The sequence below is a fragment of the Colossoma macropomum genome, unplaced genomic scaffold (assembly GCF_904425465.1).
Source record: "Colossoma macropomum unplaced genomic scaffold, Colossoma_macropomum, whole genome shotgun sequence".
NCBI lineage: Eukaryota > Metazoa > Chordata > Actinopteri > Characiformes > Serrasalmidae > Colossoma > Colossoma macropomum.
Genome location: NW_023494807.1, coordinates 17,965,705 through 18,109,883, shown reverse-complemented (window position 1 = coordinate 18,109,883; position 144,179 = coordinate 17,965,705). Strand labels below are relative to the sequence as shown.

Below are 144,179 nucleotides of genomic sequence, written 5' to 3'. Positions count from 1 at the left end.
ACTTTTTACTGTACTGAGTATCTAATTATCTTATTTATCATTATTGGGGTATTGGGCTAAAAAATTATAACAACATGCAGCTCAGTCTTAGAATTTTATGGGCACAATCTAAAGAAAAAATGTCATTGTAATAAGCAACAAAATTTAGTCTCTATATTGAATGTGTATGATATTATTCCTATTAATAATATTGTTTTTGCAATTTATTATTGACATTCACTCACTGAGCACCTTATTAGGTACATGTCCTTGTATCCACACACACTGTCCATTTTATCAGCTCCACTTACCATATTGATGCACTTTTTAATTCTACAATTACAGACTGTAGTCCATCTGTTTCTCTGCATACTTTGTTCACCCACTTCTACACTGGTTTTCAAAGGTCAGGAGCCCCACAGGACCACCACAGTACAGGTACTATTTGGGGGGTGGATCATTCTCAGCACTGCAGTAACACTGATGGGGTGGTGATGTGTTAGTGTGTGTTGCACTGGTATGAGTGGATCAGACACAGCAGTGCAGCTGGAGTTTTTAAACACTGTGTCCACTCACTGTCCACTCTATTAGACACTCCTACCTTCTTGGTTCACCTTGTAGAGGTAAAGTCAGAGACGGTAGGTCATCTGTTGCTGCATAGTTTGTGTTGGTCATCCTCTCGTCCTTCAGCAGTGGCCACAGGATGCTGCCCAAAGGATCATTCTCAGCACAGTCTGTAATTGTAGAGAAACAGATGGACTACAGTCTGTAACTGTAAAACTATAAAGTGCACCTATATGGTAAGTGGAGCTGATAAAATGGACAAGGCTTGTAGACACAAAGTAGTACAAAGCAAAAATGTTAGACTAATCTGTTTTGGTATTATTCTAGCTTTTCCCCCATTGTACAAATGCTATCTAGTTTGCTAACCTGTATATTTCACTTCTATATTTTATATTTTAGTTTTTGTCATCAGAAGCAGGGTTAGCCAGCTAGTTAACTAACGTGGGCTTCTTTTATTGCAAAGATTATTTTTAAATGGAAGCATCACACCTTACAAACCTCCGACCCACCCACCATATAAAAATGTTAGCCTGATCTATTTGGTATATGTAAGATAGTTACTGATCAATTAACTTATTAATTTTAGTATCTTCCGAACGTTTTCCCACATTGTTAACATTTTATCTAGTTAGCCTGATCTATTTTAGTATAATCCTAACCTTTCCCCACATTTTGAAGATGTAAATTAGCTACTACTTTAGAGAACTTGCTTGAACAGCATCTTGAAAAGATACAGAAACTGGCTTCTGATTAGATTCGCTGACTGTGATGTTGCACCTATTAATAATTTCAGCGGGCAATCCAGCTAAAAATAAATTCAACATTTGGTGACGGCTGATTCATTTTTCAAATACTCATCATGAAAATATGTCACGGATGATTTCTATCTTTAGGGAAGGGCATCTTCTGCCAATTTATCTCATCATACATTCATCACGGTTGCTGATGATATTCACATCACACTGAAGAAGTTGTTAGTCTTGTGAGTTTTTTTTTCAGGTAGCAGAGTTTACTTATGCCAATAAGAAGCAGCCATAGCAACAGAGATCCATTCTCACAGCTTGATCCAATATTGGTGGATATATATACATTTTTTTTTCATATCTCCTGTCAACATCTCCAGGCAAAAGCTCTCTGCAGGAGGTACATTCCTAATACTCGCTTACTCATCGCATGTTAATTAAAAAGGCACAAAAGTTTAAAAACAGCGGCTCTAAATTGGGCATTCATTTGCTGTAGAGAGGTGACACATTTATTCTGTTTCTTAATGCTAATACATAGACTATCTGATAAATGTTTAGCAGAAAAAAGGTAAAAGGGAAGACGCTGTCATTGTAATTGCAAAACGGTGTCTTTGACTCATGTGTGCAGTCCGTAGGTCTGTAAATTGGACAGAGCCACTGTCCAATTATGTACTGCACTGCATGTGTGTAAGCACATACAAACATGCACACACCCTCACACACACACACACACACATGTATTTGTCTTATTTTTGTGTTTTGAAAGTCAATATAACATAAAATGAAGGCCAAAAATAACAGAGTTTGTGACTAGAGCACCACACACTGAGCTAAAATAATAGCTAGAGACAAGAGCCTAAGCTTAGAGTGCATGCTTTTCCTTTCCCTCATGACTACCCCGGTCAATGGTGCACTCTAGACATGAAACTACAACACACAATCAGTCCATTACCACAAATGAAGAAACTCTCAATTACAAGTTATTTTCAACTTTAATACACTGAGAACATTAAGTTAAGGCAATGTATTATTTCACACTGCATGAATGAGAAGAGAATTTAGCTGCATTAAGGTAATTATAGTCTTAAATTGAAGGAGTAAACCGAGAGCTGAAGAAACCATTTACTTTGAAACTTAATGTCCATTAAGTATAAATTATTCATTTTTCAGGAGACATTTCTGAGGAGATTAGATATAAGATAACCCAGTTTCATAAGGAAGAGGAACGTCAAAGCAAAATGAGTGAAAATACAGGAGTTTCCGAAACAGGAGTTTGAAAAATGATTAAAAGATACAGAGAAAATGAGCCCCCTAACAACCACCTGCAACACCTGACAGACCACCAGAACTGTTCCCATCAGATAAACAGTACTTAAAGCTTTCATCTTTGAGAGATAGGAGAAAATCAAGCTCCACTCTTGATTCAGATCTGAAAAAATCCACAGGTGTGGATATCCCTGCAGATTTCTTTGACAAACTGAAAGCAAGTCTACTGAACAGAATGGAAGCTGTAATAAGGCAGAGTGTACACACAAAAAATGAGATATACCTTCACAGCATTTGACAGACTCTCTTATCCAGAGAAACTTACACTTTGATCATTTTACACAGGTTAGTAAAGAAAATGTTAGGAGTCTTGCCCAAGGACTCTTATTGGCATAGAGCAGAGTGCTTGCCCATGTGGTGGATTGAACCCCAGTCTACAGTGTAGAGAGCAGAGGTGTTACCCACCACAGTACACCAACCAACATGGATGGAGTTGTTTAAGGTTCTGTGTAATTTCCTGTTGAATATGTTTTCTGCTTTTTTCCATGATGCTGAAAAGTAATACCTTTTGCACAGTAACGTACACCGATCAGGCATAACATTATGACCACCTCCTTGTTTCTATGCTCATTGTCCATTTTATCAGCTCCACTTACTTTACAGGTGTACTTTGTAGTTCTACAATTACAGACTGTAGTCCATCTGTTTATCTGCATACTTTGTTAGCCCCCTTTTACCCTGTTCTTCAGTGGTCAGGACCCCCACGGACCCTCACAGAGCAGGTACTATTTGGGTGGTGGATCATTCTCAGCACTGCAGTAACACTGATGTGGTGGTGGTGTGTTAGTGTGTGTTGCGCTGGTCTGAGTGGAACTGTCAATTTTACCTCAAACCAGCATGTCTGTGAGTGACTGCAGAAGACAGAAGCATGGTGGCATCCCATGGTGTTATCCATAGAAATGGACAAAAAACTAACCAATCAAAATTATTTATTAAATCATGGAACTGACCAATCTCATTGTGCTTCGTGAAACTCGCATGCGATGTTTTTCTTCTCCCTGACTTGTCAGGCATCTTGGTATATGATCTTGGAATACAAATATAAGTGAGTATACGTAAAAACACATCTTTTGTCAGTATACAGAAAACCTGGTTAAAAAAGGCTATATACAGCGTATATATGTGTATACTCCCAACAGCAACAACATGTCATACTCTTACACTAAACACTCTGTGCTATATTGTAAAACTATATACTATACTATATTCTTCCTCTACATATTATGAACTATATGCCTACATTCCCTGAATTGGACCACCATTAATGACGGACCTGACTCTGGATGGGGGGCCTTTCAAAAATCCCAGAAATAAACTGATTTTGGTTTCCAGTATTGAAACTCTGTTACAATAAAAAATAAACAATACACGACTGCATCTTTCATGCTAAGTTCTACTTATCTACTGTTGGTTCTTTGAAGCCACAACCCCTGACTCCCTGCCTCAAAGCAAAAGTGGTTTGATCCTCTGGCATGCACGTCTATCTTTAGTGGCTGTCTGCCAATTCTGACCTGGTTAAAATGAAACCAAACTCAGAATTTCAGAAATGGAAGGAGTGGAGCGAGAGAAAGCAATAAATGAGTAAACAACTTCTGACCCTCTTTCAGGAAACATGTGAGCCTAAAGTGCCAAACAGAAAATATGCTGCAGTAATGTAAGCTAGCTAGCTAACTTGCAATTGTTATTAGCTACATTTGCAGTCATTTGAAACAAAGACCCATGTTCATAAAGAAGCACTGGATTTGATTCAGTGCAGCTCATAAAGAAATACAATTTAATAAATACATCCATTTTTTTCCCTTTCCTTTATTTTTTGTTGTTATTACTGGGTCCCAAATTTTTGTGTTACTCCCCTGCCTATACTGCACAAGTGATGTTAGAGCATCATCTGGGTATTAACGGTACACTAAACCCTGCTGCATTTCCCAGTGTGACTTTTAGTGAATGTTACTCTAACTAAAATTAGCCAGTACACTGTGGAAGTTTTCAGTTTGAGATACTACTTCATTTTTAGGGTTCATGTGAGGAACTCTAAAGAGAATGATCATTCTCAAGCTCTCACTAAACCCTTCTAAAACTGTTCTAGACTGGACTGGATGCTATTTTGTCCTCATATTAGGGAACAGTCTGCAGGACTGTTGTTTTCTAGGCATTCAGCTGTGACACTGACAGACAGCCTACTATACTGGAAGGGTAAAAAAAGCGACTGTACAGTACAAATGACGCACACTCTGAACAGAAGTGCAGTGAAAGTGGAGATGGACATGTGCTTGTCTGTGGTTGATTCATCGCTAGTCTGAGTGGGCCAGTCACCCATTGTAAGATCAGCATGCAGCTGATCAGATGCTTGAGCCACAGCGTCACAGAACATTCTCTTCATGTCCTGCAAACCTGAAGGACAACACACTCTAATTTTACCTCCAAAATGCTTTGTGTTCATTGTATTCTTATGCACAGCTTTAGTAAAACAAGCTAACACTGAAAACACAGCTCAGCATAACTTCGTGGTGTGTTGCTTTCAGATGTTAAATTGACCAAAACATGTCCTTTAAGTCCATCATGTCGTTATGTCCCTGTGTACAGACTCCTAAGAAATGCAGTGCATATATAGTCAGCATGCTCCTTTACTGTACACACTTAAAAAAGGTGGTTCTTAAAGGGTTCTTTAGTAAAGGGAATGGTACCATTTAGAACCATGAGTTCGACACTCTTAAAAAAGATGGTTGTTCAAGGGTTCTTTAGTAAAGACAATGATTCTATATAGAACCCTGAACACTCAAAGAACCACCTGTAAGCTTAAATGGTTCTCTGCATGGTGAAATGGTTCTTCAGATTGATACAGAATGTGTTGTATGTTTTTTTCATCAATTCAAAGAACAATTTCACCACGCAAAGGGCCATTTAAACATGAAGTGGTTCTATATAAAACTCATGGTTCTAAATAGAACCATTCCCTTTACTAAAGAACCCTTAAAGAACCACCTTTTTAAGGTGCACCAGACTGAGCCAGGTACCACTCTTTCAATGTTCAGGGGTTTGCAGATAATACAGCATTAGTGGGATTGGTGTCTAATGATGGTGAAACAGCATACAAGTACATGGTCAGAGCCTTAGTGGAGTGAAGCAGGGTGAATATCTTACACCTGGATATAAAAAGACAAAGGAGTTCAGGAGACAGAAGGTGGACCTACCTTCTCTGAGCATCAGAGTAAGGAGGTGGAGAGGGTTGACTCTGAAGTTCCTGGGGACAATGACCATCAGCAAATCTCTTAAGTGGGAGATCAACACTGCTGTCTTACTCATCACAGCTCATCGCAGGCTTTTCTTTATAAGCCAACTTAAGAAATCTGGTGTGACTACAGACTATATGATACACTTTTATAGAGCTGTTGTGCTAAGTGTGTTGACCTTCTCCATATGTGTCTGGTATGGTAATACAACAGCATATGAGAGGGAGCAGTTAGAGAAAGTGGGGCATACTGCCTGCAAAATCATTGGTCACTTCCATCTGTTGCCTCTATATCTGCCAGAAGATTGGAAAAGAAAGTAATAAATCTATGTGGATAGCTCACACCTAGCACTACCTTTTAAATTCATTCAAATTAAATTCAATATTTCAATGTCTGCTACAAGCGTTTGCTGTTAATGTTTTGGCATATTTTCAATAAACAGTGGACAGTTTGAAAAAAACATAGATGTTCTCTGGCCCACAGATTTATTGAGATTTTTTAATATGGCCCTTTTAGGGGTTGAGTCTGACACCCCTATTTTAAAGTATCTCATGCTGGACATATCAGTTTAAGTGACAATATTGTATACTGTACATCAAATAGTGACTAATACGGCAATAAGGTACTGAAACTTGAGACTTGAAACTTGAGGATGCTTAAAAGTGAGGTAAACTAGGCAGCCTACCTGTGATACTGTGCGACACTGCCAGCTTATTATCTACCACAGGCTGTAGCTTTACTCTGGATTAAACAGGCTAATGCTGTCGCCTTCTTTGTTAGCAATACCTAGCTAGTTTGTTTGGTAGGTCTAGCAGATTTCTTTACTTCGCTGAGCCTAGAAAAACAACTTCTACATCTAAAAGTATCCCTTTGTTTCTGCATGACACCTGTATATGTTTACCTAAGGTTGTGAAGGATCTGCTGTATTATATGGCTTATGTGTAATATTATGTTCAGTATTATGTATTATGAATGTCATCTGTGCTGTAAGCTGTACCTAAAAGAACAATGGGAGGACCTTCTGAACAGTTATTTCTAGCTGTCTATGTATAGGTTAAGAACTGTTGCTTCTATCCCTAATTTTACAATGGTTCAGGCAACAGTGTGCCTGAGGCAGCCTATATAAACACGGCCATTTTCTACGTTGAGTGGGTCAGCACGGCGTCTGTATACCGTGCGCACAACAAAGAAATAAAGACCAATGATACAGAAGGCTGGCCTCCTGGTCCTGGTTCTGATGAAGGAAGAGGGGTCTAAAAATTCTACAGTTGCCAGGTGTCTGTTTTTCAAACGTTGAAATTAGGAGTCAGTTGTCATAGTAATAACTTTTGTTACCTCACACAGTGTAGACTGAAACATTATAAGCTAAAAACCAGAAGGTAATCTCAAAAAATGTTATTCAATATTTCACGTTTTTCCGCTGTGAGAAGACAACTCAGCACTATGAGTCTGAAAGGATGTGTAGCCTTCAAGAAGCCTTTGCTGAGAAAAGGAAATAGATTAAAAAGGAGAAAAGCTGCTGGTGTTCTCAGAACAATGGGCTGACCACCTCAGAGTCCAGACCTCAACAGCAATCAGTGTGTTTTGGATTATGTAGAAAATGCATTCAACTTCTAAGTCTCCTGAAAACAATGAAAGCTAGAGACACTAAATACTGAAACCTTTCTTTTTTCTTACACTGAAAAATGAATAACTTTTGCCTTATGGCTGTTTTGATGGGAAATTAAGTCAATTACAGGGTATTCTCTGACTTCTCTACAGTACTCCACGCTTGCTGCTATGAGTCTATTTCAAGCAACTTCCTGTCAAAAACCCTCTGATGTCATTCAGTCCATGGAAGCACTTTCTTTCCTCATGAGCACCTAGTGGGAGCTCAGCGTGTTTTTTCAGCTGTGGCGGGGGGTTTGATATGAAAAGCTTCATAATGCAAACTAGATCTATGGCTGGGTGCGAACCCACAATCATCAGAGACGAACACTTAACAATGAAACTTCTGGAGAAAAGGGAAAGTTTTGGCGTGCATCTGCAGAGCACAATTACTCTCTCTCTCTTTCTCTCTCTCTGTGTCCCGCTCATGTCTCTCGCTCTCTGGTGAACCTTCAGCTGGGAGCTAATTCTCTTTGATAGATGGTGTGTGTTAATTGGGGGTTGAAGTAACGGAGTGCTTTTGTCCTCTTGCCTCTCTCACTCTATCTCTAATTAAAGCATTTCCTGCACAGTGCTGCCACCTTCTACTGCTTATTCACAGGTGTTTGCTTCTGCATGTTACCATGACAACAAAGCTGGAATCCCGCTCCATTTCGTATATGTTCAAATGGGCTCTTAGCATCTCCAGTGTGGGAATTAATTTTAAATATATGTTGCTAAAACACACTGTCACCAAATGGTGTGCGTCAGTCAATTTGCCTTTTGTGGGGTTTCCTATCAAGGCCCATTTTTTTTAAAACAAAAGCTCCTAAAGGTTATTGGCTTGGATGTACAGTTCTAAGAAAAAACCTAAGAGGTTTTTCCCAGAACTACAAGAGAACATTGACATTACAGAGATTGAAGAAGGTTCTTCATATTGCATATCTTATTTACAAAAGACACACCTTCCACAGATTTTTCAACAATGGTTAAGATGTAAATAAAGTCATTCAGAGTGGTTTGGTGTGAAATCCTCCATTCTAAGGAAACTTATAAAGTCAGTATTGTTCACAGTGGTGTTGACAGGAACCTGACGTCTTAAGAGTTTAATGCCTCTAAAAGCGACATCACAGAAGGATCTGAAAAGGTTGCAAATATGTTGCCTGATGCCCGAGACACTGTTTTATGATTTTTGTTTTGGGAGAAGGTTTTGTCTTAAAACTGATCATTGTGAGGCAAAAAATAAAACTTTTTTTGATGCATAATTATCAACACTCCATGTTAAAAAAATAGAGGACACATGTAGGTTCACTGGTCATTTCGAGTGGTTAAGAAAACTAGAGAGGAAAATTTGTGAGCAAACTTTAAGTTGGCTTAAGAAAGCCATGCTATGAAATTCCAGGTTGTTGCTATGGCATCCCAGGAGGTTGCTAATTGCATGGCTAGGCCACTGCTGTATTATCCCAGGTGGCTGCTAAGGTGTTGCTAGGCTGTTGCTGTGTTATCCCAGGTGGTTGTTAAGATGTTGCTAGGTTGTTGCTATGGTATTCCAGGTGTTTGTTAAGATGTTACTAGGCTATTGATATGGTATCCCAGGTGGTTGCTAAGGTTTTACCAGGCCATTACAATATCCCAGGTGGTTGCTAAAGTGTTGCTAGGCTGTTGCTATGGTATGCCAGGTGGTTGCTAAGTGTGGCTAGGCCATTGCTGTGTTATCCCAGGTGTTGGCTAAAATGTTGCTAGGCTGTTGCTATGGCATCCCAGGTGGATGCTAAGTGTGTGGCTAGGCCGTTGCTGTGTTATCCAAGGTGGTTGCTAAGGTGTTGCTAGGCTACTGCTACGGCATCCCAGGTGGTTGCTAAGTGTGTGGCTAGGCTGTTGCTATGGTATCCCATGTGGTTGCTAAGGTGTTGCTATGCCATTGCTGTGTTTTTCCAAGTGGTTGCTAAGGTGTTTCTAGGTATCCCAGAGCTAATATGTGTGTATGTATGTGTGCTAGTATGCATGTGAGTCAGTATGTAATGTCTATGAGGTGCAGTGTGACAAATGTCCTGCGTGACATCACTTGTGGCAGTCAGATTTCAATTTTCTCAACATTACACCATTTATTTCCTATGTGCTTGAATGAGCACTGTGTGAAAACCAAACATGCGATTGAACAGTGATCTTTAAAAACAGTATAATATAGCATCAAAAAATAAAGTGAAGAAAAGTTAGTTTGCTCATTGACTGTTTGAAATGTGATATCCTTTTCACAGTATAATGTGGCTAGAGGGGCATGTCATTGCAATTTATAAGATCAGTTTTCAGTGGAAGAGGTAGCTCCACAGAACTCAGCTGGAGAAGTTCCGGTAAGCACAAACTTGCCTAACCTGACAGACTAACTCTGACAAGAAATCCTGCCAAAGCCTTATTAAAACCCTGAGAAAGAGACTACCCACAATTAAAACATAACTTATTACCAGCTGCAAATATTTGCACCATTTGCCAGAGAGCAGATTATTAGCTTCATGCAGAGCTGTGGTCATTAAATGACCCTGAAATTCTCTTCTAAAATTTCACTTTGAAAGGTCAAAAGAAAAAAGAAGAAGCTAAAGAGCTTAGTTTATTCCCCTATTAAAATCTCCCTTCAACTCCTGAAGTTTTTAAATGCCAAAATGAAGCATATTAATAAGAGAGTAAGACATAAATGCTCCTCAAAACATATACAGAGGTGCTCAGACAAAAGACAACTGAACAAAAACTAACAAACAAGGGAAGCATGCAGAGTATTATTACATGCACATAATGATCTGGTTAACTGCAGAAAATATGTTTTTGCCAATATTTCATCCAACACATTTACATGCACTGATAATGAGACAACTCCATATCTACACGCAGCAGTTAGTAGTCTGCTTTCTAAATACCTGCCATTTGCTCCAATAAACCCACCAAGGAAAGACAACAAATGCCAAATATGTCAAATCTAATACACAATAGAATGTTTTTGATGTGTTGGATGTGCAGGTGCAGGTGTAGTTTGTACACAGGAGTAGATGTAGAAAAATCAATGAGTTGTTGTTTATTGTTTGTTATTCACTTAAAACAAAAGTTAACCAGGCTGCCTTAAAGTGTTGGGTTCCCTTAAGTTGCTTTTTCTATTTGTTTTGGAGGAGATCCCTCTGTATTTTAGCTTTGTTTTTATATAATAATTTATAATAATTTGTTTTTTATTTATGCTTTATTTTGATTGCAAAATACTACTACTAATACTACTACTACTAATAATAATAATAATGATAACAACAATAACAACAACAACAACACCACTACTACTACTACTACTAATGCTACTACTACTACTACTAATAATAATAATGATAACAACAATAACAACAACAACACCACTACTACTACTACTACTAATGCTACTACTACTACTACTACTACTAATAATAATTATTATTATTAGACTATTATTAATAGTATTTGTTATTTTATAAGGATCATTATATAATACATTTTTGGTTGGGGCTGTTTGTTTACACTAAGTGTGTTTACATGCACTTAATAATCCAATAACTGCAAAACATCTGATTTTGTCAGTAATCCGATCAATGTGTTTACATGAACTTGAATTATCAGATAATGGGGAAACTCTGGGTCTACATGAGTCAGACAGTAATCGGCTTTCTGCTTTGAAACCGGCCAATAAACTCACAGAAGAAGACGTGACGTAAACGTAAACGTAAAACTCGAAACTTCATGCTGCGGCTTTTTTTAAAAACATTGCACCACTTTACCTGAAAATATGAACAAACATCATCTAGAAGATGAAGAATATTTAAATCTTTCATTCCGTTGCTCCAAAGGTGTTTTGCTGCCATCTCACGGCAGCGCTGCTTGCTTATTTCCAGTACAGTAGTCTGTTTTGCCCATGCGAAGACTGAGAAATCCGAAAGAAATCTGAGTAAGAGTTTATATGCACTGAGAAATCTGATTACTGAGCTAAAATCCAGCTCTCTCAACCGAATTTCTTAATTCTTTATTGAATTTCTAGACCTCTTCTAGACTCTGATTTAAGAAATGCAGAAATCTGATTATGATCGGATTACTGAGTGCATGTAAACGTACTCACTTTGTTGTCATTCTCTTGCTCTGTGTTGTTCTCACCTCTAATTCTACTGTATATTTTACACAAACAACAAATGATGGAGGAAGTAGTAACTAAAATTCATTATATGGTGAAAGTGTACTGATATCCTGAATGGTTGTGATGGTTTCTGTCCCCTTCAACACGTTCACAAAATGTTGTTGGAAAGCTGCTACAAACAGCTTGGTTATTTGCACTGCATGCTGCAGATTTGCGTCATTACGGCGCATTTCCGATATCCACAGCATGAGAAGCCAATCAGGAAGTGACAAGATTGACCTCATCTGGTTCAAAACAGTGGGATGACTTGGTCCAGTTTATATATACTGTCATTGACTCACATTCAGTTTGTGTTTCCACCCTAATAAATCTGTGTTGCCACCTACGTTTAACCCAAATTCTCATGGGGTCCCCAGCCGGTCTCACTGCAAGATCACATCTGGCTCAATGAGACTAGTTTCTCAGTTGAAGGATGCATTTTTTTTTTAATGTCAATAACATTGATGAAATATATTTTGATGGTAATGCGTATGACAATGTGTACATTGAAATACTGAATCCTTTTTTTTTTTTTAGTTTTGCTGAAATCCAATAATGGCTTTACTTCGTTACGTGATGTTGTATGGGGTTTACAAGGCCGCTTGTATAATTAGGTAACTCTGGAATTCAGAAAAGCATGGGATTATTAGTGAGTATGTGAACACACTCCTGCTGTCATCACAGTGATTTAATGCTCACCACAGTGATGTGACATTTCAAGTGAAAGTTCTCTTCATCAGATTAAAGGTCACCTTTATCTCTATGGATTATGTTCAGATGACGTCACAATCGCACTCCTACCATTTTGGTAGCAGTGCTGTGTCTCATTGTAATGAGATAACAAAGCCATAACTGATCCAGCAAAGGCAGTAAAACTTTTTTTTCGAATACTCAGTTTAAATCTTATTTTTGAAGTGTTATTTTTAGTGATTTAGTGTTATTTTTAGTGATCTTTGTTATTTTGTAAAAATTATAAAAAAAAAGCTCAGATGCAGGCAATTTTTTTCTTAATGCACTGCAGAGCTATTCAGTTGTGAAGCATATACATTGGATTGATTTGTAATAAATGTAATGTACTTGAATTGTGCACTGTGCAATAGTATTACCTAGGAAAATATAAGTATCAGATCCAGACTCGATATCGGAAGATGGTCAATATCAAATGACTCGGATCGGGATCAGGGGCAGAAAAACTTGATCGGGACATCCCTAATATACACACACACGTATATATCCCTAATATACACACACACACACACATATATATATATATATATATATATATATATATATATATATATATATATATATATATATGTATATATATATATATATGTATTGCACCCACACCCACACACACGAGTTTCCAGTTTTTGTACCCATGTTTATTACTTTTTGTAAAATCTCATACATAGGAACTTTCTGGACTTTGGAGATATGGAGGTTATACAGATCCAGTCTATGCATCTAAAGTGTGCATCTAAAGCGTCCACATATCTTTTAATCTTTTTCATGGTCATGCTGGTCTGTTTTGCTTGGTTTTCATCCACCTGAGAGGTTGTAGCTGAATCAACAGTGACAAGACGAGCTCTATCAGAGTTACAGCTGGCCAGCCAAGATGGCAAGGGGATTTTTTAAAATAAAATCATTGAGTACTATGAATATATATAACTCCCCCACCCCACCTCCCAATCCACACAAACATTCATTGTCTCAGGTCACAAAGTTAGAAAAAAAAATTATACATCTTAAAGACATGTTACACATCAACTGAATATAAAAGCAAATACACACATTCATATGAACATTCATTTATATTAATACACAAACGCCCACTGTTGCCTGCACAAGTGTAACAACAGTGAAACAAAAAAATGAACTCCAGAAATCTTATAGATGATTGTTCTTCCAAAATTACAGTCATTTTTGGAGAAGGGAATGTGACATTTTCTCATCGCTGGGGAAAATGCTGAAGTATCACTTGTGAAACACAGTGTGGCCGTTCATTATGCCTCCTGTTGATTCATGGCTCTCCAGCGGGAGAGATTATTAAAATTACAGGAATACTGACACTCTTTTTCAGGAAACATTGATATTATTGCTCTGCATTTACAGCCGGAAAGGGATTTAAGATCTCATTTTCATTACATAGCACGTCAGTTAAGACACTTTCAGAATTGGCGAAGTGATTTTGCACCCATCTGAGTTTGTATTTGTTATAATTATAGTGAAGCAGTAACCAGTTTCAATCAAAATTTCATACGCTATCAACTGCTTGTCTTACTGCTGTCTTGCAACAGTGCTATTTTTTCGTAAGAAAAAAATCCTTCCTTGTTTATCTGTGTAGTTTGTATGATGACTGAGGCCTTTCTTCTGGTACTTTATAGATTTTTACTCAGGGATGGGAGGAAAGTGTTTTAAGTTAACGTTCTTTAACCAACCTGTCAGCTACGTAACATACAGATGGATGTCCTTCTAAGGACTTTTTTTGCAATGGCTACATGCTCTTATTTCAGTCTTTATAAAGACTGCTGATCTGTGTGGTAATTCATTTTTACATGACCATTGTCCAGCTAATATTCCTTAGAACTAAACAGGCTGCTTTGTTATTGTGCTTTTAAGAGTAATATGGAAATGATCTCTATTCTGATTGGCTACCCTGTTTTGTGCCTCATTCGAAAAGCAGTCTGGGCTAAAGCTTGAATTTTTTTTTCTGTACCCAATGTACAAATGAAAAATGTTTGTAAAGTGCAATAAAAACAAAATGTGATTTGTTACCCTTATTTAACTAATATTTTATACATATGAACAATTTTTGAATGTGAGGCTTGCAACACACACACAAAAAAGGAACAGAACAAAATAAGAGGGAAAGGTTTATAGAATATTCAAGTTACACCTTTTTGAAATATTCTATAATAAGCAGGTGAATTTGTAACAGGTGAGTGTATCATGATTGAGTATAAAATGAGCATCAACCAAAAACTCTCAAAAAGTCTTTGCAAGCAAAGATGAGTCGTGGTTCACCACTTTGTGCCAAACGGTGTGAGAAAATTGTCAAGCAGTTCAAAAAGAACATTTCTCAATGTAAGATTGCAAAGGTCTTTCACCATTTACTGTAAATAAAGATTGAGGGAATCCAGAGAAATCTCAGTCTGTGCAGGGCAAGGTCGGAAACTGCCTGAATGTGCATGACTTTTGAGCCCTCAGACAGCATTGCATAAGAAACTGTCATGCTGCTGTGTTAAACATAGCCACATGGGCTTGGTAGTACTTCGGAAAACCGCTGCCACTTAGCACAGTCTGCCACTGCATCAACAAATGCTATTTGAAACTCTATTACACAAGGAGAAAGCCATACATCAATTCTATGTATGGCAGAAATGCTGCCGAGTTCTCTGGGCCCAAGTGTGGTGTGGTCAGATGAGTTGCGTTTCAGCTTGTTTTTGGGGAAAAATGGATGTTGAGTTCCCTGTGTCAAAGTCGAAAGGGACCATGCAGCTTTTTATCAGCTAAGGGTGCAAAAGCCAGCATCTGGCATGGTTTATGGTGCCTCAGTGCCCGAGCGCAGGTGACTTGCATATGTTTGAGTGGTGCAACCATCTAAGTGTTGGCCCTGTCATCAGAAGATTGTGTCTTCAATCCCCATATTCCATGTACATTTTCATGCAAAAGTTTGGTTACCCTTGTTCTCCTTTCTAACTGACAACATGTACAATTACCGTTTATTTCCTGAATTTACTGAAAAAAACATGTGGCCTGTGCAAAAGTTATGGCTCATTTTATATTCTCAGAAAAAAAAAATATGCAATAAAACTTGCAGAAAAATGCCATATTTAAATCTGTTCTCTGCAGAGGATGTGTAACTTCGTTTCATTACAAAATCAACAAAAAACGTCATTTGACCAAACTTTTGAACACCACACGGCTGCTCTGGGGTTTGGGGGGGGGTGCATTTACACACTACATCAAACTGTTTTATTTAAAAACAGTGAGAAATATTTGGTTTAAAAGTTCTTATTATTCTTATTATCACATTTGTCGCAGTTACAGATAAACAGTCCTAAAAGCACCCTCCACACCCCATTTACTGTGTCCCTGTTTTTTTACTGTTAGTGAAATTGGCTCTGTTGCAATGCGTTAATCAGTGTTCATCCCTTTTTCTTAACAACTAAGAACAGTGTAGGAGTGAGCATCAATCCTGTGGCATGTTCTCCTTCATTGGAGGCACTCAATTCATTTCTCAAGGACCTCTAGTAAGTCTTCAGCTCTGACCCCATCTCCCCACTGACCTACACTGGATAATCAGCATTCAAAAGCCCTTGATTACCACACTCAGTGCCGAAACAGAACTAAAATGCAGATGACATTCGAGGCAGAGGGTGTTTTCTCACACTCTGAATTTCGCTCTGTTAGACATGATTCCCTGACTTTGCACTCCACGAGCTGACCTCAACAACAAGCGAAGGAGTCGGCAGAACGAGACATGTTGAGGGAGATGCTCGCCAAATGTCCAGCACTGCCCTCCCACACATCAGTGTACTGTGTGTAAATCAGCTAAAATCATGAACTTGCGTGGCTCCATAAACTGAAGTGAGAGACTGACATGAAAAGGAACGTAACAGCATGGCACCTGCTTCCACACAGCGTTCCTGGGGAATTAGAGAGCCGTGCCACTGAAATATTCATGATTTCCGAAGACAATAAACTGCTCGGAACCTGGTTATGGTGCCATGATATTCAGTGGATGTCTTTTCAGAAGTTTCTTGTGAGTAATAAAAGCTCTGCCTGGATATTTCTCACTTTTTTCACAGAGAAGATCCTGTTGCTGTGCTGTGATGTCTTCAAAAGACGCCAATTTAGGGCATTTGGCACACCCAAATTGGAAATAAAACAGCCCCAACTAGTTTTGCATGTTGCTATGGCAGCAACACAAAAGCAAAAAGCATGTTTTGAGATTGCTTACTGACTGGGTGGTATGTCAAGACCAAAAAAGCGACATTTGCACCCTCATTATATTCTCTCTACACTCTCTCTCACACGCCTAAACACTGTATGTTACATAAAGCAAGAAAGTGCTTAAATCCAGTGTGGTGAAACAAGCCAGAACCTATACAGACTACAAATAAAATACAGTAGCACTGTGATACAAAACGTTGAATGAGTGAGTCAGGATGGACCTTTTGTGACCAGTCAGGGTCAGAGAGTCAGAGACAACCCTTTCATTTATTTAATTTCCAATCCGAATGGCCATCGTGCACAAGTTCATTCATTTTCAACACCAGGAACAAAGCTCGAAACATATATTTAACAGAAAATTACCCAGAAGCCTCAACAACTAAATATAATATCAGATTTGTCAGTTTTTAGTGTGTCCACACTTTACCTTTATTACAGCTTCCATTCTTTTCATGAGACTTGCTTTCAGTTTGCCAAAGAAATCTGCAGGAATATTTTTCTACACCTCCAAAGTTGAGACCTCTCAGACCAGGGGTCAGCAACGCGCAGCTCTTTTACTGCCCTGTTGCGGCTTCACAGCAGAATTAGATTTTTAGGTAAATATGAAATAATCATCCGTTGCAGTAAAATAAAGCTCTGATGATCGTTCTAACATGTTTAATTTTAGAACGATCTCCCAAGGTGGTGTGATTTTTGTTAAAAGGACAAAATGGCTCTTCTTAACATTTGGGTTGCCGACCCCTGTCTTAGACGTTCAGGGGTGCTTTGACCTGCTTGTGAGCCCTATGCGTCTAGTTACACATAGCGTTCAAAAACTCAAAACCTTTGTTTTTAATGAAGGTGCACGTGATCGCCACCAGTCTGTGACTCCAGCATGGCCATCCATTACTGCACAAGCTTAAACCCAGAACCAGATCACTAAAAGCCATGTTTGGTCTGGCAGTCAATTCCCTAACAAAGCTGAAGTTTGCTTCACCCGATTCTTTTTCAAAATTTCCGTTCCACCTTAAGTAGTACCACAATTACATTCTGACGCCTGTTACTGTATAGCATTTATGGTGGAACGGAAAATTAGAATAAAAACCTCACAAATAGGAAGCCATTTCCATCCTCACTCACATCACTCATGCCTTGTAGTTCAAAAACAGTTTGAGAATAGTTTGTTAGCTGATACAAAATGTTATACAACAGAGAAGTGTTCTTACTGTGCTGTTATTTCGCCATAACATCATGTTTTTTTCACAAACACTGTATCACTCTGCTGAGACGCCGTTGCTTAGCAACGACTTTGAGCTGTAGGAAACACTCAAGCCATTTGAACGTTTTTACTTCTTACTTTGCCACAAACAGAAAATGGATGCTTTTACGATGATATTTGAACTATTTGATTTGACCCGATTTGGTCAGACTCTGAAGATGAGAACACTAAATTCCCAAACTGTTATTACCACTGAGCAAGCTTTTCAGTCAGCAGCTGTGACAAAAGAACACCTAAACAACCTGGAATTAGCCAGAAATGAACTTAATACCACTCGCCAAACAAAATGGGCTGTAAATTGCTTGATATTGTGGCAGTTTTATGGCTCAGTCCGTACTTCAAAAGGTGAGGCTCACAGCATCAGCGGTTTTCTTGGACTTTGCACAGGGCTCAACCGGTATCTCAGCGAACCTCCACTTAGTCGGTCCTTGTGTTTAAAGAAAGATCTGGAGTTTAAGCCTGCGAACACCGTCTTCCTGGGAATTATTAAAACTCTGAGACGTGAAGGGAGAGACAAAACAAGTCATCATCCACCACTTTTACCTACAGATGAAAAAATCATCAAGCAATCTTACGCATGTAACCCCAATCATCTGAGGGGGCTTCTAAACAAAGTATGGTTTGACATCCAGCTGCATTTTGGGCGCGAGAGGTAAAGAGGGTAACAAAGCACTTAAGAAAGACTCATTTGTTATTAAAATGGACGAAAACGGTATAAAATACTGCACGCTGACATTCAATGAAGAAACAAAAAACCACAAAGGCATTATGGAGCGAAATCGAGAAAACTACCAGGGGTTCATGTTAGCCAGACCTGGAGACAGCCTGTGCCCAGTTGCAGCACTAGAAAAATATCTCAGCAAAATGCTGCACAATGCCCCAGCCTTTTATTTAACCCTGATGACACACACGGACCACCAGTTAAATGAGCAGGCCAGCTGTTTGATGACAGCACATGCACAGCAGAGCCGCCTTTTTTCTTCAACTGCACAATGAATGGAAGCGTACAGATCAACATATACAAGAAATAACTGATTATTATTGATTATTTGATTAATAAATTAATACATTTAGGATTCATTTTCTTCAACTTTTTTTGCCTTTCCATGTTGTAATTTATAAAGCACTTAGTGTTTAAACAGTGTCATCAAAGTGACATGGAGGAACTAGAGAATAGGTTCAAGATTTTTAAAATTGTAAAGGACATTTAGATAAAATGTTTGACGTTTTCATGATGCATTTTCTACTTTGTATTTTTCTTTATTTTATGAGTTTAAAATTTTTTGTCAGTAAAAAATTAGCAGCAAAAAGTGGATTTTGAGAGCACAGTAAAAGGCACTAAAGCTGGTTTTATTTGACACAAAACCAAAGTAAGACAGGAATTAGTGCAGCGAAAATATAAATCGTATAATGAACCAAGAAGTAAGGTAACTGGTCTGAGCAAGAATAGAAATAGAAGAAAACGAGAAGAATAGAATAGAAGAAAACAAGCGGGCAAGGAAAAAACAAGTTTAATGTGTGTAAGGAGCTGGAGAGCAAACTGCTGGCTGTGCAGCAAGTGAGCAGAGTTCGTTACTTTGATGTAGCAACAAGCTGCTTGTGTCACACCTCGGGTGGATTCAGACTACGTTTCCCAGAATGCCATGGGAAATCACGTGGATGAGCAACTTTTCTCTGACTCAGAGTCCAGAGCGGACTCCATTGCCCACAATCCCTCCCCAGTGACTTTGGACAATCGTTCAACGCACCTATCAGCGCTCACAGTCACCAGAATACTAACAATGAACACCTGTGTTTGTAGTCATATGACTCATGTAGAATAATATATTAGCCTGGGCTTTAGTTAGAGTCATTGCGAGGTATTGCTTCTTTCGAACATACTGAGCGGTTTTTCTGATCTGTCTGTGTTTGCCTGTTATGACCCACTTTTGTTGAACTGACCTTGATTTTTGCCTAATCCTTTTGTACCTTTGCTGATTGTGATTTGGATTTTTGTTTTGACCTGTTGCCTGCTTTTTGATGATGATTTCGGTTTACCCCCTTGGTTTTTGTCTGCCCAGTGTTATGTATCTTTTGTTGCCTTTTGGTTAAGACCCTCGCTTGTTTTTTGACCACGCCTTTGTCACATGTTAATAAAACCCTGTTGACATTTTTTTATCCGCGAGCATCTGAAATCTGTCACAACGTCACAGAATACCTCACCCCCAGTATGCAGACAGCGGACCCGGAAGCCTTCCAAAAGGCTTAAACTGAACAGGGACAACTTCTGGGATGTCACCAACAGGTCCTGTCTGGGGTAACGCAGTCACTAGACTCCATCGCACAGCAGCAGGCTGAGCAGCAGGCTCAGTTGGCCCAACTAGTGACAAGTGTACAAGGATTGACGGGCCAACTACAAAGCATGAACATGACTGAACCAGCCACAAGCCCCCGAGTCTCCACTGTGATGGCTGCACCACCCACGCCTGGTTTCCCCGTAAGCAAACCCGATAAGTTTGATGGAGAACCCGATAAATGTAGAGGGTTCCTCCTCCAGCGTTCAGTGTATTTTGATAATTCCCCTGCTAGCTCCGATCAAGCGAAAATCGCGATTAGCCAGTAAGGCTCTTGAATGGGCTACAGCTAGTTGGGCTCTGATACACCGCCTTTCATATGAACAATTTCTAACAGATTTCAAGATGGTGTTTGATCATCCCCACGAAGGGAAAGTCAGCAGGGAATTATTGGTGAACTTGCGTCAGGGGAATCGCTCGGTAGTTGATTATTCATTGGAATTTCGTACCTTAGCCGCAAGCAGTGGCTGGAACGAGGCAGCACTCTTAGTTATGTTTCGCCAGGGACTACACGCGGACATATTAAGTGAATTGGCGAGTAGGGATGATAATTTAACACTGGATCAACTTATCACGTTCGCCATCAAGCTCGATCATCTGCTCCACCATCGGAACAAGAACAAGGGTGACAGGAATCCCAGAAGAGCACCAGCTAAACTAAGGTTGGGACCAGAAAACAATGAAACTTCCGAACCCATGTAGTGTGACTCCTCCCGGTTATCATGGGAAGAACGTCAGCATCGTTTTGACAACAACCTCTGTTTGTACTGTGGAAAGGCTGGCCACCAAGTGCGGGAGTGCCAAGGCAGACCCCAAAAACGCAAGGTGTCGACCCCTGGACAGCACGTGGAGTTTACTCCATGTGCTACTGTGGTGAGTGTACCCACAAAGGGGTTGGTTTCAGAATCTTTTATGTTACCAGTCACTATATACTGTCGTCCCCAATATCTTGTCATTTCAGCCTTGATCAATTCGGGAGCCGAGGGGAATTTCACCCATGCCCGGATGGTCGAGCAGTTACAAGCTCCAGTAAAAAGTCTCAAGAACCAGCTTAAGGTGGCAGCGTTGGATGGAGGACCAGTGGGTGTTGGCACGATTTCCCAAGTCACGGATCCCTTGGAAGTGCAAACAAGTGCCCTACACCTGGAGACCTTATCCTTTTTAGTTCTGGAACATTCTGAATTTGAACTCATCCTAGGACTCCCATGGCTTGAAAAACATAACCCGATCATATCCTGCTCCGAGCACACCATAACTAGATGATCTGACTATTGCAAGTACTCCTGCCTCCACACTCCTATTTTAACTCTTGGTTCGACCTCTGTAGAAAGCCCTAACGCCGAAGCCCCTTTTGAAATCCCTCCTGAATATATTCACTTAAAAGAAGTCTTAAACAAACACAATGCCGCTAAATTGCCCCCTCATAGGCCGTATGACTGTGCAAATGACCTAGTAGAAAACGCTGTTTTCCCCAAGGCAAGAATTTATCCCCTCACTCAAGAGGAGCAGAATGCTCTTGATGTCTACATTCATGAAGCACTCAGTCAAGGCTTCATTCGTCCCTCCACATCACCCATAGCCTCAAGTTTTTTCTTTATTAAGAAAAAAGACGGGGGCCTTCGTCCTTGTATTGATTATAGGGCCCTTAATCAGATTCCCAAATCCTACCCTTACCCGCTTCCCCTAGTCCCTGTGGCCCTAGAACAACTCCAAGGAGCTAGATATTTTACCAAATTAGACTTACGAAGCGCCTATAATCTCATCAGAGTAAAAGAGTGAGATGAGTGGAAGACTGCCTTTTTGACCACCAGGGGGCACTATGAATACAGAGTGATGCCTTTTGGGCTCTCTATTGCCCCCTCGGTGTTCCAAGCTTTCATTAATGACGTGCTCAGGGACATGTTAGGACAATACGTAATCGCATACTTATACGACATACTGGTGTATTCCCCCGATTTCGAAAGCCATGTCAGACACGTTAGAGCAGTACTGCAACGACTGTTACAGAATAATCTGTATCTGAAAGGGGAAAAATGTGAGTTTCACTTACAGTCTGTGACCACCTTAGGGTATGTCATAAGTCAACAGGGGGTGGTGATGGACGACCAGAAAGTTGATGCAGTTATTCAATGGCCTGTTCCTAAGATGGTAAAAGACGTACAAAGGTTTTTGGACTTTGCTAATTTCTACCGCAGGTTTATCCATAATTTTAGCACCATTGCAGCGCCCCTTACGTCTTTGTTAAAAGGAAGCCCTAAGAGAATTAACTGGAATCCGCAGGCAGATAGGGCCTTCCAGAACCTCAAGGAGGCATTCACCTCTGCTCCCATTCTGAAGCACCCCGACCCACAAAAACCCTTTGTAGTGGAGGTGGATGCCTCGGAAACTGGAGTAGGAGCGATTCTGTCGCAAAGAACTGGATCCCCCCAAAAATTGCACCCCATAGCTTTCTATTCCCATAAGTTATCACCTGCAGAGAAGAACTACGGGATAGGAGATAGAGAGCTACTGGCAGTGAAATTAGCATTGGACGAATGGAGGCACTGGTTGGAAGTAGCGAATCACCCCTTTTCCGTAATTACAGACCACAAGAATCTTGAATACCTCCGTAATGCCAAAAGGTTAAATGCACGCCAAGCCCGATGGTCTCTGTTCTTTTCCAGATTTCGATTCAGTATCACATATAGACCTGTTCCGCCTCCATCAGGGAGAATACACCCCCGCAGAAATAGCACAACCAGAACGCATTCTACCTCCTGAAGTGAACATTTCATCAATTAGATGGGAGATCAACGAGGAAATTGAATGCGCCAATAGAGCTCTGGAGATCCCTACTCAGTGCCCCCCTGAGAAATTGTATGTTCCATTAGACTTTCGCACGCAACTTATCACGTGGGCACATTCCTCTCTAACATTGGGTCATCCGGGAGAGACACGAACGCGCAAACTCCTCGCACAAAGGTATTGGTGGGAATTGATGAGTAAAGATATACATGCATTGGTTTCTTCATGTTTAATTTGTTCCCAGTGTAAAACGCCTAAGGCGCTTCCTGCTGGTAAACTCATGCCGTTACCAGTACCACTCCGACCCTGGTCCCACATAGCCATTGATTTTATAACTGACTTGCCGGAATCCCAAGGATTCACCACCATTCTGACGGTGGTGGATCGATTTTCACAAGGTGTACGATTTGTTCCATTCTCCACACTCCCTAGTGCATTTCAAACCGCAGAGACTTTGTTCCAACAACTATTTTGTTACTTCGGTATCACTGAAGACATTGTATCTGACAGAGGACCCCAATTCACGTCGCAAGTATGGGCCGCGTTTTTTGAACATTTAGGGGTTTCTGTCAGCCTGACTTCCGGGTATCACCCACAAGCAAATGGACAATGCGAAAGAGTGAACCAAGAACTGGGTAAATTTCTGAGGGTGTTCTCTCATGACAACCCATCAGACTGGGCTAGATATTTGGTTTGGGCAGAGATAGCACAAAACTCTCTAACCAGTTCTGTTACAGGCATGACACCATTCCAGTGTTTCTTAGGATACCAGCCACCGCTAGCCCCTTGGACTGGTGTACAGATGGATATCCCCGCAGTTGATGAATGGATGACTAGGAGTGAGCAAGTATGGGAGCAGGCTCATCAGCGATTAGAAGCCATACTCCAGAAGCACAAGGAACAAGCAGACCATCATCGAGGACCAACCCCAGTGTATCAACCCAGGGACAGAGTCTGGCTGTCCACGAAGGACTTTCCGACTTCCCGAGGGAAGTTGCAAAAAATTATAGCCCAAATATATTGGGCTTTTTAAAATAGTAAAACGTATCAATGATGTTATCTACAGATTAGACTTACCCTCTCGCTTTAGAGTTTCGCGATCGTTTCATGTGTCTCTTCTAAAACTTGCCATTACAGGGCCCTTGGACGAGGTTATGCCTGATGTCACGCCACCCCCACCAGAGGTGATAGATGGGGGACCTGTCTATGCTGTCCGTAGGCTGCTGGACTCCAGGAGACGTGGGGGACAGCTGCAATACCTGATGGACTGGGAGGGGTATGGTCCGGAAGAACTATGCTGGGTGTCTGCTAAGGACGTGTTGGACCCGGCTCTAATAGCGGACTTTCACAGTCGCTACCCGCAGAAACTCGCTCCCTGGCCCAGAGGTCATCCACGGAAGCAGCTGTCCTGCTCCCTGCCCACACGTCTGGGGTCGTCTCAGCCGCAGGGTTCGTCGGTCCAGTGCCTCAGCAGTTCTGGGTCCGCCCCTGTTTGGAGATCTGGTGGGGCGCATGGTGGTCGTCCTGGCAGATCTCAGTCCGAGACCCGCCCGGACTCTTTAGGGGGAGTACTGTCACGCCTCGGGCGGATTCAGACTACGTTTCCCAGAATGCCATGGGAAATCACGTGGATGAGCAACTTTTCTCGGACTCGGAGTCCAGAGCGGACTACATTGCCCACAATCCCTCGGGAGATCACATTACTTTGGATAATTGTTCACGCACCTATCAGCGCTCACAGTCACCAGAATACTAACAATGAACACCTGTGTTTGTAGTCATATGACTCATGTAGAATAGTATATTAGCCCGGGCTTTAGTTAGAGTCATTGCGAGGTATTGCTTCTTTCAAACATACTGAGCATTTTTTCTGATCTGTCTGTGTTTGCCTGTTATGACCCACTTTTGTTGAACTGACCTTGATTTTTGCCTAATCCTTTTGTACCTTTGCTGATTGTGATTTGGATTTGTGTTTTGACCTGTTGCCTGCTTTTTGATGACGATTTCGGTTTACCCTCTTGGTTTTTGTCTGCCCAGTGTTATGATCACTTCGGTGATTCGGTGATAAAACCCTGTTGACATTTTTTATCCGCGAGCGTCTGAATTCTGTCGCATCATCACAGCTTGTTAAGGAACTATAATTTAGTGGAAGGAACTGCTAACATTAAAACATATTAAATGACACGTTCATGACTCAATTTATTTATTTCTTACTTTATTTATTTAACTGTTGTATAAAAGCAAAAGAACACTCGAGGCCGTGTGTTATCCCGTATAACGTCACGGCTATGATGATCTATGACCAAATCAGCCATGATGTTATTTTGCGATAACACACTCCCTCTCGTGTTCTACTGCTTAATTCTAAATCCACTACCTTTATCAAAATTGATGTAAAAACCAATACTGCAGTATCCTTCACTACTTCACTCACCACAAACACATTTGCCCAGATGAAATAAATAAGTTAGCTAAGTTAAAAACAGACAGCTGAGGTGTACAAATGTGGACGAAACCGTACAGTAAATTTAAAAACCTAAGCTAATCATCAAAGCCAAAAACATACTGCCATGGCAGGCATGAAAAATGTTCATGGTCCGTTCAGTGTCTCACCTTTAATGCACTGAAGTAACGTTAGATGTTTGCTTTGACATTTCCACAAGGCCTGTTCACAAAGAGTTTTTTTGATTAGTCTTGCACACCAGACTTCTGCGTATTGTCACAGAGTACACTACAAAGATTCGCCAACTTTGCTAGGAAAGGGCCGTTTAACGGAGGTGCCAAATAACAAATCACAGGCCGCAGTGTGACCACGAAGGGGCAGGCGATCTTCAAAACGAGGCTACAACCAAAACAAATGTAACAAACATGCGATAAATTGGTACATGTCGGTGAACACAGGAGGATATCTTATGTAAAAGCTACCAGATGCTTCAAAGAACACTCTTGAATAAGCTGAATAAAGATGTGATGCGACAAACTTCTCAAATCTTTTTTTTTCAGTCCTGCTACTTTATCTTGCTCCGAAAGGCTCAGGCACGGCACACAGAGTGGGCAGCTGCTTTCAGTCCCGTCGGACTGATAAACCCGCTGCTCAGAAGTGCGTGCACATGGATGTGTGGATAACCAACCAGAATGCTACTGACAATCCCAATTAACATGCAAAAGGTGTCAGAGATCAATGTCTGAGTCTGAGAGTGGAAGAGTGCAGAAACGTAGTTCCTGTCCTACACTTGAATATACTTTTTTGTATATTTTTCCAGCATCAAACACAAATTAATAAAAAGATTTAATATACACATTAATGCTTAAATAAAACATGATATGAATGATATTGTAATGCCTGTATCAGTTCTTAAATTAAAACCTTATTTAAATAGGCTAATACGGCCGATGTTAGCACCTTGTAGGTAATGGGGGTGAGAATGTGGTTAAGATGGGGGATGGTGGGTTATTCTTTAATAACTCATCATCTTAATTAAATAACTGAATAATTCATTGTCTTAAATAAAGGGGAATTACAGCATTTTTCCAAACCTTCTGTTCAAAACATAATTCAGATGTAAATAAAGATGTAAACACACTCTTTTAGAGTGGTCTGATGTGAAAAGCTCCACTCTAGATCCACTCTAGATCGATCTATCTATTAACTGGTAAAAATCTCATCTGACTTGCCTACAACAGAGCTGCTGCCTCTAAATTTCCCTCTGCAGGTTGAGGAATTGAGGGATATAAAACCGTGTTATGATGACCTTTTCACACAAAGCTGAAGTGAAGTCAGCTTCTTGTTTGAATTTTCCACCTTAAATGCTGAAGCAGTTTCATTCTGGCGCCTCGCAACGGGAAAACTCTAACAAGAATCTGGCAAACAGGAAGACAACTTCAGCCTCGTCCTTTTCACTGACAGTAACTTACTGTGAACAGCAATGCATGGCAAATACTGGCACCATACTTTCCAAATACTGAAGAGAACTCAAAAAAAAAAGAATATAAAGAGCTGTTATTAACGTTATTTCTGTTCCTCTTGCTCGTTCACACTCTCGCACTCACTACGAAGTGAGGTTGAACTAGTTAGCTTGTCAGATAGTTAGCTAGCTAGCTAATGTCAGTGTTAGCCTAACCTCGTTTCTTTACCTCACTTAAACCCAAAGCTAACTAAAGTTAGCCAGCTAGAATTAACAAGCAACCAAGTAAAAAACAGATATCCTGCTATACTGAGCATAATTTGCCCCAAATCCATCGTGTATGTGGATATATTCACACTGTTCCACTGTGTATATTATAGTGAGTATTTAGCCAAAATCTTGTCTTCACCTCAGTTACCGATGACTTTGCAGTGCACAAACAGAGACCCTCCCCGAGCTCTGATATGATTGGCTTACAACGTAGGAGGTCTGATATGATTGGCTGAACGTTACGTTAGTCAATCTCTGGTAGCCCTGCAGAGGCAGCGCTGTAGTAGAGCAGTAGCTGCGCCTCCCCCAGGTTGCAACCTGCTATTGCAGTAAATTGTGAGAATAAAGTAGATTAGATGAATAGATGATCTGGTCAAGTAATGTACATTTGTCACGCTCCGCTCCATATTTTGTTGCTGTGCCTCTGTTCTGTCTTCCTAGTTGCAGCCTCATTCCATGATCCGGTCCATACTTTCAGCTCATCACCACTCGCTCCAGTCCATACTCCAGTCCGTGCTCCAGTTAAGTTCTGGTTATGATGTCATCAGATGGGAAGAACAAAAGAGGCCTCCTCGGCTCCACCAACAGCTTTTGGTCACTTTTTTCCTGTATGATTAATCTCTGACTGCTCTTTTGACTGTTTTGTTTTGATCTCAATTTTAAATTTGCCCATTTAAACCTGTTAGCTTGTTGTATATTTTATATATAGATTACTTTTTTGTAGATTTTGTATATTAGCTTCACCAGGTGTAGGATTTGGCTGCCATTTTGTTTGGGTTTTGGGTTTTGTCTGTGTTTTATGTCAGTCAGGGAGTCTTTTTGCCTTTGCCAAATCCGAAGACAAACTGGTGATTGCACCATACGGTTGTATAATACACTTTGATTTTGCTGTTAAGAATCATTTGACTTTTTGTTTCATTATTATACTAAAGCCCCCCTAAAATTGGCCTAGCAATGGCCATAATAAAAACTCAGAAGAGACATGTAAGTTCATTGGTGGTTTAGATAGTATATAAAATGGCTATATTTGTGTTGTGGACATTGTGACCCCTGGTTCCTATCACCACGTCAGTACGTTTCTCTACAATGAACCATTCCACATCAAACCCACACGGAATGCCTTTGTTTACAGCTTGACCACTGAATTATGTAGTAATTTTGAAGAATCAGTGGAATTTGCCTTTAAAGTGTGTTCACATACCCATATTGTAAAGTGTTACTCAAAGCTGTAAACTGTTTAAAAGTCTGTAAAAAAGAGACGTGGCTGTTGAAAGTGAGGCGATTAAATGGTACTAAACAAAGATAACACTGTCCCCAAAGCTCATGTCAACTTCTTGTAACATTGGTGTAAATGTGTTGTGTTGCATTCATAACCCTGGTACAAAAATAACGCTCTCATTCACGTCACCTTGCAATCAACAAAGCTCACCGAAGCAAAGGCTTTCATCTACATTCTCAAAGCCTTCTGGGAGGTGGACACAGACCAATCAAACTGGACTTCCAAGGCGCACCAGTTACCTCTCCACGATGGGCTGAATAAAAAAACGTCCTCATCCTTTGTTCACTCCTACCGGCAGCAAATTATTACCTTCTGCGCTTTTCATTTTCAGCCTCACATGTTTGATTTAAATTTAGCAAACAAATGGCCGACGAGTTCAATGAGGCACCGGAACAGAGTGTAGGTTACTGTTTATTCAGAAGAAATTATCATTTCTCTTTTCTCGCTTGTGGGCTATGCTTCTCAAAGGCCTCCGGGTCTTTTATCGGGTAATTTATGCTGACATCAAACACTTCTTTTCCTATTCAAGGTGATAGTAGACTCATTCGCTAAAACGTGAAATATCTTCTGTCTTGTGTCAGAGATTGTTTGTTTTTTTGTCATCATAAGGCAGATTAATATTTCTTATGTGGACAATGCATTCATTGTATAAATCATGTCTTTTAAAACAAATAATGAAACAGACTGTTGCAGATCCGTGCTTTAGTCATATATATCACTGTAATGACAGAACTTTAAAGGAGAAGGGAGAAATGTCCACTGATTTGCCAAAATGCCTGTGTAATTCTGTGGTTGAGATGTAAACAAATATGTCAAATGGTTTAATGTATAGAAACTTGCCAACTTGATTTCTTGATAGGAACCAGGGGTCACAATGTTTACAACACAAATATACCTTATTAAGTATTCAAAATAACCACTGAACCTGCTGTCTTCTGAGGTGCACTTTGTAGTTCTACAATTACAGACTGTAGTCCATCTGTTTATCTGCATACATTGTTAGCCCCCTTTACCCTGTTCTTCAGTGGTCAGGACCCCCATGGACCCTCACACAGCAGGTACTATTTGGGTGGTGGATCATTCTCGGAACTGCAGTGACACTGACGTGGTGGTGGTGTGTTAGTGTGTGTTGCGCTGGTCTGAGTGGATCAGACACAGCAGTGCTGCTAGAGTTTTTAAACACCACAGTGTCACTGCTGGACTGAGAATAGTCCACCAACCAAAAATATCCAGCTAACATCCGTCCTGTGGGCAGCGTCCTGTGACCACTGATGAAGGACTAGAGGATGAACAACACAAACTGTGCAGCAGCAGATGAGCTGTCATCTATGACTTCACATCTACAAGGTGCACTGAGAAGGTAGGGGTGTCTAATAGAGTGGACAGTGCTGGACAGCACTGCTGTGTCTGATCCACTCATACCAGCACAACACACACTAACACACCACCACCATGTCAGTGTTACTGCAGTGCTGAGAATGATCCACCACCCAAATAGTACCTGCTCTGTAAGGGTCCATGGGGGTCCTGATGCTGACCATGTGCATCCCTTCACGACCAAAGTTTCTCATCTTTTAATAGCTGCTTCCAGCATGATAATGAACTATGTCACAAAGCAAAATTCATTTCAAACTGGTTTCATAAATATGACAATGAGGTCAGTGTTCTTCAGCGCTCTTCCCAGTCACTGGATCTGAATCCAGTAGAACACCTTTGGGATGTGATAGAACAGGAGATCTGCAGCATGAAAGTGCACCTGAAAAATGGAGTTTGTACCACAAGTTTGCCTGGTAAATACCTAATATGTAAGCAACTGTACAAACATTACCAAACAAGAGAGAATATGTTCTGATATGACAGCAGCAATATTCTAAACTTCTTTTAAGAGATACAGAAAGTTAGCACATAAATTTACACATGCTTTCAAAGAAACACTGACTACCAGAACTCTCAGTCTGGCACTACAGAAAGCTCATTTGTTGTCTTGGAATATGTTCAGCTAACAGGTGCAAGTAGCAAAACCACACAAACACAGACAGATTTTGAATCTGTAAAACACAGTTTCACTAATATTCTTGATAAGTAATTAGATCCTCACAAAAAAAGTCTTTTCATTAAATTTGCCACATCACGACTTTCTAATCCAAATATCATGTGTTGTGATTTCTATATGCTGATTTACAGGACTTGGACTACCAACACTGAACGAAAGCCAATAGAAAGCCAATAGAACCAATGTACATCTGATTAATTAACATGAGTTAATTATCAAGCTAACTATCAATGGTGAGCTAAAGCAGAATTGCTGACAACCAATCAGTAGCATGATATGTCAAGATTACATGATATTAAGTATTCATTATTCATTTTTTGGGAATGTACAGATGAGCGACAAAAGAAAAACCAACACGACATTTCTTAGTTCGGTCTTGGAGCATCTTAAACTGCCAAAACAGCTTCAATGGGTCTTAGTAAAGACCAATCTCTGGACCTTTACTGGAGGGACGGAACACCATTCTTCCTAAAGATATTCCCTCAAATTGTGCTTTGATGATGGTGGTGGACAGCACTGTCTAACAAAATCTCCCGTAGGTGTTAAACTGGGCTGAGATCTGGTGACTGTTAAGGCCACAGAACATTATTTCTATCCTTTTCATTCTCATCAGTGACCTCTCATGCCCTGTGGATGGGAGCACTGTTATCTTGGAAGAGACCACTCCCATCAAGAGAGAAATACTTTGGCATAGGATAAAGGTGATCAGTCAGAACAACTTTGTATCGATTTCGAGGATAAAATGCCCTCCACAGTATGACAAATCCGCCGAACCCCCTCATATGAAGGGGTCAAGCTTTCAGGCCTGTACAGTTCTCTTGATGTACACTGCACATCTCCCACTTGTGGAGAATGTGGTGAAAAATGACACATACTTTTTTCCACATGGTTTTCATATGTTTTTTTTTTTTGGTATGGATTGTTTTTGCTGACAGTGTAATCACATCATGCATTAACATTCTCAGTCACTTGAGGAACAGCTGCTCTTCTGTTTTTCTTACATATTGCACTAATGCTCAAGCATACATCTAAATGCAGATGTCGCTTTAGTCACTGTTCCTATTGCAACACCAGCCAGTTCATCAGTCTTTGTGACTGAAGCACCTGCCATCTGTACCAACCTGATCTGAAATCGAGGTCAACTGGTCCTGCTCAGCATTTGTATACACGCCACAGAGCATGGTAGGATGTTAAGGGCTTAATTGTGGCATGCAGTAAACCTGTCTGGAAGCATCTGCACTCATTATGTTTCTCCACTCATTTATTCAGGCTTTTCCTTTCATTTGTTCCCCATCTGTAGGCCTATGTTTCCATATGTTAATTTATAGGACTAGCACAGCCAACTATTAATGAAAACCAGTACAGTCACTGTTATAATCTTTGGTTAAACTGTTGCTTTATTAAATGTGGTTAACAATGTGGTTAAGATAGGATAAATTATTTTGGCATACAAATCTGCTTGAAAGTTCAAACCCCCAACCGCTTGAAGTTGAAACCTCCAAGAAGAGACAAATAGTAGACGGTAGTTATGATGGAATCATAGCCTGAAGGCAGCCAATTGGAAAGCTTCTGGGATCTTGCATCATCAATACAGATAATCTGGCAGTTCGGTAAGTCAATTCTTAGCTCTCTGTGCCGCATATAACCTGAAACAATAAGCCAACTTAACTCATATGACCTCTCATTTATCCTTTTCATCGTAAGACAATGGTTCCATAGTTGCCATAGCAACGTTTGCCATTTGGTGTAGAAGAGTCAAAGCCTCCAAGTCCAATAGTTTCAGATCCCTGAAGACTGTGTGATAGCAGAGGTAATTGCAGAAAAGAGATGACACCTACTTGAATGGTAACAAGATGCGAACCTCATAAGTAAGCAAATAAACTTGGTGCCCCCAAAATGACTTAATTTGAATAAGGAGCTGAATCCTTCAAATGCCCTACCTCTCTAACTAGAATTGTCCTATTCTTTAAGCTTATTAACATGCAACAACCTCACAACAGTTAATAGGCACAGATGATTGTTGCCTTTGGTGAACTTTTTGTATTTAACTGAGTTGATGTGGTTTTATTGCCAATTTTTATTCCCTTTTTATATCAGAATGAGAGCATGACTGTCATTGACCACAGTTAAGGAATTGAGATGAACAGTCAGTGTCAAAATGATGTCAGTTTTCTGGAGCTGAGGCATTATTAAATACCACAGTGGTACATCAGGAAGAAAAAAAATCACCAGAACTTTGAGCACAAGACTCCATAGCTATTAAATACCAGCTGTAACATATATTGAAGTGGGCTGGAAACACTTGGCAAACACAACTGGCTAGGCAGGAGGGGTTCTTCTTTTCCCTTACAAGCACAAGAATCTACAAAATATGACCCATGAGCATCTTTATATATAAAGACACCAAAGACCTATGAATATGCTTGATTATGCAAAAAGGAAACCACGGCTCCACCCCTTCTACCCACCACCTTGGGATCAGATTCTCAAAGCTTCATGGAAGTTACTAACGATGGCTGTCCTAAAGGTCTTACAACCCTCTTAATCTAGGATCGCTTTGTAACCTGCTCGCGACCTTCTCAGTGCACCAGCCCCATAAGAAGGATGGGAAATCCTGAGGTAGTCGTGGCATAACACTGGGCTGAAACATAAAGGAAAGGTGGCACATCAACTGTTTTGCTCAGTGGGTTCCAGAATCCATATAGCCAATAGGAAGTGAGTATGGAAGCCTGTTTGGTATCTTAGCCTAATGTAAACGATAACAGGAACATGGCTTTATTCTATGGTTTATTATTTTTTGTTATGTACGTGTATGTATATGGTTTTATTGTATGCAACTGTTTGAATAGCAATATATTCATGTTTTGTTGAAAAAATGTACTCATATATTGTTTATATTACATTTTATTAACTTTTTATTATTTAGTTTATTATAATATGTTCTGTAAGGGGCTTCATTACCTGTGTTTTTAAAATGTGAAATATATAATTACTGATTCCTCCTCCTTACTTGGTCAATTTGCCAAGTACCATTCTCAACAGGTTTTGATGGCTTTTCAGTTGATTTTAGTGCAAGTTATATTGATTATAAGTGTTCTATTCATGTCATTCTGTTAGGACTTCATGAATTTTTCATGGTCTCATACTGCTAGGACTGCTCTGAGGTGGTCTTAAATTTTATTACAATCACTCCCACAGATAAGAGCAATGATGTGACAGTATGGTGGCCATAATGTTCTGATTAGTGGTGAACTGTGAGCTAGGTCTTCAATGCAGGCCATACATGTCAAAACGCAGTAAGAACATGAGAAAAAAATTTCATCTCAGAGGTAATGCTAACTTCTACTAGCGTCCCTATGGGATTCTACTAGTTTTTAGCACGGAGCACTTAGCAGATGCGGCTGAGGTTAGCTTCTTATTTGAATTTTCTATTCCAGCTTAAATAGCACAGCAGTTACAATCTGGTGGCTGAATGTAACTGCTGCAGCATTTAAGGTGGAACAGAAAATTGATTGGCACGAAATTAAATCACAGACATTTAAAGCTTCTAAAAGACCCTCCACAAACCAGTACAATACTTGAAGTTACTTGAAACGCATTACCATATATTTTACCTAGTAGCAGTTTCACAGTGACTCAGTATGGAGGTGTGGTAAAGAGCTGCTGCCTCTGTTTTCCATTTCTAACAACCCAGTGTGATTAGGGTGCCATTCATATTCAGTCAGTGACATATTTAGGACTTCTAGAAGAGTGATATATTTTCTCACGAAATTGGCCCCACCCATTGGAAATGAAAATGTAATTGGTTGATTGCCTTTGTAACTTTGTGATTATGCTGATAGTTAATCTAATGCATCAGGACCTCTCTTCAGCTCTTGAAGTTGTAACCAATTGCAGAGCTTGCATAGCTCTATTAACTGAAATACAAACATGATTCTAGTATTAACAATAAATAAATAACAATAAACAATAAATTATAGACATGTACATGAATTGGTGGAGCAGCCGGTTATGACTGAGGCTACAGTGTTTTTGGACATATTTGAAGTCTTTGGTTCTTTTGGGTAGGTTTAATGACCAACCCACCCCATCCCCCTAATACCCAGTTACCACATTATTAATCTCTAAACTGCATATTTTAGCATACTGGACCATGACAGGTGCAAGCCTCAGATAAATATTAAGCTAATTATAAAATGTGCAGTCAGGTTTATTACATACTAAGGCTTATTATTCAGTAAATACAGTGACTTCAATGCAAACTGGCCGAGCTATTCTTAGGTTATACGAGTGTATAATACAACTTTGGGCCCGCCAGTGGGCCCTGACCATTTAAGGGGTTGCACATTGACAACACAGAACTTTGCAGGGCATTGAATTCACATGTTTGGGAATGGGAACTGCTGAGGTAGGAGGCTATTATTCTCCACCAAGCCACTGGCAGGCCACTGGTTTAGAAGATATATTACAGGTTTCATGGACAATAGAGAAAGTGTGGCAGCCTTTACCCTCCAGGACTCGAGTTCCTGTTGTGCAATAAAGGGAGAGAAAGACTTTCAAAGACATTAAAAAAAGACTCAATAAAGAATGACTGCAGAGACCAGACTGCAATGCAGATCTTACCAACTGGAGCCCGAAGTGGACTATAAATCTTAGCCTTTGTTACCATGGAAACCCCAGACCAAACCCCCAATCCATAATGTGGTATGCTGAAGTGTTGTAATATTAATGTTCATAAATACCTCTTCCTTATGCTGCAGTAGCAGATCCACTGACAACCAGTTACAAGCATTACAAGCATAGGATTGCATTAAAGTAAATATTGCTCAATATATATAATATATATGAATATGTGTTATGTAAGAAAGAGCACTTAAAATTGTTGTGGACTGTTTATTTTTTTTTTGAAGCAAACCTTATTGTGAGGTGGGGTTTTGTTTTACCAAGTCACAGCTGAGATCTCCCAGCAGTTTTATTATTTTTCTGGCTTAAAAGGAGTCTGTTGAATACATGTACTTATTTCACTTTCCTAAGGTTTTCCTACTTGCTGGTTGCTATTATTATTATTATTATTATTATTATTGTCAGAACAGCAACTTATGCACAAAACTACAATAACTATACCAACTAGGAACTAGCTTGCTAAACTATTTATAGCTATTTGAAGCACTAGAACATTAAAAGATAGGACACTGAGTGCATTTACATGCACTTATTACATGCAAAAAAAAATCATATTTTGTCAGTGTTTAGTTCAATACATATACATGCACTTGGATAATCAGATAATGAGAAAACTCCAGGTCTACATGAGTCAGACAATAATCAGACTTCTGTTTTGCAAACTGCCAATAAACTCACAGAAGAATAAGTGATGTAAACGTAATGTAAAACTCATCATCATGCTGTCTTTTTTTAAAATATCTTGTCACTTTTGCAGAAAATATGAATATAAGTCATCTAGACGGTAAACAATATTTAAACCCTTCATTTTGTCAAGTATGAAGTTGGTTTATAATCGCTCCAAAAGTGTTTTGTATCCATCTCACGGGTGCTGTGTTAAACGCTGCTTGCTATTTCCAGTATAGCACTCTGTTTTCGCACATACACAGACTGAGAAAAGTGAAAGAAATCAGAGTAAGCATATACACACACTGAAAAACCTGATTACTGAGCTAAAATCCATCTCTCTTTATCAGATTTCTTAATAACATTTCTTGGCCTTAATCCGATCTAAGAAATCGGAGTATGCTGTTTACATGACCACTTAATAATCAGAATAATCAGATAACTGCTGAAACCCGATAATGATCAAATTATTAGGTACATCTAAACACGCTAACTGACTTAGCTGGTATTAGGTCTGTAGTATCAACCCAGTTGTTTCCTTGCTAGCTTGGCTAGTCGCAAAGCTAGCTCAGTCAAGGTACATCTTTGCTTGTCATTTGAATGCTTAGCATGCTAGATAACTGACAGGGTAAGGAAACACAAGCTTGTCATAATATCTGGCTGCTGTTGGGGTGAATGGGACCAATTTTCAGCCTGGCCTGTTGTTACTTTAATGTGTCTTGATAGATTGTTTACGTGTGGACCTGCAATTAGCAACTAGCCTCCATCTGTCACAAGCAGTAGCTGAGGAGGCTTAACGACACTTATTTTACCAACTTTACTCACTGTAAAATTAAACTCAGAAATACTGACTGTTTTATCACTTTTATCACAGTTTAAATTGAGCTAGAAATATGTGTTGGCAGCTTTTCTTATTAGCCACTTATGGTTTTACCATCGCTATTTGGAATAAAACACCCACATAACCACTGATGTCTCACTTATGTCCAAAAACACATTGAAGTTCTGTATTTATTCCAGGGGGACCAATAGTCTTATGAGAGCTCATAGAAGTAGCTTTGGTGTTTTGATCCATGTCACAGTGATATCAGTGCTCTAGTACCAACATGTCAGCTTGTAGACTTTTGTTTCATTAGCTGTGAGCCAGCAGCTGCTGAAATGAATAGGCGCATTAATTCACAGCACTCACCATTTACATTTTAATCCCAGTGGAGTGCTGCTTGCTACTCAGCTTTAAAAGTTTCACTTAGTGGGGAAAAGTGTGGCTTGTCATCTCACAATAAGTGCGAATGTTCTCTAGTGGCCATGATTTCGCTGGTCTTACAAACTAACAGTAGCAAGCACAGACTTTCCACCAAATTTCATACTGTTTACTTATCTTAGTTTAGCCAGGTATGACTACATGAACCAAGCAGCCTGTAGATAATGGCCATAAAAAGGAACTCTAATTCATTTTTATGACGGGCATGTTAAGTGCTTATGTGCAAAGCAAACCAGGACTTCATAATAAAGCTGTGCTCACTGTAAAGGTCAAATGTAGAAAGATCTTTCTATATCTGAGAATGCAGAGGCCTCCTCAGAATATTTAGAGGGAAAAAAAACAGCAAGGAAAATCACACCATCTACACAACTTTTATTGAACTAGGCACCAAAAATAGACGAGTCAATACCATGTTTCACTTTGGGTTTGGAGGATCAATATAAAATTGGGAGCAAAAAGGAGGGGGCAAAAAGCTTCAAAGAATGAAGTCACTGCTGGAATCTTTGCAGGGTGAAATAAACAATAAAAGGCCACAATGACGAACGCAACCAGTCAAAACCAGTAATATCTACCTTCAATGTCAGGAAAATATAGAAACACCCACACAGTAGAACTCACAGGAACAATCTTACCAAACATCTATTTCCACTAGAGTGAAGGTATCATGGATAATGCGTACGGACACATGCAATAGGGAGGAGAAGGGTCGCACACGTAGGCCTACCTCGTGACGGACGAAAGGACAGGCATCAAGTTCAATGGATAGGCACTTCATATTTCATTAATTCCGAACACAAGTGCAAGACGCTTTAATCTCTTCTACGGAAACATGGATATTGAAATGAATATCAATCTAACGCCCCCGCTTTGAGTTCTTTCACTTTCCGTGTATGCAGGCCCTTCTTTCAGCCTTTTAATTTGAGGGATTTCTGCCAATCACAAGTCATAAAAAGTAATTTCCCCTTCTGTGTAATTGCACTTTCCCTGTTCGTAGGAGAATGGGAGTTTCTGCTCTTTTAACAGAGCTAATAAGAAATCTAATACCTGCAATTTGAATGCTTTGAATGAGTGCTCAAAATAGAGCTAGAAATACATAACTCAGCCCATCTATGTACTAAGAATTGTTTCTGGCAGAGAGTGCTGGAAATGGATTTTAAATGGTCTGGACCCTGCAGGTCCTGACTTGAGTAACAAGGAGGGTGACTCAGTCACTCTCGTTTGAAATGCTGTTTTTGTTATTTGACAAGCGTACCTCGTACACTCTTAAATATAATAGATCCTCAAAGGTTACTAGTTGGATTTAAGGTTCTAGGAAAACCCATTAATTGGTGTAAGGCCTTTACGTTAAGCTTTAAAAAGGTTCTTCACACTAGAACAACTCTGACAAAAATGGTTCTTTAAAGAATTATCAATTGAAACTTCTACTCGGAATCAAAAGTGGTTCTTCTTTTATGGTACCACTCCAGAGAACCCTTTTTGGCACCAAGAGTGCAATGCATTTACATTTATACATTTGGCAAATGTGCTTTCCCAGAATGACTTATAATTTACCTCATGTTACAGAGGTAAGTGAATGTAGTGCTAGGAGTCTTGCACAAGGACTCTTGTTACTATACCATGGTGTGCTTGTCCTGAATTGAGCCCTGGTTGAAGGGCAGCAGTGTTATCGATCATGCTAAACCAAAAGTAACAGTTTTTAGCATATGGATCCAGCACTTTACAAAGTCATTTTACAAAGTGAGCAGCCTGCTTAGTATCTCTTACCAATCCTGCTTAATAGTTCCCTCTCTTGTAAACTACAACAAGCCAAAATCAGGCTATGGTCCAGGAATCCCATCCTGATATACCTCCTACAAGTTATCAAGCATTAACCAAAGCAAACAAAGAGCAGCACTGACATGCCATTAACTACTGATAGACCATGGATTAAGCCAATAGCGGCTTTAGCTTTCCTCAATGTCCCACTGTAGAGACACTCGAGCGCTAATTTGATTAAAGAGCTCTCAAGGCTCTCACTGAAGATGTTTCCGAATCAATGAGAAATAAGAGGCTCTACAAGGAGTCCTAGCCATTGTTGGCCCATTATACCAGTGCTGTTATGACATATGATGTTAAAACCTGCTATATTGAAATCTTTTGTTATGGACAAAGAAATGCAATTGCATAAAACAGTAATATAGATGTGTGCTCTAATGTATACAGTTTTAACCAATAACTGTTCACTTACTGCTAATATGATCAACATCTGGTAAGAAAAAAGGAACGAAAGAAAAAAATATAGTATGCAATTATCCGTGCAGATATGCCTACATACAAATTCCAACAAACATGCCAAAACATTGTACAAATACTCAAGTATAGGTCCACCGAAGTTCCAACATACAAATGTACACCATAACCAGCTCAGTATTTACAGCAATAGCTTACAAGTCCTGATGTTAATAGATGTCCATACTGTATAGTCATCAGTCAATATGTGCAGTTTGTCATTCATAAGGCTGGAGGGTGATTTCGTTCCGTAAAAATACTCGGCTGAAGTAGTCGGAATTAGCACGATCAACAAAGAACCCGAATCCTAAAAGCAGGAACAATTCAATACCATGATCACTCGCATGCTCTAGTGATAAGGTCCAAGAAAAGACTAACAGGGAACATCTGGCAGTACAGTGATACCAAAAATGCAGTCTTTGTCTCTCTTACAAGTTTAGTATTTCAACCCAAGGATAAAGCATGCATTTGGATCTGTTGTTACGGCACTTCAAAGCCTTTTTGTACATGTGCAGGGTACAGAGCGTCTGTATCAGCTGTACAGACTTGTCGACAGATGTGAGTATCCATAGTGATCCAGAGGAGCTCCTTAAACACAGAAACCCGAGACGAGAAACAGAGGAAACTCACATACACACACGCTTATGAAAGCACACTTATGGTTGCAAGTCCTATTTACAAAGGCGTTCAAACATTGACACACACCCTGCACAGTTGCGCGCGCGCACACACACACACACACACACACACACACACTAAATTCTTCCTGTCAGCGCGCTCTGTCCTCAAACTGGATAGGTGACCTCTTGCAGCAGGAAGGAAAAAAAAAAACACTAAACAATTTGCGTACCCAGGATCCCACTCCAAGCCTACTGTACTACAACTTTCTACAAAGTTCCACTCCTTCAATATGCAGTTATCTGTATAATTCTGATTTACACTAAAAGGCTGGATGCCCCACTTGACGATCTGAAAGACAGGACTGACAGATATTTTAGAATTTACTTTTGGGAAGGATTTGGGTAGATGGGGCATATTCCATCTCTAGCTTCTGATTTGTTATAGGAATCAGAAAGTCGAGATGGAATATCCTGGAATAGCTTCCAGGTCATTAGGTTGGACTACTACACTCATTGGCCATGTTCTTAGAAACACCTATATAGATGCACTTTGTAGGTACACAATTACAGACTGTAGCCCATCTGTTGCTGCTCAATTTATCAGTCATCCTACACATCCATCAAGGGTGTTTCTATGGGGCGTCTTGAGGGCCCTCAACTGGAAGCAAGGATGATCCCCAAGATGCCAAAGTCTTGCATCTCACAATAAAACGGCAACATATAAACACAGCATTGACCTGCTTGGCCTTCTTTGCAGATTGTAGGAACTTAGCTGTGCTGTGCTCGTTCCTGGTGTAGGCTACTACTGATTTAAATAGCTGTGAAAACTGTAAAAGAAAATCACAATCTTCAACAATTCACCCTAGACACCTACGCATAGTGCTGTAAAAGGTATGCTCCTGGTTACTTAGTCAGTACTCGCTGTCAGTTGTTATAGTAACTGTAAATGTGAAATTAGTCAATCGTGTTGCGTGTAAAATTTTATTTTTTCATTCTTTAATAGGGGTACTTTTCTAATGACTTAGCTACAGTGAAGTAGGCTTGAGATGTCAACCTCATTTTAGCAATGTCTCTGCAATGGCTCTGGGACCATTGGTGCCAACCCACAACATGTGACCAGGACCTTGCTAAAATATAATTCTGGCTACTCCACTTCCATCCACTATTATGCCACCATGTTGGTACCATGTCGGTGTGCTGAGATTGGTTCACCACACAAGTAATATCTGGTCGACATGGTCCAATGGGGATCCCTTTCCATTTCCACAGGGTAGAGTGTAACTGATTAATTGTGCAGCCACAGAGGGGCTACAGTCAGTAACTATGTACCTATAAAGTGCATCGATACAGTAGGGGTATCTCATAACATGGCCAGTGACTCTAGATACAAGCTTAGGTGTACCTAATTAACTGAAAAGTCTGTGCATGTAGGAAGTTAGATAAAAAGGAGGAGGAGTTTCAGGCATAGTCTTCCCCCAACTTCTGTTATTTCATAACTCCATTTGTGCTTGGAAAGGCTGGTTCATACTAGAATCCTGTGAGCAGCTCCTTCAGGGGAACCTCTCTCTCGCCAAGCAGGGTGTCCCTTTTCAGGCTGGTGCCTTTGTTTACCACTTTCATCTTGATGGCCAGGTCCTTCACCTGAGAGGCAGGCAAAGAGTCAAAGAAGAAGTCCTCGTTGAAGACAGGGTTGCGGCTGTTCTTGATGATGTTGCTACGCTGTTTCTGAAGCTTGCCAGGGTTCAGGTAAAGTGCCACGCAGCAGTTGATGCTCTTGACATCCACCTGCTTATCGTAGAGGTCTTCAGCGGCCAGCACACGTACCCTCAGTCGTGCTGCTTCTGTGTCGTAGTCCGTGCAGAGGCGCAGCGTACCACCCTTGTGCAGGACCACCGTGTGCTGGGTGAGGCGCTCCACATTGCTCCCACCTGCCCTGCGGCCACCTGCAGCTGGTGAAGGAGGGCAGCGAAAGCGGCGCTGGATGTTGGGGCTGGTCTCCACTGAGCTGCACTCATCTGTAGACAGTGATGAGTGGCGAGCGAATGTCCGCTTCGCCCGGGACACTTTGGCCTGTGTCTCGTGGGTAAACATCTTGAGCAAGGAGGCTGAGCGGGACAGCAAGGGTGAGTTGAAAGGTGAAGATTCGGCTGATGAACAGGTGTCGCTCTCGCCACCACTGAAGTAGCGGTATGGATTGGGGTGCGAGGCGCTGCAGTCTCCTGGGTCAAGGCGGTTGCCTGATTGTGTCTTGCGCTGAGAGTTAGGTGAGGTTAAGGGGCTGGTGGGGTCACTGTGGAAGAGGGATTCCTTGCGACGAGTGTGGGGGCTTTCCATGAGTGTAGCAAACCCATATGAGGTTTGTGCTTTGGGTACATAGGGCAGGGACATGGCCGTCTGGGACTGTGGGTCAGCGTTGGTAGTCAAGTCGCCCACTTCTCCTACAGCCAAGTCATCGGCGCTCTCAATCTGGATGATGTGGCGGTTGGCAGCCTTAAGCAGGTTCTTAGTGTCCCCAGCCAGCTTGCAGATGAGCCGGGGGCTGCGTGAGCCACTCTGGGGCGTCTTGCGGCAGATGGTCTGCTCGGAGGTGGACGAGTGGAGCCCATTCTTGGGCTTCATCTCGGGCGTGTCAGCCTCCGGGGGGCAGCACACCAGCTTGGGCGGGATGAAAAAGTCAGGGATCTTGTCAGGCGTGAGCACATTGCTGTGGGTGGGTGCCTTGGCTTGCTTGTCCGCAGCCTCACCCCCTCGGAGTACGTTACCCTCCACTGAGCCGCGGATCTTCTCCAGAAGCCACATTCCTCTCAATTGTGAGGAGCCAAAACCTGTGCATGAAACAAGACTGAAGTTTAATTACAGAACTTCATACCTACTATGGTGACTTTAAAATCTCGATCCTGGAGTGCCCATGCTGTGAATATTTGGACGCTTTTGTTGCTCAAACACTAACAAGCCGATTACTTATTATTTAGTAACTTCTATAAATTTATTCTGCCCTGTCTTTTAGTGTGGATTTGTGTCAATTTGTATTTTTTTTCTCTTAGTAGTTACTGAATTTTCTTTGTAATTCCTCTGTTTTTGTCACAGATTTGTAATAGGTCAATATTCATATTTTTTTTAAAGCAACATACAGGTCATATACAAGCCAGGGGCTCTCCAGTACCAGGCTTGGAAACACTGCATCAGATCATTATGCCCTTTCATTGCCAACACTGACACATTATCCATCTATTCACCTTCTATACTACTTAGAATGCAGAGTCCAGAAGAGCAGCCTCTATATAGACGTGCATAGAATAACTAATACAATATAGCAAGTGACTGCAATTCCAAATAGCACAACAGCAGAGTCAGTTGTTATACACTAAAACAAGCTATCTCCCAAACACCTACAACCCTGTGTTATGCTGTCAAGTCTGGCATCTTGTGAAAATTAGATGAATTCAAATGTGAATTTTGAAAACTCCTCTGATGCAATTCTCAGAAATATCAAAGGCACTTGTTGCAATGCATCTGTGTTTCAACTTTTTTAACAATAGTGACGGTATGTGAGGTATAACATTATCTGCCAGGCTACAAAATGAAGGCTGATGTCTTTACTCATTCTCACCTACCAGGACGAATGGGGTACGCATGTTTATTTATCAGTATCTAATATAATACAATATTATATAATGAAGAAGGCAGGTTTCTCAGCACAATAGCAGCAATTTAAAGCATTCTGATCTTTCTATACAGACATTGAAATGTCTCCACTGACATCCTCCTCCACAGTCTGGACTTTCAGAACCTGCCTAGATCTGCTGAAATTAACTTTTTTTCTCTACTCAAATACTTTCTACACATTACTCAAACATTAATTCAGCCCACAGAAGAAACTTGCACTTCCTTTCTTTTTTATTCAACATCATTGTGGTGTTTATGTTCAATGTCCAGATGCCAAATGTTACTCTGCTACGGATGCTAGGAGAAGCGATGTAGTGATCACCACAACTACTCACTTAAAAAAGGTGGTTCCTCTAGGGCTCTTTAGTAAAGGAAATGGTTCTATATAGAACTTTTTTCATGCTTAAAGGGTTGTTTGCATGGTGAAATGGTTCTTCAGATTGGTGGAGAATGTGTTGTGTATGGTTCTATACAGAAACTTATGGAAAATGGCTCTATATAGAACCAAACAGGGTTCTGCTATTGTCACAATGTCAAGCTTATAACAATAGCAGAACCCTTTTTGATGCCATCTAGAACCATATACAACAAATTTTCTATCAACCTGAAGAAGCATTTCATCATGCATGAAACGGTTCTATATAGAACCTTTACTAAAGAACCCTTGAAGAACCATATTTTTTAAGTACTTATCCATTCACTCAGCAAACAGCTTATTCCAAACCACATCCTATCTGAATCTATATAAAGATAAGTATATACACACACACACAACATATATTTATATATACACAATATACAAAAATTGATAGATATGTAAATATGTCTGATGTTTCCTGGACACTCACACATCAACATTGGCTGTTTCCCAAATGGCAAACAGAGAGAGAGAGAGAGAAGTCAGGCGTGTACTGCTACCATATAAACGCGGTTACTCACGGCAAACCCAAAACAAACAAACAAATAAACAAATAAATAAACAAAGAAGTAAATAATATAGCGCTTAGAACCAAAACAAGAGTTAAAAACATTTTTGATGTTTTGCTACCATATGAAAACGGTTACTTCTGGCACAGCCAAAACAAACAAACAAGCAAACAAATGATATACGACGTATATAAAATACGACGCTGTTGGGAAGAAAAACATACAAACAAAAAGCGATACGACCGTAAATCCCTTTTAATCGTCCCAGTAATTATTCTTTCTGCTTCTTCTAAAAGTTTTGGCTCAGCAGTGCTGTAAGTTCACCTCACTGTGAGTTTATTGTTATTCTATAAGACGCTATAATAACCCGTTCAAACTGCTGAAAGCGGCGCTGCGCTCGAGCACCTGTTGAGCAGTTCCGGAACTTACTGTGCGGTGTAGCCGAGTCCAGGCGCTGCAGAGCGGGCAGATCACAGCTCTCCACTCGCCCTTCTGTCCATGCGATGCAAATGTGGAGCTTTTAGCCGACTTTAAAGAGACTGCTGCTCCTCCGGACCAAGGCAGATACTAAATGCCGTGGAAGGGCGCCTGTTCCCGGCTTTTTATCTCAGCCGCCCCCACCCCCCAGACACAACCGTGTTTACTTAATTCAGCCAATGGAAGGGCGCGCTGGCTCCGCGCGCGCGTCTCCAGAATCGCGAGGCATCCCCAGTCTGGATTACAGCTCTGCTTGTGCGTTTACAGCCGGGTTTCTTTGTGTCCAGCAGTAGCGCGTTAAGGTGACTGGACTTGGACTGGACTCATCAGTTAAAAACTTCATCAGCTCAAATGAGTCTGGTTGATTTAATAACCTGGATGACAGAAAAGCGTTAGAACAGTTTTATTTTTGTGTTATTTTTCTTGGTTTGTTTGTGTCTTTGTTGTTGGTTCCTCAGCAGAAACCTCCTGCGCTGCTGGATGTCAGAGGACAGGCGCGAGGAGGCTTCTACTCCCTGCTAATTAGCATAATCATATGCTTTAATTGGCATTGCTAAGCAACGCGGCGCGTCTGCTCCCAATTGGTCAGCCACGCAAGGGCCCACATCCTGCATTTATCCCCCCATTAGGTCCACTTTGACGTTTATGAGGAATTGTGCGCCAAAAACAGCAACAAGTAATTTTACAGTCTCTGTTTGTGTTTTCACTCTAGAGCTGTTTCCAGACCCAGGACCGCTTAGTCTGTAAGTCTGGTACTTTGGTCAGGTGTGAAAGCTGTTGGTCCTCCGGAAATCGGTGGGTCCGCTCTGGTGTGGTCCGCTGCACATGTGGAAGCTATTCACAGAGAACTTGTAGAGAGGAGAAATATCACTCTGTAACGTCTTCCGGGTTTCTCAAACGCTAGAGGGCGCTCCAGAGCAAGTATGTTCATGACGTCAGTGAGAGCAAACAGCCAATGAGCTGCTCCGCTCAACAACCAATCAGCACTCAGTAGCAGTAATGCTAGCATCCTGCTGCCCAAAACCTGTTTGCTGTAGAAAAAAAGGAAATATATTTTTTTTGGTGAAATACATGCTTCTGCTTTCTAAAATTAAAAGAAAGTTCTGGGCAAATGATTAGAAACTATTTTAACTTTTTATTTTAGCCATTTAGTCTCATTTATCCCCATTCACTGAGGACTCACTGGCACCCTCTGGCATTTTGCAGGCCTGTTTTTGATATAATGGAGGAAATAGGAAGAGGCCAGTCTCCTCATAAACCAGCTCAGCTATCTGCCGTTCTGCTTTGACTTTATGTGATAGATACTTCTCTTTTCAAGTTTTGTGGGCGTGGGGAAAGTTGTGGACAAAAAGTGCCGTTTTTTGTCGCTTGAGTGTTTCTATCCAAGGAAAAGAAATAAAAAGCAGTGAAGAGATGAAGCTAGCATCTACCATTTTGCAGCAGAAAACTGACATATGGAATTTTGCAATCAACCTATGGTTCGGATGGAATTCTTGTGTGTGAAAGCAAAGCAGCGATAATGAGCCCCTCCCCCCCAAATGAGAATTGGTCCTGGTTGCGGACTTAGTATTTTGGAACAGGTGTGAAAACGCCCTCCATCGATACATTTGGAATTAGGTTGTTTTTGTTACTGTGCCTTTAAGATAGGCATATGTAAATGGACGGTGTTCTTATTCGCTGCCTTGTATTGAGCAAGTTCAGGCTGAAACAGTCCTTATTAATTCAATATGAATGGGCGGAGCAAGGCTGTTGTGGGCTGAATAGGTGGATATATTTAACTGCGTTTGTTGTGGCATAAAAACAACGGGCTACTTTTGATGCTTAGTATACAGACCAGGAAGTGAATAGTGAGTTCTGAAACTTTACTTATTCCTACGTGTATCTCTCCACCATTGATAGATTTCAACAGTGTTAAGATTATATATCAAATTCTTATTTTGAACAAAATAGATAATTCAGTTTTCTATGATATGGGCCCTTTAAAATAACAGAAAGATAAATAAATAAATGAGTTAATTAATAAAAAACAAAAGTGCTGAGCTGTGGAATTGATTTGCTGCTCTGTTTCCATGGAAACTTGGCAAGAGTTACTGAAAAATTCAATTACCATTGTCCTAGCCTATTAGCATTAGCTCTGAGTGTTTCATATGTAGCACCATTTAGCCTAAAAACAATGAACGATTCAATGGCTGTGGAAAATGAGGCAGCTCAAAATGATGCTTTTCAGGAATCAAAGTGAAGTAAAGAGGAATTAAAACACAAGAGGGCTGTAGTGTCCCAGTGTTGTGCTTATATTTAATATTTGTACAGTATAAATGGAAGCCTATAGAGAAATGTGTGTGTGTGTGGGGGATATTTTTACCTGAATGAGTTAACTTTAGTCTTCAGTGAACAGAAAGAGCTAACTAGCATTAAAGGGGAATTCCACTGATGTTTTCAAAATGTATGTGTAGTTAAATCGTTGAGATGTAAACAAAGTCATTCAGGGTGGTTTGATGGGTTCATTCTAGAGAAACCTACATATTTCTTTACAGTGGTGCTGATAGAAACCAGAGGTTGTAATATCTACAACACAAATATAGACATTTTATTTACTTAACAAAACAAACAGTGGACCTACATGTGTCTCGGGAGTGTTTATATGTAATGTTGATAATGCTAAAACAGTGGAAAATCTAGAAACAATAAGTTTTATTGGGGACTACTTCAACTTATAACACCCACACATATCCCTCCACGATTAATGTATTTAAAAAGTACATAGAAGCCCCAAAATATATCTCAAAACTATAACAGAACAATATCTTGAGCATCCTGCATTGAATACATAACCATTTCAGGTGATACCTTTCTGAGGGAGTTTAGAGGCGTTAAACTTTTCAGACGTCTGGTTCCTATCATCACCACTGTGAACAATTCTGACTCTGTAAGTTTCTCTAGAGTTGAGCATTTTACACCAAAACCACTCTGAATGACTTTGTTTCCATCTTAACCATTTGCTTATAGAGAAATTTAGAAGAATGGAGGAATTCTCCTTTAAGAGATTCTTCTGCTGGAGAATAGCAGAGAAACAGAGGTTGTTGTTTTGTGCTGATGAGTTTCTAGCATGAAAATCTTGAAACAGTTTATGGCGGAGGAGCAGAAAAAAAAACACAGACGGAGAAACAAACGCTGAGCTATGGAGTTGATTCTCTGTTCCGTTTCCCTGGAAACTTGGCCCGAGCGATGCTAACACACTTATTACACTTTTAGCAGCGACGAATGACTGTAAGTGTAACCTAAGTGGAGGAGAAAAAGGCGTTCAAACTAATAGAAGGACGGTCAGGTGCTCTTTGGCGAGGCAGGAAAAAGCAGGTGGAGCGGGAATCAAACACCAGATGAAGGATAGAGAGCAGAGAGCTTTGGGGGAAGGAAGAAAAGGCAAAAGAAGACCACAAATCGCCCACATATACTTGATCAGGGCAATAAAAGAAGAGAAAAAAGGCAGAGGCTGAATGCGAGAGTGAAAATAAAGCAGCTTATTTTTCTGGCCCACACATACAGACATACGATCCAGCGCTCTGTCTCTAGTACAACACAAGACACGAGATTTTATTAGACAATTAGTCTATGTTTATTACAGCTTCCTCAGTTACCTGGTTGTATTATTATTCTCTCTCTCTCTCTCTCTCTCTCTCTCTCTCTCTCTCTCTCTCTCTGATCACATTAACCCAGCAGAAAAGAGAGTGCTCTCATCTGTTGCTATGGGCTTAACATTAAAACACAATTAACTAATTGCCTGGAGAGGAGTGTGGCATTACTGCAGTGGAGGTGCTGTGATGAGCACATCTATTCTAATTTCCCCCGACTACCTCTACCTCTCTCAGCCTGGCAAACCAAATCTGAGCACTTCTGCCACACACACTACAAGTCCAGAAGTGTGTAGGCCCCAAAATTTCTTCTGAAATCAAAGGTATCAAGAGAGAGTTTGTGCAGAAACAGCAGTTACTCTTCTGGACTGGCTTTACACTAGATGTTGGAACATTGCTGTGAGGGTTTGATTGCATTAGGACAGGTACTGATGATGGATGGTGTGTATCACAAACGCGTCTCCAGTTCATCCCAAAGGTATTGGATGGAGCTCCATCACTCCAGAATGCAGTTCCACTAATCCAAATATACCCCTCTGGCTGACACCTGGCATTGGGCATGGTGTTATTAGGCTCATGTGTGGCTGCTCCAGAGCATCCCATTCTATTGGCAGTGCTTTTCTATGGAGATTATACATGCTACGTGTGTGCAATTAAAATGACTGTGTCAGCAATGGGTGCACTTTAAAGTAAACTGACTAATCAGAAGGGGTGTCTGGATACTTTTGGACATGTAGAGTTGTTGCTCTGTCATAGTCACTCTATAAAGAAATAAGGTGCAAACCCAGAGGCGCACAGGTATTATTGCAATCAGTCTGGCTGCTGACTAATTAAAAGGGGTGTCTGGATACTTTTGGATAAGTAGAGTTGTTGCTCTGTCATAGTCACTCTGTAAAGAAATGGTGCAAACCCAGAAGTGCACAGGTATTATTACAATCAGTCTGGCTCCTGGTTTAATCTATTTCTGCAGTATTTTTAGAACTTTGATTATAGACATGTTGGGGAGCAGTTTTTGCAAAGCTGCTTTGTGAATTTTGATGGTTATCATAAGCAGAGTTGGGCAGAATACTTTTAGTATTATAGCTTGAGTAAGTAGGGATGGCCAAATACTGAATACACTGTCCTAAATGTATTCAGTAACGTATTGCATTACGATACATAAAAAGTAATGTATTCAGAATACATCTAGAATGAATTTACAATAAATCTTTTTTTTTATTCACACTGCTCCTTGCTGTTACTGGTTGTCAGTTTTCTTCATGTAATTATTCTGTTTCTTGAAATACGTTTCATGAAAAATTTACTTATCGTTTCAATGAATTTCTGAATTTTTGAATCATCTGAACTCTCTCTCTCATCGCCTGCTTCAGTCCACTCCTGCTCCCATAATCCCCAAAGCAGGCGTCTAGTACAACACAGATGCTAAATGTATTACTTGAAAACATGTCCACTAATGAGGAGATTGTTAGTTTGATCATCCCTCAAAAGAGCTCAGTAAATGCTGAAATTAATAACTGATCATCACATTGGTTTATCAGTCAACTCAGGCTTTAGGTATTTGTGAAGAAGCTGTTAATTGTGCTCCTCTTTAGAATTCGTTTAATGAGGATGTTTTAATATAGTGGGTATGTGTTCTAAAAGTATTCTCATAAAAATGAAAAAATAACTATATTCTGAATACTGCCATTACTAAATGTAACTTGGACTGAATATTTAATTTTCTGTATTCTGAATACCTATTTCCAATACTTGTATTCTGTTACATGACCATAACGTATCATATCATATAGTGATTCCAGAAAATGACTATAGCAGTTATGTCCTCTTTCCATTTCCATTTATATGACCAACCTGTAATAAAAGGCTGGTAAATAACGAAAATCTAACTTCTCAGATATACACTAAGTTGCCAGTTTATTAGAAACACCTACGCTGTACCTGCCCTCATTGCTTTGTTTGTTAGCAATAGCTGGCTGGCTTGTTTGGTAGGTTGGGCAGTTTTATTTATTCCATTAAACCTGAAAAAAGCTTCTGCGTGTAAACGTGTACTTCTGTGTCTGTGTGACACCATGAGCAGTGCAGCCCAATCTCACATGCCCATCCAGATTCCACTTCCCCAGGACCCTCGGGAAGAGTTAGCAAATTAGCATGTTTTCATTATCATGCGAGCCATTACAGTTAATGGTAAAAACCTGTCATTAGTCACCGGCTCTACCTAATAGGCAACATAAGCAGCTGTTTAGGGACCCGCAGCCACCAGGGGACCTCCAAACAACTTTTGGGTTATTTCTGTACTATTATGTTGTGACCATTAAGATGCTTGAGTGAGGGGAAAAAGAGCCACTGTTTAAACATGCCTTAAAAAAGAATGTACACATCTGGAGATGAAAAATTCAAGAGAAAAAAGAAGATAAGCAGAGGAAGCTGATCAGCGTAAAGTTTGCTGAGTAGGCAAGAAATACTGCATCGTAACACAGACCCCTGGGGTAAAAATGCTTATCTGTAATTTTATTTTTAACTTATTACAACCCTAAACGAACATCCAGTCAACAGCAATACAGAAATTAGCCAGTTATACTTTTTATTATTTAGACAGCTTGTGGTCGTCTAAATTAGCACAGAATTAATAATCAGGTATCACATAATTTTACATCAGCTAGCAAGATGGGGCCCCCAAAATGCTAGGGCCGGCCCTACATATGTCTAAATAGGGTTATCAGCAGTCAAGTTTGACTCTGTGACCTGGTGCCTGATTGCATCTGCCGAACAGACGTTGAAGTGTCTGGTTAAGTCTCACTTTGAAGGCATTCGATTTGTTGAAGTAAGTCTTGAAGTAAGTCTTGAGTCTCACTCTAAAGGTATTCGATTTATCAAAGTAAGTGAAGTGCCGATGTAGCCCTGTCATTGCGCGTCTATATCTCAGCTCTCTGTCTGACGGCTACACTAATCTGTGTTAAAGTCCGAGATCTGTATGTGTAAATGGTAATGAAGAAAAGAAGCAGATATTAGGCCTTTTATGAGCTTCAGAGGCAAAGTATGAGTGTAATGAGTCAGATGGTATGAGCAGTCCATCCCCCCAAAGTTGAAACGTAATCTACACCACTACTTCCATGTTCTTAAAAACAGCCCAGTGTGCTGATATGAGTGTATCACAGTAGTGTAGCTGGGTTTTTTTACACCTTGTTCCTTTAGTCAGAAATTGACCACTGATGACTGTGCACCAACAAGATAGGTGGATGTTTCTAATGAAGTGGACATTAAACAAAGAGGAACCCTCAGGGCCTTCTAGGCCTTCAGAGAAGGCCAACTGATTTCTGGAAACAAAAATATACATATCTTTAATTTTCAGTTGACTTAGTTTCAATAGAATCATGCCGGCATTTAAACTATACAGGTATTACGGTATGGAAGGTCAGATCTGCCAAAATGAAAAATAAATTGTACAGTACTACTCTTGTATCATTGTTAAGTTTTGGATGGAAACAAAAGGGTTAAATTCTTGAAACGGCCAGTGGAAAATCGGCCAGTCAGGAATTGTTTTTCTCTGAAATCTAGGTAAATATAGCTAAGATCAACATATCCAAGGCTTAGATCAACCATCACTATAATTAGTAATAAGCAACAGAGGATTCAATCAATGCTGTTCTAATTTTCAGTAGGCAGGACCAATTTTATGAGAAAAAATGTCACTCTAAGCCTTCTGGAAGTCATAGGTACGTCACTGAGAATGAATATGAGCGGCACCCTAATAAGTGGGTTGTTAAAAATGGAAACAGGGCTCTCTTCTGAAGACTCACTGCTATGAGGTAAAATATATGCTAATATTTCTGTCATAAGCTTTAACTAATATAGTATGTCTTTTAGAAGCTCAAAATATCTGTGTTTAATCCATAATGGCAAAGAAATGTTCTTGTGAATTGCCGTTAGTGCTAACCAACTACTTTCCCAAAGGGATGCTAGCAGAAATCAGCATTATCATAGAGGTGTTTTTTCCCTCATGCTTTTCTGAATTTTGACTTTTTTGCCCAAAATGAAGGCCTAGCTCTAAAGGTCACAGTTTGCCTCTGCTATGAAGTGTGTACAGTGTTTAAAAACCCCAGCAACACCACTCTGGCAGATATGCTCGTACCAGCACAACATACACCATGCTACCACGTCAGTGTTACAGATGTGCTGTGAATGTGCTGAGAATGATCCACCACCCAAAACTTGGTCAGTGCTCCTACGGTGGCATCTTTCCCATGGAAGGATGGGGTAGGGGTGCTGATAAAGTGTGTCGCAACAGATGGGCTACAGTCTGTAATTTTAATCCTACAAAGTGCACTTATTTGGTAGGTGTTTCTGATAAAATGGCCAATAGGTGCAGCATTGAGGTAGATGTTTTTAATAAATTGGCAACTCATTGTATGGAGCAGCACAGACACTGTTTTGCTGTATTGTCTTGTTAAAACAAAGACCTATTTTTCCCTTTGCTGTTTCTGAGCCAAAGTAGCGCGGAACTAGGCTGGAGGTTTCAGTTTGACAGATGAAGTTAGGACTGTCCTCAGAAGATTGATTTTGTGGCCAATCAGTTGAGTCACACTTTGTCAAAGCTTTGCACTTGAGAATGTTATATAGTACTGTAACTATTAAAAACAGCAGTGTCCATTAGGGTTGTGGCATGCACCCGCCCCATTAGGGTTCAGGCAGAGCCCGAACACTGAGCGATGACGAACCCCAGCGAGGACGGTGGGGAGAGAGCCGCAAGCGGGTGGGGGACGGAGCACAAAGCACGAGCTCCACCAAGGGATGAGAGTGACGCGAATGACGGCGGGAGGAGGGCGACGACAACGGTGCCGGCCACAAGAAGCACGAGGACAAGGAGCGAGTCCCGAGCTGCGCCGCCCCTGGTTCTGCAGCGAGGCTGCTCCACTCCACCTCAAGTTCAATCCAGGCGGACGAGCTGCGAGCGGGGAGCGGTGACGAGGAGGCGGAGCAACAAGCTCTCGTTCCCTCTCTGCCCGGGTGCTCAAACATTACTCACCGCTGCCCTCTAATGGTGTTACAGCACCAAGTCAAAAGTTACAACTTTTGTTGTTTACATAAGGTCCATAACTTTATGTGCTTTCAAATATTTACATGTGTTTGCCTCAACCCAACTGATGAAAGCATACCCGATTCAAGCTTAAATATTTCTGATCAGGCGTTTATGCAATAATAAAATGACAGACTTAGCTGTGGGTTTGGCAAGTGTGTGGCAAAAAGTATGTTTCTACATAAATTCTCATTGAAAGTTACATTCTTTTCCTGATGATTTTTTTTCCAAACAACGTTTCAGTCATTATTTGCTTTATTATACTATTTCCTTTGTCCACTGAATGTTTGTTTTAGAGGTAAAACATACAAAAACAGTTTATTCATCCTGGCTTTTTGGCTTTTACAGTCTTGCGCATGCACGAGCGCAGAGCATAGTTCTCATGCCCAAGCCTGGCTGTTGTCATGACCACCGAGGTGATGCTACTATTAGCCAGTGAGCAGTGTTAGCATTTTGTCTGCATTTCTAGAGTGGTCAGTCATATGAGTCATATGACATTTGTGAGATGTCCTTTGTTCAAATCTTGGAGACTGAAAAAAGTCTCCATGAAGCAAATATAGACTTCCTGTCCTTCCAATTAGGCATGGATGGTATGGAAAAAAGTATTACATTGCAATAAAAAAGACATTTTCACAATGCCCAAAATACATCATGAATTTTGTTTTTCTGTGGTTTGAAATTTTTAAAAACAGAAAAAATTAACCAGTAGTGCCACATTAAAAAAAGAATATGAATATGATTATTTTTCTTCAACATTTAATATCCTGCACTGAACTAAATCCAAATAAACAGGACTAATTATTCTCTCTTTAAGTACCGGTATGCTTTTTAGAAAAGCATATTGTGGCATAATTTATCATAGCACATTTGAAATATTGTCATATTGCACCTGCTTCTAATAAAAAACAAGTATTCTCACCTTAGATATTTACAAGGATAATGTTATGATGATGATGATGTTATGATATTTATGTTATTAAACCAAATGCATTATTTGGGACAGTGATGAGCCAAATATATACAAAATTATGATTTATAGAGTACCTTACGTTACCTTAACACATAAATTTCTACTTTTCAAATTTCATTTTTTAAATGTAATGCACTGTTTAAAATCTTTTTGATTTCTTTAAAAGTTGAAAGACTTATTTTTATCATGAATTTAATTTTTAAACAAAAACCTTATTAAAAAAAAATTTGTCCCATGTATTTATGTCACTACTGACTATAGAGTTTTAGTCAATGGGCAGAGCCTTATTTTAGCCACACCCCTGCATTTTAGAGCAGGAAGTGAGACTGCATCCCTGTCCCCCATGGCCACATGGTGAGCAGTTAAATCTCTTTTTTTTAAAGTAAATGTATCCCAAAGTCTGAAAATCAATGTGTAACATTAAGAACTGATGCTAACGAAACATGTATTTCCTGCAATTTCTGTTGTAATAAAAATATGATTTTATGTGTGTACAGCTGTTCAAAACTGTTTGCTACTCATGTACTGGCTAGCGTTTTTGATTTATGCTTAAAATTAGCTATACTGACACTACCAAAACAGTCACTATCAAAACATCTGGTATGGAATTTTGAAATTTGAAGTGGAATGTTCGGTCATTTGTTTTAATAAAATGAACATAATTAAGGTTTAGGGTCTAAAGTCTAGTCTAATGTCAAAGTCAGTTACAAGTCTGAAATGTGTTTTGAACTCTAACTTTGAACCAATTCAGTAGAATGATCCATAAAAGATTTAGAAATTTTCCATTATTGCTGGATTGCACTGTAATTTGTGAGTGCGTGAGCTCATTCAGAGCACAGTTTAGATTGGTACAAGCTTATCATTGCTTGCTTATCACACTAACGATAAAATACTAGTGTGATTTATATTCCTATTCATGTGTTTGCTTGTTCAAAAAGGTGGTTTGTGAGACCAAATAAAAATCTACAAATAAAAATCTACAATTTTTCAGCTTTCTTTACATATCAAATAGACGCAAAAGCAACATTAAGAAATTACATTAATTAGCGATTTTGTATGCTTGTTATGTAGAAAACGACCATAATACATTGAAATGACATCAAACTAAGATAATGATTGCACACAATGATTTCAATGTGTTTTCCTGCCAACATTGGCACTTGGTGTTCACTCAGGCTCACCTAACTACATTTGAACTAATACAGTAATGAAACGGCACTTAAGATGGTGTCAGGGAGACAACGTTTGAAAGGGCATGCAAGAGCACCACGGAGCAAATCCCATTGAAATGAATAAGCACTAATGCAAATCACTCTCTCTCGGTCCTACACTACTTCCATGGTCTGTGCAAGGGCCTAAATTAAGAGTACTCACATGCATTATTTTAATATTAAGCAACAGTTAGTCCCGATGACACAACGTGATTGGTTAAGAAGTTGCCTACCTGTGCTATTTGTGACACAGAGAAGAATTTTGTGGTGAAGAGAATAAACACTAAGTAATGTGTAGAGTGTGCACCTGAGAGAGTCCAGAATGAATGGGTTCCTGTGGAGTTTTTGTACAAAATTGTAGAACAATGCATTTGTTTTCACAGCACAGAATAGCGTAAAATATTTAAACAGTGCTGGTATCTTTTTCAGTGCTTTTGAACTCAAATTATAGAATTTTCTAATCGTGTCATGTGCATTCATGACATCAATGAGTGTGAACTTCATTATTCGGCCAACGAGCTGCTCAGCATGCCAACCAATCAGCACTCAGTAGCAGTAGCTGGTGTCTGGTGTCCTACTGTCCTAGTACTTGTAGAAATTACTGTATAAAAATACTAGTAAGTTTTTAATGGAATGCATCATTCTACTTTTTTAAACTAAGAGATATTCTTGGATAGATGGCTATTTAATTTTTTAGTTTTTAGCCATTTCCATTCATCCTCATTAATTGAGGACTCACTTGTGGGTGCCTTCTAGTATTTTGCAGCCAGTTTTTGATATAATGGGAGAAGTAGAAAGTGCCCAGGCTTCCCATTAAACTGGCTCTGATAATGGCACAATAAATGTATCGTTCCATTTACAAATGGATGCTAGATAACGACTCGGTTTATGCTGCAGCTAATCGTTACTAGGTTTCTACATCTATAACATAATATTTGACAGATTTTACAGAAGAGTATGACAGCAGACTGACATCAAATTCTGTACCTGTTATTGTCTCCTAAGCAAACTTTTCAGTCAGCAGCTGTGATGGTGGATCAACTAAACTGGAATTTGCTGAACTGGAATTTGAACAAAATTCCATTCAATTCTGTTCAGCAAACGACACAGACTGTGTAATGCTTTATAGACTCAAACAAAACGATGTTCAGGTTCATCTGACAAATATTGAAAAAGCTGAGCTGAACCTGATATTGTGCTGTATCTGTAATGCAAAAGGCTACTACTTTTTCATCACTCCAGAGAACATGTTAACACTGCTCCGCTGAGTCCAACGGTGGTGTGCTTTACACCATTACAGCTGACGGTTGGCATTGCACATAGTGATCTTAGGCTTGTGTGCAGCTGCTCAGCCATGGAAACCCAGTTTGTGAAGCACCCGATGCACACTTCTTGTGTTGATATTGCTTTTAGGGCCACTTTGGAACTGCAGTGAATGATGCAACAGAGGATAAGCAATTTTTATGGACTACGAGCTTCAGCACTCGGCAGCCCCATTCTATGAGTTTGCGTGATCTACTGCTTCTTGGCTGATCTGTTGCTTCTAGATGCTTCCACTTCACAATAACAGCACTTACAGTTGACTACTGCTAGTGTTTGTCTGTGGTGATTGCATGGCTATATTTTTGATTTTATACACGTGTCCACAATGGGTGTGACTGAAACATCTGAATTCAGTAATTAGGAGAGGTGCCCAAATACTTTTGGCCATACAGTGCAAAATCACACAAATGCTATAAGAGGACCTTATGGGCTCTTTAATGCATATTAAAGTTAAGACTGTGTCCTTCTCCTCTGAAGTTCCTATTTTGGAGATACAAGGTTTTGAAATGGGAAAATACTGTCATAACAGCACTCTTGAATTCTGGTTATGATACTATGTGGTACATCTTTAAACAACAGAACTCTAGACATGAGGCCATACGCCCATGCAGAGGTAATCAGGACTTGATTAGAACACAGTGCAGTAATGTAATGACTGGTGTAAATGGTTGTTTAATAGTCTCTAGTGGCTTCTTCCCACATTTAGCACTCAAGCAAGCCATTTGAGCTAAGAGTTCACGAATGAAAGAAAGTAAGCACTCAGTTATAGAAATCTAGCCCTGGACAAAACCAGCCCATCAAACACAATAGCTCGAAATGATTGCTGCCTGGTGTTCCTTTAGTAGCCTACATTTATTCCCCCATTCATACTTGCGTCATGATCCATACAATGCAGTTCTCAAGCTACTACAGTCAGCCACTGTTACATGAGCACCTCTTAGCTATTTTTGTTCAAAGGAAAAAACAGGTGGTTTAGATCTGCAAAGACACGGTGCTTATTTTTCTGAAGGAAAGGCTGGGGGACATGTTGCTGTTCTGAAATTCATACAACCCAAGATGAAAAATTCAATTGCATTAGCATTTTTATAACAGCTGAATGTTTAATTTCTACTTAAATCATTTAATAATAATTCATTATTCCAATTAGGTGGAGTAGTTTCTTGCATGAAATCTTACACTTAAAGGCACACCAGGGATTGATTTTGATTAAAACATGAGGAAAACATAAGACTAATAAGTTTGTACTAGACAGCTTACATGGTAACAAGAGATGGAAGCTTGGTGTGAAGTGAAAGTAGCTAAGTGTCTAAGTCTGTGCTCCTGTGGTACGGTCAACACAAGAGCTGTCCAGTTCCAGTGGTGTGGCTAGCCAAATGACTAGCAGAAATCCTGTAATATGTGACTCACTTAGCTTGTTTTAGTCTAAATTACAAAGAACATGAAAATGTTACATAAAAATGGTTCAGTGTAGTATTTAATTTACACAATTTCCCCATTATGTCAAATGTAGTTGTTCAGCCAAGACATGTTTGGTGTCTGAAGTCTGGTCTTTTGGTTTTGTACTGGAGCTACGAGGCTAATGCAGCTAACAAGCAATGGAAGCTTACCCTCCAATTAGCATCATGCAAACTGCTTCTGTAAAAATGACAAAAGGACAGCTAAGAACAATCCTGGCCACCTTGAAACCTTGATTTAGTCTGTTCTTTTATCCATTTTTATAGACAACAGTATGACATACAGTGTCAGAAACCACATAAGAACATAAATATAAAGATTACTTACCAACTTGACTCAGTTTTAGGCAAGTGTGTGATGAAGAATGCACTTTGCACGATGCTAACTAGCGTACATAAGCTTCCATTACTTACTAGATATGTTAGCCCCGTAGCTCCAGTGCGAAACTAAAGGAAAGTGTACTCATATTCTCAGGTCCCTATGTTTCTAGGGTTCTAAGTTCCCAGGGTCCTATGTTCAGCTTTTTTTATACATCTCACCTTAACATGATACTTTAAGAGGAGCAGATTTTTCAAGAGGAACACACTTTAGCTAGGCTAGCCTCAGGCTCTTCCTAGACGGTTCCCGCAGTATTGAAGTTAGTACATTTTCCTGACATTTGGCAACAGGTCCTTATTGCTGTGTCCAACTCTTTCCTCCTCCTTGTCTTCCTTTTCTCCTTTACATTGGGGGTCCAGGCAAGTGATGGAAAGAACCAGAGATGCCCTGTTGTCTGTAATATCCCCCCAAACCAGCCTGTCACACACACCCACGCTTAACATTAACCTGAGACACCTTGGGCCGGGAGAAAGCCGCTTCGGGTATTGAGGCGCTGGACCCAAGACAGGAGAAAGGCTGGGAGGTCAGAGAGAGCATTAGCTCGTGCAGATGAGTAATCTACACCTAACAAAAAACTTATTACTCCAGGGACAAGTGCTTCAACTCCATTCTAGGACTCAACACGATTTCCTCTCATGTTCTTCATTGACTCTGTCAAGACAATCCAAAGCAGTCCTTGAGACTCGCCACAAGTTGTCAAATAAATTCCTTCACACAGCACCTTTAGGCACATCTGTAGACCTGTATTTGAAAAAGTCCAGACAACAGTATTAAATATCAGTGCACTGGCATGAGGGAATGTTTGGGAACAAAAAATATAAAAATACATCTAAGGTGTGACACTTTCTCTGACACTTCCGAAAACACCATGAACATGAATGTTTTTTGGGGAAACAGCAAAACAAAAAGGATCAATACTGTAACAGTGTATTGTATCGTATTGTAGCCTGTAGCTAGAGTGTTAGTTTGGAACACTATATAGCACAGTTTTGTTTCAAATATTGTACTTCAATAATGTTCAATGTTCATGTAAAACACATTTTTAGTCATTCCTTATTTTTGCTGTATCATAAAATTGATGAAATTGAGACATCACTGTATTGTATTGCATTAATGAATGAATTCGGAGAATCATTACACCCTTACACTCTAAAAAATGAACCAAAGAAGGTTGTTTGGCTTACAAACTGAAAACATGTTGACATTAATAAACAAATTGTTTATGTGTACAAGCAACACATTTTAGTGTTTAGTATCTGGATTATCAACATTTGTCATTTTAAATAAATGGACACTTTGCAGGTTTGGACCATGTCTTCATAATTTGGTTGTGGTAGGAGGGGAACTTGGGCTGAAGTTCTGGCCCTGCTCCTGTTTAAGCGTGAAGCCAGGACCCTCCCTTGATGAGCACTGGCAGGGATTAAGAACAGGAAGGAGATGAGGAGTTGATGAAGTGCAAAAACACAGGAAATGTATCTGTAATCAAATGAGCCTCTTTTTAAAATAGAATATTTTTCTAAAGAATGTACTTCTTTTGCTTTGATTCTCTATCATGACTGTGGTGTTCTAGTGTGGTGGTTGCGCTCTTCATGGACATCATGGCTCTTGGAGAGTGATTGTTCCTTGAGAAATTTACTGTTTCACAAGACAAGGACTCAGTTAAGGCCATCTCAGATCTATCCTACCAGACATAGTGGCAGCCTATGGAGCAGCTGGAACTCTGTATTTCCATCATTGTACAACAGGGTGAAAGGTGACCATTTGGGGACCTTCAAGGCCTTGGGCCTGATTGAGAACGACTCTTGCTGAGGTCGCATGTTGACTGAATCTTACCAATAACACTGTGTTCGGTTTTGTTTCTGAGCCCATACAAATCTGCATTATAGTAGTTTTGATTTGTAATGATGAATAAGCAATTGTATATGTAGACTGTCTAATTTACATATAATTTGAATAAAGATATTACTGCTTTGGCTAAGTCTGTGTTAGATGGGGAAGATACCTGCAGGTGTTCTCACCCCCCACCCCTCTCTCTCTCTCTCTATTGACTCTCAATATTTTATACTGCTGATTTTCCTTTTGCCTTAGTTAAGCCTTTGCGTGTGAGGTTATGTGCATTTGTGTGAACATGTTGACCTATTGTGATTAAATTGCTACATTTTATTCATTCTTTTAATTATGTTTACTTTTTATATTCATGTAACCCTGTGAAAAGTGAAAAAAAACACTTTTCCTATCAAATTTTATAATCTATTCTTCTTTTGCAATTCAATTTACTTTCAGTTTTCTTTTAGTTTTTGGGGTATGTTGCATCACAGCAATTTTGAATGGGGGTTTTCATACATTTCTCATTTTTGAATCTTAGTTGTGCTGTGGTAAATTAGCCAAATAAAGTTAGAAAGGAAGTAGGAAACCTGCAGGTGGGGACATCCCCAAACGTAAATTATTCCAAAGCTCCATTTAATGATCTTTATTAGAAATTGATGAGGCTCCATTACTGAACCATAAACAGTTTACTGCATAATTATTAGTACCTTTCGTAAATACTGGTAAAAAAAAAAGGTCAAGAAAAAATTTCTTTGTTATTAATTACTTAACTAATGTTTTCCCTCCCACCCACTGATACTCAGGTTTCCAGTCACATCTCTGCTTGTCTGACTGACATCTCTTAATGGATGGCAGCTCACCACCTGAAACTCAATCCTAGCAAGACTGAGATGCTATTCATCCCTGGAACGAATGGTCCTCACCATAATCTTGCCATCTCATTCGAGAACTACTTGGTCGCTCTGTCTGAAGATGCAAGAAGCTTTGGTGTGATTCTGGATGGCCAGTTATCGTTCTCAGCTCATATTGTGAACCTGATGCACAGCATCCAGAGAATTCGACCCTTTCTCTATCTGGAGACCAACAAGTTGTTTGTTCAATCTCGTTATCACAAGGTTGTCTACTGCAACTCGCTCTCGGCTGGTCTTCCTATGTGGGACATTAGGCCCTTGCAACTCATCCAGAATACAGCAGCACAGCCTGTCTTCAATCTTCTGAAGTTCACTCATGTCACTTAACTGTTGCACTCCCTTCACTGGCTTCCTGTAGCGCCTGAATCAGATTTAAAACCCTGACACTTGCCTACAAAGCCAAAAATGACCAGCCCCTCCCCAATTTAAAGGGTGAAAACTTAGGCTGCTCCACAAGCCCTTCGAGCTTCAAGTGCAGCTTGGCTTTAACCGCCATCCTGCACGATATATGGAAGACAATCATCAAGACTCTTTTCTGACCCAAGTGGTGGAATGAAAGTGGTGGAATGAACTTCCACTGGCCGTCCAAACAGCAAAGCCCCTCATAGATGCAACTGAAGACACCTCTCTTTGTGAAGCACTTAAGTGAGCGCTAATCTAAGTACTCATTGAAATGCATTGTATTGCATTATGCTATGTTTAATTCTGTATTTGTTTTTCTGACATTTGATTGAAATCTAACCTTGTGGAACCTAACAATGTAATAATTTTCCAATAATGTGATAAACTCAATGCAATTAAAATGTTGCACATAACTTGGTCAAAAATGTTTTGAACAAGTGCAAACTTTTATTACCTAATATATATATGTATTAGGTATAAAATATATAAAATATGTTAAAGATGCAAGTAAATTTGCAGACAGTCTGGCCCTCAAATAAGCCACTGTAGCAAATGATATAATCTATCTAGCTAAACGCTTAGCAGATACAATGAAGCATGAACATCTACTCTCATAAATACTTCCAGGATGACAGATATTAAAGAATGAATCTGAGTCTGACCTTTTCCAAATTGTCATATACTTACAATTAACTCAATAAAAAAGATTCAGTGCCTTTGTTTGAGGCTGCCGATTTCCAAATGAGGTGCACTTTAAGTGTTTACTAACAGATTTAGCTTGATCTATGAGGCATGGTCCCACAATGCGGTTGTGTATTTGCCTGCTGTGGAGCTATTAAAAAACACATAAATCTCTGTTTGTTGTGCTGCATCTAAAATTGCACACTTCTGTTTTAAACAGCATGACTGAATATTACTTCAAAAACTACTGTGTTAGTCAAATAGTACACAAAAATTAACCAGGTTCTGTACTTCATCTGGTCAAAAGACGATGGTGGAACTCCTTAAGCTGTAAGACACATACAGCACTGCGCAAATTAAAGACCCTTTTATTTATTTAATTTCAAGTCAAAGCAGCCATTAAGTATGTTTTTCATTTTTCAGCATCAGGAAAAAAGTAGTGAACATGTATTTAATAGAAAATTACACAGAAGCCTCAACAAATAAGTATCAAAATTTTCAGTATATATAATGTGTTTATACTTTGCCTTTATTACAGCTTCTTTTCTTTTTCAGAGGACTTGCTTTCAGTCCCCTGAAAAAGCTACACATCCTTTCAGACTCATAGTGTTGAGTTGTCTTCTCACAGTGGAAGGATGGACAGATCTAAAACAAGAGTGGAGCTTGATTTTCTCCTCTCTCTCAAAGATGAAAGCTTTAAGCACTGTTTATCTGATGGGGACAGTTTTGGTGGTCTACCAGCTCTTCTATCGTTGTTCCTAGCCCAATTTATCTGTAGCTTTTTTCTTTCTATTTTTCCCCTTTTTTATGCAAGTGAATTATGTTAGATATCTAATCTCCTCAGAAATATGTTCATCTGCCATTTTAGATAAACATGAGAAAGAAATCTGAAGGCAGCTAAGGTGTGTTTGGGTAGTTGCTTGTGCGAATGTTAGTGTCTCTTTGAAGGGAACATATTGTCAAAGTCTTTTGTTTTTGTTAGGAGGACATGGCTGTAACTTACTGATTTTAAGACTGGAATAATGGAAGAGCTAAAGCGGCTTTAGTGTGCACAAAAGTAAAGAGTGGGCAAATTAAATACTGGCAAATTGATATTAAATGTTAGTGTTTGATGCCTTTGTGTGATTTTGTTAAATATATTTTTCCTGATTTTTCCTGTCTCTGTAAAATGACTAACTTGTACTTATTAGCTGTTTTGATTAGAAATTGAATGACGAGGTGGTCTCTGACTTTTACACAGTACAGTACATAAAATACAAGGTGCTCACATCAAAATTTCAAAGACTGGATGTATGTTATATTGAATACTAAGTCAGCAGTACGTGAATAATTGATTCAAATGCAGGGTTTGAATCCTCGCCTCATTTTTCAACTGCAACATATGCAGCTGTGATTCGCTGTAACCTACATCCCTCTGGAAGTAGTGGCGATTCCACAATGGTGTGTCTGTGGATCCTGGCAATACCGTATCAATGCTAGTGCTAAAACTAGTAAAGCTCTACTGTCCTCAACTGGTGGAATGCAAACATTACAAAATAAAGACAAAAGGCATGGAAGAGTACAAATACAAATTTATTAACAAATCGTTTACTACAAAATGTTACTCTGGTGGCCGTAGGTCAACTCAGACGTTAATAACTTATCTAAATAATGAGGACATTGCTGCTGCAGCTAGTATAGGCAGTATTATTAAGCAATGCTATTTAATAATCAACAAGTGCTAACCTATACATGTTTGCCTTGGTCGTTACATAGTCTGGATAAGTTGTAAATTAAGATAAAATATTATTCTTGTGTGGATCCTACTATGAAATGAATGCATTCATCTTACTAATGAATGCCTAATTGTGTGGTTACTATAATCAGTCGGCATATCTCACCGGGCCGGTAGAATTAATTTGCTAATTCAACTGAAACTAAATTACTCTCATTTCGCACTGTGGTCCTAATGGCTTTGTGCCTTCGGAGGATTGTTAGGCTAAAACTATTTTAATGTAATAAGACATACTTCATTAACAGTCCACAAAAAAGGCTGTGCAATGCCCTTTTTGCTGCTTTTGTGATAACTGACAACAACAATACACTGAAGGCCACATTAAGAGAGGCCAAAGACTTAATACTCACTGAAACACATACGCAGTGACACAACATGCTGTATTTAGGTTTAAGGCACAAGCTTGCACTGCCCCCTGTTGGTCGTTCTGTAATGGTGTTCTTTCCCAAACAAAGTGCTACGGACTTGGATGAACTCTTGGATGAGACAATCAATAAATAGCCACATTCAGCTCGTGGAGGTAACACTAAAACAAATCTACAAATTTAGCGCAATCGATAATCTATCTAGTCTATAAAGGAATACTGCTTAGTTTTCAATACTGCTTGATATTAACGTCAATGCCCCTGAACGCTAACACGTCTACACGCACACTGTAAAAGCCAAATGAACTTTTACAACACTTGTAAATACTTTGTGTTAAGGCACTTTTCTAATAAGGCACATTCAAAGTACAACACTAACTACTCTACATACTAGCATATTCATCTGTTACAGTACCACATTTTTAAAGACAATTAAGTGATTAGTAATAATTCAAAATATTTTGGATATACCTGTCCTAAATCCTACATTAGTGGCAATGTTTAGAATAGCCTATGGGAGTTGAATGGCACATTGTGTAAACTTGTACAATGGCAGCTGAATGAAAGCTTTTCAATCATGCAAACATCTTGACATCTGACAAAACTATATTACATATCATACATGTGCGTTACACGCAAAAGGCCATGGACATGTCCAAGCTCAACACACACCAACAGATACCAAAACTTGGAGGCAGGTTCTAAGACGCTAAAACAAGAGCGATTATTATATTAATATAAGTGTGGCAAATGTAGAGAGTGCACAAAAAGTGAAATAATGCACAAAAGGTGATTGAGCATTGGACTCCTAGCAGGAAATGTCATCAATCCATCATCTACTTCTGACAGAGCACTGAACAATACTTACATATTATCAAATGGCAAGTTAATTAACATTGCTGGAAATAGGAAATATCTTTGTTTTCCAATCTAATCTCTATCTGCCACATCTACTGCATATAGTTGCTATTGAAGAGTCACAGGGCTAGATGTGATCTGGGGAGAAATTTTGGGCTAAATATGGGTGGGAACCTAGATTTATGCAGCCTTCAAGTCGTGTGGGAAATATGGTATAATATGGTATGGTAGTAATCTAAATTTAAGCCATAACTTTCCGAGTTTAATTTAAAAAGCTATGGCGGCCACTGATACTTGTGTTATAACACATGAGCACTGCAGGCTAAAATCTTTTTAGTTAACGTGCTCTCATCTATTCTTGTAAAAAGGGATATTAGCATTAGTGATGTGATGATTCTAACTGGACAAAACACTCATGTAACACAAATCCTCTGTTCTTTGTTTCGTTGCAGTAGCGCAAAAATAAACACACTCTTTGATGACATAAAAATAAAGGTTTAAGAGCCATTATTCACAGCACATCCGTCTTGTTTCTGACCAAAACCACTTGAACACATATCAAATCATACTCAAGACCCCCTGAAGATGTAAGTAAGAATTTCAAAGGAGAACTTGAAGCCAGTATTAGGGTGGGAACAATCTGAAGGAGAAGTTACTAAACCAATCCAACGCCTCTTAAAGGCAGAACTCAACGTAAGGGGCGAAGATGTGCTCGTCAACATTGTCTAATGAATCCTGTTGTTAGCCCATGGATGTAATGTGAATTAGCTTGGCTGAGTTCCCCAAAAAACTCCAATCAAGCATGTTGATTGCTGCGAGCTAGTGATAGCATTTCTCTAGCTAGTTTGTCTTGCTTGTGTTAGTGACTGTACTCCAGACGTTAAAAGAGCACAGACTAGAGGGGTTTGGGGGCAGGTTTTAGAGGAGGTGTACCCTTGGTTGCAGCATATGTTGCTGGAATCCAGCACAAAAGGTTTAACAAGTTGCTCCGAGACATGTCTGGCCCTGTGAGACTACTAGTTGATTACCACAGATAAATATCTCATATAGTTGTGCTTTGATTTATACTAAAATGCAGGCAGATAGTGATATAGGTTGAAAAATGCTGGATTTTTCTTTTAATCAAGTGGCTCTAACATTGAATCTTACAGTGATATTTAAAATCTACTTGGCCTCTTACATTTGACAAATTAGGCATGATGCTTACATTCTATAAGAGTGGATACTGTAGCTGAGTTGAGGTAAATGAGTACCTGTTCAAAATACTGTGGCTATAGCCAGTCTAAACAGACAAAAAACTGCATTAATATATGGCACATTACTTTTCATTTACCAAATAAAAAAACGTGCCATCTTGGGCAGGTCCTCGTTTTAAGGAACAGAGCTGAAACTAGACCAGGACTTTTGATCAGAGATAGTCAATACTTGACCAGCAGGGGTGTCAAAATCAGGTCCTGGAGAGCCACAACTGTAGAATTTAATGTTTATTACTAACACTCAATGGAATTCATGAATAGTTTGGAAACTAGCAATAGAATCAGGCATATTAAATCAAGGTCCATGCTAAATTCTGCAGTACTGTGGCCCTTTTATTCAAGGACATCGCAGCTCGGGGAATAGTGAAAGCAGAGACATTGGATTGCTTGAAATGAAGTGTGCCACACCTTGGTGGTCAGTGAGAGTAGCCAGTTGTAGTTGGGTCGAGAAGAGAGCAATTAAAATGCTAGAGAACACTCCCAAGCAAGTCCAAAATGAATGGGCTCCTATGGAGCTTTGTTTGAATTTTCTGAAAACTGAACAGCCCATAATATTTCAACACTGCTGTTATTTTTTTGAGTGCTTTTGTATGTTCATGACATCAGCGAGTGCAAACTGCCAATGAGCTGATCGGCTCTCCAGCCAATGAGCATTCTACTAACAAAAACCTGTTTGCTGTAGAAAAACAGAAAGATACAGCTAAGTTGTCTTTGATTTTGTAATGGAATGTATCCTTCTACTTAATAACATGAAAAGAAGGAAATGGTGAGAAACAAGTTTGACTTTCGTTTCTAGCTATTCCTACTCACCCTCATTCACTGAGACTCGCTCGTGGACACTGTCTACTGGTTTTTAGTCATCTTTTTGATATAACTGGAGAAACAGACGGTGGCCAGGCTCCCCCTAAACTGGCACTGGTTTAACTGGCAGCACCCCACAAAAGGTAGCAGCTCTTGTTGCGCTCAGATATAAGATAAAACATATCCTTGAAGAATTTAAAATTGAATTTCACATATAAAATTAATAACCACAAGCACTACACATTTTAACAGGCTATGTGCTGTGTTCACCACCGTTTGTATCTGCATGGTTATGGGCGAAGCATCTAGACAATGGGGACTAGGCTCTGAAAACTGCAGCTGCTTCACTCCCGTGAGATTATTATGACAAATATCGTTAGGACACGCCAGTGGCGGCGATGCAAATTGGACAAAAAATAACTCATGCAAAAACTACCGAGCCAGGCAACGATTGATCTGCATTACGTTAAGTCAAACAAACCTAATCTCAGAGGAAGAAACAGCTCACTAGTTGAAATATAAATAGGATATCTTATAAAACATGGCAACGTATTAAGTCCCACCCTTCAATAAAGGAGCCAATACTTATAAGGCATTAGTGGGAAAAGCCCCTTTGTTTTGGAGATATGTGCATGTGTAGTAGCCAGAACACTGGGCCTCGTTCACCAATATCTAGTTTTTTCTTAAATTTGTTCTTGAGAAGAGTCCTAAGAAAAAATCTACGTCAGATTCCTGACGTGTTCTTAAACCGCACAATTGTTGGCACCTTTGTGCTCTTGAGTCGTGCGTAGATTCTGTTCTTACCTAAGAACAAATCCCAAATAAGAAAACACTGGTGAGTTTCAGAATCTTTGTGAAAACAGCATGAGCGGGTTTTAAGAAGAAATTTCTTCTTTAGAAAGCTTTAAAGTATGTTTTTGAAACATTGGCTTTGCTATAAGATTCAGGTTTATAGGTCTTTCAGCATTTAACCAGATAGCAGCCATCTGTTAGCTGATGTAACAGAACTGGCAGTTAGCGTTCTCCTCCAAGCCTGTTCGATCACACTATGTTAGCGGCTGTTTGAAGAACCGAGTGAACTTTGAACAGGAGAATAAATGCTAGCATTCACCCTCCCAGCTTGGTAGCATTGTGTGAAAGGGGGGGGGCTTATTGGCTGGTAGAACTGGCCGCAACTAAATTAGGCAGGGAAAAAAAAACACACTTGTGTGACATAATTCCAAATGTAGCAAAAACGTGCATTCATTCATTAAGACTGCAAGTGTGCAGATATATATTGTATTTTTGTGGGACATCTACTTACGGATGTCCCACAGAGGATTGGCAAAGGGTGCATTTAGTGTGCCTTTAGTGAGTGTTTAGTGTTTTTTTTGCATATTTGAGAAATGGGCCACACTTGAATACTCACTGGACATGAACATGCAGACAAATAACTACAAGCATGGAGGATTTAGCTATAAGGACTTTTGTGGAACTTACTACTCAGGACCCCTAGATGGAGGCAGCCCTCAAGAGGCCTGATGAAAAAATTAGCTTTGGTATAGAAATTTTATATTTGTAAGTAATTAGTGTCATAACTAAAAAAAATATTGGCAAAATAATTGGCATCCCAAAAAAATTGGAAGCAATCTCTGTTCAGTCCCCCCCTTCTTGTGATAAAAACCTTGTTGCCTGTACCTTCACTAGCTTTGAACGTAGAGGGTATAATTTGGCCATACTCTATACTCTCAAAATATATTTGAACGTTTTGAACGAGCGATTGGAAATGGGACCCACAGACTGCATTTGGGCCCCAAAATTTGTTTAATACCTCTGCTTCAGCACCTGGAGTTTGACACCCCTGCTTTAGAACTCATGCTTCTATTCCTCTGAGCTGTCTTACAGAGTTAGCCAGCTAACTCTGTTCCACTGTTCTGCACTGAACAAAGGAAATACTGTTTCATCTGCTTCATTTGTCATGTACTTCAGTTCTTTAAACTATACTGAATGTAGTACTACTGTACTTGTGTGCTCCAACTAATCTCTTCACTTTTTTGATTTTTGTACGTTAACGCTGAAGTCGGGTTAATGTCATGTTATATTTTATGAGGGTTATGAAGCTGACTCAAACATCTGGCAATGACAAAGCGGTAATAGGTCCCACATCTCTAACAGCACCGTCTAGATGATGCAGGTGGCGGGCGTGTGATCTTGAATGACTCGTTGCTGTCCACTTCTGCGTTCTCCAATGGAGGGATCTGCCGACCTGTAGAACAAAGATTGGCTTTAAAGGGGAATTCCACCGATATTTCAAAATTTTTACATAATTCTGTCATTGCTATGTAAATGAAGTCATTCAGGGTGGTTTGATGTAAAATAATTAATTGTAGAGAAAGTTACAAACTCAGATTTCCTTACAGTGGTGGTGATATGAACAGGTATATGATGTCGATATCACAAATATAGCCATTTTATTTATTATCCAAAACCACCTGTGAACCTGAACACATCTTTAGAGTTTTTATAGGTAATGTTGATAGTGGAAATAGTGGAACATCTGAAAAAATAAGTTTTCTTTGGGGACTATTTTGCCTTATAACACCCTGCATATACCCCTCCACCATGAAAGGATTAAAATAAACGGATGAACAAAACGTTTTAGGATGTCTAGTTTCTATCATCACCACCGTGAACACTTCTGACCCGATAAGTTTCTCTTTATTAGAGGATTTCACACCGAACCACTCTAAATAACTTTGTTTACAATTTTGTCCATTTAATTATGTAGAAACTGTGAAAATTAAACTAAAATGGGTGGAGTTCCCCTTTCATACAAATGCACATTACACTCTGACATCTATCAGCAGACAAATGCCAATAATTAAGGTTTGCAATAAGCTATCGTACATCAGTACCCTAACAAGAGTTCAGGACATCTCCTATGAGATTTGAGTAATACTTACTGATTTTTTGAAAGAGTTCCTCAACGTTGACGGCATTTCTAGCACTGGTTTCGATGAATATCGCTGCAATTGACTCAGCAAACTCCTTTGCCTCTTTTGTGGGGACTTCCCTGTAAATACATAATCCAGAACAAAATCAGAAGACACACGTACAACTCAGAAATCACAGAAATCCCACTGGACTAAGGACTGACCTACCAATACAATTGACAATCCCTCAGCCCTTCTAGAATAGCTTTTAACATGATAAATTCCCTTTGTAAATCAGTCTAACTTATACTTATAAAAGTACTAATTCAGAGTCAGTCACAAGACTTCCTTTATTAGTGGATGTGCTGTGATGAGTAAGCAATGATAGTGATAATACATGACTGATGTGTGACTTATATTCCTATCCATGTGTTTATTTGTTCCAAAAAGTAGTTTGTGAGATAAACTAAATTAAATCTATAGATTTTTGGCTTTGTTAAAATCACGTTCTTTAAATATCAAGTAAAAGCAAAAACAGCTGAGAAATCACTTGATTAACAGAGAACACATTCAATGGCAAAACATGTTTTCATGTCTGCCTTAATGCGTTAACCAAAGGGTTATATTTTTCAGTATCTGAATTTGGTGAAAAGTTATTGTTGTCTTGTTTTGCAGAAAGAAAAAATCAGCCTTCACATTTTTTGCAATGTTTTTGACATTGAAACAAATGGAAAAAAAAGTCAGAAGTGCAAACTTGAACCTGCTGATACACACTGCATATCAATCAAATCAAAAAGCAATTCATTACTAACTATGAAACAGTATAGCTTACAATGTCCTTATTATTTTACTATTTACATTCAATAGTATAGCAAAACAACAATAACTCTAGATTCCTAACTGTCCTCAGGCAGGTACAGACAAGAGAGGCTAACCGTATATCACCGAGGTCATTCTTATTTCCTGCTATTGCCACCACGATATCCTCTGGACCATGCTCCTTCAGCTCCTTCACCCACTTTTTCAGGGTCTGGAAAGAGTCCTGCAGGTAGAAGGGGCAGACGACACAATCACAGGATGATGAAGTCCATCTACAAAAGAGCTCTTCATTTCCTTTCGCGTTGTTGCTTTTTGTATTGTATGGTGGTGTTATAGCACTCAAGTAAGATCTCAAGACTGTAAATATAATATTTAATAAATAATACATAGCCGCAGAATATGAATGATATATTTTACAAAATATATTTTAACATATTATTTATTAATATACATTACATGTAAGGAATTATACTGTATGTACAATGAACTACAGATGACTTTCAGGTTTTTTCCCTTCCTCTTTTTATTTTTTATTTTTGCAAACATCCTGCCAATCAACAGACATCAACTTAGATACCTGAAGAAACTTTCGTCCTTGAACTTGAGCTCATGCATACACTTTTTTCAAATAAATAAATATTATTATAATAACTACATTTCATAGGTCAGACCACCTGACATGGTAAAACACTGTAGCCTTGACTCAAAAAATAAATTTTTCACAAAATTTGTGAAAGGGCTACTGTCCCTTGGCATTGCACCATGAAGGTCACTTGGGGTCGTCTTTATGATGCAATACCCTGGTCCCTCTTTCGTAAAGGCAATTCAAAATATTAGTTATTGGTTTTGCTGCCTGACATTCGAGGAAGTAAGAACTTATGGACAAACGTTTTTCAGTGAGTGCTGTACTTTTACAGTTGCCTTATTTTGTAACAAGGTTTTTACTTTAAAGTTTTCAAACATAACATTTTTACACTTAAAAGCTTACAAGAAGTGGTGTGGCAAGTACGTCTAATAGCCCACCTTTTCTCAGTTACTCAAATAAAAATATAATTAAAAAATGGCTGGAAACTGGCTGTAATGTTCTTCAGTTTTAAGTGTGTCTCCATGCACGATACTGTATGATTACAACGATAAAAAAAGACACAGTCACCTTGTGAAGTCATTTATTTTGTCAAGGATCAATTTTGTCTCGCTTATGCTAACCATACACTAGAAGACTTTGAAAAGACTTTTGAAAGACCAAAGTCTGACACCCTCTCACATCTACAGACAGTGTCGCCTTTTTCAGTCACAGACTATGATTTTGCAAAGAATAGTAATCTTGCAGTGTCACTATTTACAAGACTGCAACTAGATTTTTGAGATTATTCACCATCATGCACCTGGTGGAAATTCAGAAGCAGATAAACACTTTTCCTTCCACTCTATAGTGGCACAGATGGGAAGATATGTTGGCTGGGTGTGTAAAGATCTGGTGCTCAGATTAGTTCACTATAGAACTGTACACTCTGGCAGATCATTACCCAGAATTTTAATTAACCTGTACAATGTGCAGATACTTTTTTTATTTGATATAAAGATTTACACATCAACACAACATGCAGCGATTCAGCATTGTTGATTGGGTGTCATGAACTAAACCATAAGAAACAAACAAAATAAGAAACAACTGAAACAGAAAAAAACATTGATGATTCTTCAATAATGCCTGCATTTTCTCTCTCTCTCTCTCTCAAACACTCACACACGCCCCTGGCACGATACTATTTGCATGAGCCAACACGGTTGATTTTGTCACAGCGTCAGGACGAGAAAAAGACTGACTTAAGACGACCATCTTGACCACCTTACACCAAACGATCGAGATGACGCAAGCGCGACGCAACTCTAACAAGACTCTCATGATTTTATCCCAACATGGATATTTGTCTGCGACAGTGAAATCGCTTGAAAAGTCGTTTGGTGTAAGGCCGGCATTATGGGGGATACCTTTACTCTTATAGGACACCTGGGACCCCTCCGCCCCTCTTCAATTCAAACCCGGCCTAGCATATCCATCAAGAAAAGAAAACACACACAAATGATCTAAGCTGCTTATCCTTGTGGGGGGAGCTGGAGCCCATCCCAGCAGTTATTGGGAGGAAGGCAGGAAACACCCTGGGCAGGTCGCCAGTCCATCACAGGGCAAAAAGAAAACATCAATAACAAATATATGTGCAATGCTATTGTATCAAATACATGGCAAGGACCTCTGCTGTACAAGTTACTCTAACAGCTTATCTACTACAAACTGATAATGTCTACTGCCCATAGATGGCAAGTAATCACTGCTAATAAAACAATAGCCATTTTGTTCAGAGCTGTAGTCTTCTAGTCTCTATGCGCAATGTATTGCAGAGAAACTTACCAGTTTGGTTATATCATAAACAATGACAGCGGCAGCAGATCCTCTGTAGTACATGGGGGCCAATGAGTGAAACTGGAGGGAAGGAACAATACATTATTTAATAATATAGTACATGATCCACAGAGTAAGCTAATCTATACTGTTGTATAAAGCCTGTACATTTGGATAAATATACTGGATAATGTAGATTTGTAATACCCTTTGTGACTCTGTCTTTGTATTTATTGTAGAGCTTTTTTAAGTTCATTGCGATTAATCACATTATAATCTGATTCTATAAAGTTTGACCCAAAATATTTTTTTCTATTTAAACGCAGTGCATTTTGTTATAGATACAGTGATATGCAAAAGTTTGGGCACCCCTGGTAAAATTGCATGATCTGTTTTTTTTTTGTTTTTTTTTGTGAAAATTAGTGAAAATAAGTTGACAAATCTTGTAAAGAGAACAATGTTTGATGTTGTTGCTGAATTTAACACACTGGGGAAAAAAAAACAAATTGTTGACAAAAGGTATGGCACATTCTATATTTTATGTGTTTTTCAAAACATTACTAAAATTTATAGAAAAATTACATATTTAAGTTTGTTTAGTGAAGAGGATGTGTTAATGTGTTTTCATCAACGAACGTTTGCATATGACTGTATATGAGGGGAAAAATAAGCATGTATTTATTCCTATGAACCTCAAAATGAAAATCATGTGATTTCAATAGAGTCAATGAGTGTGTTTACATGCACTCAATAATCCGCTAACTGCAGAAAATCAGATTTTGTCAGTAATCCAATCAACATGTTTACATGCACTTGAGTAATCAGATAACGGGAAACTCCGGGTCTACACGAGTCAGGCAATAATCGGATTTCTGCTTTGCAACCAGCCAATAGACTCGCAGAAGAAGACGTGACGTAAACGTAATGTGAAACTTGAGCTTCATGCCGCAGCTTTTTTTAAACATCTTACATTTTACACATTACCTTAAAATATGAACTTACATCATCTAGAAGATGAAGAATATTTAAATCCTTTATTTCACAACCACCGTCTGTTCTTACGCAGACTGAGAAATCCGATAGAAATCGGAGTATGAGTTTACATGCACTGAGAAATCTGATTACTGAGCTAAAATCCAGCTCTTTTTATTGGATTTCTTAATCGGACTTCTAGATCCGAGTATGGTGTTTACATGGCCATTTGAATAATCGGATTCCTGCAGAAATCTGATTATGATCGGATTATTGAGTGCATGTATATGCACTCAATGCAGTTTTTAATTCTCATCATCAATGTCCAGTGAGAGCAACAGTGGCTGCATGTTTCAAACAATAAATGTATATATCATATCACACATAACGAAAGTGACTACAGCCTTTCGCTCTCGTTCATACTCATGGATTATTGTTACAGTGGAGGCTCTCGAAGGGAACTGGAGCTTTCCACATTGCTGTTGCTTCTGTTACTTCGCTGCTTGTTGATTTATCCATAGGTCTCTGCAAGAACTGACCAGTGTAGTTTGCCGAAGGTATTAAGGGGGTCACTTTAAAAGCTGTATTTGAATAAGGAAGGGCTACAACCTCAGATTCCATCATAGCAACATACAGCGTGTGAGCAGCTGGGCTTCAACCTGGACTACTACAAGGGATAAAGGGTCAAGCGAGGAAAATGCGATAACTGATTAAAAAAATAGTGGTGTTAATAACTTACTGTGTTCATGCTTTACATAATAACCGAGCCCTTAATTTATTGCATTATTTTGTAGTATTTATTACACATTTGTATTCTGAATTGTTCATCCGTGTATGTATCAACACACTAATATAATAGTATCAGTTCCTTATAAAAGAGATAACATTCTATATAAATATATTGGGTGACAAAAATGGTAACCCTGAAAAACCAAACCAAAGTCCTGCATGTTTCACCTCTCACTCAGTCATTCAGTTCATGTGTTGTCAAAACAGGAAATACATCACAAAGGGGAAGATAGCCGCACTGCCCAAATTTATTACAGTGAGCAACGTTTTTCCAGTGGGGACAGGACACAATCACGACATTAACACTTACAACATCAGGGCAGACAACACGCCGGCTCAGCATTTTCCTTTCACACACACACATACACACACACATACTTCCACACAAGCCTGTGAATCAGCCAGACACTGCCTTAGTGTGTTTAAGTGGTCTCTCTGTATATGGGTATAGTGATGATACACCAGTTCTGTTAAGATATGGTGCAATTTATGAAGACACACTAACACAAGGATGACACCGGCACATAACTTTGACACAGCCTTCAATCGAGTATGATTGTGTAGTGGCTGACATTTAGCAACAATCTCACAGATTAAGCCTGTTCCTAGACTTCACCAGCTTTCCAATGCAATTGTAAGTGGAATTCAACGCTACACTATGGAAATTCTGGGGTTTAGAGACCTCTTTGATGGAAATGTGTAATTGCACACAATGTGCAGAAGAACATTTTCTAACGTCAGTTGTGCTTCGGAAGTGAATGATCTACTACAGTCATCATATCTTCATCAGTACAATATTACTTTTGCATTAAAGACCCAACCATCGAGCTGGACCTTCTTCTCTGTGGTCCAAAAAGTTCTACAAAATCCAACCCGATATCCGATCCTGACTTGCAGCAGTGCACAGACATCAAATATTCTAAATATTTTCTAAATATTCAATTTATATCGTAATGTTGACGGAACGCAAGAGGCGGAACTTGGAAGTGCGGAAGTGCAGAGCCCGGACAGTCTGTGGCGGCACATAACAAAAACACAACTGGATGAGCGAGAAATCCGACCGGCTCCCTCTGCATTAAAGCCAGGTTAGATCAGGAGTCACAGCACAAATGATAAGAAGAGACATTTTGTCCTTTCAACAAAAATCAAACCACCTTGGGAGCCACAACATTTAATGTCCAGTATGTCTCAGTATGTGTTAATGTCCTAGTATAGACTAAACAATATAAACGTAAACGCAGATCTACTTTGCTGTGCTTTAAACTTCGCCTATAGCTGCTTTCCTCCCATCTCCGCCAGAAAACATTTCCTCAGAAGTAGATCAGTTAAATGTCTCTCAACATTCAACTGTTTTCCGAGGCTGAAGTCGCTTCTTATTCTCCAGCTTCTTGTTCGAATTTACCCGTTCCACCTTAAATTCTAACTGAGGCGCCGAATGTAAATGCGGCACCATTTAAGGTGGAACGGGAGAATTCGAAAGAGAAGCGACTTCAGCTTCGCCACTTTTTAGAGAGAGACAGTCTCTCGTTGCAGGTTTAACGTACCAGGAAACCAACTGTGCTGCTTATGAATGCGAATAACGCATCGCTGCTATGTGACCTGCAGTCTGCACGCCGGTTCTCAGTCGTTGCGAAACAGGGCTTTCGCGCTATGTTGTACACGACCCGTCTCAAAGATACCTTACTGACACAGCGATTCCCCAACTCTCTACAACGAGACCAAAACCGAAGTTATAAAATCACTAAAGAAAACAGTTTGAATAGCTGTAACGCGCTGCGTGGAGATCCACTGACACTGGATCTAATTTCACCGTAACTGCGTATTTTGTGGCAGCAGCTTCTCATGCTCCAAACAAGAGCACTGAATGAGAGCCATCTAGTTTACTTGCCACATCACTTCCATTTGTTTTATTAAAAAAGATATTGGAAGTAAATTCATTATGGATCATTACAAATACTTTGCTTTAAAAGTTCCAAGTCACTTTAAATAACAATAACACAGAGTTACTTTAAAATGTATATTGTCTCTATATTCTGTGTATATTTTGTGTATATTTAATATATTTCAGTTGTCTTTTCTTTTATTTTTATTTTTACTTATTTACTTTCTGTAGAGTGATTAGCTGAGCCTCACCACAAGCATTTCAATGCATAAATGTCCTTGTTGTGCAAATGACAAAACTTGAAACTTGAAGTCGAAACTTGAGCTCACAGAAATAGAAATAGAAATGCTATATAGAAAAAAAAAGATGCATCGAGATAATCATTTTATAATCACATCACAACCCTTTGAATCGTAATCGAATCGAATTGTGAGGTACCTAGAGATTCCCACCCCTAGTCGAAAGGGTGGATTCTAAATTTTCTAATGATTTCACTTTTGTTTTTGTAAGCAAAATAGGAAATATTTTACGATGATTTGTCTTGTTCTGTAGCAAAAAGGCCATTCCCTTCATATCACTTAACATTGCATTAATGTTGCATTGCAACAACTGTTTGACCAAAAACATTAATTTATTTTATGTCGGATAAACAACAATTCCTTTTTGAATAGGCAAGGTTATCAGTGATTTGTGAAATTATCAATTAATGTTTTACAATTCATCAATCAATTAATGCACTGTGCCATGTGCCTGTCCTCCTGGCAGTGAGTGATAAATATAACTTTAGACTACAGCCCATCATTATATATTCCAGTCATTTTGTCATCTTTTTAGTTTTAGTCATATAATCATGTACATATTATAGTTCCTCAAACATGATGCATGATATATCCTTGGTTCAAACAAAACCAGGTGATAATGTAGGGCATGTTTAATATGTTTTCAGACTCTTTACTTCATAAACATGTTTCTGCCTGGCCCCAACTGTCAGTACTACATTCCACAGTCAATACAAGGAACACTTATAATATCTCAGTGCATTAATACAGTTCAGTTGGTGTGTGTGCTCATAAGTGTGCATCTATCAAGTATTTTACTGTTTCGAATGTGACTCAAACAGGTTTCAGGACTGGAACTATCAGTTTTATAACTGATATTCTGATGGGTCCCATTCTTGATTTTAGGTTTGCTGGTTAACTATTATCAGCTACTAATGATGGTCAGCTTTTGATCGAAACTTCCACATTTGCCAAAATGTTCACCTCTATTCTGAAGACTTGAAGATTCAGAATGTAAACCAAATGTCAGCATTTAAAAACTATTATAACTAACTGAGTATTTTGTCAATGGTAAGATGGGGCAATAGCTACCACGTGTTATAACTACTCTTACTGGGCCATTAGCTAAGGGATTCAAACCTCATGTTCATTTTACAATGAACGCCACAGATTTATATATTAAAAAAGCTCTGGCTGAGCCGCTGTATTCAAACCTAGAAGAGCATATTTGCATACTTTTATTGTTAGAGATGTGCTTTAGAGACCCTCACTGTCTGTAGGGAGATAAATACATGGCTGTTTCCAATCACTACAGTGACCAACCCAGAATAAATCTTGGCCTCAGCGGTTACTGATGTAATTCCCATCTATTTAGATCAATGTTTACCAACTGCAGTCCGGTGGGCCCGCCTACACTGCACAATTTTGTGTTTTCTTGCTCAAACACACAAGAACATCATTAACTAATGATGTGACTTGGGGGTAGAGAAAACATGAAACTGTGCAGGGCAGGTGAAAACACTCACTTTAGACATCTATCTTAGCTGCAAGCCTGATGCTTTCCATGTTTATATACTAGAACATGTATAAAAGTAGGATATTCTCTAGTATGTTGTGTGTTGTTTGCATTTAATAACACAACACGCTAAGAACTGTGTAATATTTAGCTGGAGAGTGGACTAATTCAACTTTTATTCATAGATTTTTCGTATATAGTACCAGGCAGGAGCCAGAGACCATTTAGCACCCTTCCCGATGATTTAATTTGTTTAATTTCTAGTCAAAATAGCCATTAAGTACAAGTTATTTATTTTTTAGCATGGGAAAAAATAAAATTGAAAAAAAAAAAACAAAAAAAAAAACTTCATTACACAAATTACACAAAAGCTTTAACAATTAAATATAATATTACATCTTTGAATATTTAGTGTGTCCACCTTTGACTTTATTATAGCTAGTGATGGGGGATATTGCAAAAATATGACAATATTTAAAGAAATTTTCACTGTACATGATATGTCACAATATTTATTAATCTGTAAAAAAGAACCAGTGGCACCACATTTAAAAGTGACTAGCAAAATGATGATTTTTACTCAGCATTTCTCAAACTGCAGGCAACAAAACCCAGTTAAACAGGCCTAAATATGCTCTTTTTGTAGTGTAACATACATACTGTTCTATAAGTACTAATGATATTCACAATATACTCAGAAAAGCATACTGTGACATAATTTTCACAATATTAATAAATATTGTCATATCGTCCAGCCCTAATTACAGCTTTCATTCTTTTCAGGAGATGTGCTTTCAGTTTTACAAAAAAACTGCAGGGATATTTTTCCACACTTCCAAAATTCAGTCTTAGACGTTAGTTGCATTTTCTGCGTCTCACGATCCAAGTAATCTCAAACACATTCAGCGATGTTGAGGTCTGGACTCTGGAGTGGTCAGTCCATTGTTCTGAGAACACCAGCAGCTTCTCGGTTTGATCTGCATTTTTTGCTGCACATCCTTTCAGACTCATAGTGTTGAGTTGTCTTCTCATAGTGGGAGGATGGACAGAAACACCTGTGGATTTTTTCAGATCTGAAGCAAGAGTGGAGCTTGACTTTCTCCTCTCTCTCAAAGACGAAAGTTTTAAGTGCTGTTTATCTGATGGTGACAGTTTTGGTGGTCTACCAGCTCATGCACGATTGTTAGTCCCATTTTCTCTGTATCTGTGAATCATTTTTTATGAAAACCCCTGTTTATTTACTCATTTTCTTCCCTTCGTTATGCTAGTAGATTATCTTATTATATCTAATCTCCTCAGAGACTTTTACTGAAAAATGAATAACTTGTACTTATTGGTCATTTTGACTGGAAATTAAATAAATAGAGAGGTACTGTACATCATGTTATCACAGTATGAGTTTTAATTTAGCATTAATTAAGTTAATAAACCCATGTTTTGTGAGTGCTGCTACTCTAAACTAGAAGAATGTCTTACAAACCTGACATGGGTTGCTCAGAGTGGACGGTTTTGTTTTGTAAATTACATACACTGTAGTTAACTGTCAGGTCATGGATATCATGAGTGGACAGCAAAAAATAGAATTTTTAAAAGCCAAAACAAGACTGCTTGGCAACAGGGATGGTACTACTTAATGGAATAGACTGTTATAATAATTATAATGCTTGTTCAGTATCAACAGTGCTACTGCTAAAATCAATACTGTTGCATGCCACTAATTACAGTATGCTAGTATAGACAATTCATCGTCCAGCACTACAAACCACAGCCACGCATTCACCTCTCCACACACAGGGACATGGTCTCTAATCATATATATAAATAAGAAAGTGAAGTCTTTTTTAGGTTCAGTAACTTCTGTTGGGTAAATCCCCACAGCTCTACGAAATTTAAATGAAGCTGAGCTGTGGGAATATACCCAACAGCTTTTGATGCTTACACCTGGTTTAAAAAGAAAATTAGAAAGTGAAATTAACTTGACTGTGCCAAGTATGTTTGCCCATATTGCAGATTAGTCTGAATGATTGCTATGATTTCATATTAATGATGTGTTGTCTTGTCACTTCATTTTATGAGAGACAGAGAACAGTAATGTTTTCCACCACGGTTTGAACAGCAGAATGTCATCAGAATTATATCAGGCCAAGACATGTTTGAATACAGTAGCTCCGACACTGCTTCTAAATAGAACAGCTCAGGCTGTGACAGACAGTTGTTACAACATGCACATACTTAACATTCACATCTGTACTCGGGGGGAAAAAGTAATATAATCAACAAAACGTCAACTGCTAGGTGTGTGGAGTGAATAAAAATGAGATACCTACCCGCTCCTGCCCCGCCGTGTCCCAGATCAGGAACTTGTGAAGCTCATTGCCGCAGGGGACAGTCTTGGTTAAAAACGATGCACTGAAAAATAAGCAAAAATAAACAGAAATAAAAACAGGTAAGAACACAGTGTGACACAAAGGCTTTAGTTGAGGTGACAGCGGGCGGATCTCTGACATGGTGCCTCCTTAAACACTATAAAATTGTTCTCTATTCTATTAACTGAAGTGAGAAATACACAAATGATGATGTTGTTGATGATGGACAAGTAACCCAATGGAAATGTGTAAAAGGCGATAATCGCCTTTTTAGTAGAAGAACTGAGAAAGAATTAGACTGGACTGATTTACCATTAAACAGCTTAAAAAATACGTTGGGAAACATGGGGTTCATGTTTAAGAAGAGTTCGGGCTCGCACACCAGTAGTCAGTTTGAGAGAGAGAGAGAAAGAGAGAGGTTTGTTAAGAAACTGCCTGTGTTATTTCTCTCTGCTACGCACTGTTACACTGTTAATGCTAGCTTTACTGCACAGATTCCCCTTAATTTACTTTACATGAATGGAATACATGCTTACAAATATGTTGCTTTTTGAATTCTTAAGATACTTCAATCAGAGACCAAGTTAAGACATTTTAAAGTCCACCATGAATGGACTTCATGCAATTTGAGATTTCATGGTGCACTGAATCACTTCGTAAAGAACTGTAATCAAATCAAACAGTTGTGGTGTCAGAGATTATTTTCACCGTGTTATTCCAATGTGAAAAAAATGTTTTCATACATCGCTCTGAAATCTGCACCTCAGATTGAGTTGCTTTTGGAAATGCACAACACACATAACGAAACAGAAGACAAACTTGTGCTTTTGAGGTTTGTTACAAGCTGTAGAGACGCAACCATTCAGGAATCATGATTGTTGCGATGCTAATCACAGAGACAACAGAGATTAGTGGAGTGAGTTCATGTCAGCTGTGAAATTTGTGAAAATTAACAGAGGATGAGTCAAATTATGCCACATTTTTTAGTAAGACAAAATTGTGTTTTGTGTGTATGAGTGGTTTTAATGTAATCCTGCTGGTAATCACCCTGTTTTTATAATGCATCTGTAATCTGATCAACAGAATGCTGTTATCTTTTTGTTTGTATCCAGATTACGTAACACTGTTACATGTATTCCATTACTACCCAAGTCTGCCTTTTAGTATTCCCCTTTATTTGCAACAAAGTGGGCAGTTCCACACAGATCTATCACAGTCCTCTGCATGCAGTAATCAAATTATACATGCATTGTTGGTGCACTAAATATCTCACACATACAAGATAAATAAATGCATTATTCTGAAACCGAGTCTCGTGCATTTTTGGCTAATCCTGTGACTGATGCTTTTGATTCTGAGCATGTAACTGGAACCACCTCTGATGTATCTTAAATAAGATCACTCCCAACAAGGCTCCTATAAAGGCCTTCTTGTTGAACTGTACTAATAAGCACTGCAAGATATGTACAAAAGAGCAGATTGCGATTATACTGCTACACAATGCTGTTGTGATGTCTTGCAATATTTTAACACATTATGAAACCCTTTATGTTATATAAGCAAACATTCTTTGATGATATCCATATTGCAAGGTGAAATATTGCAATACCAATTAACAAACGATATATTGTGTAGATCTAGTCCTAATGGTTACATTCAGGTCAGATACGTTTTTGTTATTTCATAAACGTCCAGTGCATATACCCACTTCACACATAATGACTTCTGTCTTTGTACTTTAAATAAATATGAACGAAAAAGTACATATTTATAAGCATAAAGATTGCAAAGCTCTCAGATGGACTTGCAATTGCAAAATCCTCCATCCTCTTGTTGAAAAGTCATCTTCTCTCCTTTTTTGGCTGAGGAGATCAAATTCTCTTGTAATACGTACTGGTACATCATTTCATTCATGTTTCTCTTGATGGTCTAATGCTGTTTGCAGAGGAGCCCATCCCTATCAAGATACTACCACCTCCATGCTTCACTGTGGGTATAGTGTTCTTGGGATCATCTGCGCAACCCTTCTTTCTCCAAACAAACTTGCCAAAGTGTTCTATTTTCATTTTATCTGACCAGCGTACATTGTTCCAAAAGAGTTCTGATTTGTCTAAATGTTTGTGTGTTAAGCATCTCTGAGCTTCTTTTTTAGCAGAAGAGTTTTGAACGCGGTGCAGTTCAGTGCTTGTTGTTCCCTGTGTAGCTGTTGTTCCTGCTGCTTTCTGGTCACCCTGCAACTCTTTTCAAATGACCGCTGGCTTCTCTCTCAGCTTTCTTATCATTAGTCTGAGGGAAATCCTACACAGTGCACCTGTCCAGGAATGATTAGTTATGGTTCCATGAACTTTCCACTTAAGTATTATTGAACCAATCATACAGAGATGTTTAAGGTATTTGCTATGACTCTGTAGCTTTTTCCATTCGACTGTTGTTTAATAATGTCACTGAGAACTTTAGGAAGCTCCTTCACCTTCTCCATGATTGCTACTTGCAAAATCTTCCCAACCTCTTTTATAATGATACCAAAGCAATCTGCATGAGAATATTTGTAGTTTTATATTCGCAGAATTAATACATAGAACTTGATTTTTATTTTTAACCTTTACATATACGTATATTTTAATACAGTGTCTGAATGTTTTTTTTTAAATATCATTTTCAAATGTTAAACATAACTTTGCTTATGATAATGAATACATATTTTTCTGTTACTATTTATAAGTGCAAAGTTAAAAGATATTAAGTGTGTAAATCTGAAGTGGATATGTGTGCTGGAAGTTTATTAAATGGTCTGAATACTCGTTTCCCCTCACTGTAATTTAGCACTAACTCTGTAAACCGAGTCTCTCAATACAGTCCCCCTGCTTTTCCTATTCTAACACATTTGACTCAGGGTGCTTTCACACCTACCTTGTTTGGCGTGGACTAATTAAATTAGTTCCGTTAGTTTTGACAGGTGTGAACACTGTGAACAGGATTTCCAATTCATAACTCTAATTCATAAATGGCTTAGTAATTAGCTGATGAATTAGCTAGATTAGCTGTATGCTAAAGGTGAGAAACCATAAGAATCCACAGTTGGGGTCTCCTGGTCCAGGACTGGAAACCACAGTTATACGCTTTCTTTAATACTAGTACAAGTGATTTTGATCTTATTTTGAGCATATGCTTATATAAAATTGGCACTTTCCACTTTTATTTCAGCATATCCAAGGAACAAATGTGGCAGTCATTACAGACATCGCTACAGTGCACCTTCCACATGACTAAAGTAACAATATTAAACCACACACTACATACCGCTGGTTACTCATTCAGTTGGTATGAAACCAGAGACAGAGAGAGAGAGACCGAGTGTGGCTACTCCATGTAGATCAATTCTCAAAAATGCAAAAGCTGTACTGCATCACCGGTGATGCATAGGTTTCACTATTATGGTGAGAAAAACATGCAAGCTTTCACTTTGTTTCGATTCAGACTGGAATAATAATTGGTGTTTTCCACTCATGATGACAACTAAATGCTTTAACAAGACTTTAAACACTTAACAATGGCTGAAGATGTTGAGACTAACATTAATATTCAAATTGTTCATTACAGTGACAATGCCACACTTAAACTCTGGTGGAATCAAGGTGAAAGCTGGCAAGATACATGTTTGTACCAAACTACTGTACATAGACGTAAGCAATATGACGATATTTACCATTAATTGAGATAAATTATCGTAATATGCTTTTATTTTACTTTCCTCTTCCTTATATAAGTGAGTTATCTTAAATCTAATCTCCTCAGAAATATCTCCTGAAAAATGAATAACTTCTACTTGATGGTCGTCAATAAATGAAGGGTGGTCTCAGACTTTTGCACAGTATTGTATTTTTGCCACCTTGCCCCCACCCCTAACTGTACACTGAAAATAGTAATACTTAATTCAAAAGTGTTTATGAATAAATCATTGTCAACATAGTCAGAGCCAAAAGTCAGCAAAACGAAAGCTAAAACATTTGAATGAATTAAATTTCATTCTTTTTCAGTGTAGGACTCTACAGCCTTGCTGTGGAGCTCACTGACAGTGCCCTGCTGCTGAGGGACTACACAAAAGAATGGCTGCATCTTGCAAAACTCATATTTGCTTATTTTAGTGGCTTGTTTGGGAGCAGCTGTGAATTTAAAAAAGTGCTTATCTAAACAAGTCTGAGAAGAAACAACAGAAATGTGCCTTACTCAGCTGCAGCGGGTTGACTCATGAACACAACTGAGGCCATGCATTCCAGCACCAGTGAAGACAGGATGAGGTCAGTTCTCCCAGTCCTAAATCAAACTTATCTGACTCCAGGTTCGGGTAATTCCGGAGTTCAAAAGCCCTTCTAGACCCTAACGGCACACATGCGTGTACTGAAAATTTTACAAAACCTGCCCTTACCCGATGGTCGGACTTATGTTGTGGTCAAAGTGGTCCTGGACGAATCTACAGACAATACTGGACTTCCCAACTCCTGTGTCCTATAGTTACAAGGAAAAACAGGTCAAGAAAATATACTGAAATTATTATTGTTTATGGTTCATTTAGAAGAAGCTCTAACATTTAGGCCCATCTTTTATAGCATTCTCACAGAAAAGAAGCACCTTGACTAGTCTTGACTTGTTGAAATAATGTATACAAAACTACATTTAAGGTTATCTACATTATAAAAATAAATTAGAGACATAAGCAGTCGACAGTAATAAGCAAACAAAACATTTAAGAAATACTAACAACACATTTCGATCTTCTAAACTCACAATTTTCAAATATGGAACAGCAGAAATGGCCTTTGGCCACTGGATTATCATTATTAGCACAGTATTATGATCCATTTCTATGCACGTTTTTTGCCATTACTTAATTAGTACCATATGTTTACGTAGCTATATGTTTTCCACTAACTTCTTTTCTTCAGTTGTCTTGCATATGAGCACAGGACTCTTTGTACATTATCCGCACACCAGCATTTTTGGACGAGACATTTGGGTACATTGTATAACTTGAGTATATTTGTATACTTGTACAGCCTTAATATCCTCATATCTGGTATATCTGAACTAGAGGTGGGCGATATGGCAAAATGTAATATTGTAATACTGCAAGTTTTTTATGATACATTATGTGTCAAATCTATCATCTGATAAGTTAGAACAGACAAAGTAGTGCGATATTTTAAATCTACTATTAAAAACTATGAATATAAGTACTTGCATTCTACATTTCACTGCACTAAATCCCATTAAACAGTACGAATTGTGCTGTATTTGTAATCAAACATGCAGTTGGGAGGTGATTTTAAGTACTCAGTAAAGCATTTTGTGACATGTTGTGATGTATTTTATCACAGTAACAATAAGTAATGTCATATTGCCCAGCCCTAATTTGTGTATGTACATGTATATACATATATATAGTTTATAGTACATAGTACATAGTTACCTTTACTGTCGAGACTAAGCAAAAAAACTGAGAAAACCCATAACACAAGGTTTAAATTTACTATATTTTTCTTTGTGTAAAAGATAATTCGGTAGCATTTGTTGTCTAGTTCAAGCCGGACGATGACGTCATAGCTGGTACACTTTATATTTAGCTGTGGACTTTCCCGAAATGTGTTTTTTTGGTTCACAATTTGTGCTGAAGTATCAGTTTTCCTCGCAAAGTTCAGCTTCTACCAGCATTACAGCCATGAAACTGCAACAGGAGTGAAAAACGAATCCCTAAAAATAGGCTCCCACAGTCAGGACCCAGTCATTTGTGTAGCACATTAACAGTAACAACCCCTCGCATCACTGGAAGGGAACTTTTTTCTGCTGCTAGGCCACTTTTAGCATCTCTACACTTTCCAGGCTGCCATTGTCGAACAACTCGAGCAGATACGATAAACAAACCCCGCGACGCTCGTCCAGGTTTCTCTCGCCGGATTTCTGAGCGTCCTGACCGCAGACAGACAGACGGAGGAATGCTGAGGATTCTGAGGAGGGAACTTTATTTTTTCCACTTACCCCCAGAAGACACACTTTCAGCTCCCTAATGGCCATTTCACACCGCCTACGACCGACAAAGCATTATTCCCAGCCGTATGATCTGTATTACTCTCTCTCTGCCACCATTCTTACAGCGGCCTTTTCCTCAATAAAACCCAAACCCTTCCCCGGGGCTCCGCTGACCATCTCCTGCTCACAGCTAATGGAAACCGAGCCGGAGCAACAGGACACCACAGCGCTGTCACTCAGGTCACGTGACGCTTGAGTCGCTCTTTACGTAAATCCAAAAGAATTAGAGAAAAGATTCATCGTAGCGAACCGATTCGGTCGAACGGTACGTTCCGACGAATCGAATGTCAGATTCAGTAGTATTCATTTTCGTTTATAATATTTATAGATTTTATATGTTTTATTTTTTTATTATACAACACTGTTTAAAATAGTCATTGTCACAAATGTAAAGCAGAAATTTACAGAACCGGTGTCCAGACCGCTAATAAGCAAACCAAGGACAACAGTGACAGGAAAAAAAACTCCAAAACTCCAGGCTTATTATTCCTATTCTTACTCATATTAAAAGTATTACTCGAATTTTATTATAAGTCGTTAGTCTATAACATGACATATACAGTGCAAGTTCGATTTAGCTCTGAATCGGTTCGAAAGATTCATTGAAAATGGTCGGTTTAAAAGAACCGATTCGTTTATGAGCTGAAAATCGCTAAAAAGAGGAAGAGGAGGCAAGCAGTAGGCCTGAGTGGTAGCACTTCATGGATAAAGAACTGTAACCTGTATTAACTTTCAGAACATTAAATAAAAGCAGTATACTAGTGTTATAATAGGGTATTACATTTTTAAAGCTGTTAATAACTGTAGGCCTATGACTGTATATATTGAATGAATATATTTATCTTTAATCTCAATGTACCTGAATAATGATGGTGACTCACATTGCAAACCCATACAGAAGTCTGATATATGGGCATATATGGACAAATATCATAAAGGGTCAGGCATATTTCAAAATATATGTGCATGTTTGTTGTGTACAAATAAGTATCAAATATTGAACATACACTGTATGGACAAACGTTTTGGGACACCTACACATTAGACCTACAGGAGCTTTTTGACATCCAGTTCTAAATCCATAGGGATTAATATGGAGTTTGTCCCCCTTTTGCAGCTATAGCAGCTTCCACTCTTCTGAGAAGCTTTCTACCAGATTTTGGAGTGTCTGTGGGAATTTTAGCTCATTCATCCAGAAGAGCATTTGTGAGGTCAGACACTGATGTTGGACAAGAGGGCCTGGCTCACAATCTCCATTCTAATTCATGCCAAAGATTTCTGAAGGGGTTGAGGTCAGTGCTCTGTGCAGGCCAGTCAAGTTCTTCCACACTAAACACACCCAGCCATGCCTTTATGGACCTTGCTTTGTGCACTGGGGCTCAGTCATGCTGGAACAGAAAGGGCCTTCCCCAAACTGTTCCCACAAAGTTGGTAGCGTGAAATTGTCCAAAATGTCTTGGTCTGCTGAAGTGTTAAGATTTCCCTTCACCGAAATAAAGGGTCCTAGGCCAACCCCTGAAAAACAACCCCATAGCAACCTCCACCAAACTTTACAGTTGGCACAATGCAGTCAGGCAGGTAACTTTCTCCTGGAATTTGCCAAACCCAGACTCGTCCATCAGACTGCCAGATAGAGGAGTATGATTTATCACTTCACAAAATACGTTTCCACTGCTCAAGTGGCGGCGTGCTTTACACCACTCGATCCGACGTTTGGCATTGTGCATTTTGATCTTAGGTTTGTGTGTAGTTGCTCAGCCATGGAAACCCATTTCGTGAAGCTCCTAATACTTTTGTCCATATAGTGTAAATGCATAATACATGGACCACAGATATATGTTTGATACATGGTTGAATACATAAAAGTACAGTTATAATTGTTACTATGTTATATATTTGCTGTTAAATATTTTTTAAATGTGTCAGGGAACAATATTTTCATTAATTTCATGTTTTAATGCATTTACTGCATAGATTATAATGTGTATGTATTTAGAGTTTATTTATGTAGCTAGTATATAAATGTTCACTTCATTAGGACGTGTGGAAGAAACAGAAGATGCGTAAAAACCCTATAATATGTAGCTAGTATATATAATATATGCCCTCCATATATGAATGTTTTCTATCATATATTTTTAGTTGTGTTTATATGTTTATATATGTTGATATATGGCTGAAATATATGCTCTATATTTGAAAATGGCCTGTTGTTGGCATATATGTCACATATATGTCCATATGTGACAAAAATAAGTTAGGTAAAGGAAATCCATATGTACTTAAATATGTCATATATTTGAACCCAAATACTGCCATATATCAGATTTCTGTATGGAAACTGTGGCACTGTTTGATGCATTTTTCTTAGCCTTCACAAATCATGCAATCAGCATCCATAACAGCAGTATACATTAAGTAAAATATAATAAATGTGGGAAATGGATGTCATATCCAAATTACTACACTACATCTGATACCAGTACCCACTGTATTTATTACAGTATTCAATACATTCTGTATTCATTACACTGTATTCAATACAATATTCACTGTATTCATACTAAAGTTCATTTTCAGACACTTTATCACTTTGTACAGCAACATTCTGCTAGCAATGACAAAGAGCTACAAAAAGCCATATGAACAGCATGAAAATAATTGTAAAATGAGTAGATTTGTCTTTGCAATAAGTCGTATTAGAAAAGATCTTTTAAAAAGAACTTTCCTACACAATGGAGTTGACAGTCAGCAGTATTCATGAGTGGATTTATACAGTATCTCGACTGACAGCCTCAGAACAATAAAGGGGGGGGGTGCTCACAAAGATAAAAGGAAAAAACATGACATACAGGGCTAAGCAGAAGTGACATTTGGAGAGAAAGACAATATTCTCAGTGTTCCAGTAGAAGATGTTTTTGGGTGATTTTTCTTCCAAAGCAATCTATAATAAAGCAATACAATAAGTAATATTTATTTAAGGAAAAAAAAACTTCATAATTAAACAATTAATATGACATAACAGGGCTGTAGTCATCCTGCATATTAATTAGATAATGTCATGTGGTACATGTAGTATTGGTAACAATTTGGAGTTGTATACTCATTTTAAAAACAAAAAACATTACTATGCATTTCGTAAGACTTTATAAACACACAGTGGCACAACTTCACACCATTTTTCACCATTTAGCAACATAAAGCTTTCCATCATCCATCAAAAATACTCCGTTTGTGCTTCAAAATATAGCTAGTGTAGTTGTTATAGCTGAAATACTAAACTTAAACAAAGCTACATATGAAAACCCTCCAAAAAAAGTGTTACCAGTTCTAGAACATGATGTCAACTGTTTATTAACTGAACATGAACAACATTATATGCTTCTGCATTTGGGAGACTTGCAAAATTTCCATTTCTCAGTAAGGGCTTCTTGACAGCTACACATCCTTTCAGATTCATAGTGCTGAGTTGTCTTTGCACAGTGGATTTTTTTCAGATCTGAAGCAAGAGTGGAGCTTGATTTTCTCCTCTCTCTCCAAGATGAAAGCTTTAAGTGCTGTTTATCTGATGGTGACGGTTTTGGTGGTCTACCAGCTCTTGCATGGTTGGCGGTTTAATCTTTTGATCAATTTATGACTTCCTCTTTTTTCACTTCAACTTTCTCTTTCCTTTTGCAAGTAGATTATCTTATAGCTAATCTTTTCAGAAGTATCTCTTGAAAAATGAAGCACCTGTACTTAATGGCCATTTTGACTGGAAATTAAATAAATGACGGTGGTTTCTGACTTTTACACAGTCCTGTATATGACCAAATAAATGGCATACTTAATACAAACAATCCTCTGTAATTTATTTCAGTAAATATATAATATAGGTGCATCTTAACTTCTTTGTCTTAACAGTTTCTTCATTGAAAAACTTATGCTTATGGTTACACTCACATATGGCACAATGTTTCATCTCACACACACACACACACACACACACACACACACACACACCCCTTCAGTTCACTAGAAAGAGCTAGGATGACATTTTGGATCCCAAGAGAAAAAAAAACAAATTAATAGACCAATATATTTCTCATCCCATTCAAACAATATCTTTTTTCTTAAAAATAACCTGCTATTTTAAATTAATTCAAAATTATTTGAAGACAGGTGGAAATGATTTCCCTGGTTGTCTTGAGACACGAAACTAAGGGAGAGTTTTAGGGCAAGGGTGAAATCTGTTGGTAAAGCAACTTTCTTTTTGGCTAAACTTCTTATATTGGATTAAATTAAAAATATAGAATGAATAAAATTATTCAGGGCATGATGACCCCAGTCCCAAAAACAAAAACAAAAAAAAGGCACCCCTACTCACCAGCTGCTGATTGACCCCTCACTTAATTACTTTGCCTTCTTAAATTTATCTTTAAGCCAACTCCCCAATCTTACCCACCTAACTGTGGTCCCAGTGTGGAAACAACATTCAGTTCACCTTCAGCGAACCTTATCTGAGGCCTGTGAGTGATGCTAGGGGCTGAACGTCACCCCTAATGTCACACCAGTGTGTAAAACCACTGGGGCGTTTGATCTAGAGTGGTGGATTTTGACTGACCGCGTATGTTTTGCTAGGTGAAGGTTTTAAATTGTCCTTTCCAGGCTTTCCATTGGCTGGCGCTGCAGAAGCAGCAACTGTGGCATCTCCTGGCACTGCTATGGCCACAGAAGCGTTGCGTTTGATTGGCTCATCAACCCTGGATCGCTCCTCTGGGCTGGGCTGCATGGGCAGGGCCTGTTCTGCTGTGGGAGGGGCTGTGAGCTCCTGCTGCAGCTTTTGGCTCTGAAGTAGGCGGAGCTGAACGCGGAGTTCCAGGATGGCTTCCTGCTCCTCGTGGATGGCCTGGTTCAGGTGGGTGTTCTTGTTCTGCAAAGAGAAATGACAAACACAAGTGCTTCAGTAGTAGTAGTAGTGGTAGTAGCAGTGGTAGTTAATTCCTCTAAAAGCTACATCACAGCAAGTTATTACATGAAACGGTAATGAACATGATGCCTGAGACATTGTTTAACAAAAGTTTTGTAATAAGATTTTGGCCTAGAATGTATTTTTAAATCCATTCATGGTGTGGAGGTACATGGCAGGTGCTGCAAGAAAAAAATGGTCCCCAAATCGCCCCCCAGATTTACTACTATTTTACCATTAGCAACATTTCATATAAAAACTCAGAAGACAGGTGTGGTGTTTGATTAGTAAGTAAAAAAATCTATATTCATGTAGGCAATGTAAAGAAATCGAAAGAAGAGTCGGTAAGTTTACATCTCATCCATTGAATTATGTAGAAATTTTGAATACTTTGTGGTATAACCTTGAATTGAATTAGGGTGCAAGGATACCATTAACTGTAAAGTGATAGTCCATGAAAAAAATTACATTTATAAACATTTTCAACCTACTATGTACACCAAATGTAATTATCTGAGAAATGTTTAGTGTCTTAAGTTTGCCTCTTGTTCAACAGTAGTGGCCTGCATTTTGCTTTAGTCTTTAGATTTTAGATGACAGTATGTTATACAGTGACAGAAATCACACAAGTAATCTCAAACAGACTCGCTTAACAACTCAACACTGAGGCAAGTGTGGGGATTTTACCACTGCTAATTGGTGGGATATAAGTTTGTGTTGACTGATAGAAACATTAGTCTTAAATATGTCTTGGCTCATCCACCACATTCGTGGTAAGGAGCATAGAGTAAAATGTTTTTTTATGGTCAAATTATCACTATTGTTTGATGTTGCAGTGTCTAACAACACGCCACCTGAGACCTGGGGCCTGTCTTACGAAGCAGGACTTTATGCTGAGCCAGCTAAACTTTAAGCTTAATTCAATGTAACCCTGGATTTTTTATCTCACAGTAGCTCCAGGGCATCTTAAGTTTGGGAGTTAGCCTTAAACAACGAGCTTCTGAACAATCAGGGAGAGCCTTCTGATCGAGGTGAACCCCTCCTAGTTTTTTTTTAATGTGGCATCAATCATGTGGAAAAAATGTTTTCCAGTATAGGAAACAAATAACGCTACATGGATATAAAGAATATGTTATTTTTCCAACATGTTAGCAGTAGTGATGGGGTTGTAGTATGATTTCTTCATTCTTATTTGAAAAATAAGCCACTGGACTCTAAGTCATGTTTTATGCGACTGGCGGTTCGTCATAAACAACATAGCTTGAGTATGTAAACCTGAATTAACAGAGAAAGCTGTTAACTGGCATCATAAAATAACCGCAGCAAAATTTGGTAGGTTTTGTGAAGGTGAAACTGTCCGAGTTGAACATGCTTTGTAAGACAGGCCCCAGTTCATTAACAATGAATGACCTAAAACTAGAAAAACAAACAAATAAAAGCTTCTTCCACGTTCCATCCATCCTCATGCTCACATCATTGTGGCCCTAAACCAGAAGTCAGCAACCCAAATGTTTAAAAGAGGGATTTTGTCCTTTCAACAAAAACCAAACCAACTTGGCAGCCACAACATTTTATATCCATTTTACCATCTTGGCTGTAAATATGTTTCAGTATGTGCAAACTTGGCTCTGTTTTAAGTTTTAGCTCAGCTGTAGCCGCTTTTCTCAAATCTCCAGCTGGAAACTTTTCCGCAAAAGTAGAATTGTTTCTTGTAAAATGTCTCTCATTCAACTTTTTACGAGGCTAAAGTCAGCTTTTTGTTCACCAGCTTTGAATTTTCCCGTTTCACCTTAAATGGTGCCCGTAGTGCCAGGATGTAACTGCCGCACCATTTAAGGTGGAACAGGATAATGCTAACAAGAAGCTGGCGAATAAGAAGGTGACCTAAGCGTCGCATCTTTTTAGTGTTTGACAGTTTCTCGTTGCAGATTAAATGTATCAGAAAACCAGAGTGCTTATAAACATGAATAAGTCTATTTGTCTCCAAATTAATGATGTTCATCTTAACTCTCTCTCTTTGCCATTTCGTTAGCCACTAGCTAGGAGAGACTGTTGTCTGCATTGCTATGTGACAAGCAGTCTGCGCGCCAACCTTCAGGGTGAAAGGCTGGTGATAGCAGATAAACATTAAGTCCAGCATTTAAAACCATTTATGGTTAAAACTGTGTTAGAATGATCAGCGGAGCTTTATTGTACTGCAAAGGAGGATTCTTTTATTTTTATCTAAAAATCTAATTCTGCTTTAGGGCTGCAACAGGGCAGTAAAAGAGCCGCATGTTGCCGAGCTCTGACCTAAACCCACCTCTCTCATTCCTTCCCCCCCCCTTGTACACCCTTATTTTCCGTCTCTGACTCCCCCCCCCCTCACCTCCAGCTCTTCGTTCTGTTTCTGTAAATCCTCCAGGATCATCTGCAGCTCCTCCTCATCTTCACTCTCGCTCTCACTGTCGGACGAGTACTCCTCCGTCTCACTCCGGCCCTGCTGCCGGCTGTGTACATATGAAAGAAATATTGGTTAGACGTGCGGCATAATTGTTTTGCTGCTGTTATCAGTTTTCCAGAGGAAATACCACAGTCAGTGGCATGCTTTTTACAACAAGATTTGGCTGAATGGTAACACCTGTTGCTCATTTTCCCACCACACAAATCAAACACTATAATGTGATTGTGATGCTTTCAAAAGTGAAAAGCGTCACAATCAAGGCTGTATTTACGAGTGTCAGGGGCCCTGGTTTACTTAATCCTGGGGCTCCTACCATACCACTATGAATACATTTAACAACATCATGTATCAGAATAACAGTACACAATAGGGACATACTGACAAATTATTCATAACTGACCAACGCTACATGAATTTAATTTTAATTAATTTCCAATAAACAACAGCTTCTACTTGAATAATCATTCAAGTTGAATGTTTTTGAATTGTATGCTTGTATATATACACACACATCATGAACAAATTATAGTTGTCAGTGTCTCAGTCAAACAAACCGGGTTCTCACGTAGGGCTTGTTTAATAAGGTTTTGGGCTGTTAACTTCATGTTCCTGCTGATGTCTGGCCCCAACTATCAGTACTACATTCCACAGTCCGTACAACGAACACTTCTGATATCTCATTGCTTTAGTATCAAGTATTGTACAACGGCTTAGAACAACAAAGCAGATTTCAGGTGGAAGGTGTGGAGGAAGAGGTTTAAATATCTGTGGTGTTGTCCCTGCTTAAAGGTGTTTTCTGAACTCTTACCTCTGTATGTCAGCAATCTCAGCACGCAGCCGTTCAATCTCTTCCTTCTCTGTGGCAATTTGCCTGCGCAAGACCTGCTCAAGGGAGATCAGCTCCTCTTGCTCTGTCAATATCTCGTTTTCCTGTAGGGGGTGTCAAAAACACTTTAAACAGTTCAGTTTGTATTACAGTTTAGTTTGTATTACAGTTTAGCCTAAAAAATTTAACCAAATCTGAACCTCATTTCTTTTTTTTCTCTCTTTTTTTTTTTTTACTATTTATGCATTCTAAATTCCTCCTTGTACAACTTGGGAACAGTGATGTCAGCGATGTGTTGTCAGGAGAGTATGGTGTAATGAGGCTTCACTGTTTTACGGAAACCTTGTTCTGACATATTGTGTTGCCTTGTTAAATTGTCCTACCTCAGTGCATGTTTATAGGTAGCTCCTCACATAAAACCATAGACATTTTGATGGCCTAAATCACACATAGCTTAAGTCAGCTTCCTATTATAATGCCTTAGGCGCCAGAATGTAACTACTGCACCATTTAAGGTGGAACGGAAAAATTTGAACAAGAAGCTGGCGAATAAGAAGCTGACTTCAGCCTCGACTAAATCTCCTTATCAGAAAATGTTACTAGCATTAAAAGAATAAGTAGGATGTTCTGCCTAAATCTCCTTATAAAAGGGTAAGTAGTAATATTAAGCTGGACAATACAAAAGACTATACGACAGATTTGAAGTCAGGCTGACTTTGTTAGAACACCAGTCTAAATCTTTTGGATTCAGCCATCGGTGGCAGCATTACTAGTCAGCTGGGTTTGCTAATGCTAATTTTAGCGGGAGCCCTTACACTACTTGTTTACGTTGGAGTGGAAGAGTCTAATGGCTGAAGATAGATTATACCACTGCCATCTAGCACAATGAACCACTGTCTGTCACAAATCTTTGTGTGTAAACTATCAATTAAAAATCAATACAGTGTTTTTGAGAATTAATACAGTATCACCAAACACGACAACCATGAGAGGCATGAAGGCAGGTCATGAGTCCCGAGCTCTGCCGCTGGCAGCTAGACTACACCTTATGTTCAACCCAGGCGGACAAAATGCAGAACAGGGGTGGTGACGGCGAGGCGGAGCAACAAGCTCTCTTTTCCTCTCAGTTCAGGTGCTCATGCTGCCCTTAATGAGAGCCAGCTGATGCTGATTTAGTGTGAGCGCCTTTTAAAAAGAGCAGAAAGGGAACAGAGAGACAGAGAGATATGAGCAGCAGCAGCAGCAGAACACACTGAAGAGCTAAAAAGCTTAGTTTGCAGAAAAGGACTGAAAAGTCTAGTTCTGAAGCCACTGATAACTGGCCAGCATAGGTTTTGGTTTTGTTTGCTTTGTTTGTGTTTGGTGTGAAAATTAAAGAATAATAGCTGCTGCAACGATCAACCCTGCCTCCAGTGTCCTTCCTGAGCCCAGAGTAGTACAGAGTGTGCTACAAACACATTATCTACAGAGAACTCACTTAAATATGGCACTGTTCTAGTAATTTCAGTGCAAGAGCTTTAGGGTTTTAATTTTAGGGCATTTACATTACTGCAGGACGAGCAAGTTTCTAGTGGGATGAATTTTCTTCAAATCCAGATGTTTGCACCACATACGGTCTCATAGTTGTCAGCGTTGTCATAATTTCTAGAAAGCTAAAAGTTGATGTTGTGCATATGTGAGCATGAAGTATTGCTTTATACCTGCAGCTGCCATTATAATTATCATTTATTCAGCTTGTGGGAGCTTTTCTGACATACTTTATATTCTTTCTCCTGCTGCTACTGCTCTCCAAATGTAGAGGATGGAGACGAAGTTCTACCATCCAGACCATGTAAATAGTTAAGAGAATCTTCCAAAGAATCCATCGTTTTGTGTTTCGGAAAGTGTTAAAAATGGATTTGGATGCTAGGAGGCCAAGTACAGCTAAATATGAATAGCTGCGGTCATAACTCGTTTATATGATCTGCCTGAAAAATCACAGAGATGAGGCTAAAATTATCAAACCACTGCTGCGTTTGGTGAAGAACTGTAGGTAATTCGGTCTGCAATTTTCAGGAAAGCAGAGAGAAAAACACGGACATGGCCAGATGAAAGTAAAATGCCTGAGTAGCCCGCGAGAAAGAGGAAATTACCCCAAGACCGAATCAGGCTTAAATGACTAACCAAACCCAACTGCTAAACTGTGTCCTCTCAAACAGGAAATGAAACCTTTGTCAATAAATGCAGCACATCACTTCAGTCTCACCTGAGCCAGGAGGATGTTAAGCACCTCTTCTTCATTCTCAGACATCTCCTCTTTGGACACATCCTCTTTAGACAGGCTGGCGATCTCTTGTGCTATCTTACTCTCACACTCCTGCAGGTCAAATCATGAGGAGATATTCACATCCTAGGACTGGCCCAAATAGCATTTTATAGGCTTCGAATACTCAGTGTTTCTGAACAAGTACTCAAACATTTATACTCAAAAAGTATGTTTATAATTAACTGTAGTTTTATGCATGCTTGTTACTGCAGTGCAAAATATATCCAGTAGATAGCAACAGTGTATTAATAGTCAGGCTGAAGCCCAGCTGCTTGCATGCTGTGTGTTCCCATGATCCGTTTGATGCCCTTTCATTGACGTGTGAAGTCGTGCGTCATCCTGTCCTCAACGTATTGCCTGTATTAGGACTTCCCGGTCTTAGCAGATTTCTCTATGACCAAAATAAATGTAATTGTTGAAAAACTGCTGCTGTCGTGCTTTGTGGTAAATGAAAAGGATCCAAACATTTTGTCCTACGTTCTACATTTTTCCACTGAAAGGCACTGGATCCTCTGAATTGAGAGGGAGCTCATTACAGATATGAACAAAACACAAACATCCATGCTAACAGTACTCCAGCACTCCTGTGCACTGAAAAATCACTTTTCCACTGCGTGTGGTACCAGTTTCGACTCCGCTCTACTTGACTCTACTCGCTTTCGGTACCTGCTATTTCGTTTTTTACTGCAGATATAGTACTCCCTCAATGTAGCTGGCATGACACATGAAACTGCCGTGATGAGAAGGAGGCAAATTTTGTTCAGAAGAAGCTAATGGCAGCAAGACAAAAGACTTTGGAAAATGCTACTCAGAGTTCAGATGACGTAATGACTCTACTAAACAGTACTAGGTACCAGGCTTTTCTAATGGCAAACCAAAAAAAGCAAGTAGTTAGGTTGAGCCGGTACCATGCAAAAGGCTACTATTACTACTATTTAACAACTTTCAACAACATCTACTTCTGTACTTTCATCACTGCCAAAGCCACTTAAATACCACACTTGCTGGTTTCTTTGGGGTATTTTGGTGTGGTTGCCAGTCTGTCAGTGCCAGTTGCCAGTGCTCAGCAGTGTTAGCTTTTATATAGCAAAATTCATACATTGTCTCCTTCATCACCTACTAACTAAGAGAATCCAGTGACATTCAGAAGAAAAATGTACATAGGACCAAACGTATTAGGTTTGGATCATTTTTGTTTACCACAGATTGCGAAAGTGTTGGTTGCTTTCATTTTTCTTTTTTTATGAAGTTATTTTAGTTGGCTAGCTTGTCTTTTTTTAGTCATAGAAAGCAGCACTGAAAGTAACACACAGGCCAAATCGGGTTCAGTTGTAGGCGCTTAGACTTTAGCTTACATGGCCAGTGGAAAGCGTGAAAAACGATAAATCTTCCAAATACTAAATTAAGAACCAAATACCGAAGTAACAAACAAATACTCGAGTATTCAAACACTCAAAAAACACACACAATAGAGACTTTGCATAGACTTCTACATGGGTGCAGTTGGCTTGTCTGATTAGTCACTGTCACTAATAGAAATGTTCGACAGTTTAATTAGACCAGTTTTATCATCACGCCACCATCTACCTGTCTCGTTTATAATCGACTATAAATATTACTACTAATTTTCAAATCGCTTAATGGTTTAGAACCTTCATACATTCGAGTGCCTGATAGAATATGTTCCATATCGAGCTTTAGGATCATCTGGTGCGAGCCTTCTCCGTATTCCATGTGTGAAACTTAAAAAGAGTGAAGAGGCAGTGTTTTGATTTTATGCACCTAAGATCTGGAACACATTACCAATAAACATCCATCAGGCTCCTTCTGTCAATGGTTTTTAAAAACAGTAAAAAACGTATTTCTTTATTTTAGTGTTTAAAAGTTTTTTCTTGTTTCTTTTGTTTTTACTGGAATATTAGTATTACTTTTACTTTCTTGTTAGTTGCATTTTTATTTATACTTTTATTTTGTGCTTTTTATTGTAATTATTATTAATATATCCCCTTTGCTGTTTATTATTTGTTATTTTAATTCGGATTGTTTTTTTCTCTTCTTCCTCTGTTGTTTTTACTTTGTATCATGAAGCACTTTAAGCAGCATTTGTAATGTATATAAGGTACAATATAAATAAACATTATTAATATTATTAGGCAGCAGTGCTGTGAAGTGGAGGAAGTGTGTGAATAATCTTGCCTGTCTCTTGGCCTCACGGAGTTTGCGTTTGAGAGCGGTGAGGATACGCTGCACCTCCCACAACCGTTCCTCTTTAGACAGGTCCTTTATACCGGCCTGCAAGTCTCTGTGGAGGCAGTTCAGCAGGAATTCCTGCAGAAGCAGACAAACATACACATGTACACGTGCACTGACATACACTGCTTCAGTACAGCAGCAACTAGACCAGCATCCTTCACTATGAATAAAAGACTGAATGTGAAGCAGGGTGCATTATCTTACATCTAATCTTCTAGGAACTCTCATTTAGTCATTTTAAAGAAAGAAACCCAAGGGCAGCTAAGGTGTGTTTGGGTAGTACATTGAGTGAATGCTAGTGTGTTTGAATGGTAACATAATGTCAGTGACTCCTTTGGGAGCAGCTTTTGTATGGCTGTAACTGGCTGGTTTTCAGATGGATGGAAGAATGGAAGAGTTAAAGTGTCAGCAGCGTGCATAAAGGTAAAGAGCGGTCAAACTGAATACTGATAGATTTGATATAATTAGTGTTGGAGGTTTTTGTGTAATGTTCTGCTAAATATGGTTACTTATGGTTAATAATGGCTGTTTTGACTAGGAATTAAATAAAAGAAAGGGTGGTCTCTGACTTTGCACAGTATCACTCTTCAAATTTTCCAACACTGCCTCTGTTGTGGGGCAATGGGGGTTATGGGCATTGATCAGTTCAGTAGACACTTCAGCAGGTTTATGCTCCTGTCCTACAGTTGCCACACACTTTTTTGCATAATACATTGAACAACGAATCAAACGAACCAAACATTCAACCTTGTTTGACTATCATACCTTGCCCTGAGATCGGGTTTTGGCTCCAACCAAAGATCCACAACTTCCTTATATAAGCATGCAAATGTGATGATTCAAAAATAAACTACACTTCTCTTTCCTGGTGAGGCAGGGCCAATGTTTTCACCCTAAATACTCCACTGGGTTTGATGTGTACAGTGTAATTGAGAGAACCAAGTGTCTTGGTTGTTAGTGCACTGAATAAAGACTATGTAAATTGAAATATGTTTGTGTCACAAAAGTTACCAGCTGTGGCTGTACTAGGTTAGGACTGTCTGAACGACTGGGCAAGCAACATGTAGTTATAGCACAGCTGTACCTGTCGCCGTATCTCTTCTTTAATGCTCTCCTGGGTCTCAGGCAAGGCCGGCATAGTGGCCATGTTGGACCAGCGCAGGGGCCGCACCACTGGCTTCAGAACCACGTCGCCAAACAGCTCCCGAACGTGGGTGAAGAACACATAGAGGACCCGGTTCCCAATCTGCACATGGGAGGGAAGGAGAGGGTCAACAGAACAGAGCATGAAAAGCCCACAGCCACACAAAAGGTTCACATCACAGAGTAAACTGAATGCGGCAGGTATAAAACTTACCCTTTTTATTTACAAACAACTTCATTTACTGAACAGTTAATGAAGTTAAATGACGATTTAGTGAAAAACTTTAAATGTTCACTGATTTACATAATTACATACATATGTAGTTGACTAGCCAAGACATGTTTGGTGTCCAAATTTAGCTTCTTTAGTTTAGATCTGGAGCTATGATGCTAACATTGCTAATAAACACTACAACCACAACCACCCAAACAGCTCAAATCGCTTCTTTAAAACTACATCACCAAAACTTCATTTAGCTCGCCCAAACTGCATCCAGGTCTTTATTACGACTGTGCAGACTTGCTGATGTGGTTTAGGACACAGTTTGGTATAGAACCGTACATTCATGACAATGACTATCGTAAATACAAAGAAATCTGATCCAAGATCACTCCTGCTATGTGAATACCAGCTTTTGTATTGTCTGAAATGGCTACCTGTAGTTTTGTTTTGTTTATTTTTATAGTTCAGAGTAAGTCATACTGTGCTCATACTGTGCAGACTTATCTGTATTTATTACGGTCATTGCTACAAATACTGATTCTAGGTCAGCAGTAAGTTATACTGTAGTCCTAAACTACGTCGACAAGTCGGCACAACCTTAATGAAGACCTGGATGCAGACTGAGAACAGTTTTGGTCATGTATTTTTACACAAACTGTTCGGGCTATTTGGGTGACTATTCAGTTTTGGTGTTAGCAATGTTAGCCTTGTAGCTTCAGTTCTAAGAAGGCAAAATTTGGACTTCAAACATGTACTGGCTGATCGATTGAATAATCAGATTTTTGAATAATTCGATTTTTCACTGAACTAGTGAAAAAGATCCAACTAGTTCAAGATAAGATTTTTCACAAATTCATATAACAGACAAAAATCCTTTCTGACTTCAGGAACTATATCTTATTTTAAAACATCTTATCTCAAGTTAGGGAATGCTAAACTATCCAGTCCAGTTCGATGAGCAGTTGTTAGGTCATTCGAGCATTAGAGTTTATCAAGTATTACAATCATTCAGTAGCCAATACCACTATGTTATCGGTGTAACCCTAGTAGAATACAAAGTTTAAAACAGAAGTTGTCTTTGTACTTGGGAACATTTTTTTTGTAATGGCTACAAACTGAAGGATGTTTTTCTTCTAGGATATTTTTGTAATATGGTCCTTGTTCTCTACATTGTCAAGCAGCATAAGAAAATTAAGATGTAAAGTATAATTGATTTCGATGCTTAGTACAGAAATACTGCACCAGAATATGTTGCTGCTATTAAAGTATGAATGCCAGTGAGGTACCAATGAGCACTACATAAAAAAAAGACCACCCCAACTCTCCCCATATAGTTTTCTTAAAGTATCACTATTAATAGCAGTAGCAGTAGTCAAGTGTGGACAATATGGAAAAATATATCACGATTCATCAGGAAATTATCATGATACACAGTAGGTAACAATATTTAATTTTTCTGACATGTTAAGTTGGAAAAGCCAAAAAACAGCCAGTGGTGCCACTTTAAAAAACAAAGTATTATCACTCAAGTCATTTGATTTAAGTCAAGTGATTTTGATTTAACATTTCACATGTTGTACTGCACTAACTCCAATTAAAGAGGCCAAATTATGCACTATGCACTAGCTCACAAAGCATAATTAAAGCAATTTATTTCATGATAATGAAGGAACTGTAGCCTTAATTATTAAGCATGCTATCATTGTTACAGTTACGTTTGCAAGGCACTGCAAGTGCAGTGTGAGAAGGTGTCTTACCTGCACGGTGGGATTGAGGACAATGGAGATGTTCTGGATGTTCATCTTGGTGTCAGCCTCGCGGGCGATCACATGGTCCATGTGGGTGATGAGCCAGGCCAAAAGCAGCCTGCTGCCAGCCGGCACCTCTGTCAGCAGCCGCTGGAACTCCTGCAGCTTCTCGGCTTCGCTGGGCCGCCCACACGCCTCCTCAAAACGCGGGGCCAGCTCACGGCCCAGCAGGTTGTCAGGAAGTTCACGCAGGTATTGCTTCAGCAGACTGGCCACCGTGTGTGGATCATACTCCTCCAGGCATGGACACTCCTCACGGTCATACGCTGCCTTCAGCTCATCCACCTTAGACTTCATTCCTGCAGAGAGACAAAGAAGAGAGGACAGGAGTTCAGGGCACCCCTGCTTGTGTAGATGTATGTCCCAGAAGCATTTAGCTTCAAAGTACCTGATCTGGTTAACAGCAGTCTTAAAGTGATGGTTTGACCAAAAATCTAATTTACACAGTTGTGTCCTTATCTCAGATGTCCTTGGTCAGCCAAGACACGATGGGTGTCTGAAGTTTGCTACAATAGTATTGCACTGGAGCTATGAGGCTAATGTAACTAACAGAGGAAGATGCCAAAATCATCACACACTTGCCTCAAAATGTATATACTTTTTAAATAATCTCCAACAGAGATGTGCTTTCTGACACTGTGTAACACACTGTTATCTATAAAAAAAATTGGTAAAAGTACATCTGGGGGTAACTACAACTACACCTGGGGGTAATTTATAACTTGTAAAATGTGTAAATTTGATTTTTTGGCTGAGCCATTGCTTAAGGAAAATTAGAGGCAGGTGTGTTATGTTAGAGTTACAACTACACTCTAAACAACTGATTTCCTGGAGCAGGATTAGGCAAAGTTAAAGAAAGAATCGGGTTGCCAAAACTATTGAGATGTGTATTAATATGTAACTCATTGAACCCTAGGCTTTATATTCAGTTTTTAAACCTAAGACTTATTATTTAGTAACTACTACGAAACCAATACGCAAATTATGTAATTATAAAACTGAGGGACTGAAGTGGGGCTGCATAATACAGATGAAATTCCACATTGCAGTTACACTGCTACAGATACAGTGCTGTACACGAGTTATTTGTGTTTCAGGAGACATTTCTGAGGAGATTAGACATAAAATAATCCACTTTTGGGGATACAGAGAGAGGAGAAAATCAAGCTCCACTCTCGCTTCAAATCTGAAAAAATCCACAGGTGTTTCTGTTCATCCTTCCACTGTGAGAGGACAACTCAAGACTATGGGTCTGAAAGGATGTGTAGCTGTCAATTTGATCAAATTAATTTATGTCTGTTGCATCATGTGAATGAATGCCGTGGTTTATCAAAACACCCAGAGAAACTCATCTGGAGCATCAGAGATCAAGATGCTCACAGCACAGAATAAATATTTTGTGTACATGGTTTAAGCCTAATCTCAAACTAACTTGCAATATCAATGGCATTTCACCATTTCTTCAAGCATTAGGCTTAATTTGAGCAAAACTGACCCATGGGGATTAAGAGGTTAAATTACACAATAAAGTATTTGTATTTATACTTAAAAATACACATACAAAAACATTGCAAAAGAGACTATACAGCATCCTACCGGAAACACGGTAGATTCCTTCACATTTCATGCCATAGCTCTCAATGTAGTCCAAGCACTCGCGGAAAATAGCTGGCAGTTGGATCCCATCATACAGAGCCGTCCTCCTGACCGCTTCGGCCAACGGCGCCCCAAATATTGGCCTGATTGTGGCCGGTGTCTCCACAGCGACAGGCTCCTGTTCAGTGGTGCTGGGCTTCTTCTTCTTCTTTTTCTCCTTCCACTGTTTGACCACATCAGCCGCAGTGAGGTCCTTGGACTTCTTGTCCTTGGCTTTCTCCTCTTTGGGCACTTTCTCCTTCACTTTGAAGTCCTTTTCTTTTTTCTTGGAGAAGCTGGGCTTCTTGAAGACATGAATACCTTTGGAGCGCTTCATCTTGGACGGGCTCTCCGCCTCATCGGCCGAACTGTCCTCCTGGAAGGCAGCGTAGCCCTCAGCTAATCGAAGAGAAAGAGAAATAGAGGGAGAGATACGGAGAGAAGCAAGGAGAAAGAGAGAAAAGATAAAAGAGGAATGGCACATAAGAAGAGAACTCACATCCTCCTCTTCAGAGCTGACACTGAAAGAAAGCATTCAAGAAGACCGCAAAACTGAGAAATAACCCGTCCCACTCCCTCATTCCTCCAGCCAATCTACCTCAAGGTTAGGCAAGATTGGAAAAAAAAGGAGAGAAAGCAGAGATAGAGAGAGATAGCAAAACTGCTCAAAAGAGGTCAGCTTACAATTTAGTACTATTCCCTGTGCAGCTATTGTACCAGGTCCCTTTTTAACTCTCCATCTTTGGAGCCTTGACACCTACTTTGCGGAGTGTGCTCTCACTAACTGAGCTCATAACAGCAATCAGCGGCTCAGTAACGCAGCTCCAAAGCCCATCAGCCAGTGGTCATAAACACTTCTTCCCCGGAGAGCCCTGGGCTAAGGCAGAGATGTTGTTTTGCCACTATGGCACACCTACAGAGGACAGGGACGGACAGGGTGTGTCCTCAAACTGTCCATCACTTCCTGCTTGCCCGCTATAGGTCAGCTAAATATAGCTGCTGGGTGGAAAATAGTTTCACTCTCTATCTCAGGAGCTGCAGGGATACAGGGTAAAAGCTGACACAGTTGGCCAGTATGCAGTGAATAATATTAAACCAATGTCCTTATTCAATTAATCCTTAAAAGTTATCCCTTAGAAGTTAAAAATGTAATTTAATATTAAATATTAATATTAAATATTAAGATGTTTGATGTCAAATGATCCATTCTGGAGAAACTGATCGAACTGGTCAGAACTGTTCACAGTGGTGGTGATAGGAACCAGACGTCTAAAGAGTTGCCTCTAACAGCTCCCTCACAGAAAGCTAGTACACGAAATGGTTATGACCACGCAGCCTGACGTCTGAGACGCTGTTTAACAAACATTTTGATATGTTATTGGGCTAAAATGTTCTTTGTTTCAAATTTATTCTTGTTAAAGGGGTATATGTGGGATGCTAAGGTAAAATAGTCCCTAAAGAAAACGTTCTTCAGATTCACCACTATTTTACTATCATGAGCATTATACAGAAAAACTTATAGAAAAAAGACACATGTAGGTTTACTGGTGGTTTTGGATAATAAATAAAATGGTTATATTTGTGCTGTAGACATCGTGACCCCTGGTTCCTATCACCACCACTGTAAAGAAATCGGAGTCACTAAGTTTCTCTACAATTAACCACTTCACGTCAAATAACACTGAATGACTGTTTACTATTATATTATGCCAAAATTGTGAAAAATTGGTGGAATTCCCCTTTAATTATTTCTCACTCTTAGCTCACAGAATCAACTGGAGAAATCCTTTCGGAAGTGTTGATTTTAAACCTTCAATCAATACCACGTTTGTGTTCGTACCGTCACATGCAAAAGTTTGAACACCCTGGTCAAATGATGTTTTGAGTGAAAATAAGTGAACACATCCTCTACAAGGAAAAAACTAAATTATGGCATCTTCTGGTAATTTTAGTGCACAATTTCCATTTATTTGCTAAGTTTAATATATTGGGGGGAAAAAAAAACATAAAATGTGCCATAACTTTTGCACAGACCACATTTTATGTCCCCAGTATGTTAAATTCAGCAAATAAACAGTAACTGTACATTTAAATGTGCAGAAGCGTGATCCCTGTAGAGGATGTGTAACTCATGTAATTTGACCACGGACGCCCATACTTTTGCATACTACTAGAAGTATTTTATTACGATTTGAATTTGATAAAATGCTACTGTTGTCTATGGTCACGCCTTCCATAATTTACATTTTTTTTTTGACACTGCAAAAGTCAGCAGTGCAGACTCAAAGCGCTCAAAACAATGTCACTTTTTAAAATAGAATGCAAACATAATTCATTTCATGACTATACAATTAATGATGCAATTACATAATTAAATAGTATAACAAAAACTCTACAATTCTGCGTTCTGTATTGACAGATTCTAGGGGTTAAATTTAACAGTAGTGCTTGTCAGCTGCTGGTTAGAAGCAGAACAGATTACCTAATTAGACATAGGCCTTGTTTTCAGCAATGTTCCACTATGATATATCTATTTGATGTTGTAACCAAGGTTCTACAATACCACCTGCTGGGCCGTGAGACTGGAGTAGCTCAACCAGACATCCTAATATAACTAACAAAAAAGTGAAACTAGTAACCACCAATTGGCACTATGCTAATTCACTTTCATACACTGTCAGCAGCAATAGCATTACTGACCGAACAACTCCTTTAAACTTAAAGTGGCCGTCCGTCTTGAGTCTCGTTAAAACTTTCGATATCAATCACCTCAATTTTAATACCAATCCCTGAACGATACTTTTTTCTATTCTGTTCAATTACAAATGCAAAGTGGGTGTGGCTTAAACCAGAAATGGCACACAGACGCTAAGACTGACTACTTGCATGTTTAAGTTCAGTATTAAATGGCAAAAGTTTTCGATTCAGTGTAGTATTGAAATATTGTATCTGTTGCTAAAATTAGTGCAAATGACTTTTGCAGGAGCAACAATTGACTGCTTGGCTACTTTTAAACTTCAACCCTTTAAAAACTTATAATTTTTATTTTTGTTATACTAATCAAATATAATTAAGTCATTTTGTAGTTACATGTAATTACATACATAACATTGTTTTGATGTGTCAAAAATTGATGTATTTTCTTGCAAAACAGGACCTCATGCACAATATTAACCAATATTAATCAAATTCAAGTCATAATAAAACATCGCCTCTTCGACTTATAAACACAAACATCATACTGACTGAAAGTTTAGAATCCACAATTCTCACGTAATTTATCTGCTGGAGTGTGAAATAATTTGCGTCTAATTACACCATGCTTTTATTACTGCTGTGGCTTCTAAGGCTTAATCGACAAAGAAGAAAAGCAAAGGCCTCTAGACGTAGTCAAGCTTACTGCGTTTCTCCTTCTTCTTGAACTTGTTCTTCTTCTTGCTGTGCTCCTTGTCGTCGTCTGAGGCTGCATCGGGGGGCTCATGGTGGTGTCCGTCGTGGGGGGGTGAGGGTTCACCCGTGCGGTATAGGCCCGGGAATTTAGTGGGGCTGATCTCCTCTGAGCTGGGAGTGCGAGGCACGCCTCCAGGGTGCTCCGCCCGCCGCTGCTCCGCAGGGCTGCTACTGGGAGGCAGGAAGCACTCCGTCATCTCGCTCCTGTGTTCCTACTGGCTCCACACAGCACACTGCCCTGCTATTGGTTGCACTCTGATGACACGTCACCTCGCCATACCACCTAAAAAGACAGCATGATTATATGACTGTTCGGCAATAGGGGTGAACATCTATGACCTCACAGTGATTCGATTAGAAAAATTATGGTTGTTTAGAAAATGATTCAATGCATCATGTTCAATCAGGCACTGAATTGTTTCCATGACTAAATCTGATTATTTTGTTAATATTTACTTTACACAAAATACACAAATGTGACTGGAGGAACTACTTACACATTAAAGGAACAAAGACAACGAAAACTAGGGATATGGCACTTCTGGGCCGTTGCTGCAATCCTGTATTTTTCATGTACATACCTGTCACTGCAGATGTTGATATATAAATATTCATAAAATGTAGAACTTAGGACGGCATCTACTTGGATTAGCACTACAGAGGAATTTAACATTTATTTCTGTATAGTTACAAATGCAGTAAAATTAATAAAATGCAGACGTTTTACAATAAATACATAAATATGATTTTGATATAATCATGCATCCCTAAAATAAACAATTTACCAAGCATTCTAAAGAGATTTCTACATTTGAAAATAGCCTAAGATCATTTATTTCGGCCATACAATTAGTGCATTCTTTGAATATTATTAAATTATAACTGATTCTAATATTCCAGTTAATTATTGAATCATCAGTTTCATCATTGATTTAGTAAAAAAATCTCAACTTCATGCAATCAGTTGATTGATTTGCTGTAAATGAGCCTCCACTGAAGGTTTTACTAGTCCAATCTGATCTCTGTTTGCTGATAAGCCTCACTGAACACCAGGTGACTGGTGTGTTTTGGAAACCCTGATGCTGTGAGTCACATGATATTGGTAACAAACGTAATTAGCCATATTCTGCTATTCTACTCTTGCTTATATCAACCTAGGTCAGGTTAAAAAGCAGCACAGCATCATCATTAAAATATAACTGTACTGATCTTAGCTCTATGATAGAGTACAAAACCAGGCTCTGATGTATATAAGTGCAACCTGCAATAACTTCCACATGAATGCCACCTATTGGCCAAGTTCCTCCTGTGTCAGGTAAAGTAATTCTGGATGTTCTATACTTTGCCTAATATGCTTGGTTTGAATCAGGCTTTGAAGCTAAAAGCTTTGATGAACAATATCCAAAACATCGAAAAGTTTATGGACTCCTTCTAATTAGTGAATTCATCTTCTTAAAAGTGCACCTATTACTGACACAGTCAACTGCATACATGTCTTGCATAATCTCAAGATATGTATACAATTGACTGAGAAAAGCACTGATCATAGAATGAAACACTCTGGAGCAGCTGCACACGAGCCGAAGGTCACCAAGCCCACTGCCAAGTGTCAAGCTAACCTATTCAGTGTCTTTGGGATGTGTTGTAGTGGAGTTCAATCAAATCCTCACAGTAATGTTCCAACATAGTGTAAAGTAGACCTGGGCGATATCTAAAATTAATTAGCACGATATTTTCTAGTTAAAAATTGTGATTATTGATAATATTGCCCCCCTCCCCGCCCGCCCATCCGCCCACGCCAAAAAAAAACAGAAAACATTAAACACGTGGTCCGCAGCAGCTTTGACCTACTTTCTAATCTATTTTAGTCTATATGCTTTTTAAATATTGACTGTTTTAATAAAAAACTTTAATAAAAATCAACATATGAAATAATATGATACTCAGTAACCCAACATCTTTTGAGAACTTCATCTTTCATTCAACTTCATCTGTCATTACAGTAAAGGTTACTGCAAACACGTGCGTTCATGAGCTTCTTCTGCCGCAGATTCACAGTGACTTGCTAGCTGATAGCACTCCCTGCTAGAGAAACTTCAGACTGCAAGTGATTTCCAAAGCCATGTCCATGTGCTTTCCACATTAAAAACAAGGTGTTTTCCGTCGTTACAGCAGCTTTTCATAATTCAACTAACCACCGGGACCAACGGAAAACACTGCACACCGGCCACAGACGAGGGTCAGGGGAACTTTCTCTTCAGGTTAGAGTAACTTAGCTGCTCTATGCTAACTTCCAGTCATTTTAGCTCGTTTTTTACTGCGGCAAGTCATTTTGCGGCAGGCTGAGATCCCAAAGCACGTCAGCATTCATCTTGATTCCATTCGTGTAAAGTAAATTAAGGGGAATCTGTGCATTACAGAGTGTAGTAGAGAGAAATAACACAGGCAGTTTTTTAACAAACCTGTCTGTCTAATTCTCTCTCAGTTCTTTTACCAAAACGGCAATTATCCCCCCTTACACGACACCATCAGGTTACTTATCCATCATCAACGATATCTGATTACATTACCCTTTCACCCAGCCTTCCCGGAAGAGGCTGTTTCTGCGGGAAGGACACACTCCCCATGAATACACTTGATGAGAAAGTGTCTATAAAAGTACTAAAAGTACTTTACTGGGAACAACTGCACACCTGGCAAATCATGCAATTATCTAACTTCAGGTAATGTTCACATGAACCATCTGAATGGGGAAAAATTGTGATCTCAGTGATTTTGACAGTGCCATGATTGTTGGCGCCTGAATTAAGTATTTCTATAACTGCTGATCTTCTGGGATTTTCACACACAACAGTCTCCAGACTGTTTACTCAGAATGGTGCAATAAGGAACATCTAGTGAGCGGCAGTTCTGCGGACGGAAACACCTTCTTGATGAGAGAGGTCAACAGAGAATGGCCAGACAGGTTCAAACTGACAGAAAGGATACGGTAACTCAGATAACCACTCACAATTGTGGTGAGCAGAAAAGCATCTCTGAATGGACAACATGGCAAACCTTGAGGTGGATGGGTTACAACAGCAGAAGACTATGTCAGGTTCTGTGTCTGTCAGCTAAGAACAGAAAGCTGATGCTGCACTGGGCACAGACTCACCAAAACTGGACAGCTGAAGACTGGAAAAACGTAGCCTTGATGAAATGCATATGAATTTCGATTTCTGCTGAAGCACAGAGATGGCAGAGTCAGAATTTAGCGCCAACAGCATAAATCCATGGTGGTGTAATGGTGTGGGGAATGTTTTCTTGAAACACTTTAAGCCTAATATCAAATCAATCATCGCTTGAGTGCCACAGCCTATTTGAGTATTGTTGCTGATCATTTGGAATGTGGTAGAATGTGAGATTCGCAGCATGAAAGTGCACCTGAAAAATCTGTGGAAATTTTGTGGAATCCATGCCATGAAAAATTTAGGCTGTTTTCAGAGCAAAGGGAGGCCCTATGCAGTATTAGTAAAGTGTTCCTAATAAATTGCTCAGTAAGTGTATAATGCATTTTTACATTTATGGATCTATATTTAAGGATTTCTTTTAGCAAATTATCATAATCCCGTCACTTGTGTGAACACACAAATCAGATATGTAAGAACAGGCTGTCAGCATTACAGAAACATGCTCATAGAACAACAACATTGCATTAGCCTAAGGGGCTTATTCACTTAAAACTGGGTATTTCTGCAACTACATTTTAGCCAATTCTTTATAAAATAATGGATCTCAACAAAATGAGTTCCAGAGTCGATAACGCAAATAATGAGCTTTATAAAAGTTTGTATAATTTTCAAATTTTTAGTCAGAAATGAATTTGTCTTTGCCACAACATTCTAAGCTGTGAGGACATTTTCACTGTTTTTGGGTATAAATCACAAACAGCATGGCCCATTACATCAGCTCTGACTGACAGTGTCTAATATATTTGAATTTAACATGAATATGAAATTGTTTTAAAAACCTTGTTCACATTATGTTAGTTTATAAGCCATGCTTATGGCTTATAAAATGGCTTGGATGATATTAACTTTGCTTTTGTCAATGTGCTCTTTGGTAACGTTTCCACTGAAAGTAGGTTTGTTCGGCTTTCCAAAAACAAAACATTATTTCAGGTGATTTGGTCAGTTGCAGTAAAGACATGTAAATGTTGGACAGCTATAGAAAAGCAAATACAATAATGACTGACCAGCAACAGTGTTTATTTATATTTGCTTTGAATTAACAGTTGTAGTTTCAACTGAAAAGACATAATTTTATAATTCAGTAACTTTCCATTGATTTGGTTACTGAAATCATGGGTATGGGACACGAATACAATTTTTGGTTTTATCCAAAATATGCTTTATTAATTAGATAAGCTCATCACATTTTGTAACAATTTTGTAGGTGAAAATGTATTATGACACGTTGTGCTTCATGCTAAAAATACGCACATAGCTATATACAAAAAAAAACAAAAAAAAACACTGTCGACCTAAAAGTGTCTGTAGTTGCAGAAACAGCATCCACAGCTTCTTGTGTTTTCTAAACTTGATTCAAAATGAAGATGAACAGCAAAAAATATTCTTCAAAAAACTAAATTATTTGTAAAAAAAACATTTGAAACATATGGCTGGTAGCTACAATACATGGCAAAACATCTACTCCAAAGGCATTTTGGTCAGGTCCGAGCCACCACGGTAAAGTTAGTTTTATTTTCGATATTCGTCTTTTCGGCGCTAATAACATTTGATCGCACTACGGTAGTCAGTAAAGACCTACACATTCATGACAGTACGACCACAGAGAGTGATGCACACCTGTTCTTTTGCGGTTTGGGTGACATTTAACGTACCGCTATTTTGTGTTAATACCATAGAACTGAGACAAGCTTTTCAGTCGGATGGAAAATCATGCACTTCTAGACCACACCTACATCCATGCACACGCCTCTGTTTTCCTCCAAAGCGTTTCAGTGCATTTAAATACATATTTTAATTGTTCATGCTAACAATAGACACCGCCAGACAATTAAGCGTCAATAGCTCCATAAACACTGTGTCCATGCACATCTAAATAATTGTGTTATTTGCTCTAAATTATGGTTAGAAACACACACCACTTTAATTTAGAAAAAGGACTTTGAATAAACCTGTAACTAAAATGTACTTGCCAATACTTGTCCTAACAGTACTGAGCATACCTTACCTGTAAAAACTGATATTACCTGTATACTGATATAGCTAGTTAGCTTGATGACGGATGTTCAGTATTCGACAGACATTAGCAGTCTTGAAGGTTCAATAGATCCTTAACCATCTAAAATATTAGTTTAAAAATGAGAGTGTAGAAAAGAAAATGTCTTATTTAAGTGGATCAAATTGCAAATCAAAAGTTTTTTAAATCCATCAAACACCAAGTGAGTCAGATGTTTTAAATCTTGTACATTTTTTTCATTTTGAATTTCGATAACATTTTAGACATTGAACATTTAAATCAGCAGTGTTTGGTGCAGTAATGACACACAAACTTTGAATTTTACTTGAGGATATAATGTAGCTAAAATACTGCTTAGATTCAAAGTGCAGCATTCACTGCAATTAATGCAGCTGAAATGCTTTTGATGGTTAAAATACAAATATTAATATAAAGTAATTATTGCAGTACATTCAAAACTCAAAAGTTGTGTATGATTGCTGTAACTTACCTGCACCACACACAATTGTTTGTAGTATTGGGTGTAATACAGCTGAAATGCTAATGAAATTCAAAATTGCTAAAAGTTAAATCAATATATCCAAAATTTAAAGATGGTGCATCATTGCTGACACCGCACTGCACCATACACAGCTGTTTTTAGGGTTGTATATAATTCATCTGAAATATTATTGAAATTCAAAATACATAAAAATGAATAAAACGTAGTTACAGCAATATATCAAAAATCCAAAGGCTGTGCATCATTGCTGACACCTTGCTGCACCATATACAGCTGTTTTTAATGTTGTATATAATTTAGCTGAAATATTATTGAAATTCAAAATACTGAAAAAATTATAAAAAGTAATTACAGTAATATATCAAAAATCCAAAGGCTGTGCATGATTGCTGACACCTCACTGCACCATACACAATTGTTTTTAGTGTCGGGTGTAATACTGCTGAAATATTATTGAAATTCAAAATTTCAATAGTGTCAGCAATGACGCACAGCCTTTAAATTTTTGATACATTACTGTAACTAATTAATTTTTATGTATTTCGAATTTCAATAATATTTCAGCTGCATTATTTACAACATTAAAAACAGCTGTGTATGGTGCAGTGCAGTGTCAGCAATGATGCACAGCTTTTGAATTTTGGATATATTGCTGTAACTACATTTTATTAATTTATATATATTTTGAATTTCAATAATATTTTAGCTGCATTATTTACAACATTAGAAACAGCTGTGTTTGGTGCACCAAGGTGTCAGCAATGATGCACAGCTTTTGGATTTTGGATATATTGCTGTAACTATGTTTTATTCATTTTTATATATTTTGAATTTTAATAATATTTCAGCTGTATTACACCCGACACTAAAAACAATTGTGTATGGTGCAGTGAGGTTTCAGCAATCATACACAACTTTTGAGTTTTGAATGTACTGCAATAATTACTTTATATTAATATTTGTATTTTAACCTTCAAAAGCATTTCAGCTGTATTAATTGCAGTGAATGCTGCATTTTGAATCTAAGCAGTATTTTAAATGTTCAATATCTAAAATGTCGAAATTGAAAATGGAAAAAATAACTTAAATCTGATTCAGTGAGTTTTTGATGGATTTAAAAAACTTTTGATTTGCAATTTGATCCACTTAAATAAGACGTTTTCTTTTCTACACTCTCATTTTTAAACTAATATTTTAGATGGTTAAGGGATCTATTGAACCTTCAAGACTGCTAATCGATTACTGAACCTCCGTCATCAAGCTAACTAGCTATATCAGTATACAGGTAATATCAGTTTTTACAGGTAAGGTATGCTCAGTACTGTTAGGACAAGTATTGGCAAGTACATTTTAGTTACAGGTTTATTCAAAGTCCTTTTTCTAAATTAAAGTGGTGTGTGTTTCTAACCATAATTTAGAGTAAATAACACAATTAATCAGATGTGCATGAACACAGTGTTTATGGAGCTATTGACGTTTAATTGTCTGGCGGTGTCTTGTTAGCATGAACAATTAAAATATGTATTTAAATGCACTGAAACGGAGGAAAACAGAGGCGTGTGCACGGATGTAGGTGTGGTCTAGAAGTGCATGATTTTCCTTCCGACTGAAAAACGTGTCTCAGTTCTATGGTATAGCGGTACGTTAAATGTCACCCAACCCGCAAAAGAACAGGTGTGCATCACTCTCTGTGGTTGGACTGTCATGAATATGTAAATCTTTACTGACTACCGTAGTGCGATCAAATGTTATTAGCGCCGAAAAGAAAAATATCGAAAATAAAACTAACTTTACCGTGGTGTCCGAGCCACTGTCCACTGGGCACGAGTTCCTCTCCTGAGCAGTGCTGTACCCGTCAATGTCACCACTAGCTAGTCAACTGTTCCCATTCACTATAATAAAACTTTTCACTCACTCAGTCAGACTGAACACATTTAAACCACGTTAATCCACTCAAGAACTAATTAAGTGTAGCAAATATAATATTAACACCTGTAAAAGCAACTGCCTCGTTCCTTATTTCACACACGGTACGTCAAACACAGCCAGAGGCAGCTAATGTTAGTTAGCTAGCTGGCCAGTTTTCTCTGCTAATCTTAGCCCACCTAACGTAGCTAACGTTATGGCTTATGACCAGTTCTTGGACTGTAGCGTTAGGCAAGTTAACTAATTATCCAGCTTCTAAGTTACGCTTACAATAACCTAAACCGAAGCTCTGCAGTCATTAATAGGATCCCAAACAGACATTTTATTTCCTAAATTCTGTAAAGATTGTTTTATCTCTTCTCTGCTGGCTAACAGTTGGCTAACTTAGCCCTGCTAGCATAAGCGACATATTTTGAGCAAGGTTGAAGCTCTAATCAGACTGGACGCTTCGGTGGTCTAATAAAAAACACGAAAGGACCTTTCCGGTAAAACGTCTTCCCATAGAAACAATGAAGAGTATTATTTAAACCAACCTGCTCAGGACGGGACGGTTTCAGGGTGCTGCTTCCCGTTGCTTGTTTACGTGCCCGACCAGAACGTCAGTCTGCGCTGAGCTGAGACTTCTGGGAGATGTAGGCAGAGGCAGGCAGACTGTTCGCAAGCACAGTCGACGAAATATTCACGGTGACCAGTAGGAGATTTAACCACCTGCTTTGGTAGCCACTATTACTTCTGAAAACAGACTTAAAGTGGAATTCCACCGATTTTAAAACATGTTTGCATAACTGTGTCGTTGTCATTCAGAGTTTGATGAAAAGTGGTTTGTTGCAGAGAAAATTGCAGACCTTTACAGTGTTGGTGATCAGGGATCAGGGGTTGCCATGTCTACAACACAAATATAGCCATTTTATTTACTATCAAAACCCATCATTGAACCTACATGTCTTCTGAGTTTTTATATGTAATGCTGATGATGGCAAATTAGTGGTATACCTGAAAAAATACATTTTCTGTGGAGACAATTAGCCTCACAACAACCAACATGTACTCCACAGCCATGAACAGCTTGAAATAAATGGATTGACAAGACATTTTAGGCCCAACTTTATCATAAAACTATCGTTAGACAATGTCTCAGCCGTCAGGCAGCGTATTCGCAACCATTTTGTATAATATCATTATGTGAGGGAACTTTTAGAGGCATTAAACTCATAAAGACATGTGGTTCTTATCAGCACCACTGTCAACAAGTCTGTTGCAGATCCTCTGAAAAAGTCAGAGGGCCCATATCATGGATAATGAATTTTTCTCACTTGTTTTAAAATAAAAACTTTGTTGTAATTGAATGTTGTGTAGTATGTTAACAAATTTAAAGTTTCAAAATGTACAATTCCCCAATAGATACAGTCTGTACAGTCCGTATATGGAAACTAAGCTTCAAAAACAGCCCATTTCGAATTCAATGTCACAAAAACCAGCATGTTTACCTATATCCACCTAGTCAGCTTAAAACAGTTTAGCCTCTCCCATTCACACTGAAGTTACAAGGAATATTTAATCATGGCCTGCTTTTTGAATGAGATGCAATACAGGGCAGTCAATCAGAAAAAAAGCTCATTTACACATACCAGTCTTAAAGGAACAGTGACAAAAACAGGCTGTTTAATTTAAAGGGATAAAGAGACCTCTGAACATGGTCGCGTAAAAATAAATCAGGGCTATTTTTGGTACATTAAATCAAACAAACATTAAAAGTGGATCTCACAGGAAAAACAAGAAATGTGTTGGATATGGGCCCTTAAACGAAGTTAACCAAAAGCCGATTCTCTTCTCCGTATGACAGCCAGCAGATGGAAGCACTGAGCTACAAATGTGACCTGCCACAGACTACTGAATGAATCCAATTATGAAGACTCGCTCAAGGCTCATATTTATAAGAATTCAGAGCAGAGGTGATGATCTAGGCTCAGATTCTGACTTTCTTTTCCCATTAATTACAACAGTGAAGTTCCAGAGTGTGAGAGATGCTTCATTACAGGCTCAGATGCTGAAAAGTATCCTCGGCCTAAATTCTGTCCCTGTGTATCTCTCCATTAACAGAAGTGTATTTAGAGGGAGCATTTTGTTCACATGTTGTCCTTTCAGTTCCATAAAAACTACCCTCATGATTCAGCCTCAGGCAAATCTCAGAGCTCTAAATGAGGCGCCTTAAGATAAGATATGATTATGAATTAACAATGTGTTATTGTGGATCATCATAAAATAATCTGGTAAATGGTGATCTACTTCAATTTAACATGAGTCAGAAACCCATATCAGATAGTAGGCACCTTTATATTGCTTATGGCTACAGATATGAGTTTTCATTTAAAAGAACTTAAATGGAAAAAGTGAGAAAAATGGATTCTATTATATTTACATACTAAATGAATAGCAAAGGAGATCGTTTATCTTTCCACATTTTGGCAATATTATATTATTTTCGGTGGCTGCAATGATGAAAGCATTTAATGCTTCTAAAGGAAATACTACCTAAAGAAAATGTGGATAGTAAATAAAATGGCTGTATTTGTGTTGTAGACATTGTAACCTCTGGTTCTCATCACCACCACTGTAAAGAAAATCTGAAGTTTCTCTTCACTGAACCATTTCACATCAAACACACCGAATACTTTCAGGAATAATGTCCACTGTGCCAAGTAGATAATGTACAAAATGTTGGGTTTATCTCTTCATCAGTTTCTGAGATATAGAGGTTTTTAAAAGTGGGTAAAATTTTTGCCTTAAAATGAAAAGGTGCACATTTTCATAGGTCATAACTTTTGCACTATTGATGCAAAATGCGTGAAATTTTCAGATATTATTCTTTGGTCTGAGATGCAACTACTGAAACACAAGATATAGAAATGCACGTTTGCCATTTAGCATTTCTAGCATGCTGAATATCCAGAAAAAGTGTTTAGTGTAAACTGGTTATTGATATCTCCACACTGAAGCACATCAGATTTTTGGGACTTTTGTGTTTATTACTCATGCTATAAGAATACTTTTGACAAGTACTAGGTTTATCAAGGTTATCAATAATTGTTTCCAATTTATATACCATTAATAATAAAAAAAAAAGATTTTCAACTTATTTTCTATTAATCTTACATTTCATTTCATTCACACTGTTCATGTCTGATTAGTCCAAAATAATTTATACCACTAAATAGAGCACATTTCAATGAAGAAATGTACCAAATTTGAAGTTGGTATCTTTATCCAAACTAAATTTATTAAACTTTTAATCCTTGTTTCACAAAAGACAGAAAATACACACATAACACACACAACACAATCACAAAACTGACATGGCTGAAAAACTGAATTTGTAATAATACTGTTAACACTATTGTGTTTATTGTTTTAGCACTAATAGCCCAGTGCAGTAGATTGCTGCCCTGTTTGTGCAATACTGCCCGTACTGCCCTCATGAGACAGTCCTGCCTGTGCTGATAAAACGCTGTAAAGATAAAACCAATCTAAACTCTAAAGCCATTATATTTGTATCTTCATAGAGCTAGATCTATAGCTCCCCTCAAAAAAACTTATCAGGATTGCTAAACCTCAGAGATCAGGGCCTGAAGACTTAATCTTGTGTTAAGAGAGAGGAATCCATGGTATTTGAGATTAAGACAGAAAAATCATTGATTTTTGAACGCCAGTGTTTTCAAAGCAAAGCCCTCTCTGGGTGAACTCCAGCTCCAGGTTGTGTAAATGGCTTCAACTGAAGCAAATACACTTATTGTTATCTGACTGACTGAGTAGAAGCCTTCTGGGGAAATTTGTATGTGTCAGGAACGTGCCAACAACTGCTTATTGGAAATGAGTTTAAGATGTGCTCAATTGACTGCTAAACATGCTTAAAAATTACTTAATTATTTCTATAATCCTTTTTTTTACTATATACTACTGTTCAAAAGTCTCAAATACAATAATTACATAATACTTGATACTGGTGCTGTACAACCTCATGGGTTCCCAATATTAAGTATGTAATTGTAAATAAGTAAGAAATATTAGATTGTGAACAATGAATGAATGACGAATAATGATGAACAGAACTGTAGATGGTTCCATAGTAACCGAGAAAGCGGTAAATCATTGAGAATGAAGCTATAATAACATTAACATCCTAAATGCCTCATATTTGAAAAGTGGTGATCAAATTCTGACACAGAAACCTTGCTGAGAAATTACAATTAATTGGTATGTCATTTAATAACTTCTTTTTGTAGTGCAGGACTGACTAATTTCGCTGGGTTTTGGTATTTATGTTGTTGTATGAACTGTTTCTGGCTGAAAGTCATCAAGCACAATGCACAGCTTGCACTAAAATGAAATTCCAAGACTGAGAAACAAACTTAAATGAGTGGGTTGTTTCTATATTACATAACAATGTCTTCTTCTTTGCTGAGAATGTTAACTCAGGAGGATGTATGCTGACAGCCTGACAGTTTTGTGATAACACTGGGATAACAAATGAATGATAAGGAAGAATGCTTCATAGGCAAGGAAAATATTTTTTCCTCCCCAACTTAGTGAAGCCACACCCAAGACACATGTACAGAGCATGCAGTAAAAGTCATGTACTAACATAGTAACCTGTGTGCATAAATGTATGATAATAATAATAATAATAATAATAACAACAACAACAACGATAATAATAATAACTAATGCTGTTTTTAAGTTAGCTTGAAAAAAAACAATTTACTCTTCTTTGTTTTGTTCTTCTTCTTTTTATTATTCCATGGTCAAAAATTTTCAGTGATACTCTTCCTACAGCTTTCGAGCTAGAACCATGAAACTTTGCAGGATCAAATGTACCCAAATATGTTGTGTGTGTTTTTTTATTGATTTCACTGTGGTTGTTGTTTTCTCTAGGAATTAATGGTGGACTACTCAACATCCTGAAGGAGTAATTCCACTTATATAATATATACCTCTACTCTTCCACCACAGTCAGTGTACACTCTGTATCCAAATGTTTTAGATGCTCCTCATATGTCACCATCATACAAGTATGGTAGCTACACCTTGGCAACCACCTGGGATACCATAGCAGTGGCCTAGCAAAACCTTAGCAACCGCCAGGGATACCACACCTATGGCTGAGCACCACCTTCGCAACCACCTGATACCATAGCAAGTGTCTAGCAAGACCTTAGCAACCACTTGGGATAATATAACCATGGCTGAGGAACACCTTAGCAACCCCCTGGGATACCATAGCAATGGCCGAGCAACACCTTATCAACCACCAGGGATACCATAACCATGGCCTAGCACCACCTTAGCAACCACCTGGGATACCATAACTATGGCTGAGCTCCACCTTAGCAACCACCTGATACCATAGCAAGTGTCTAGCAAGACCTTAGCAACACTTGGGATAATATAACCATGGCTGAACAACACCTTAGCAACCACGTGTGATACCATTGCAACAGCCTAGCAACACCATAGCATCTACCTGGAATTACTAATGAAGCTATCAAAATCAACTGCAACTGCTGTGACTTTTGAAGCTTTGTTAGCTGGCTTTGCCAACTTAACCTTCTTTTTAAGCGTATACATGTGACGTTAACATGTAAAGACGTACGTTGTGATCTGAAAAACTCCCATGAAATCTAACCCAACACCTCTGACTTTTAAATGACTATTTCAGGCTTTACAGGGTGACCTGCAGCAGAGCACAGACACCTTTTAGTATGTGTTTTTGTCTCCTGACTCAGTAATGCCACTTCTTTTTAACACAACTGTAGCTCACATAGTGCAGCTTTAAAGAACCATCTATGGAAATATGTGCCCCATTGGGCACTTTCATTTTGAATAGTGTACTCTGATTTATAGACATTGCCATTTGGAATATCAACAAAAGTCAGTCATGGTGATATCAACAGTTATGGTTGATTGTCTGCAGTAATATTTCAACACAGAGTGCAATAAATGACTCGCTGCCTTAAAGAGTAACTGCTGTTCTCCTGCTAATCAGTTTCTCACTGAGAGATAGTTATGAATGCATCACAATCAAGAATGATTTTCTCCTACATTAGCAAGCACATAGTTTAATTCACAGTCTGCTTAAATTATTCCTGAGTAGTCTTGGTTTAATATAACAGAATGAATTCACACTTTCTGATTTGTGCTTTGAAGTTCCAATAAATGCCAGCTTCCAAGGAAAAATGATCTCAGCCTTTATTGCTCCTGTCTGGGTTACTGTCAGATAGTTAAAGCAATCATTGCCCAGTGACAGATAACTCCCATGGTACTGAAAAGCATGAGGTAACCTGTCAGTCACAGCCCTTCGACCAATAGCATGGGAATCCCGTCAATAACATGAGATAATCTGGTGTTCCAGACTTTGCCCTATAGCAGAACTGAACAGGTTAACCTTAGAAGGAAACACAGTGCGAGCTAAACCAAGAAATCTGGAATAATTCACAATCCTCATCCAACTGGATGTCTGTTTGTAAGTGACGTTCAAGGATTGCACCGCAGCCAAAATGGCACTGCTTCCTGACAAGGTATTGTGCTTTACTTCTTTTCTCTTAACTGTAGAATCATCTTTGGTTTAAAGAGAAGCTTGTTGGTTGGATATATCATGGTATTGTGTGTTGTCTAAACGTTGACTGGCAGAAGAATTGAAAATGGGCTTCTTGTTGTTGATTAATATCTTCTGTCCAAGTCACTGCACCACAGTTTAATGCTTTTCTGCTCAAACAGTCTGAAGGGGCCAAAAAGAGTCCTTTGGAACTACTTTTGGTTTGCCAATAGAACCTTTTAAGAGAGTTTGTTTAAATGAGAATTCCACAATTTAAAAAAAATGCATTATTTAGTGGTTGAGATGTAAACAGTCATTCAGAGTGGTTTGTTGTGAAATGGTTCATTGTATAGAAACATCACTCAGATTTCTTTACTGTGGTGGTGATAGGAACCAGGAGTCGCAATGTCTACAGCACAAATATAGCCATTTTATTTACTATCCAAACCCACCACTGAACCTACATGTCTTCTGAGTTTTTATATGTCACTCTGATGATGGTAAAGTAGTGTTAAATCTAAAAAAGTAAGTTTTCTTTGGGGACTATTTTGCCAAACAACGCCCTGGACGTACCTCTGCTCCAAAGCTTTATCTCAAAACTATCATAAAGCAATGTCTCAGGCATCAGATGACGTATTCATAAACACTTCATCTAATCACCTTCTGTGAGGAAGCTTTTAGAGCCATTAATCATTCCAGATGTCTGGTTCCCATCACCACCACTGTGAACAATTGGCTTAAGTTTCTCTAAAAAGAAGCGTTTCACACCAAACCACTCTGAATGACTTTGTTTACATCTACATCAAACCAATTAATAATGTTGAAATTTTGGAATTCCCCTTTTAAGGACCATTTTATTAATGAGATGAAGAACATTTTGAAGTTTAAAGAACTTCTACATAATGTTGAGGTTTTATACCAGCGGAAAAATTGCTCCAGGAACCCTACAGCCAAGCCAAGAACAATTTTTTTTATTTACACTTTTACGGAGTTGAGTTGAGTGTAAAAGGATTGGTAAACAGCAGACGGACTGAGTTAGGTGTGCCGACGCAAGAAAAACACAAAACGCATCTCACTGTTGAGCCACCTGAAAGGCCTCTTTAAGTGTTCTGCTCTTTGAGCGGAGAACATGAGGAGACCAAGTGGAAAAGCTTTCTGCAATTATCTTGATTCTGCTTTCATGTGGAAAAGTTAGCACAGTGTCCACATACAGTCTTAATAGTAAAGATGGCGAAAAGAGTTCTTCGGAGTAATGCAATGGAGGAGCCACTCTTAGCTCCCTAAAGAACTTTTTAACCCCTTTCTGCAGGCCTCCTAGTGGCCATTCCATAGCAAATGATTTGTTGGATATTTTATTAATACAGTCAAGTGCATATTTTGAGTCAAAATGTTTTTTTCTTTTCATTCAAATTTAATTAAAAATATTAAAATTGAGGGCTGAACTGAGGGACCTTAAAAACAGGCTAAACCAGTTTTTTCCTAGAACCATACATCCAATCAAAGAATCATTTAGGAACCTTTATTTTTAGTCAGTAGCCATGAAATGCAATTTTCACCTCCTCTTCAGTAACGTTGATGGAGAACAGTGATGTAAATATATACGATTTATAAAACTGTAAACAAACTGGATTTTCATCTTCATAGGTCAACAAGCAAGTCAACATTTCTAAAAGCATTTTACTGTGTTTAAAAGCTATGTTTTGTGATTTGTTGCTATATTTATGATATTTTGATCAAGAAAGCAGCAGTTTTACTGTCCGTCTGTGTGGAGAGGTGTGAATTGTTGTCACAGCAGGAGTTCTGCCCTTCCCCTTTTGCCCCTCATTGCTCGCTAGCGGTTCAACACAGTCACATCTGCCATTGGCTTCCACCTAACTATGGGGGAGAGCTGATTCACTATGAGCAATCAGATTTGGACCACCCCAACTCACACATTCACACTGTGAGTACATCTCATCTGTTCTGCTTTGCCTTTAAGGGGACAGTGAGTTCGTTCCAAAAAATTTCTGCATAACTAAAGATGTGAACAAAGTCATGATGTGAAATGCTCTATTCTAGAGAAACTTTTCACAGCACTGGTAATAGGAACCAGGTGTCTGAAAGGTTAAATGCCTCTAAAAATCTCCCTCACAAGAAGTTGTCACATGAAGCAGTTATGAATATGCTGCCTGATGCCCAAGACATTGGTTTATGATAGTTCTGCATCAAGATTTTGGCCTAATATGCATATTTTAAAATCCAAGAGGGATGCAGCAGGGTGTTGTAAATAGTCCCCAAAGAAAACTTTTTTTTATTTTATTTTAGCATTATCAGCATTACATATAAAAACTCAGAAGACATGCGTAGGCTCACTGGTGGTTTTGGATGGTAAACAAAATGGCTACATTTGTGTTGTAGACATTATGACACCTGGTTCCTATGAGCACCACTGTGGAGAAAATGTCAATCTGAAAGTTTCTTTTCAACAAACAATTTCTCATCAAACCACCACTGCTGTAAACAAATCCAAATAAGTAATTTCACATCAAACCACTCTGAATGACTGTATTTACATCTCAACCACTGAATTATGCAAAATTTTGAAGGGAAGAAAAAGCAAGAAATGTTGCAACAAAACCACACAGTGTTTTGTAATTAGTTCCACTGTTTGAAACCCTGTATGAATATAAATGCTGCTGTTTAATCCCTCAGAGGAGGGAATCAGATTTTGGGGGATACTTCATCAGGCCAAAACAAAAAGCAAAAGTATAAACAGCCTCAATCGAGTGACAAAACCATCAGCAGACTGCAGCGTTAAACGAATTCCACTGATTTTTCAAAGTTTTTCTCCATTGTTGTGATGTAAACAGAGTGGTCTGATGTGAAATAGTTATATTATATAGAAAGTTACAGATTTTTAAACAGTGGTGTTGATAGGAACCAGGGGTCACGATGTCTACAACACAAATATAGCCATATTATTTACTATCCAAAACCATTAGTGAACCTACACGTCTTCTTCAAGTTTTTATGTAATATTGATGATGGTAAAACAGTTGGAAATTGAAAAAATACATTTTCTTTGTGGACTATTTTGCCTTACAATGCCCTGCATGTACCCCTTTGCCATTAGTGGATTAAAATAAATGGATTAACAAAACATTTTAGGCCAAAACTTTATAACAAAACGTCGTAAATCAATGTCTCAGGCATCAGACAGCGTATTCATAATCATATTATAGAATAACTTTGTGTGACGAAACGTTTAGAGGCATTAAACCCTTCGGATGTCTGGTTCCTATCACCACCACTGTGAACAACTCGGACTCAGCAAGTTTCTCTAGAATGGAGCATTTCACGTCAGCGCTCTCAATGACTTTACATATTAACCATTTAATTAGGTACAAATTTTGAAAAAATTGGTGGAGTTCCCCTTTAAGTAAAAGCATTGTGCAGTTCATTTAGCTGAGATAAGTGTTATCTCTAAAAGAACACAGTGTGATCACTGTACAGTATTCATCACATGGAGCTTGAGAGAGCCCGTTAGGAGTAAATGACTAAACCCAAGTACTGCAAAGCCGGATCAATGAGCACTCTTAGTTGAAAAGCTATGGTGACCATCAGATAACAGCAGGATGGATTACTGCTGAAGATTGTCTTTAGACCTGGACCTTATTCTGTTTGTAAGACTGGTTTCATCAGCCCTCATGAACAGCCTGTTGTAACCTCTATAGTTTGTTGCTCTATTATGGATTACCTGAAGGCCTTGCTGTAGGAGAAAAACAATATCTATGTACTGTAAAAACATGTGCTGAAATCATATGTGTGCACTTGTTTAGCTGTATGATGTAAACAAAGTCATTCAAAATGGTTTGATGTCATTCATACTGTTCTAGAGAAACTTAGAGCCAGAATTGTAGCCAGTGGTGATGATAGGAACCAGACTACTGATTGTCTGATTAGTTTAATGCCTCTAAAAGTTACATCACACACAATTATTACACAAGTTGGTTACAAATACACTGCATGATGACTGAGACATTGTTTTACAGTGGTTTTGGAGTAAAGGTTTAGCCCAAAATGTGTTTTTTTTCCTAGTCTATTCATGGTAGAGTGGTATATGCAGGCCATTGTAAGGCAAATAGTACAGGCAAATAATGAAGCAGTTTCACTGGTCATTTTGGATAGTACATAAAATGGCTATATTTGTGGTATAAACATTGTGACCCCTAGTTCCCATCACCACCACTGTAAAGAAAATCTGAGTTTGCAAGTTTATCTACAACAAGCCTCTTCACATCAAACCACTCTGAATGACTTTGTTTACATCCCAGTGACAAAAAATGGAGGAATTTTGAAAAATTGGTTGGAATTCTCCTCATTTCTAAGTAGCCTTGCTTATGTTTTTCCTGACAGTGTATGACTGTTAGCTGTAATTGCAAGAAAGGTCCAATGGCTTGAATCTCACAAGATGCAATCCTAAGTAATGGAGACTGGCATGTACAGGATGATGCACAAACAAACATGCAGTTAGAGGAAATAAATTGGAACAGAAGGCAATTTTGTAGCACAGAAATTAGACAGGGACCACCTGGGGAGTGGCTTGCATCTTCTGATTTTACAGAATAGCAATGTAAACAAAGTAATTATATTCAACATTCAGTTGAAAATGCAACTGTTTCAAATATGCGAATGATTAGCACACATGATAGAACACTTTAGGTATGGATATAACTCTGTGTAAGACTCAGATACAGACCAGCATGACTGAAATGTTGACTTATTAGTGCTACTGGAAGGACAGCGGATCAGATAGTGTCCTGCTGTTTGAGTTCAAAACATTACAGACTATACAATTTAACTTGCCATGTCAGCCCCGTATTCTGTTATGCTTGACATTATGGGGGGATTCCACTGATTTTTTAAAATTTCTGTGTGGGTTTGAGTGGGTTGGTGTGAAATGCTCCGCTCTACAGAAATGTTAAAGATAGGACATCTGTAGTATTGTAATATATACACTGATGAAAAAATCATGGTAACTTACTGACTTAAAGAAATGAAGTAAAATTATACAAGAAACCGTACATATTACTAGATGAGTATAATAAACCCAAAAAATTAAGCTAGTGCAGTTGTTATGTTTTACATTGTACATGAATGGGTTATGAAACCATGCTGAAGAATTTTTTTGCAACGTTTGAGGTATGCTTTTGCCTAAAATGTATTTTTTAAATCCATTTGTGGCATAGGGGCACCTGCAGAGCATTGTAAGACAAAATAGTCACCAAAGAAAAATTCATTTTTCAGATTTACCACTATTTTACCATTATCAACATTTCATACCTCAGAGGAACCACATGTGGGTTCACTGGTCATTTTTGATAGTAAATTAAATGGCTATATTGGCCACCAGTTCCTATCACCACCATTGTAAAGAAATCAGAGTTGGTAAGTTTTCACATTAAACCACTCTGAATGACTTTGTTGACATCGCAAAGATTTAATTATGCACCAATTTTGAAAAATGGAATGGAGTGCAATTATCCTTTAAGTCAATGTTCCTTATTGATTAAATGATAAGGACAAAAATATAGGTATCCTCACAACATATTTGGACCCAGTGTAAAGGATTCATGCTAGTCTGGTGCTGATTTAGCTGGTCATCCGGCATAGTGATGGTCCAAAACACAACACATGCTGGTTTTTCTAGCAGGGTATAAGCGGCGCATTTGATGCCCAAAAGCTCTGGCTCAGTTGACAAAGTTGCATCATATCTTAGCAAACGCCACATGGGAATTCATGGCAAACTCTGCAAAGAATGGTAAAATGGAAATGCACTTTCTGAATCCACAAGTGATATTTTGTCATCAGTAAGGACAACTGCGACATTTGTATTGTGGTTGTAGATAGGTTATGCAACATTTTATGTAACAGCAGAAATAAGTGCTGCCAAAACTCTTTAAACATTTAAATGTGTTTATACTTTCATGCCCTTGCTGTAGATCTATGTAAAAAGAGGTAAAGCTTTTACCAGCATTTCCTCCAAAACAGACTATACAGAGCGATTGGAATGCACCTACAGTCTTATTGCTGTTGGATAGTAGTAGCAAAACCCGGAAATCCCACGGCGATGTTGTTGAGATTCTGTCAGCATGTGTACAAGCAGTCAATTGATTGGAGGTGTTGATCAGTACCATACTGACATGTCATATTTGAGTTCCAATTATGCATTACTGCCCTCAAAAACATATCTAGATGCCTATAATTACCTTACATACTGCATCAGTGTACACATCACAGGAGCTATAAGCATCCAAATCACTGACTGATTACCAAATACACTGTCCCAAATGTATTCAGTAATGTATTCCGTTACAAAACATAGAAAAGTAACATATTCAGAATACATTTTGAACACATCTTGGTAAAGCACTTGACAAAATCATGTCAGTAATACTGAGATTAATAACTGATCATTGCATTGGTTTATCAGTCTACTCAGGCTTTAGCAGAGCTCAGTAGGGCTGAGATTAATAACTGATTACTGCATTGGTTTATCAGTCTACTCAGGCTTTAGCAGAGCTCAGTTGGGCTGAGATTAATAACTGATTACTGCATTAGTTTTGTCTGTCAACTCAAGCTTTAGTAGAGCTCAGTAACACTGAGATTAATAACTGATCACCGCATTGGTTTATCAGTCTACTCAGGCTTCAGTAATAACTTCTGTGTTTGTAAAGAAGCTGCTAATTGAAGTGAGTAAATATTCTAAAAGTATTGTCCGAATAATGCAAAAGGTAACTTTACTATAAATACTGCCTTTTCAACATGTAACTTGGACTGAATACAGGTACTTAATTTCTGTATGTATGTAGTTTGCATGTGTGTAGCTTAAAAATGACGATGTCATGCATGTGCAGTATGAACATGGCACTTAAAGTTTATAACTAAAAGAAGGTAATTACCATGTTATCACCCTTTGGCCTGTTTCAACTTTTACAGTGTACAAATGGTATTATCCTGTAACTTCATGGATTACAATGCAAACTATTATTAAATTAATGCCATTATACTATTATTACTGTTATTATAGAATATTATAGAACTAGAGAATGGAGTCAGTCAGCCAAGACATATTTGGTGTCTGAAGTTTGCTTTAGTCTTGCACTGGAGCTGCGAGGCTAATGTAGCTAACAAGTAATGGAAGCTTATCTCAGACAGACTTGCTGATGTGCTTTCTGACACTGTATGACATGCAAAAATGACCAAAAAAGCTAAAAACAGTAGTAGCAGCCATCTGAACTGTGAAGCCTGAATGTTGTCGTGCAGTTTATTCCATGTTGATTGGCATATTTCACTATTTTTTGACACTGTAATGTCACAGACATTATGACACTAGTGACAGCTGCTGTGCAGAGCACTGTGTCAACTTTAGGCCCCCTGCATGTCACAGTAATGATCCAGCACACACCCCATGCTGTCAAATAAATACTTAATGTTATTGCTCTGAAAATGCACCACGATTTATAGCAACAAGAGCAGAAATGTGTCAAAAGAGAAGATCTGTTCTCCTCCTGTCCTGCATTAAGTGTCTCTCTGCAGCGATTGGCTCACTTTCTCAGTCCTTTACTGTGCAGTAAATAGGAGGTTTCTATTAAGGGCTGAAGGGCTCAGGTATAGGTCTGAGAGAAAAGGCTGTGATTTCAGAGCGTATGGCTTCCAGCAGCCCTGCTCTCAGAGGATTTACCCCACAATCACAACTCTCCCTGTGTTTCATCATTTTCCCACTTTAAGATAAGAGAACTCTAAAGGTGAATGAACGTTTCGTTCCACTGATAAATGCAGTCTCTCTCTCTCTCTGTTTCTCTCTCTCCTTCTCTATTGCTGTGTGTGTATATATCTATATTTCTCTCTCTCTCTCTCTCTCTCTCTCTGTATATATATATATATATATATATATATATATATATATATATATATATATATATCAGAGCAAAATCTTGTATTTCCATTTGACATGATTTGAAGGTGCCTGTTGCTCTTTACATTATATGTAAACTTCATGATGAATGGACCAAAGAAAATGACCCCAAATTACATGTAAAAATGTCTGGTTCCATTGACTTACATTGAAAGTAAAGTATGTTTTTTCCTTCTCCTGTAAAGTTACCATTTTGGAGATACAAGGTTTTGTTCCAACAGCAGCGATATATGTATCTATGTATGTATATATATATATATATGCATATCTACCCATATACTGTTGTTGTTGTACATATAAATGTATCTCTTTATCTCTTCCTCTATTTCTCTCTCATGCATTCTCTATTCTCTCTCTCTCTCTGTGTGTGTGAATAATATGATTTAGGTTAATGACTAATCCAGCACTATTACAGTAATGGACTTTAATGGACTGTAACTATTTTTTCAACTGCTTAAAAGTGCTTCATTTTCTAAAAGTGTCAGTATGATTTTCCATTCTTTAATACTACACAATCTTGAGTACATCTCTCTCTCTCTCTCTCTCTCTCTCTCTCTCTCTCTCTCTCTATTAAGAATAAGATTGTGGGTAATTTCTGATTACAATGGAATAAACTAAGCCTGCTTTTTCAAGTGTCAAATGTTCTGTTTAATAGCTCAAATTCTGATGACTCATTTTTTAATGCAGTTTATATTTGCAAAAAGACTATATGTGAGTAGATTTAAGGCTTGGGAAGTGTAACTTCAGGCATGGGTTTTAGTTTTGATTCATTCATAACTGTGAAAAAATACAACACAAACTAACAAGTGATGTGCACATATTCTGAGAGGTTTGATGTGTTGAGGGGCTGAATCAGATGAACAAAGGAACAGTGAATTTCAGTCTGACTGAAAGATTGTGTAGTCTGGCAGATTGAGTGTTGCATACTAAATAATGAACAATAGTCCAGATATACAGATGTGATGGGTTATTTTCAAAGGAGAGAACTGCGTATACACTCACTGGCCACTTTATCAGAAACCCTTACTAAATAGTGTACAGTTTGACACTGTAGCCCATCTGATGATGCACATATTGTGTCAACCACCCTTTAACCTTTGATCAATGGTCCGTTTCTGACCACAGAGCCGTTCTTGGTTGGATATTTTTCAGTGATGGACAGTTCATAACTTAGCAGTGATACCCCTGTGCCTGATCCATTCGTACCAGCACCACCCACACTACCATAACACTGGCATGTCACTCTTGTGCTGAGAATGATCCACCTCTGAAAATAATATCTGGTCAACATTAATTATGTGGTCAGAAACTGACTAATGATAAGAGGGGTAGAGGAGGTATAATAAACAGCGCAGCAGTGTATACCTAAAGAGTAGATCTATATTGTACACAGAAGTCCTAAAGCAGCTAGTGAATAATACAAAATATGTCTTTCCAATTAAGTGGCCAGTTAGTGGAAGTGCAAAGTAGGCATTTCCCATAAAGTGGCCAGGGGCAGCATAAGGTCGGTGTTTCTAGGGTTCTCTAATAAAGTGGCCAGTGAGTGGAAGCACAAAGTAGGGTTCTCTAATAAAGTGGCCAGTGGAAGTCTAAAGTTGGTGTTTCTAATAAAGTGGCTAGTGTTTGAAAGCACAAGGTAGGGTTCTCTAATAAAGTGGCCACTGGAAGTATAAGGTTGGTATTGTTAATAAAGTGGCCTGGGGAAGTACAAGGTAGTCGTTTCTAATAAAGTGGCCAGTGGCATTATAAGGTTGGTGTTTCTAATAAAGTGGCCAGTGAGTGGAAGCACAAAGTAGGGTTCTCTAATAAAGTGGCCAGTGGCAGTATAAGTTTGGTGTTTCTAATAAAGTGGCCAGTGAGTGGAAGTACAAGGTAGGGTTCTCTAAAAAGTGGCCAGTGGAAGTAGAAGGTAGGTATTGTTAATAAAGTGGCCAGTGGAAATACAAGGTAGTCATTTCTAATACAGAGGCCAGTGGCAGCATAAGGTTAGTGTTTCTAATAAAGTGGCAGTATAAGATTGGTGTTTCTAATAAAGTGGTCAGTGAGTGGAAACATAAGGTAGGGTTCTGTAATAAAGTGGCCAGTGGAAGTATAAAGTTGGTGTTTCTAATAAAGTGTCCAGTGAGTGGAAGCACAAGATAGGGTTCTCTAATAAAGTGGAGAATGTTTGTAGATCCAAGAAGCACCAGAAGTAACACCCTCCCCTCCCCCCCCCTCTCTCCCTCTCCCTCTCTCCCTCTCTCTCTCTCTCTCTCTCTCAGAGCTTCTCTGGGATGGAATTCTTAGATCTCCTCCTCGAGCAGACTGATGGGAACTGTCATCCTGAGAGACCGGGCCATGGCCTTGCTAACCCAGACTGGCCAATCACAGATCAAAGTGTGAGTGTCATGGCACATGACATGCCTGACCCAAAATCATACTGATTTGTTTTTGTGAGATGAAGTGTGCGCACCACAGCCATGTACAGATTCGGGTCTCGTTTTTGATCCTCCAACTCCCTTTCATTCAAACAAGTCAGTCGTGCTATGTAGCTCCCCTTGAGCAAAGCTAGTTCTTTAGCTGGCAGCTCTTCAGACACTGCAGAGTGGGCGGAGCTTTCTGTCCCTCAGTGGCTCACACGCACTCGCAGTGCGAGCAGCATGAAGGAGTCAAAGCTCCTTCATTTAGAGCACGGTGTCGGCTCATTAAGCATGTCTGACCTGCTTCTGTGTGTGAGTGCACATGTGTGTGCCGTTGGGTCTGAACACGTGTGTACAGTCGTACGCAAATGTTTGAACACCCCAGTTATGTGAAAGTGAAAATAAGTTAGCACATCCAGAGAATACACTTACATATGGCATTTTTTTTTGCTGAGTTTAACATATTGGAAAAAACAAAACACAGAATATAAAATGTGCCATAACTTTTGCACAGGCCACATTTTGTGTTTTTATTTTTTAAATATTTAGCCAAAGAAATAATAAAAAAAAATGGATTTAAGGATAAATTGTAAAAATGTGACATGCCATATGCTGTCTCAGGTAGTTGAGACTGCAGTTCCACTGCTCCACAGCCCATTGCTGGGGGCTTTATTCCCCTCTAGCCGATATTTGGCATTTGGCACGGTGAGCTTAGTGCAGCTGCTCCAGAGCGTCTCATTCTATTGGCTTTTCTATCGAGATTATACAAGCTGTATGCGCGCAATTGAGCGCCTGTGTCAGCAATGGATGCACCACAGCAAAGCGAAATGCTTACCTCACCAAATCTTGGTATCTTCATGATCCAGATAAAAAGTTAAAGAGTTAATTTAGTGCTGAGTCAATATGGAAATAATTAAAAACACACACATATAGACACATACTTCTACCATCTTAAATTGTCAAGATGTAACAAAGTCATTCAAGGAGGTTTGATATGAAATGCACTGCTTTACAGGAGCTTACACAGTCAGAATTGTTCACAGTGGTGATGATAGGAACCAGACATCTGAAGCATTTAATGCCACAGCAAAGGGTGTATCAGATGTGGCCCAGATATGTTCAGTGCTGTTCCTGCATATCAATAAAGACAGGCCCAACAGCGATGAGACAAAGTGCAAGTGTACATGTATGTCACTTACTGTTAGCACACGGTGTAATTTTGCATTACTGCATATCATACCTATGACGCTCTCCACGTCTTCTCTTAACATCAGCTTATTTTTCTCCTCCAATCACTGCTTAGTAACTGTTAAACTATATTTCAGTATCTCGCTCCAGCTTTCAGGTTTTCAGTAGTGAGCTAGAGTCCCTGTGAATGTACCTTGAATATGAAGCTCCAGGTACTCAAAAGATGTGCCTGTAAAAAAGTGAGACCTAAAACTTCGACAGATTATAAGATGTAAGCCAAATGTAAAATGTCAACCACCTGAGTAAAAATTCTGGTGATCTGCATCATCAGAAGTGAGATATAAATAAGTAAATACAACAAATACAGCAAAATAAAAAAAATATGCTTTAGCTAGTCCTACTCAGTAACCGTGAATGAATCACATGCGTCACGTCCATCATCAGCAAACAGTCTAACGAGCAGAACCAGCCTTCACTGCGAAGATTAACTCTGAACAGCTCTCAGCTGCATTATTAGAGCGAGACAAAGGCGAAAAAGAGTGAGATGTGTTGCTTTTCCACGGTTTACAGGCTTTAATTTCAGTTCAGCGCTGCTGCCATGGTAACGCTGAATGATGGCACACGCGCAGCGGAAAAAAAGCACATGAATTCCAATCTGAGCATCACATTATGCTCGCATGGCCACAAATCGGATATATATCTGACCAAGGACCACATATGAAAGTGGCTCAGGTCAGATTTTAAAAGATCAGATTTGCGTGTCTACACAGCCCTGAAAACATCAGATCTGAGTCACATTAGATCAAAAAATTGGATTTGTGCCACTTCAAACTGGTAATGTGAACATAGCCAAATATTTCTTATTTTGAGATTGTTGTAACCTTATTTTAAGATTATTTCATTTGTAGCCATTTTTACTTGCTTTAAGTAATTTTCTTGAGTAAAATTTTTTCTCTATATTGGCAGATAATTTTGCTGTTGTCAAGCTTAATAAAATCACCTAAAACAAGTAAACATGTCCAGAATAGAGGTAAATAATTAGTTAATTAATTACAAATTAAAAACATTAGATATATTAACTAGATTTATGATAATTTCTACTTGCTAAGTTATTATTTTTGCTGTAGTTCAAAAAAGATTAGACTTAAACTTAGTCCCTGTTCAAGACAATCAATGTACAACCCCATTTCCAAAAAAGTTGGGACGCTGTGCAAAATACAATGATGTGCAAATCATTTAAACCCTACACTTCATTGAAAATAGTACAAAGACAACATGTCAAATATTGAGACTGAGAAATTGTATTGTTTTTTGAAAAATATATGCCCATTTTGAATTTGATGCCAACAACACGCTCCAAAAAAGTTGGGACGGGGGCAACAAAAGGCTGGTAAAGATGTGTAATGCTAAAAAAAACACCTGGGGGTTAATTGGCAACAGGTCAGTGACATAATTGGGTATAAAAAAGCATCTCAGAGAGACTGAGTCTTTCAGAAGTAAAGATGAGGAGGGGTTCACCACTCTGTGAAAGACTGCTTAAGCAAATAGTGCAACAATTCAAGAATAATGTTTCTCAACATAAAATAGCGAAGAACTTTTGTTTTTCATCATCTACATACATAATAACATTAATAGATTCAGAGAATCTGGAGAGATCCCTGTATGCAAGGGACAAGGCAAAGAAACAGTATTTGCTGGCCATGATCTTTGGGCTCTGAGGCAGCACTGCATTAAAAACAGATATGATTCTGTAGTGGAAATCAGTGCATGGGCTCAGAAACACTTCTGAAAACCACTGTCTATGAAAACAGTTCATCGCTGCATCCACAAATGCTAGTTAAAACTCTAAAACGCAAAGAAGAAAACGTTTACAAACAGATCCAAAAACATTGCCACCTTCTCTGGGCCTGAGCTCATTTAAAATGGAATGAGGGGAAGTGAAAAAGTGTCCTGTGGTTGAACGACTAAAGGTCGAACAGGCTAAAGACCACTCAGCCTGTTATCAGTGCACTGAAGCACAAAAGCCAGTATTCATGATGGTATAGGGATGCATTAGTGCACATGGCATGGGTGACGTGCACATCTGTGCATCAGTGCTAAACTGACCTGCCTGCAGTCCAGACGTGTCACCCACTGAAAACATTTAGTGCATTATGGAGCAAAAAATATGACAAAGGAGACCCGAACTGTTGAGCAGCTGAGATCCTATATCAAACAAGAACAGGAAAACATTTCATGTTCAAAACTACAGCAACTGATCTCATCAGTTTCCAGTTCCCTTACAGAGTGCTGTTAAAAGAAGAGGTGATGAAACACAGTGGTAAACATGCCCCTGTCCCAACTTTTTTGGAACGTGTTGTTGGCATCAAATTCAAAATGAGCATATAATTTTCAAAAAACAATAAAATTTCTCAGTTTCAACATTTGATATGTTGTCTGTAGTATTTTCCTTTAAAAACATGGTTTACATGATTTGCACATCATTGCATTCTATTTTTATTTACATTTTGCACAGCGTCCCTACTTTTTTGGAAATGGGGTTGTAATTAGAGGGAAATTCAAAGAACAAAACAAAGCAAAAAAGATTTAAACATATATACTGTTGTTTTGACTAAAACTGCTCAACAAATGGATGACTAGAAGTTGAAACACCAGTATAGCTCTTCGCTCTCTCAGTGACTCCCTCTGGAACTAAGAGTACGCATTTTACAGGTTAGCTGCTGGGCTGAGGCTGAACTTTGCTGTGTTCTGATCACGAAAACACAGTCTGTTACATTAACTATGAAGAAAATGCTGGCTATCTGCACTGAATCAAATTCTGCTTCTTTATAAACTTGTACTTGTTATGAATGACTTAGACTAGGCTAATCGCTTGTTAGCAAGCTAGCTTACTTTACCACAACATATTTACAGTTTGGCACTTTGGGCTCACCTGTTTTCTGAAACAAACTTGTCAGCAGTTGTCTACCTGCCCTCTTTTCGAATCAAGTCAAGTCAAAGTTTTATTTATATAGCGCTTTTTACAACGCCATGAGCGTCGCCAATGGCGACAGTGGCAAGGAAAAACTAAAAGCAAGAGGAATAAACCTTGAGAGGAACCAAGACTCAAAAGGGAAACCCATCCTCCTCTGGTCGACACCGTATAGCAAACAATAACATGAGCAAAATGAACAGAGGATAAGGTTTTAATGTTAGTATAAAATATTAAAATACAGAAAAGGGGAAAAGCAGGTGAAGCAATAGTTAGAATTAAATAGTTTGAGCCTGTGCAGCAGGAGCAGCAGCAGTATCATCAGAAAGGTCAGTTCATGCAGGTGAGGTTTGCATGGCATTGTGCAGCAGGAAGCTCCATGGTGGTCAAACTGGTCCAGAAGGCTGGTGAGCAGCGGGAACCCAATCAAGGCCGAAGAAGCAACAGCATCAGACCGTATAGGATGGGCAGTTGTTCAACTCGGCAAAGAGAACACACAGGGAATTAGTTCTGATAGCTGTTCTCGCTCTTTGCGCATCTTGTGCTTCTGAAATCTGATGAAATTTTGGTTTTTGTTTCATTGTGTTTTGAGAACTGGCTGGTCCACTGACTGCTCTCTTTAGACGCGTTATTTACGCAATAGATTTGCGCACCAGAGGATAAAACCACTTTTGTTTCTGAGGTGGAAGGAAGAGGAGAAAACAGACGAATAAGCAGATAAAGGATTTAACACACAGATAAGCAGAACTTATGATGAAAGTTATTACTTATTTCTATAATGGATCAGACACAGAGTGTAAAAACCCAGAAGACGTGTAGGTTCACTGGTCATTTTGAATAGTAAATAAAATGATTATCTCTGTGTTGCAGACATTGTGAACCCTGGTTCCTATCACCGCCACTGTAAAGGGGTCCGAGTCAATAAGTTTGAACCATTTCACATCAAACCACTCTGAATGAATTTGTTTATACAGAATTTTTAATAAATTGGTGGAATTCCCCTTTAACTTCACACAAGTAATAGTACAATAGTATGTATATGTGTGTGTAGTTCATGTGTGACAGTGAAGATGCAGCTGTACGTTTCCTGGACTCCCTGCTGTGTGTGTCTGAGCGTGCGTCGGACCCCGGCTCCCCACCGTGGGCCCCATCTCCCTGCGACAGTGGCATTAGTGAGGACCCCCCATCAGACCAGCGGGACACCCCTCCTCCCTCCAGCCCACTCTTCCACTCCTTCTTCCACCCTCAGCACCTTCTTCCTCAGGCCCAGCCACAGCAGCAACTGCAGCAGCAACAGCAGGCCGGAACCACCATGAGCTCAGCAGAACCAGATGTGTCCATTGATGTGGGTGAGGAACTTTTCTTCAAAGAATTTTATGAAATATAATTGAAGTTCAAAGCAATTATGGTAATGTACCCAATGCATGCAGCGTTCAGCAGCAGTGGATGCGCTAATTGGGAGCTTTCATTTTAGGCTCCAGAAGAGTGGCAAAGGATCAGAAAGAGCTGAAAGAGTGAAAATTCACTCCAAAAAGAACATTTTCTTATTTGTGTGCATTGTCTTTCACTAATGTTCTCAGAGATAAAGCTCTTTGAAGTGTGACATACTCTATGATAACAAGAACAATTGCTTTTAGCTTTTGAAATGAAACTGCCAGTGGGATTTGGTTTTATTCTCACCACATGATACGTTTTGACAGGTTTATAAATGAGATTTCTCGGTCTTAGTAAGCACAAAACAATTCAGAAATGCTTTTCTCTTATGAGTAAGTGGCATGGATTCTTAAAGGGCCCATATCACGGAAAACTGATTTTGTCACTCTTTTGAAATAGTTTGATGTAGTATGTAAACATTGTTAAAGTTTGAACTTTACTGGCTTGGAGGTGATCCAAAGTTGTGGTTGAAAAGCAGGCAGAGGTCAGATCCAAAATGAGCCAGAGACAACAAGAGATAAACATAACAGAAGAAAGTCCAGGCAAACAGTATCCAAACAGAGAGCAGGCAAAAGGGCAAAGTCAATAAATACAGAAGATCAATCAGGTACACAGGATGTCAACCAAAACACAGGGCAGAAAGCTCAGCAGCTCTGTGAAAGAATACCTCACACTGAGCTAAGCTAAAGCCAGGATTTAAATAAGCTCCCTGGACAAAAAATTGGTCACCTTGCGCGTTTAAGGTGGTAGTAATTCAGTCTCCTGCAGATGGAGTTGCACAAGGATGATTAATAAGGAGATTTGAAAAGAGGTGGTACACTGCAGTGAATGTCTTGTCTGATGTAAGGAAAATGGGTTGCAAAGCAGATGTTAATGTTTGGCAAAACAGAGTGATTGCATTTAGGTGTGCCAAAGTTCATAGTGTGAAGGAAGTAGCTGAAATTGCAGGTGTATTGAAGCCTACGGTCATACAGGTCTATCAGCAGTGGTAAAAATCCCAGTCTACAGGAAATTCTCGTCTTAATTGTGGCAGAACTGACGTACAGGGACCTCCAGCGTGTTTCAGAGAATTTCTTCTAGAAGTCAATACAGGTCCCTCACAATCAATTTCTGAAAGAACACTCCACAGGGAACAGCATACTATGAACATATGGAACACAGTGGCATGCAAGAGGCCTTTGCTCACATCTGCTCACAAAGTTGCCCGGTTACAGTGGGCGAAGAGACACAAAAATTGGGCTGTTCATGACTGGAAACATGTTATCTGGTCAGATGAATCTCGTCTCTGCCTGTATGTGAGCGATGCTAGGCCTGCGTGTTCATCGAAGACCTCAGGAAGCCTTCAATGAGGACTATGTGCAAGGTGTGGTTCAAGCTGGAGGGGGCTCTTTGATGTACTGGGAGTGTTTTAATTATGCAGAAAAGGGTCCTTTGGTTGAGGTGACAATAAATTTGAACCACAGTGCCAACATTGAGCTGCTGGACAACAGCTTTTGCCTTTTGCTCATCATCTTACAGAGGAACATAACATTCCTGTCCCAGTATTCCAAGATGACAATTCTCGCTTTAACAGGGCTGCAAATGTGACTGACTGACATGATGAACATTCAGGAGCATTCACACATCTGGACCGGCCATACAAAATCCCCAGATGTGAATTCTTTTGAAAATTCGTGGGACTATCTGGAACAATGAGTATGATGCCAGGCAAGGCGTCCTCTAAATCTGGCCAAACTGCGCGGTTCTTTGATGCAAGAGTGGCAGAACATTGATGTTGCCTACATCCAGAAACTTGTCCAGGGCTGGAGGGATGCATGACACAAATGTACTGTTCATTCCCGTTTTGAATTCAGTGTTTTTGTGGTGTCACAAAAAACAGTACATTACATCTATCCATCTATTCCGCCCACAGCAGTTCAGTCCCACCTATTCACATAGAAGTTATATGAAGTGTTTCGGTCTGGACTGCTTTTCAGATGGGATGCAGTGCAGGGCAGCCAGTCAAAACAGATGTCATTTACATATATCAGTCTTAAAGGCACAGTGACAAAAATACTGTCATATGCAAAAGTTTGGGCACTGCTGGGCAAATATTAGCTTTTTAAGTGAAAATAAGTTAATAACATATCCTCTACAGACAACACACTTTTTATGCACATTTTAATGCACAATTACTGTTTATTTGCTGAATTTAAAACCATAAAATGTGGGATGTGCAAAAGTTATGGCACATTTAATGTTTTGTCTTTTTCCCCCTACATATTCCTTAGTAAATAAACAGAAATAGTGCATTAAAAATAGCAGAAAATGCCATACTTAAGTGTGTGTTTACTTATCCTCACTTAAAATTAACAAAATGTAATCTGTGGTGTTCAAATTTTGCATCTGACTGTAAACTTGTTTAGAATTAACTAAGGTGTAAAGAAGGGCTGCAAAAAAGTCTTATAAAGATGAATTATGTCTGTTTTTTGTACACCAAACAACACAAACTACAAACAAAATGTAAATGTGTAAATGTGATCTGTCCTTTTTAAAACTATGGGTGCCTAACAGAGTTCTTTAGCATGATGCTATAGGACAAGGGTGTCCAATCTTATCCACAAAGGGCCGGTGTGGCTGCATGTTTTTATTCCAGCAAAGCAGGAGATCACATGATCAGCTGTTTGACTCAAAGCAGCTGATTAAAGAACTGGAATCAGGTGAGCTCCTGCTTGCTTGTAATGAAAACCTGCAGCCACACTGGCCCTTTGCAGGTAAGATTGGACACCCCTACTATAGGAGAACCACTTTTGAGTTTTTTAATCTACAGTGGATGGTTCTTTGAAGAGCCACTTGAGTGTGAAGAACCTTTTTTAGCCTTTGTATACGTGAACATTTTGAAGTGAAACCTGTCCTTTACTGCTTTACTAAACCATTTTGCACAAAAAAGAAAGATGATTAAAAGGCACATTTCCAGCTTTATTTTCTGCACCACTGGATATTTATAGTGTCTTTCTGGGACACCAGAAGAATCAAAATGATTACGATGTTACAGCTCTGGTAGTGTAGACTCTGATTTGATAGGCTCTTCTTTTTAGGAAAATCACAGTGTTCCTCAAAGGCTTTTTTATGGGTAATGACTTACAGAGAATTACAGAGAGTTGAATATGTACTGTATTGTTTGGGGTTTCAAAAACCAATTTGCACATGGCCTGTGAGCACATGACAAAATGGCATGTACAAATGGGAGGGTTAGATTTATATTGTCCTACAGCAGGGTTGCTGAGCTGTGTTCTTGCAGAGATTTGTTCCAACCACACTGCCCTGAAGGGTTTCATTCCAATCAAACAACCATGCAGAGTGCTGTTCCGGCCCTACCACCTTGAGGAGGTTTGTTGCAGTCCTGCTGCCCTGCAGAGTTTTGTTCCAGATGTAATACACCATTGATGTTGCCTGGAATAATCACGTCATCTCTCGTCTTCTCAAGTCATTTATTCTTTAGCCCCTGGGCAAATGACATTGTTTCATTTATGTCCTGTTGAATTGCTGGAACATGATAATTAATCCAGTCCTGAGTTGTTTTTCTCTGTGGGAAAAACAGATGACGTTTTAAAAAATTGTCCCTAATTGGCCCTTTGTGGTTACCGATGAGTTTCAAATCCACTACATTTTGTCCTACGTAAGAATGTCATGATATCATTTGAATTATGAGGTGATTAAGTAGTCAAATAGGAATATTAATACATATATTCTACATGCATGCTAACATACATGCTAAGACTTGGCATCCCTTCTTAGTAAAGCAATGCATGCCTACAACAAGATGTGAGAACAGCATCCTAATGTGTGGCCACAACTTAGCAAAGCATGGGAACAAATTAATTAAGTTGTTGCCACAATGTAGGAAGATGTGGAAATGTGGTAATTAAGTCATGGCAATGACTTAGTAAGGCATGGGAACAAGATAATTGTCAAAGTGAAGTCGTAGCCACGGCTTAGTCAGTCGTGAGAATGGAATGATTAAGTCATAGCCATGATTTAGTAAGTCGATGGAACAAGATAATTAAGTTGTCGTGGCCACAACTTAGTAAGGTGTGGGAATGATAAAATTTAGTTGTGGTCATGACTTAGTGAGGCATGGGAATGAGATAATTAAGTTGTGATAGTTGTGGCCATGATGTAGAATGGTGTAGGAATGACATAATTAAATTGTAACCATGACTTCGTAAGGTGTGAGAACAAGATAATAATTAAGTTCTGATAGCTATGTCATGGCCACAACTTAGTAAGGCATGGGAACAAGATAATTAAGTTGTGACTAAGTTGTGTGTAATGACTTAATTGTCCAATGTTCCTTAATTTCCATGCCTTACTAAGTTGGAAATCTCATTGCCATGACTTACTAAGTCATGGACATATTTATCTCATTCCTACGCTTTATTAATTATGGCCATGCCTTAATGATCTCATTCCCCCTATGACTTAGTCATAAGGCATGCCTTAATTATCTTACTATCATTCATATATATATGTATATGTATATATATATATATGTATATATATATATATATATATATATATATATATATATATATATATATATATGGATAGATAGATAGATAGATAGATAGATATAGATGTATGTATTGTCCACCCTCCTTGTATCTACACTCTCTGTCCATTTTATCAGCTCCACTTACCATAGAGGAGAACTATATAGTTCTACAATTACAGACTGTAGTCCATCTGTTTCTCTGCATACTTTGTTACCCCCATTTACCCTGTTCTTCAGTGGTCATTTGGCAGGATATTTTTGGTGGACTATTCTCAGTTCCACAGTGACACTGAGATGCAAGTAATACCTGTTCTGTGGTGGTCCTGACCACGGAAAAACAGTGAATACATATGTAAATATGAATAAATAATACGTATAAATGTCAGCTGTATATAAGTTCTTTATATTTATGTATG

At 38.8% G+C, this 144,179-nt stretch overlaps 4 protein-coding genes and 1 pseudogene across 7 annotated transcripts in view; 2 read left to right on the top strand and 3 right to left on the bottom strand.

The window, feature by feature from the left end:
- Positions 1 to 40,883: 40,883 nt before the first annotated feature.
- On the bottom strand, positions 40,884 to 45,124 carry LOC118797452 (C2 calcium-dependent domain-containing protein 4C). The gene is made up of 2 exons (XM_036556817.1): positions 45,004 to 45,124; positions 40,884 to 42,806 (listed from the first exon to the last, which is right to left on the bottom strand). Exon 2 carries the CDS (start codon positions 42,778 to 42,780, stop codon positions 41,509 to 41,511), a length of 1,272 nt encoding a protein of 423 aa, XP_036412710.1. The 5' UTR covers positions 42,781 to 42,806; positions 45,004 to 45,124; the 3' UTR covers positions 40,884 to 41,508.
- A 16,534-nt stretch (positions 45,125 to 61,658) lies between these two features.
- Positions 61,659 to 62,368, top strand: LOC118797515 (annotated as a pseudogene).
- Positions 62,369 to 69,979: 7,611 nt separating this feature from the next.
- Positions 69,980 to 88,149, bottom strand: rab31 (RAB31, member RAS oncogene family). The gene is made up of 7 exons (XM_036556244.1): positions 87,935 to 88,149; positions 86,328 to 86,407; positions 81,863 to 81,944; positions 74,108 to 74,179; positions 71,814 to 71,920; positions 70,909 to 71,018; positions 69,980 to 70,211 (listed from the first exon to the last, which is right to left on the bottom strand). The coding sequence occupies exons 1-7, from the start codon at positions 87,968 to 87,970 to the stop codon at positions 70,114 to 70,116; spliced, it is 585 nt and encodes a 194-aa protein (XP_036412137.1). The 5' UTR covers positions 87,971 to 88,149; the 3' UTR covers positions 69,980 to 70,113.
- A 2,310-nt stretch (positions 88,150 to 90,459) lies between these two features.
- On the bottom strand, positions 90,460 to 117,327 carry ralbp1 (ralA binding protein 1). 3 transcript variants are annotated; one of them, XM_036556274.1, is made up of 11 exons: positions 117,225 to 117,281; positions 112,174 to 112,237; positions 108,970 to 109,302; positions 105,531 to 105,968; positions 103,884 to 104,233; positions 101,845 to 102,006; positions 100,704 to 100,835; positions 98,448 to 98,558; positions 96,185 to 96,306; positions 95,302 to 95,422; positions 90,460 to 92,897 (listed from the first exon to the last, which is right to left on the bottom strand). In XM_036556274.1, exons 3-11 carry the CDS (start codon positions 109,214 to 109,216, stop codon positions 92,565 to 92,567), a joined length of 2,016 nt encoding a protein of 671 aa, XP_036412167.1. In that variant the 5' UTR covers positions 109,217 to 109,302; positions 112,174 to 112,237; positions 117,225 to 117,281; the 3' UTR covers positions 90,460 to 92,564. The 3 variants fall into 3 exon arrangements, with proteins under 3 accessions (XP_036412167.1, XP_036412166.1, XP_036412168.1); XM_036556273.1 differs by lacking the exon at positions 112,174 to 112,237 and having other exon boundaries at positions 117,225 to 117,327; XM_036556275.1 differs by lacking the exons at positions 108,970 to 109,302; positions 112,174 to 112,237; positions 117,225 to 117,281 and adding an exon at positions 106,331 to 106,728.
- A 5,703-nt stretch (positions 117,328 to 123,030) lies between these two features.
- creb3l3b (cAMP responsive element binding protein 3-like 3b) overlaps positions 123,031 to 144,179 on the top strand; it is a 52,926-nt gene continuing 31,777 nt past the window's right edge. The window contains exons 1-3 of one of the 2 annotated variants that reach the window (XM_036556271.1): positions 123,035 to 123,263; positions 133,499 to 133,615; positions 138,847 to 139,144. In XM_036556271.1, the coding sequence (XP_036412164.1) occupies positions 123,243 to 123,263; positions 133,499 to 133,615; positions 138,847 to 139,144 (436 nt within the window). In that variant the 5' untranslated portion in view covers positions 123,035 to 123,242. Of the gene's footprint in view, positions 123,264 to 133,498; positions 133,616 to 138,846; positions 139,145 to 144,179 lie in introns of both variants that reach the window. The other variant, XM_036556272.1, reaches the window with a different exon arrangement.

Bases quoted from the DNA above. Each gene is read 5' to 3' on its own strand.
- LOC118797452 (XM_036556817.1), bottom strand. From the start codon at position 42,780: ATGTGGCTTCTGGAGAAGATCCGCGGCTCAGTGGAGGGTAACGTACTC.
- rab31 (XM_036556244.1), bottom strand. From the start codon at position 87,970: ATGGCCATTAGGGAGCTGAAAGTGTGTCTTCTGGGG. The intron at 74,180-81,862 runs GTAGGTATCTCA...CCTTCCCTCCAG, and splicing joins ACACGGCGGGGCAGGAGCGG to TTTCACTCATTGGCCCCCAT. The intron at 71,019-71,813 runs GTTAGCCTCTCT...ATGTATTTACAG, and splicing joins AATGACCTCGGTGATATACG to GGAAGTCCCCACAAAAGAGG.
- ralbp1 (XM_036556273.1), bottom strand. From the start codon at position 109,216: ATGACGGAGTGCTTCCTGCCTCCCAGTAGCAGCCCTGCGGAGCAGCGG. The intron at 104,234-105,530 runs GTAGGATGCTGT...GTCTCTCTGCAG, and splicing joins AGGAATCTACCGTGTTTCCG to GAATGAAGTCTAAGGTGGAT. The intron at 96,307-98,447 runs GTGAGACTGAAG...CACCCCCTACAG, and splicing joins TTAACATCCTCCTGGCTCAG to GAAAACGAGATATTGACAGA.